Here is a 144,179-nt window from a genome sequence, read left to right on the forward strand (position 1 = left end):
CACTGCTAAACTTTGCAATCACACTCCACGGATCCTGCCTTTCGCATGGGGTGCCTGCGAGATGCTTCGATCCAAAAATTGCTTTCTCCTGATGGCTCAGTGGGTAGCATTCCTGCCCGAGTCAGGAGGTTGTGGGTTCAAGTCCCACTCCAGAAAGTTGAGCACAAAATCTAGGCTGACACACCCAGTGCAATGCTGAGGGAGCGCTGCACTGTCGGAGGGGCAGTACTGAGGGAGTGCCGCACTGTCGGAGGGGCAGTACTGAGGGAACGCCGCACAGTCGGAGGGGCAGTACTGAGGGAGTGCCGCACTGTCGGAGGGGCAGTACTGAGGGAGCGCCGCACTGTCGGAGGGGCAGTAATGAGGGAGTGCTGCACTGTCAGAGGGGCAGTATTGAGGGAGCGCCGCACAGTCGGAGGGGCGGTACTGAGGGAGCGCTACACTGTCGGAGGGGTAGTGCTGAGGGAGTGCCGCACTGTCAGAGGGGCAGTACTGAGGGAACGCCGCAGTCGGAGGGGCAGTACTGAGGGAGCGCCGCACTGTCGGAGGGGCGGTACTGAGGGAGCGCTGCACTATCGGAGGGGTAGTGCTGAGGGAGTGCCGCACTGTCAGAGGGACAGTACTGAGGGAACGCCGCACAGTCGGAGGGGCAGTACTGAGGGAGCGCCGCACTGTCGGAGGGGCAGTACTGAGGGAGCGCCGCACTGTCGGAGGGTCAGTACTGAGGGAGCGCCGCACTGTCGGAGGGGCAGTACTGAGGGAGCGCTGCACTGTCGGAGGGGCAGTACTGAGGGAGCGCCGCACTGTCGGAGGGGCAGTACTGAGGGAGTGCTGCACTGTCGGAGGGGCAGTACTGAGGGAGCGCCGCACTGTCGGAGGGTCAGTACTGAGGGAACGCCGCACTGTCGGAGGGGCAGTACTGAGGGAGTGCTGCACTGTTGGTGGTGCCATTTTTCGGATGAGACGTTAAAACCTCTTTGGTGGATATAAAAGATCCCATGGCACTATTTCGAAGAGCAGGGAAGTTATCCCCGGTGTCCTGAGCCAATATTTATCCCTCAACCAACATCACTATTACAGATTATCTGGGTCATTATCACATTGCTGTGTGTGGGAGCTTGCTGTGCGCAAATTTGCTGCCGTGTTTCCCACATTACAACAGTGACTACACTCCAAAAGTACTTCATCGGTTGTAAAGCGCTTGGCGATGCCCGGTGATCGTGAAAGGCGCTATAGAAATGCAAGTCTTTTCTTTTTTTACTAAAGCTCCTGTATACTTATGTTGGCTTATGAAGTTAGGTTGAGTAGGTTGGGCCTCTACTCATTGGAGTTTAGAAGAATGAGAGGTGATCTTATCGAAACATGTAAGATAATGAGAGGGGCTCGACAAGGTGGGTGCAGAGAGGATATTTCCACTCATAGGGAAAACTAAAACTAGGGGACATAGTCTCAGAATAAGGGGCCACCCATTTAAAACTGAGATGAGGAGACATTTCTTCTCTCAGAGGGTTGTAAATCTGTGGAATTCTCTGCCTTAGAGAGCTGTTTAAGGCTGAGATAGATGGATTTTTGAGCGATAACAGAATAAAGGGTTAAGGGGAGTGGTCTGTGGCTTTAATGAAGTACTTTTGGAGTGTAGTCACTGTTGTATTGTGGGAAATGCAGCAGCCAATTTGCGCACAGCAAGCTCCCACACACAGCAATGTGATAATGACCAGATCATCTGTAATAGTAATGTTGGTTGAGGGATAAATATTGGCCCCAGGACACCGGGAATAACTCCCCTGCTCTTCTTCAAAATAGTGCCCCGGGATCTTTTACATCACCTGAGAGGGCAGACGGGGCCTCGGTTTAATGTCTCATTCGAAAGACAGCACCTCCGACAGTGCGGTGCTCCCTCAGTACTGCCCCTCCGACAGTGCAGTGCTCCCTCAGTACTGCCCCTCCGACAGTGCAGTGCTCCCTCAGTACTGCCCCTCCGACAGTGCGGCGCTCCCTCAGTACTGTCCCTCCGACAGTGCGGCGCACCCTCAGTACTGCCCCTCCGACAGTTCATCGCCCTCTCAGTACTGCCCCTCCGACAGTGCAGCATTCCCTCAGTACTGCCCCTCCGACAGTGCAGCACTCCCTCAGTACTCTCCCTCCGGCAGTGCGACACTCCCTCAGTACTGCCCCTCCGACAGTGCAGCGCTCCCTCAGCACTGCCCCTCCGGCAGTGCGACACTCCCTCAGTACTGCCCCTCCGACAGTGCAGCGCTCCCTCAGCACTGCCCCTCCGGCAGTGCGACACTCCCTCAGTACTGCCCCTCCGACAGTGCGGCGCTCCGTCAGTACTGCCCCTCCGACAGTGCGGCGCTCCCTCAGTACTGTCCCTCCGACAGTGCGGCGCTCCCTCAGTACTGCCCCTCCGACAGTTCATCGCCCTCTCAGTACTGCCCCTCCGACAGTGCAGCATTCCCTCAGTACTGCCCCTCCGACAGTGCAGCACTCCCTCAGTACTCTCCCTCCGACAGTGCGGCACTCCCTCAGTACTGCCCCACGACAGTGCAGTGCTCCCTCAGTACTGCCCCGCCGACAGTGCAGTGCTCCCTCAGTACTGCACTGGGAGTGTCAGCCTAGATATTTGTGCTCAAGTTCGTGGAGTGGGACTTGAGTGGCGATTGAAGGAATCTGAGCGGTAGATAGGGTTTCCTCATGTTTCAAATCGGCGTTCTATTCAGAGTGTGTTCCCGTTGTATTCCGGTTTTTCGCTGGAAATTCCTCATGGATTAGCACGTAACTGTGAATGCAGCAACCTGTTTATTTACGCGTGTAAAGAACAAATATTGGTCGAAGGTTGCGATACTTCACGCCTCCTTCCTTTCTCTTTCATTTCTTCACTCGTTGCTGCTTTTTTTGGTTTTATTTCTGGGGAAAGAAAGTTTCTAAAATACAGCAATGTTACGGAAATTTTTTTTGCCCCCGTGACCACGACAATGAAATTCTCGTTCCGCAAAAAAAAGTTTCAATAACACCAAATTGGGGAAAAAGTTGAGTTTTATGAATGCAGGTTTGCAGTGTGGAGCCTCAGCCACTGGGAGGCGTACATCAGGAACATTGCCTGCGTTCTTCCAACAAGGTACATCCTCAGATTGTCTCCGTAAGCCCACTTTCCTCTCTTTTCTGATTCTCTGCTGTTATCATTGCCATCCTCCACATGGTGTTTATCCTTTCTCTCCCTTTCTACTTTCTCCTCCTGCTCGTGACTGACTCTTTCTGCAATGTATGCACCAGTAGGCACGGGTTTGTAGAGCTGTTGCACTGTCAGTGGCTTAGCCAGTAACACGATGTTCACAAGACTCAATAAAACCCCAGCCAGTTGGGTCTTGGTCATCTACGATGAGGTATGCTGTTGTGAGCCTGGTGGATGAACTGGTAATGTGTAGTGTGATTGTTAAACCTTTGTTAATAAACCAACTAGCGCTTAGCAGCGATGTGTTGCTATGGATTCTTAAGCAAAGAACCCACGAAGCAAATACATTACATACTATGACTCTCCATCTCTCATTGGTTCTTTCTCTGCTAAATCTAGACTGACGCTTCCAGTGCAGTACTGAGGGAGCGCTGCACTGTCGGTGGGACAGTACTGAGGGAGTGCCGCACTGTCGGTGGGACAGTACTGAGGGAGTGCCGCACTGTCGGTGGGACAGTACTGAGGGAGTGCCGCACTGTCAGAAGGTCAATACTGAGGGAGTGCCGCACTGTCGGTGGGACAGTACTGAGGGAGTGCCGCACTGTCGGTGGGACAGTACTGAGGGAGTGCCGCACTGTCAGAAGGTCAATACTGAGGGAGTGCCGCACTGTCGGAGGGGCAGTACTGAGGGAGTGCCGCACTGTCAGAAGGTCAATACTGAGGGAGTGCCGCACTGTCGGAGGGGCAGTACTGAGGGAGTGCCGCACTGTCGGTGGGACAGTACTGAGGGAGCGCCGCACTGTCAGAAGGTCAATACTGAGGGAGTGCCGCACTGTCGGAGGGACAGTACTGAGGGAGTGCCGCACTGTCAGAAGGTCAATACTGAGGGAGTGCCGCACTGTCGGAGGGGCAGTACTGAGGGAGCGCTGCACTGTCGGTGGGACAGTACTGAGGGAGCGCCGCACTGTCGGAGGGGCAGTAGTGAGGGAGCGCTATCGGGGGGCCAGTAGTGAGGGAGCGCTGTCGGAGGGGCATTACTGAGGGAGCGCTGCACTGTCAGAGGGACAGTACTGAGGGAGTGCCGCACTGTCAGAAGGTCAATACTGAGGGAGTGCCGCACTGTCGGAGGGGCAGTACTGAGGGAGTGCCGCACTGTCGGAGGGGCAGTACTGAGGGAGTGCCACACTATCTGAGGGGCAGTACTGAGGGAGCGCCGCACTGTCGGAAGGTCAGTGCTGAGGGAGTGCTGCACTGTCGGAGGGGCAGTACTGAGGGAGCGCTGCACTGTCGGAGGGGCAGTACTGAGGGAGCGCTGCACTGTCAGAGGGACAGTACTGAGGGAGCGCTGCACTGTCGGAGGGGCAGCACTAAGGGAGCGCTGCACTGTCGGAGGAGCAGCACTGAGGGAACGCTGCACTGTCGGAGGGGCAGTACTGAGGGAACGCTGCACTGTTGGAGGGGCAGTACTGAGGGAGCGCTGCACTGTCGGAGGGGCAGTACTGAGGGAGCGCTGCACTGTCGGAGGGGCAGTACTGAGGGAACGTTGCACTGTTGGAGGGGCAGTACTGAGAGAGTGCCGCACTGTCGGAGGGGCAGAACTAAGGGAGTGCTGCACTGTCGGAGGGGCAGTACTGAGGGAGCGCCACACTGTCGGAGGGACAGTACTGAGGGAGCACCACACTGTCAGAGGGACAGTACTGAGGGAGCGCCGCACTGTCGGAGGGGCATTACTGAAGGAGCGCTGTCGGAGGGGCAGTAGTGAGGGAGCGCCACACTGTCGGAGAGGCAGTACTGAGGGAGTGCCGCACTATCGGAACGTCAGTGCTGAGGGAGTGCTGCACTGTCAGAAGGTCAATACTGAGGGAGTGCCGCACTGTCGGAGGGGCGTTACTGAGGGAGTGCCGCACTGTCTGAGGGGCAGTACTGAGGGCGCGCCGCACTGCCGGAGATGCTGTCTTTTGGATCAGATGTTAAACCGAGGCCCCGTCTGCTCTCTGAGATTCCATGACACTTTTTCGAAGAAGAGCAGGGGAGTTCTCCCCGTGTCCTGAGGCCAATATTTATCCCTCAATCAACGTCAATAAAGCCGTTTTTCTGGTCATTCTCACATTGCTGTTTGTGGGAGCTTGCTGAGCGCAAATTGGCTGCCGCGTTTCCCACATTACAACAGTGATGACAGGCGAGCCAAAGGTGGGCAGAGGAAACGTTTCAAAGACACTCTCAAAGTCTCCCTGATAAAGTGCAACATCCCCACCGACACCTGGGAGTCCCTGGCCAAAGACCGCCCTAAGTGGAGGAAGTGCATCCGGGAGGGCGCTGAGCACCTCGAGTCTCGTCGCCGAGAGCATGCAGAAACCAAGCGCAGGCAGCGGAAGGAGCGTGCGGCAAACCAGTCCCACCCTCCCCTTCCCTCAACCACTATCTGTCCCACCTGTGACAGGGACTGTGGCTCTCGTATTGGACTGTTCAGCCACCTGAGAACTCACTTTTAGAGTGGAAGCAAGTCTTCCTCGATTCCGAGGCAGTGTCTATGATGATGATGACAACAGTGACAACACTTCAAAAGTACTTCTTTGGGACGTCCTATGGTCCTTAAAGGCGCTGTATAATTGCACGTCTTTCTATCTTTTTTCTTTTCTGTTCCTTTGGCACAGCGAGCTGTTGCTCACCATTGACAGACTGGGATTATGGAATGGAGGCTTGACGAAAGTTTCAATCACAAAATTGGAAACAGCATTATGGCCAGCAAGCTGGCAACAGGTGACTGTTTATTGAGATATATTATCCTGAGGCGATACTCAGGTATTGTAACCACCGCTCTCAATTTTGCAGTTAGCGTAAACATTCTGTGCGGTGTCGTATTGTAGGACCAGCATTGTTAAAGCTGCATTCGCAAAGCCAAAACAGACTCCGTTAAAAAATGGCACGTTACGGAAAATTAATTTCACTTCCTTTAAGATGTCTGCGCTCCTCCAATTCTCGCCACCTGAACATCTCCGATTTACAGCATAAGTATCAGGAGCAGGAGTAGGCCATTCGGCCCCTCGAGCCTGCACCGCTTCCATCGCTCCACCATCGGTGGCCGTGCCTTCAGCTGCCTGGGCTCCAAGCTCTGGAACTCCCTCCCTAAACCTCTTCGCCTCTCTCTCCTCCTTTCACACGCTTCTTCAAACCCACCCTCCTCATCTGCCCCAATATCTCCTTATGTGGCCCGTTGTGAAATTTTGTCTGATAATCTCTTGTGTAAATCGCCCTGGGATGTTTTTACTACGTTAAAGGCGCTATATAAATGCAAGTTGTTGGGAATTCATAAAAGTGGAGGAACTTGCACAAAGATGGGAAATTTGTTCAGATCGGATCGCCTTACAACTCTGCTTTTAAACGGATTTTACAACAAACTGTATGATCATCTTCCTGGCATACTTTGAAAATTTGTCCACACTGAAGATTTGAAATGGCTTTTTTATTCGTTCTCGGGATGTGGGCGTCGCTGGCAAGGCCGGCATTTATTGCCCATCCCTAACTGCCCCTTGAGAAGGTGGTGGTGAGCCGCCTTCTTGAACCGCTGCAGTCCGTGTGGTGAAGGTGCTCCCACAGTGCTGTTAGGGAGGGAGTTCCAGGATTGTGACCCAGCGACGATGAAGGAACGGCCGATATATTTCCAAGTCAGGATGGTGTGTGACTTGGAGGTGTCATGTATTCAACCAGCATTGTAACCCGTGTATAATCTGACCTAAGTTGTACACTGTGAGAACAATGACCACTAGGTGGTGAACTTGTGGGAGACACTCCTAACCTGGACCGTCAGGTATAAAAGGGGAAGCTCCACCCACTTCCAGCACTTGAGTGCTAAGGAATAAAGGACAGGTCACAGACTGACCTTCTCTCAAGCACGGGCCTCGTGTGCATTTATACTGTATAGTAAGGACGTATCAGGAGGGGAACGTGGAGGTGGTGGTGTTCCCATGCGCCTGCTGCCCTTGTCCTTAGGTGGGAGAGATCGTAGGTTTGAGGTTTGCTTTCGATTAAGTTTTGGAATATGTGAGAGCCTTGGACAAAACAGCAAGAAGGGGAAAAAACCACTGGTCATAAAAATAGACACAGCAATGGCACTTCAAAAAGATGCACCATGATAGCAATCTTGCAGATGTTAACAGATCCCACAGTTTCTAATCAAATGGAATTTCGCTAAATGCCAACAACTGCTTCAAAGGCATGTCTTTGGGAGTTTCTCGCAACCCTCGAGTTCTCCGATCAGATCAGTCTTGCTTTAACAGATGCAATAACAACATATTTACTTTCTCCACGGATTCTGGTGGGCTTTTCCTCTGACGCAAGTGTCTGAGTGCTCTTTGGTTCACCGATTGTTCTAAAATTACAATACTTCATTTCTGAACACAATACCGTTACAGGGACCGGCTTGTGGGACCATTGTTCGCGTGTTCCCGGCCCACGTCTTATAACTACAACTAACTTGCATTTCTACAGCGCCTTTAATGTAGCAAAACGTCTCAAGGCGCTTCACAGGAGCGACTATCAGAGCACCTTCGACACCAGGCCCCAGAAGGAGATGTTATGACAGGTGCCTGGTCAAAGGATGTGAAGGCCTTAGAGAGGATGCAGAAAAGATTCATAGAAACATAGAAACGTAGAAAATAGGTGCAGGAGTAGGCCATTCGGCCTTTCGAGCCTGCACCACCATTCAATATGATCATGGCTGATCATTCGCCTCAGTACCCCTTTCCTGCTTTCTCTCCATACCCCTTGATCCCTTTAGCCATAAGGGCCACATCTAACTCCCTTTTGAATATATCTAACGAACTGGCCTCAACAACTTTCTGTGGTAGAGAATTCCACAGGTTCACAATTTTCTGGGTGAAAAAGTTTCTCCTCATCTCGGTCCTAAATGGCTTACCCCTTACCCTTAGACTGTGACCCCTGGTTCTGGACTTCCCCAACATCGGGAACATTCTTCCTGCATCTAACCTGTCCAATCCCGTCAAAATTTTATATGTTTCTATGAGATCCCCTCTCATTCTTCTAAATTACAGTGAATATAAGCCTAGTCGATCCAGTCTTTCTTCATATGTCAGTCCCACAATCCCGGGAATCAGTCTGGTGAACCTTCGCTGCACTCCCTCAATAGCAAGAATGTCCTTCCTCAGATTAGGAGACCAAAACTCAAGGTGTAGTCTCACTAAGGCCCTGTACAACTGTAGCAACACCTCCCTGCCCCTATACTCAAATCCTCCCGCTATGAAGGCCAACATGCCATTTGCTTTCTTAACTGCCTGTTGTACCTGCATGCCAACTTTCAATGACTGATGTACCATGACACCCAGGTCTCGTTGCACCTCCCTTTTTCCTAATCTGTCAAGATTCAGATAATATTCTGTCATATTTTGCCACCAAAGTGGATAACCTCACATTTATCCACATTATACTGCATCAGCCATGCATTTGCCCACTCACCTAACCTGTCCAAGTCACCCTGCAGCCTCTTAGCATCCTCCTCACAGCTCACAACACCACCCAGCTTAACGTCATCTGCAAACTTGGAGATATTACACTCAATTCCTTCGTCTAAATCATTAATGTATATTGTATTCATCAGATTTGTTCCAGTAATGAGAGACGTGGATAGACTGGAGAAGTTGGGGTTGTTCTCCTTGGAGCAGAGAAGGTTGAGAGAAGATTAGATCGAGGTGCTCAAAATCATGAGGGGTCTGGACAGAGTGGATCGAGAGAAACTGTTCCCATTGGTGGAAGGGTCGGGAACCAGAGGACACAGATTTAAGGCGATTGGCAGAAGAACCAAAGGCGTCACGAGGAAAAACGTTTTTACGCAGCGAGTGGTTAGGATCTGGAATGCGCTGCCTGAGAGGGTGGTGGAGGCAGACTTAATCGTGGCTTTCAAAAGGGAGTTGGATAAGTCCCTGAAGGGAAAAACATTGTCAGGCTCCGGGGAAAGGGCGGGAGTGGGACTGGCTGAGGGGCTCTTGCAGAGAGCCGGCACGGGCTCAACGGGCCGAATGGCCTCCTTCTGTGCTGTAACCGTTCTGTGATTCTATGATTCTACCCGATCGAACCCCTTCCTAATCTCGAAGGCCTCTATCAGGTCCCCCCCCCTCAGCCTCCTCTTTTCTAGAGAAAAGTGCCCCAGCCTGTTTAGCTTTCCCTGATAGTTATAACCTCTCAGTTCTGATATCAGCCGTGCAAATCTATGTGTACCAATTACTGTTTATCAACAAAAGTTAATATAAATATTTTAACAATAGCATCGGGACAATCGCATCTCGGGCAGCAACAAAGTGACGCAGCATACCTTCACAGAGACACGTTCCCAGCATTGTCACTGGTTTGTTGTGGTGGCATTTCACTTGACATTTCTTTGGTTCCTAACACACTCGAAATTTCACAGCAGTGGTGAATGCCGTTCGCATTGTTTGAACCAACACCCTCGTTCCAGCTGCCTTGTGCAATAACACAGATTGTGTTTCTCACAGACTGCTGCAGTCCCCCAGACAGTTCACCAGTGAGATTAACGCCATGAATGTGGCCAAGCTGGTTTCTCTCACCAGACCGAGACTGCTACAAAAGGTCATACTATGAATAGTCTGGAACCGTGACTTTGCCTTTGTGTAGTGTGGGAACCGTGTTCACATCCAGTTCCTGAAAAGTTGACATATAACAGGAGATGGATATGATATTAAAAAAAATATATATATAATGATCGTTTGGTAACTGTGCCAGGGGCAGGTACAGCAGGAGCGGCGAGAGATTGTAGAGGGACGTGATCGGGGGCCCAGGAGAGGCGAGGGCCCAGGGGCAGCACGGGCCCAGCCCACACTGTGCGATATGTGAGCGCACTGGGTCCGTGCAGCAGAGCTGGTCTCCAGTCGTCCTGGTTAACCCTTGCCCCTGGACCAAGACCTCGCTCAGTCAAGCCCCGTGTGGTGACTGGTGTGCAACGGTCACCCCACGTTAAAACAATCCACCCACAGGCATCTTCCACCCTTCAGGATGTAGTTCGGGATCTGGAATATTAGGTCCTTCATTGAAACACCTGTGAACATTTTGTTGTGGAAACAAGTCATCCTCGACTCGAGGGACGGCCTGTGATGATGATATTCTTCGGCTGGAGAAATGCTGTTATCTTTGGGAGCGAACAGATCGGTGTCAGTCGATTTGGTCCTTCCTGTCCAAGCAAGGAGATCACTGGGAGAAATTCTGGCAATTTGTGTCTGCCGTTAGCGGGACGCGGACTTTGCGAGCGGGCGACGGCACCACAAACAACTTGCGGATGTTTAGCGGCGGCGGTAACACGTAGCACCCGCTCCACTGTGCCGGGTGATGCTAATGATATCGCCCTGCGCGCGCGCCCCATTATCGCCCGGGACTCTAAATTGGGCATCGCCCCACCCCCGAAGCAGCGGCGGGCGATGACAGCGACAGATTCGGGGGGGGGGCGGGGGGGGGGGGGCGGGGGGGGGTGGGCGCAGTAGGCGGACGGCCGCTCGCGGGGCGAACGTTAAAGGGGAGGTGCGCTGCTGTTTGGAAACAAAAACCGGCTGGTTTTCTTGTGCACCCTGGTGACGCATTGAACGCGGGATGTGTGCCGCGATTGAGGCGCCCTGGCGTTCTGCTCGAGAGCCAGGCTGTTGGCATGGCAACCCCGCCCCCCCCCCCCCCGCCCCCGCCCCCGCTCCCCGGTGCTCCAGGTATGACCCTTTCATTACTGCGGAGTTTGCAGCTTGAGCCCTCCCCTTTAATTCAGGGTAGAGCCCGTCCTACACGGTAGGGCTACGCGGCCCAGTGCATCGCGCCGCGCTCCCGCTCCTGACCCGTCCGCCCCGCTACTGCCCCCGACAGGAAGTGGAGCGCTTGATTTTACTCTCCAGTTCCTGTCGGGGGGGCGGTAACCCCGAGTTGTCGCGAGAGGCGGGGCTTCTGCGGCCTGCACAACGTCTCGCGCTCCACGGGTGTCACTGCCCCCAAACGGGATGACACCAAATTTTTTGCCCCCATGAGGTCGAACACTGCTCAGAAGACACAAGGTTGGTGATAATTCAAGAGCTTTATGCTGCTGTTACACCAAATGAACCCCAATATAAATAGGTGTGAGGTGGAGCATTTTGGTAGGAGGAATAAGAATACCTCATAGTCCTTGGAAAATAATAGTGGAGCAAAGGGATCCGTGGGTACAGATACACAAACACTAAAACTAGCAACGCAGGTTGGCAAGAGCATGCAAAGCACCTGGTTCATTTCTGGAGGGATAGAATTGAAAAGCAGAGAGGTTATGTTAAACCAGTATAGAACCTTGATAAAAAAAAGAAAGAATAGTCTTGCATTGAAATAGCGCCTGTCCTGACCACCGGACGTCTCAAAGCGCTTTACAGCCAATGAAGTACTTTTGGAGTGTAGTCACTGTTGTAATGTGGGAAATGCAGCAGCCAATTTGCGCACAGCAAGCTCCCACACACAGCAATGTGACAATGACCAGATAATCTGTTTTTGTTATGTTGATTGAGGGATAAATATTGGCCCCAGGACACCGGGGATAACTCCCCTGCTCTTCTTCAAAATAATGCCATGGGATCTTTTACGCCCAACTGAGAGGGCAGACGGGGCTTCAGTTTAATGTCTCATCTGAAAGACAGTACCTCCCACAGTGCAGCGCTCCCTCAGTACTGCCCCTCTGACAATGCAGCACTCCCTCAGTACTGCCCCACGACAGTGCGGCGCTCCCTCAGTACTGCCCCTCCGACTGTGCGGCACTCCCTCAGAACTGCCCCTCTGACAATGAGGCACTTCCTCAGTACTGCCCCTCCGACAGTGCAGCGTTCCCTCAGTACCGCCCCTCCGACAGTGCGGCGCTCCCTCAGTACCGCCCCTCCGACAGTGCGGTGCTCCCTCAGTACTGCCCCTCCTACAGTGCGGCGCTCCCTCAGTACTGCCCCTCCGACAGTGCGGCGCTCCCTCAGTACTGCCCCTCCGACAGTGCGGCGCTCCCTCAGTACTGCCCCTCTGACAGTGCAGCGCTCCCTCAGTACTGTCCCTCCGACAGTGCGGCGCTCCCTCAGTACTGCCCCTCCGACAGTGCGGCACTCCCTCAGTACTGCCCCTCTGACAGTGCAGCACTCCCTCAGTACTGCCCCTCCGACAGTGCGGCACTCCCTCAGTACTGCTCCTCTGACAGTGCGGCGCTCCCTCAGTACTGCCCCTCCGACAGTGCGGCACTCCCTCAGTACTGCCCCTCTGACAGTGCGGTACTCCCTCAGTACTGCCCCTCTGACAGTGCAGCACTCCCTCAGTACTGCCCCTCCGACAGTGCGGCGCTCCCTCAGTACTGCACTGGGAGTGTCAGCCTAGATTTTTGTGCTCGAGTTCGACCACACTTGGAACACAGTTATTTTCTCCTTATTATAAAAAGGATAGAGAAGCACTGGAGAAAGTGCAACAAAGATTTACAAGGACGATATCAGAACTGAGAGGTTATAACTATCAGGGAAGGCTGAACAGCCTGGAGATATTTGCTCTAGAGATGAGAAGGCTGAGGGCCGACCTGATAGAGGCCTTTAAAATTATGAAGTGGCTCGATAGGGTAGACGTAGAGAAGATGTTTCCCCTTGTGGGGGAGACCATCAATATCAGACAGTCACTAATAAATCCAATGGGGAATTCAGGAGAAACCTCTTTACCCAGAGAGCGGTGAGAATGTGGAACTCGCTGCCACAGGGAGGGGTTGAGGTGAATAGTATCGATGTATTTAAAGGGAAGCTGGATAAACACATGAGGGAGAAAGGAATAGAAGGATATGGTGATGGGGTGAGATGGAGAGGGGTGGGAGGGGGCTGGTGTGGAGCATAAACCCCGGCACGGAGCGGTGGGACATAAACCCCGGCACGGAGCGGTGGGACATAAACCCCGGCACGGAGCGGTGGGACATAAACCCCGGCACGGAGCGGTGGGGCCCAATGGCCTGTTTCTGGGTCGTACACTCGATGTGATCTTCAATGAGGTGTTAAAGTGAGATATTTTCTCCTGAAGTGTTTGGTTGGGAGAATGTTACTGTGGCAACCCCATAGCGATCATTCGAATGCTCATAGCCGAAAGCAGTACGACTCCCAATGTAATCATGACTTGAATTACAATTGAAACTTATAGAAAGAAAAACTTGCATTTATACAGCTCCTTTCATAATCACTGGACATCTCAAAGCTCTTTACAGTCAATGAAGTACTATTGAAGTGTAGTCAGTCATATCTGGGGTCTTTTACACCCACTTGAAAGGGCAGACATGGTCTCAGTTTAATGTCTCATCTGAAAGATGGCACCTCCGACAGTGCGGAGCTCCCTCAGCACTGCGAGTGTCAGCCTAGATTTTTTGTCATTCAAGTTCCTGGAGTGGGATTTGAACAAACAACCTTCTGACTCAGAGGCAAAGCGCTACTCACTGAGCCACAGGTGCCACTGAAGCACTTTGCCAGCTAATGAAGGACTTTTGGAATGTAGTCACTGTGTAATGTGGGCATTGTAATGCAGGACAGGAGGCTGTTGTGTATGCAGACTAGAGATATACTCTCTGTGTAGTCATTGTATAGTTGCATAAGATGGAGACTTGTTTGCCTAATGTACTATCAATAAGGTTTACACTGTGTCTGTACATGCTGGCTCCACTAGAGGGTGCAACTGGTGGAGTCCGGGGTTTCCCGGCCTGGTGGCAGGGGCTGTATAAACGGCAGCATACCATGCGGCCGCCTCATCCTGTGGACTCAAACCCGGCAAGTACTGTACACAGAATGGTGCCTTTCACAGGCAAGACTGTAGAACGTGGCTCTGCCCAGGGCAGAGAGCACAGACCTCAGGGTTCCAGAACTCAGAGTCCGCCGAGGGGTGCTAATCGAGTAGCACCACGCTGGCATTGCGGAGGAAACCATAGGGCGCACCAGTGTCGGTTTGCTGAGTACGTATGCAAAGCCTGCAACATGAAGGGCCATCTCCAGCGTATGTGTAAAAGAAATACGGCTCACCGTCTAGCAGAGGAGTCGGTAGATGACTTTGAATCCAGTGGGGAGTATGATGATTTAGCCAGAGAGGCAGCTCAGCCCCAAGAAGAAGTGTATGGAGTGTATACCTGCACCACCAATTGTCGTCCAGTGAAGATGGAAGTCGAGATGGAAGTAGACACGGGAGCAAGCCAGTCAGTGATGAGCCAGGATGACTTTGAGAGGCTATGCAACGAAAAATGACCCGAGCTGGTTCAAGTACAGAAAAAGTTGCGCACCTACACCAAGGAGCTGATCCCAGTCTTTGGTAGTGCGGATGTAGTCCCTTAGAAGATGAGAAGGGGGATTTAACAATGGGAAATGTGGAAATGGCTGAGACTTTAAACAATTATTTTGCTTCAGTCTTCACAGTGGAAGACACAAAAACTATGCCACAAATTGCTGGTCACGGGAATGTGGGAAGGGAGGACCTTGAGACAATCACTATCACTAGGGGGGTAGTGCTGGACAGGCTAATGGGACTCAAGGTAGACAAGTCCCCTGGTCCTGATGAAATGCATCCCAGGGTATTAAAAGAGATGGCGGAAGTTATAGCAGATGCATACATTATAATCTACCAAAATTCTCTGGACTCTAGGAAGGTACCAGCGGATTGGAAAGCAGCTAATGTAACGCCTCTGTTTAAAAAAGGAGGCAGACAAAAGGCAGGTAACTATAGGCCGGTTAGTTTAACATCTGTAGTGGGGAAAATGCTTGAAGCTATCATTAAGGAAGAAATAGCGGGACATCTAGATAGGAATAGTGCAATCAAGCAGACACAACATGGATTCATGAAGGGGAAATCATGTTTAACTAATTTACTGGAATTTTTTGAGGATATAACGAGCATGGTGGATGTACCGATGGATGTGGTGTATTTAGATTTCTAAAAGGCATTCGATAAGGTGCCACACAAAAGGTTACTGCAGAAGATAAAGGTACGCGGAGTCAGAGGAAATGTATTAGCATGGATAGAGAATTGACTGGCTAACAGAAAGCAGAGAGTCGGGATAAATGGGTCCTTTTTGGGTTGGAAATCGGTGGTTAGTGGTGTGCCACAGGGATCGGTGCTGGGACCACAACTGTTTACAATATACTTAGATGACCTGGAAGAGGGGACAGAGTGTAGTGTAACAAAATTTGCAGATGACACAAAGATTAGTGGGAAAGCGGGTTGTGTAGAGGACACAGAGAGGCTGCAAAGAGATTTAGATAGGTTAAGCGAATGGGCTAAGGTTTCGCAGATGGAATACAATGTCGGAAAATGTGAGGTCATCCACCTTGGAAAAAAAAACAGTAAAAGGGAATATTATTTGAATGGGGAGAAATTACAACATGCTGAGGTGCAGAGAGACCTGGGGGTCCTTGTGCATGAATCCCAAAAAGTTAGTTTGCAGGTGCAGCAGGTAATCAGGAAGGCGAATGGAATGTTGGCCTTCATTGCGAGAGGGATGGAGTACAAAAGCAGGGAGGTCCTGCTGCAACTGTACAGGGTATTGGTGAGGCCGCACCTGGAGTACTGCGTGCAGTTTTGGTCACCTTACTTAAGGAAAGATATACTAGCTTTGGAGGGGGTACAGAGACGATTCACTAGGCTGATTCCGGAGATGAGGGGGTTACCTTATGATGATAGATTGAGTAGACTGGGTCTTTACTCGTTGGAGTTCAGAAGGATGAGGGGTGATCTTATAGAAACATTTAAAATAATGAAAGGGATAGACAAGATAGAGGCAGAGAGGTTGTTTCCACTGGTCGGGGAGACTGGAACTAGGGGGCACAGCCTCAAAATACGGGGGAGCCAATTTAAAACCGAGTTGAGAAGGAATTTCTTCTCCCAGAGGGTTGTGAATCTGTGGAATTCTCTGCCCAGGGAAGCAGTTGAGGCTAGCTCATTGAATGTATTCAAATCACAGATAGATAGATTTTTAACCAATAAGGGAATTAAGGGTTTTGGGGAGCGGGCGGGTAAGTGGAGCTGAGTCCACGGCCAGATCAGCCATGATCTTGTTGAATGGCGGAGCAGGTTCGAGGGGCTAGATGGCCTACTCCTGTTCCTAATTCTTATGTTCTATGTAAGTGTAATCCATAATGGCGTGGTGCACAAGTTACCTCTGTGGATTGTTGCAGGTGATGGTCCAACGCTACTCGGAAGAAGGTGAATGGGGAAGATCCAGTGGAAATGGGAAGACCTCTTCACTCCAGCAATCGATGTCCCCCGTGCTCAGAGGCAGAGCAAAACCTCACCTTCGCTTGGGCCAGGCACCAGAGAACAGACCAGCGCAGCACCTGAGGCACAGACCGTCCATCACGACTGCGTGGCAATGATCCGACTGGAACGACCTAAAAGTACCTTCCCGGTTCCAGTGGCAGGACTCCTGGGGAGGAAGATCGAATTCACAGGCACTCTTCCAGCTTTTGTGGCAGAATCGCGAGAGAGAAGGATCAAGGCAGTCGACCTCGAGGACAGAGGCAAGATAGCGTCCCTGCTGCAGCGAGGGGCAGCGTGGCTGAAAACAAAGATGGCCGCGGCCAGACCACGAGGTGCAACACTGAGGGACCAACACGTGGTGTCTAACAAAGGATTTGATTGGGGTAAAACCAGCGGGGTTCTCTTAAAGGAGACCTGCAACCAACTGAACTTAAAGAGACATTGTATGCATGGCAATCAATATAACGAACCGATTAAGATTGGGAACAAAATGTTGTTGCGAATTGTCGGGAATAGAGTGTCTCCAAAAGTAGCAAGCGAGCGGCCTCAGGAGGGTGAAGGCACTGATCCTGATACCCTGCCCCAGGTCGATCCCACGCTGCAGGCACCCGCTGGCACTATTCGCCACGGACCCGGAAACGAAAACGGCGCCAATACGCGCAGTCGGCCGCCGTTGTCCACCACCCGGGTGGAGACGGTTCAGCCCCCAGATCCAGTCCCGACCTCGGCCATGTCCAGGAGCGAAAGGTCAGAACCAACGAGTTCTCCAAACGGGACCTGGAACAGCCAGGTTCCCAACACCGTTAGAGAGCAGGCAGAAGATGCTGCAGCCCTCAAAGGAGGACAGGGAGGTCACATACATCTGTGGCTCTGCCCACCACTCGGCAAGGCAAAGGCCCTGAGTCCTGGCTCGGTGAGCGAACCAAGCCCACCCCGCTAGCAGGGGGCACAGCGCCCCCATCAGACGACTAGGACCCCGTCCGGTTGCTCTGGAACCTGCGTCCTCGCATACCTGTACTGCTACCTCAGTACTGACCATGCCTGAACCATAAATGCAATCTACCCAGTCCTGGCGCCCCACCGTAAAACGTTACGAATGTAAGTCACTGAACCAAGGTGTCACGATACAAACTGTAAAAAAATGTTTTTTCTTCCTTTCTATACACTTGCACTGTGTCTGATCCTGTATGTTTATGTAATGGGCCTGCTGCATGATCTCGCTGTGGGGGGGGGGGGGGGGGGGGGGGGAGGTGGACTGGATGTATGTAACCATGGACACACACCTGGATGGATCACACCCAGAACCCAACGGAACCTCCACTGCATCATCGAACCATCCAAACTAGTAACCACTACCCAAAGTTGTGGCAAAAGAACTTGGGGGGGTTAATGGGCAGAGAGCGAAGCCAAAACACAGCCAAGGTGCAAGGGCTATTGGCACTTAAATATGGGGAGAGATAAGACAGAGCACATAGTGCAAAGGACTTGGGGAAGAGTGATGTTATATATGCAAACTATAGATATACTCTCTGTGTAGGCACTGTATAGTTGCATAAGATGGAGACTTGTTTACCTGATGTACTATCAGTAAGGTTTACATTGTGTATGTACATGCTGGCACCACTAGAGGGTGCAACTGGTGGAGACCGGGGGTTTCCTGCTCTGGTGGCAGGGCCCAGTATAAAAGGCTGCCCACTGTGCGTGTGCCTCTCTGGAGTTTGGAATAAAGGACCAAGGTCACTACAGCTTGAGTACAACACATTGCCTTGTGGAGTCATTCATAAGTACATCACAGACATGATAGACGCCATTGGGCCCATTGTGCCTGTGCAGCCTCTCTGAAAGCGCGATCCAATCAGTCCCACTCTCTCTGCTCTTTCCCCATCGCCATGTATTTTTTTTTCCTTTTTATGTATTGATCTAGGGTCACTAAACTGATCCCTAGGATGAGAGGATTGGCCTATGAGGAGAGACTGAGCAGACTGGGCCTGTACTGTCTGGAGTTTAGAAGAATGAGAGGTGATCTCATTGAAAGATACAAAATTCTTACAGGGCTTGACAGGGTAGATGCAGGGAGGGTGTTTCCCCCGGGCTGGGGAGTCTAGAACCAGGGGTCACAGTCTCAGGATAAGGGGTCGGCCATTTAGGACTGAGATGAGGAGGAATTTCTTCACTCAGAGGGTGGTGAATCTTTGGAATTCTCTGCCCCAGAGGGCTGTGGAGGCTCAGTCTTTGAATATATTCAAGGCTGAGATCGATAGATTTTCGGACTCTCGGGAAATCGAGGGATATGGGGATCGGGCGGGAAAGTGGAGTTGAGGTCGAAGATCAGCCATGATCTCATTGAATGGCGGAGCAGGCTCGAGGGGCTGAATGGCCGACTCCTGCTCCTAATTCATGTTCTTATGTTCCTCCTTTGAAAGTCACGATTGAATCTGCTCCCACCGCCCTTTCAGGCAGCGCGTTCCCGATCACAACAACTCGCTGCATTCTCCCCATCTCCCCCTCGGGTTCTTTTGCCAATCGCCTTAAATCTGTGTCCCTCTGGTTACCGGCCCCTGGGAACAGTTTCTGAATAGAAGATTAAATTGGGAAATATGAAGATATTTTTTCATACGTGGGGCTATTAGACCACGGAACCCCTCACCATAACTGACTATTGAGGGAGAGACTATAACATCATTTAAACGGGAATCAATATGTATTTGAAATCAAATAATATGAACGGAAACAAGGAAAGGCCATTAAAGCAAAAGGATTTAGAGAGAGTAAATAGAGAGAAACTGGTTCCATTGGCGGAAGGGTCAATAACCAGAGGACACAGATTTAAGATGATTGGCAGAAGAACCAAAGGCGACACGAGGAAAAACATTTTTACGCAGCGATGATGATAGATTGAGTAGACTGGATCTTTACTTGTTGGAGTTCAGAAGGATGAGGGGTGATCTTATAGAAACATTTAAAATAATGAAAGGGATAGACAAGATAGAGGCAGAGAGGTTGTTTCCACTGGTCGGGGAGACTAGAACTAGGAGGCACAGCCTCAAAATACGGGGGAGCCAATTTAAAACCGAGTTGAGAAGGAATTTCTTCTCCCAGAGGGTTGTGAATCTGTGGAATTCTCTGCCCAAGGAAGCAGTTGAGGCTAGCTCATTGAATGTATTCAAATCACAGATAGATAGATTTTTAACCAATAAGGGAATTAAGGGTTACGGGGAGCGGGCGGGTAAGTGGAGCTGAGTCCACGGCCAGATCAGCCATGATCTTGTTAAGTGGCGGAGCAGGCTCGAGGGGCTAGATGGCCTACTCCTGTTCCTAATTCTTATCTTCTTATGTTCTTATGAGTGATTAGGATCTGGACTGTGTGGCCTGAGAAGATGGTGGAGCCAGACTCAATAGTCGCCTTCAAAAAGGAATTGGATAAATACTGGAAGGAGAAACAATTGCGGGGATATGGGGAAAGAGCGGGGGGAGTGGGACTGACTGGATTGGTCTTCAAAACAGCCAGCGCAGACTCGATGGGCCGAACGGCCTCTCTCTGTGCTGTACTGTTCTGTGATTCTATAACCGCATGGCTGTAAATTCAATCAATGCTACGTGACTGTAAGAGTGATAGAGGAACGGCTCGAACAGAGAACTACTTAGCTCCCTCTGATGAGGTGGCCCTCTCCAGCGTTTCCACATAGAACTCATTAATTGTCGGAGTATGCACACTAACCTGCTCGACAGCATACTGAGCACTGACTCTACATTCAGAAGTGTTCAGAACTCTCACCCATTTCCATAATTTCCAAATACATCCTTTTGTAAAAGTGACTGTTCATTATTTCTGTCTGTTCGGTCTTGTATGCAACCATTTGCCAAAACTGATTACTGTCTCGCACGAGCGCACTGCTACCCTCGATATCACACAATAGGTAGGTTTGTGTCAGCCGTGGCTCAGGTAACACGATTTCCTGTGGGTCAGCAGGTTGTGGACTCAAGCCCCACTCCAAAGATCTTAAACCGAGGCCCTGTCTGCTCTCTCAGGTGGACGTAAAAGATCCCATGGCACTATTTTGAAGAAGAGCAGGGGAGTTATCCCCGGTGTCCTGGGCAATATTTATCCCTCAATCAACATCACTAAAACATATTATCTGGTCATTATCACATTGCTGTGTGTGGGAGCTTGCTGTGCACAAATTGGCTGCCGTGCTTCCTACATTACAACAGTGACTACACTCCAAAAGTACTTCATTGGCTGTAAAGCGCTCTGAGACATTTGGTGGTCATGAAAGAAACATAGAAACATAGAAAATAGGTGCAGGAATAGGCCATTCGGCCCTTCGAGCCTGCACCACCATTCAATAAGACCATGGCTGATCATTCACCTCAGTACCCCTTTCCTGCTTTCTCTCCATACCCCTTGATCCCTTTAGCCGTAAGGGCCATATCTAACTCCCTCTTGAATATATCCAATGAACTGGCATCAACAACTCTTTGTAACAGGGAATTCCACAGGTTCACCACTCTCTGAGTGAAGAAGTTTCTCCTCATCTCGGTCCTAAATAGCCTGCCCCTTATCCTAAGACTGTGTCCCCTGGTTCTGGACTTCCCCAACATCGGGAACATTCTTCCCGCATCTAGCCTGTCCAGTCCAGTCAGAATCTTATATGTTTCTATGAGATCCCCTCTCATCCTTCTAAACTCCAGTGTTTAAAGGCCCAGTTGATCCAGTCTCTCCTCATATGTCAGTCCTGCCATCCCGGGAATCAGTCTGGTGAACCTTCGCTGCACTCCCTCAATAGCAAGAACATCCTTCCTCAGATTAGGAGACCAAAACTGAACACAATATTCCAGGTGAGGCCTCACGAAGGCCCTGTACAACTGCAGTAAGACCTCCCTGCTCCTATACTCAAATCCCCTAGCTATGAAGGCCAACATACCATTTGCCTTCTTCACCGCCTGCTGTACCTGCATGCCAACTTTCAATGACTGATGAACCATGACACCCAGGTCTCGTTGCACCTCCCCTTTTCCTAGCCTGCCGCCATTCAGATAATATTCTGCCTTCGTGTTTTTGCCCCCAAAGTGGATAACCTCACATTTATCCACATTATACTGCATCTGCTATGCATTTGCCCACTCGCCTAACCTGTCCAAGTCACCCTGCAGCCTCTTAGCGTCCTCCTCACAGCTCACACTGCCACCCAGTTTAATGGCATCTGCAAACTTGGAGATATTACACTCAATTCCATCATCTAAATCATTAATGTATATTGTAAATAGCTGGGGTCCCAGCACTGAGCCCTGCGGCACCACACTAGTCACTGCCTGCCATTCTGAAAAGGACCCGTTAAGCCCGACTCTCTGCTTCCTGTCTGCCAACCAGTTCTCTATCCACGTCAGTACATTACCCCCAATACCATATGCTTTGATTTTGCACACCAATCTCTTGTGTGGGACCTTGTCAAAAGCCTTTTGAAAGTCCAAATACACCACATCCACTGGTTCTCCCTTGTCCACTCTACTAGTTACATCCTCAAAACATTCCAGAAGACTTGTCAAGCATGAATTCCCTTTCATAAATCCATGCTGACCTGGACCAATCCTATCACTGCTCTCCAAATGCGCTGCTATTTCATCTTTAATGATTGATTCCAACATTTTCCCCACCACCGATGTCAGGCTAACTGGTCTATAATTACCCGCTTTCTCTCTCCCTCCTTTTTTAAAAGGTGGTGTTACATTAGCTACCCTCCAGTCCATAGGAACTGATCCAGAGTCGATAGACTGTTGGAAAATTATCACCAATGCACCCACTATTTCTACTTCCTTAAGTACTCTGGGATGCAGCCTATCAGGCCCTGGTGATTTATCAGCCTTCAATCCCATCAATTTCTCTAACACAATTTCCCGCCTAATAAGGATATCCTTCAGTTCCTCCTTCTCACTAGACCCTCGGTTCCCTAGATCATCCGGAAGGTTATTTGTGTCTTCCTTTGTGAAGACAGAACCAAAGTATTTCTTCAATTGGTCTGCCATTTCTTTATTCCCCATTATAAATTCACCCGAATCCGACTGCAAGGGACCTACGTTTGTCTTCACTAATCTTTTTCTCTTCACATATCTATAGAAGCTTTTGCAGTCAGGTTTTATGTTTCCAGCAAGCTTCCTCTCATACTCTATTTTCCCCCTCTTAATTAAACCCTTTGTCCTCCTCTGCTGAATTCTAAAATTCTCCCAGTCCTCCGGTTTGCTGCTTTTTCTGGCTAATTTATATGCCTCTTCCTTGGATTTAACACTATCCTGAATTTCCCTTGTTAGCCACGGTTGAGCCACCTTCCCCGTTTTATTTTTACTCCAGACAGGGATGTACAATTGCTGAAATTTGTCCATGTGATCTTTAAAGGTTTGCCATTGCCTATCAACCGTCAACCCTTTAAGTATCATTTGCCAGTCTATTCTAGCCAATTCGCGCCTCATACTGTCGAAGTTACCTTTCCTTAAGTTCAGGACCCTAGTTTCCGAATTAACTTTGGCACTCTCCATCTTAATAAAGAATGCTACCATATTATGGCCACTCTTCCCCAAGGGGCCTCGCACAACAAGATTGCTAATTAGTCCTTTCTCATTACACATCACCTAGTCTAGGATGGCCAGCCCTCTGGTTGGTTCCTCGACATATTGGTCTAGAAAACCATCCCTAATACACTCCAGGAAATCCTCCTCCACCACATTGTTACCAGTTTGGTTAGCCCAATCAATATGTAGATTAAACTCATTCATGATAACTGCTGTACATTTATTGCACACATCCCTTATTTATTGTTTGATGCTGCCCCCAACCTCACTACTACTATTTGGTGGTCTGTACACAACTCCCCTTTGGTATTCCGTAGCTCCACCCATACTGATTCCACATCATCCAAGCTAATGTCCTTCCTTACAATTGCATTAATTTCCTCTTTAACCAGCAACGCCACCCCGCCTCCTTTTCCTTTCTGTCTATCCTTTCTGTATACCCCTGTATGTTGAGTTCCCAGCCTTGGTCACCCTGGAGCCATGTCTCCGTGATTCCAATCACATCGTATCCGTTAACTGCTATCTGCACAGTTAATTCATCCACCTTATTCTGAATACTCCTCGCATTGAGGCACAGAGCCTTCAGGCTTGTCTTTTTAACACACTTTGACCCTTTAGAATTTTGCTGTAAATTGGCCCTTTTTGTTTTTTGCCTTGGGTTTCTCTGCCCTCCACTTTTACTATTCTCCTTTCTAGCTTTTGCTTCTGTCTCCATATTGTTTCCCTCTGTCTCCCTGCATTGGTTCCCATCCCCCTGCCATATTAGTTTAACTCCTCCCAAACAGCACTAGCAAACACTCCCCCGGGACATTGGTTCCGGTCCTGCCCAGGTGCAGACCGTCCGGTTTGTACTGGTCCCACCTCCCCTAGAACCGGTTCCAATGTCCCAGGAATTTGAATCCCTCCTTGCTGCACCACTCCTCAAGCCACGCATTCATCTGAGCTATCCTGCGATTCCTACTCTGACTAGCACGTGGCACTGGTAGCAATCCTGAGATTACTACCTTTGAGGTCCTGCTTTTTAATTTAACTCCTCGCTCCCTAAATTCGTCTCGTAGGACCTCATCCCGTTTTTTACCTATGTCGTTGGTACCTATATGCACCACGACAACTGGCTGTTCACCCTCCCTTTTCAGAATGTCTTGCACCCGCTCCGAGACATCCTTGACCCTTGCACCAGGGAGGCAACATACCATCCTGGAGTCTCGGTTGCGGCCGCAGAAACGCCTATCTATTCCCCTTACAATTGAATCCCCTATCACTATAGCTCTCCCACTCATTTTCCTGCCCTCCTGTGCAGCAGAGCCAGCCACGGTGCCATGAACTTGGCTGCTGCTGCCCTCCCCTGATGAGTCATCCCCCTCAACAGTACCCAAAGTGGTGTATCTGTTTTGCAGGGGGATGACCGCAGGGGACCCCTGCACTACCTTCCTTGCACTGCTCTTCCTGGGCACGATGGGCCCAATGGCCTCTTCCTGTGCCGTATCATACCGTGATTCTATGGCTGTATGGGACAGAGACAAATTCACCATTTGCTGGTAAAGCCACAGCCCTTTCCCCATCAAAGGGTAACTGCTTTCTTGGTGCAGGCGTGAAGGTCTGCACGCAAAACTAATTCATGCCAGCTCTGAACGTATTGCTTGAACTAAAATGGATCAATACAGGCATGTTCTGGGCACCTTGCTGAAGTACCCTCTGAAATAGATGAACATCCTATCCCTGATAGCGTCATGTTTCAGGCAGATGCAGAGAGGATGTTTCCCCTTGTGAGGGAATCTAGAACTAGGGGGCATAGTTTCAGAATATTTAAAACTGCCCATTTAAAACTGAGATGAGGAGGAATTTCTTCTCTCAGAGGGTTGTAAATCTGTGGAATTCTCTGCCCCAGAGAGCTGTGGAGGCTGGGTCATTGAATATATTTAAGGTGGAGATAGACAGATTTTTGAACGATAAGGGAGTGAAGGGTTATGGGGAGCGGGCGGGGAAGTGGAGCTGAGTCCATGATCAGATCAGCCGTGATCATCATCATCATAGGCAGTCCCTCAGAATCGAGGAAGACTTGCTTCCACTCTAATAGTGAGTTCTCAGGTGACTGAACAGTCCAATTCGTGAACCACAGTCCCTGTCACAGGTGGGACAGACAGTGGTTGAGGGAAGGGGAGGGTGGGACTGGTTTGCCGCACGCTCCTTCCGCTGCCTGCGCTTGGTTTCTGCACGCTCTCGGCGATGAGACTCGAGATGCTCAGCGCCCTCCCGGATGCACTTCCTCCACTGAGGGCGATCTTTGGCCAGGGACTCCCAGGTGTCGGTGGGGGATGTTGCACTTTATCAGGGAGGCTTTGAGAGTGTCCTTCAAACATTTCCACTTATTGAATGGCAGAGCAGGCTCGAGGGGCCGAATGGCCGACTATTGCTCCAATTTCTTATGTTCTTAGGAGCAGATGCAAAAACAAAGCGAGCTTCTCTGTAGTTCCCTCACGTTAGGATCAGGTTCTCTTTCGCCATCAACTTTGAGGTAAATAAAAACAATTGAGTTCGTATCCCGTGGCAACGGACCCAGCAATCACCGTCTGGCTGACCAGCGATTCAGGTGGGAATGTGCTGATGTGGACTAAAACCTGGAGAATTTACAGACTCACTTGTGTGATAAGAGGGAAATCACAGATATGGGTTGTAATCGCAGAGTGAATCATTAGCCAAGAGGGTGTTTGAAAACAAGCTTGCTGATGAACGCTTCATACCACTAATGAAACATCCCTGTATTTTGATCTGAAGGCTAGTCATTTAATTGACACTTTGATCCACCTGGAAACAAATGGTCACAACTAGCTGTTAACGATCTGCTAAAAAAATGCAGATGGGATGCTTGGTTTTATAAATAGAATCACAGAACGGTTACAGCACAGGAGGAGGCCATTCGGCCCGTCGAGCCCGTGCCGGCTCTCTGCAAGAGCCCCTCAGCCAGTCCCACTCCCCCGCCCTTTCCCCGGAGCCCTGACAATGTTTTTCCTTCAGGGACTTATCCAACTCCCTTTTGAAAGCCGCGATTGAGTCTGCCTCCACCACCCTCTCAGGCAGCGCATTCCAGATCCTAACCACTCGCTGCGTAAAAACGTTTTCCCTCGTGTCGCCTTTGGTTCTTCTGCCAATCGCCTTAAATCTGTGTCCTCTGGTTCCCGACCCTTCCACCAATGGGAACAGTTTCTCTCGATCTACTCTGTCCAGATCCCTCATGATTTTGAGCACCTCGATCAAATCTCCTCTCAACCTTCTCTGCTCCAAGGAGAACAACCCCAGCTTCTCCAGTCTCTCCCCGTCACTGAAGTCCCTCATCCCTGGAAACAATGAAATAGAGGTATAGGGTATAGCGAGGAAGTTATGCTAAACCTGTATAAAACACGGGTTCAGCCTCAGCTGGAGTATTGGGTCCAATTCTGGGCACCACACTTTAGGAAGGATGTGAAGGCCTTAGAGAGGGTGCGAAGGAGATTTACGAGAATGGTTCTAGGGATGAGGGACTCCGGTTCCGTGGGGAGAATGGAGAAGCTGGGATATGAATATGCAACATTAATGGGCAGGAAGAGAGAAGCTGGTCCATTAATTCCGGCTCATGACCCAATGATGGTCCGAGCGCAGGGACTAAAGGCTTCCTCAATTCCTCCACAGCCGTGTAATCTCCGGGGAGAGGTTTCATAAAAACAGAGAACAAACCCCAGGGCCAATAAAGACAAATATGTTCTGGAACATTCCTCTCCGTCAGCCTCACGTGATGGAAACCATTCAGGAGATCACACGGACCCAGTGTTCTCTATAAACACACTGACCTTCTCCACAATGCAATCTCGGCCCCAGTCAGGAGTCTCTGTCAGCACTTCCGCCTCTAAGTCAGAAGATTGTGGGTTCAAGTCCTTCTCCAGGACCTTGAGCACAAAAACCTAGGCTGACATTCCCAGTGCAGTGCTGAGGGAGTGCCGCACTGTCGGAGGGGCAGTACTGAGGGAGTGCCGCACTGTCGGAGGGGCAGTACTGAGGGAGTGCCGCACTGTCGGAGGGGCAGTACTGAGGGAGCGCCGCACTGTCGGAGGGGCAGTGCTGAGGGAGCGCCGCACTGTCGGAGGGGCAGTACTGAGGGAGTGTCGCACTGTCAGAGGGGCACTACTGAGGGAGCGCTGCAATGTCGGAGGGGCAGTACTGAGGGAGCGCTGCACTGTCGGAGGTGCCATCTTTCAGATGAGACGTTAAACCGAGGCCCCGTCTGCTCTCGCAGGTGGATGTAAAAGATCCCACGGCACTATTTTGAAGAAGAGCAGGGGAGTTATCCCCGGTGTCCTGAGGCCAATATTTATCCCTCAATCAATATAAATAAATCATTATCTGGTCGTTCTCACCTTGCTGTTTGTGGGAGCTTGCTGTGCGCAAATTGACTGCCGCGTTTCCCACATTACAACAGTAACTACACTCCAAAAGTACTTCATTGGCTGTAAAGTGCTTTGGGACGTGAGGTCATGACTGGCGCTATATAAATGCAAGTCCCTGCTCTCTTTACGTGGCTGAACGTTGACTGTCTGAGTTTGTTGACCATCAGTGGAGGTAGTGCAGCCCTTCACTGACAACTCATTTATTCCCAGCTTTTGAGTTTTTAAAATAGTTGTCAGTCAATATCCTTTTCTGAACTACATCCATTACAGTTTAGCGATGAGGAAAGATTGGATAGGCTGGGGTGGTTTTCTTTGGACCAGAGGAGGCTGAGGGGAGACCTGATTGAGGTGTATAAAATGATGAGGGGCCTGGATAGGGTGGATAGGAAGGATCTGTTTCCCTTGGCAGAGGGGTCAACAACCAGGGGGCATAGATTTAAAGTAATTGGGGGAGGTTTACGGGGGATTTGAGGGGAAATATCTTCCCCCAGAGGGTGGTGGGGGTCTGGAACTCACTGCCTGAAAGGGTGGTAGAGGCAGAAACCCTCACCACATTTAAAAAGTACCTGGGTGTGCACCTGAAGTGCTGTAACCTACAGGGCTACAGACCGAGAGCTGGAAAGTGGGATTAGGCTGGGTAGCTCTTTGTCGGCCGGCACGGACACCATGGGCCGAATGGCCTCCTTCTGTGCTGTAAATTTCTGTGATTCAAAGACCTTGATTCATCATTTAAAAATATACAAAAAGTCGAATTGCCCAGAAACAGGAGAGACTGCCCCTTGAGGCTCAGCACAGCTGTGTGGAGGAAGGATTTATTCTGGCACAGGATCAAAGGGATGGAGAGTGGGATAGAATTCGGCTTATCATGATCAAGGCTCCAGATAACAGCATGATGCCGTGCACACTGCTGGTCTCTGAGCAACGTACACCACTGGTATCGATGTTGTCACCGTCAGCGAAGGATTGCCACAGGAAAAAGGAAAGATGCTGAATTGGGTCGGTCAAGAAAATAAAAACAAGCAAAGGAAGATTTCCATTTATATAGTGACTTTCACAATGTCCCAAAGCGACTTACAGCCAATTTAAAGATGTGATTATAGATGTGGAGAGACAGCTGTACTGTAGGAATCACGGCAGCCAATTTGTGCACAGCAAGCTCCCAATGTGATAATGACCAGATAATTTGTTTATTGTTATGTTGATTGAGGGATAAATATTGGTCCCAGGACACCGGGGATAACTCCCCTGCTCTTCTTTGAAATAGTGCCGTGGGTTCTTTTATGTCCACCTGAGAGAGCAGACGGGGCCTCGGTTTAATGTCTCATCTGAAAGATGGCACCTCCGACACTCCCTCAGTACTGCCCCTCCAACAGTGCAGCGCTCCCTCAATACTGCCCCTCCAACAGTGCGGCGCTCCCTCAGTACTGCCCCTCCGACAGTGCGGTACTCCCTCAATACTGCCCCTCCAACAGTGCAGCGCTCCCTCTATAGTGCCCCTCCGACAGTGCGGTGCTCCCTCAGTACTGCCCCTCCAACAGTACGGCACTCCCTCAGCAATGCCCCTCCGACAGCGAGATGTTCTCTCAGTACTGCCCCTCCGACAGTGCGGCACTCCCTCAATACTGCCCCTCCGACAGTGCAGCGCTCCCTCAGTACTGCCCCTCTGACAGTGTGGCACTCCCTCAGTACTGCCCCTCCGACAGTGTGGTGCTCCCTCAGTAAATCCTAGAAAATCCCCTCTGTACCCTCTCGAGTGCAATGAGATTGAAGAGCCACAAACATCAGGGATGGGCAAAAAATGCTGGCTTTGCCACTAACACCCACACCCCGAGAATGAACAGATAAAAGAACTATTAAACAGTGGGTTGGAACTAATGTCTGTCGATGATGTTGGGAACGGGGAAACTCCCTGACAATTACTCTCTCCTTGATAAGATCAGATGCCAGACAGGGAGAGAGTACAAAACCCCACTGTGTCATCACAGCTTCCATTATACGACCAAAATACAAACTCTGTGACGTGGAGACTGATTTCAAAATAAAGGGAAGCTGGGATGTGAGAGAGCTCCTTCTGACCTCCGTAACATCGCCTGTCTCCGCCCCTGCCTCAGCTTATCCGCTGCTGAAGCCTTCATCCATGCCTTTGTTACCTCCAGACTTGACTATTCCAACGCTCTCCTGGCTGGCCTCCCACATTCTACCCTATGTAAACTAGAGGTGATCCAAAACTTGGCAGCCCGTGTCCTAACTCGGAGCGAGTCCCGCTCACCCATCACCCCCTGTGCTCACTGCCCCGTGTCCTAACTCGCACCCAGTCCCGCCCACCCATCACCCTCTGTGCTCACTGCCCCGTGTCCTAACTCACACCCAGTCCCACTCACCCATCACCCCCTGTGCTCCCTGCCCCGTGTCCTAACTTGCACCGAGTCCCGCTCACCCATCACCCCCTGTGCTCACTGCCCCGAGTCCTAACTCGCACCGAGTCCCGCTCACCCATCACCCCCTGTGCTCCCTGCCCCGTGTCCTAACTCGCACCGAGTCCCGCTCACTCATCACCCCCTGTGCTCCCTGCCCCGTGTCCTAACTTGCACCCAGTCCCGCTCACCCATCACCCCCTGTGCTCGCTGACCTACATTGGCTTCCGGTTAAGCAAAGCCGCGATTTCAAAATTCCCATCCTTGTTTCCAAATCCATCCATGGTCTCGCCCCTCCCTATCTCTGTAATCTCCTCCAGCCCCACAACCCCCCGAGATGTCTGCGCTCCTCTAATTCTGCCCTCCTGAGCATCCCTGATTATAATCGCTCCACCATCGGTGGCCGTGCCTTCTGTTACCTGGGCCCCAAGCTCTGGAACTCCCTCCCTAAACCTCTCCGCCTCTCTAGCTCTCTCTCCTCCTTCAAACCTACCTCTTTGACCAAGCTTTTTGTCACCTGCGCTAATTTCTCCTTGTGCGGCTCGGTGTCAAATTATTATCACCGAATGCTCCTGTGAAGCACCTTGGGACTTTCACTACTTTAAAGGCGCTATATAAATACAAGTTGTTGTTGTTGTAATTCATAGCAATTAGGCATTTTTGAAAGAAGCGTTTACTATTAAGCAAGTTCAACTGTGCAGTGCAGAGGAACTATTCCCTCTGGTGGGGGGAATCCAGAACAAGGGGGCGTCACCTTAAAATTAGAGCCCGGCCGTTCAGGGTGATGTCAGGGAGCACTTCTTCACACAAAGGGTGCTGGGAATCTGGAACTCTCTCTCCCACAAAACGCTGCTGAGGCTGGGGGGGGGGGCGCAATTGGAAATGTCAAAACTGAGATTGATAGAGTTTTGTTGGGTAAGGGCATAAAGGTTAGATTCATCGAACAGTTACAGCACGGGAGGAGGCCATTCGGCCCGTCGATACCCGTGCCGGCTCTCTGCAAGAGCCCCACAGCCAGTCCCACTCCCCCACCCTTTCCCCGGAGCCCTGACAATGTTTTTCCTTCCGATATTTATCCAACTCCCTTTTGAAAGCCACGATTGAGTCTGCCTCCACCACCCTCTCAGGCAGCGCGTTCCAGATCCTAACCACTCGCTGCGTAAAAACGTTTCCCTCGTGTCGCCTTTGGTTCTTCTGCCAATCGCCTTAAATCTGTGTTCTCTGGTTCCCGGCCCTTCCACCAATGGGAACAGTTTCTCTCGATCTCTGACTAGAGCCCTCATGATTTTGAACACCTCGATCAAATCGCCCTTCGAACCTCTCTGCTCCATGGAGAACAACCCCAGCGTTACGGAACCAAGGCGGGCGGATGGGGTTAAGATACAGATCAGCCGCGATCACATTGAATGGCGGAACAGGTTTGAGGGGCTGAATGGCCTCCTCCTGTTGCTATTCAAAGCATCTCTGGTAGATCCACCCATGTCGTGGAGGTAACGACATTGTGTGCTGGGAACCGACCTGTACAAGGGATCCCTGGTTTGCGCTGCATCAGCCAATCTTGATGGAGTGGCAGTGGAAACCAGCAAACAGGCCCGACTTCTGGACTTACAATGAAGGGAAGGCCGCTGATCAAGCAGCAGAAGAGAGTAGGGTCCAGGCGTCTGAGCAGCTCCTGTTACAACGTCCTGCAAACATCTTCCTGTGGCTCAGTGGGCAGCACTCCCGCCTCTAGGTCAGAAAGTTGTGGCTTCAAATCCCACTCCAGGGACTTGAGCACGTAAAAGAATCCAGGCTGACACTCCCAGTGCAGTGCTGAGGGAGTGCCACACTGTCAGAGGGGCAGTGCTCAGGGAGTGCCACACTGTCAGAGGGGCAGGACTGAGGGAGCGCCACACTGTCGGAGGGGCAGTACTGAGGGAGCGCTGCACTGTCGGAGGGGCAGTACTGAGGGAGTTTTAGTGATGTTGATTGAGGGATAAATATTGGCCCCAGGACACCGGGGAGAACTCCCCGCTCTTCTTCGAAATAGTGGCCGTGGGATCTTTTACATCCACCTGAGAGAGCAGACTGGGCCTCAGTTTAACGACTCATCCAAAAGACGGCACCTCCGACAGTGCGGCACTCTCTCAGTACTGCCCCTCCGTCAGTGCGGCACTCCCTCAGCACTGCACTGGGAGTGCCAGCCTGGATTTTATGCTCAAGTCCCTGGAGTGGGACTTGAACCCACAACCTTCTGACCCAGAGGCGAGAGTGCTGCTCACTGAGCCACGGCTGACACTATTGGACCACACCTGGAGCACTGTGAGCAGTTCTGGGCATTGCATCTTAGAACGTGTCTATTGGCCTTGGAGGGAGATTGACCAGAATATTACCCGGGCTCCAAGGGCTAGATTATGGGGAGAGATTACATGGAATAGGCTTGTGTTCCCTGGAAGATTGAAGGTTTAAAGGGTGATTTGATTGAGGTTTTAGGATTTTGAAAGGGATTGATGGTGCAGAGAGATGCTTTTTCCATTAGTGGAGGTTGGGAGGGGCGGGGGGCAGTTGGCGGTGGGGGTTGGGAGTGGTGGGGGTGCATCTGGGGCAAAGGGACTATAACCTTGAAATCAGAGCCAGATTGTTCAGGAGAGATGTTAGGACACAGTTCTTCACACATAGGATGCTAACAGTGTGGAACTCTCTCTCACAAAAAGCAGTAGATGCTCGGACTCAATTAATGATTTTAAATCCTTGATCGATAGATTCAGGTAGACGTCATCATCATCTTAGGCGGTCCCTCGAACGAGGATGACTTGCTTCCACATGAGTTCGCAGATGTTTCAATGAAGGACCTAACATTCCAGAACCCGAGCTACATCCTGAAGGGTGGAAGATGCCTGTGGGTGGATTTTTTTAACGTGGGGTGACCGTTGCACACCAGCCACCACACGGGGCTTGACTGAGCGAGGTCTTGGTCCAGTGGCAAGGGTTAACCAGGACGACTGGAGACCAGCTCTGCTGCACGGACCCAGTGCGCTCACATATCGCAGTGTGGGCTGGGCCCGTGCTGTCCCTGGGCCCTCGCCTCTCCTGGGCTCCGTACCCTCATTCGCCGCACCTCCGCCCACGATCTCTCAGCGTCCTCCGCCACAAGAAACCCACCGCACCTCAGGCAGACAAGGGAATTAAGGTGGGTGGAGTTAAGGTACAGGTCAGGCACGATCTTACTGAAGAGTGGAACAGGTTCGAGGGGCTGAATGGTCCCCTCTTGTTCCTGTGTATACTGAGGGCAATATCAGATTACAACAAATTCCCACCCATTGCAAACTGGAAAACACTGTCATTTTAAAATGCTTCACAGACTATTTTAGAACAATATTGAGTAATATTGCCCTCCGATGGATACACTGTGTTATAGCAGGAATGGATCAGGGAAACAAACTTAAGAAAGAACTCGCATTTATATAGCACCTTTCATGACTCGGGACGTCCCAAAGCACTTTACAGCCAATGAAGTTCTTTTCTGGAGCATAGTCACTGTTATAATGTGGGAAACGTGGCAGCCAATTTACGCACAGCAAGCTCCCACACACAGCAATGTGATAATGACCCGATCATTTTTGCCATCTTTCAGATGAGACATTAAACCGAGGCCCCGTCTGCTCTCTCAGGTGGATGTAAAAAATCCACGGCACTATTTCGAAGAAGAGCAGGGGAGTTCTCCCCGGTGTCCTGGGGCCAATATTTATCCCTCAATCAACATAACTAAAACAGATTATCTGGTCATTATCACATTGCTGTCTGTGGGAGCTTGCTGTGCGCAATTTGGCTGCCGTGTTTCCCACATTACAACAGTGACTACACTCCAAAAGTACTTCATTGGCTGTAAAGCACTTCGGGACGTTCTGAGGTTGTGAAAGGCGCTATATAAATGCAAGTCTGTCTTTCTTTCTCCCATTACACACAGATTTAATGAATGTTCTCCCTGACTTCAAATATTTGAAATCTGTCTAATCTACCTTCAGTTTTAACTTAATTCAAAGCAAGTATGGAATGCTGGCCTTTAATGCAAGGGGATAGAGTATAAAAACAGAGAAGTCCTGCTACAACTGTACAGGGTATTGGTGAGGCCACACCTGGAGTACTGCGTACAGTTTTGGTCTCTGTATTTAAGGAAGGATATACTTGCATTGGAGGCTGTTCAGAGAAGGTTCACTCGGTTGATTCCGGGGATGAGGGGGTTGACTTATGAGGAAAGGTTGAGTAGGTTGGGCCTCTACTCATTGGAGTTTAGAAGAATGAGAGGTGATCTTATCGAAACGTATAAGATTATGAGGGGGCTCGACAAGGTGGATGCAGAGAGGATGTTTACACTGATGGGGGAGACTAGAACTAGAGGGCATGATCTTAGAATAAGGGGCCGCCCATTTAAAACTGAGATGAGGAGGAATTTCTTCTCTCAGAGCGTCGTGAATCTGTGGAATTCTCTGCCCCAGAGAGCTGTGGAGGCTGGGACATTGAATATATTTAAGGTGGAGATAGACAGATTTTTGAGCGATAAAAGAATAAAGGGTTATGGGGAGTGGGCAGGGAAGTGGAGCTGAATCCATGATCGGATCAGCCATGATCTTAATGAATGGCGGAGCAGGCTCGAGGGGCCAAATGGCCGACTCCTGCTCCTATTTCTTGTGTTCTTATGTAAGCTGCATTGTCACTAAGTTGGGCTTTACGGAGAGGAAGAGTTACACATTCCTAAAGCGAGTCTTGTAAACATGAAATATGGTTTTCATAATGAAAGGGTTAGAATATCTGAAACGTACTGAGGGAAATACATTGTTCAAGCCGTACCTTTATATTGTCTAAATATTTCTTTCAAACGTTTCATCACTGCCCCCTAGTGGCTTTTAGATGTACAAACAGTTCAAAATGAGGTGCGAAAGTTATCTAATTACTTTTGCAAAATTGGAAGTGTCAGCCTTGACTCAGTGGGCAGCGCTCTCACCTCTGAGTCAGAAGGTTGTGGGTTCAAGTCCCACTCCAGGGACTTAAGCATGAAAATCTAGACTGACACTCCCGGTGCAGTGCTGAGGGAGTGCCGCACTGTCTGAGGGGCAGTACTGAGGGAGTTTGGGAAACTGAGGCCCTGTCTGCTCTCTCAGGTGAATGTAAAAGATCCCATGGCACTATTTTACATAAGAAATAGGAGCAGGAGTCGGCCATACGGCCCCTCGAGCCTGCTCCGCCATTCAATAAGATCATGGCTGATCTGATCATGGACTCAGCTCCACTTCCCCGCCCGCTCCCCATAACCCCTTATCGGTTAAGAAACTGTCTATTTCTGTCTTAAATTTATTCAATGTCCCAGCTTCCACAGCTCTCTGAGGCAGCGAATTCCACAGATCCACAACTCTCTGAGAGAAGAAATTTCTCCTCATCTCAGTTTTAAATGGGCAGCCCCTTATTCTAAGATTATGCCCCCTGGTTCTAGTCTCCCCCATCAGTGGAAGCATTTTCTCTGCATCCACCTTGTCAAGCCCCCTCATAATCTTATACGTTTCGATAAGATCACCTCTCATTATTTTGAAGAAGAGCAGGGGAGTTCTCCCCGGTGTCCTGGGGCCAATATTTATCCCTCAATCAACATCACTAAAACAGATTATCTGGTCATTATCACATTGCTGTGTGTGGGAGCTTGCTGTGCGCAAATTGGCTGCCGTGTTTCCCACATTACAACAGTGACTACACCCCAAAAGTACTTCATTGGCTGTAAAATGCTTTGGGACGTCCGGTGGTCGTGAAAGACGCTATATAAATGCAAGTCAATCTTTTTCTTTTAGGCATTAATATTCAGAGCTATATCTGGGCATCTTATTTGTCATGTGATGGGCAGAGTGTAGGTATGAGAATGTGACAGAAACATTAATACATTCCAACAAGGGGAGTACAGAAACCTGAGGTGATTTACTACATTTTAACTTTTATTTCTCCCTTCCTATCTTAAGGTGTTGATTCCCTCACTGGGATACAGCTCCACATGCATTGGTCACTCTCTTGAATCACCTTCCAGTATTCATGGGTGATCTTGCAAATCCCCTGGGAGGATAGATGGACCAACGTTAGCGTCCTCGACCAGGCCAACATCCCCAGCATTGAAGCACTGACCACACTTGATCAGCTCCGCTGGGCGGGCCACATTGTCCGCATGCCAGACACGAGACTCCCAAAACAAGCGCTCTACTCGGAACTCCTTCACGGCAAACGAGCCAAAGGTGGGCAGAGGAAACGTTACAAGGGACCACCCTCAAAGCCTCCTTGATAAAGTGCAACATCTCCACCGACACCTGGGAGTCCCTGGCCAAAGACCAGTTCGCCCTAAGTGGAGGAAGTGCATCCGGGAGGGCGCTGAGCACCTCGAGTCTCGTCGCCGAGAGCGTGCAGAAACCAAGCGCAGGCAGCGGAAGGAGCGTGCGGCAAACCAGTCCCACCCTCCCCTTCCCTCAACCACTGTCTGTCCCACCTGTGACAGGGACTGTGGTTCCCGTATTGGACTGTACAGCCACCTGAGAGCTCACTTTAATTGTGGAAGCAAGTCTTCCTCGATTCCGAGGGACTGCCTATGATGATGATGATGATGATGTGAACCTCAACAGCATCCCATTGTTAAAGACATCACAGCCAAGACTGATCTTGCTTTAACCCAGCATCCACGCTTTGAGATGGCAATCACGAGCGCGATACCGTGGCTGTTGTTCCCTCTGGGTGGGACTGCACTCGCCTGGTTCCATTCTTATCCATCGACTCGTAGCCCGAGAATCACCTGCAACAGTTTCTCTTCCCGCCCCCACATCGTTACCTCTGGTGTGCCCAAGGATCTGTCCTTGGCCCCCTCCTATTCCCCATCTATATGTTGCCCCTTGGTGACATCATCCGGAAACACAGCGTCAGTTTCCCCATGTACGCTGATGACACCCAGCTCTCCCTCACCCCCACTTCTCTCCACCCCTCCACGGTCTCTGATTTAACACCCTGCTTGTCCGACATCCAGTACAGGATAAGCAGAAATTTCCTCCAACTAAATATTGGGAAGACCAAAGCCATTGTTTTCGGTCCCCGCCACAAACTCCGTTCCCTGGCCACTGACTCCATCCCTCTCCCCAACCTCTGTCTCAGGCTGAACCAGACTGTACGCACCCTTGGTGTCAGATTTGACCCTGAAATGAGCTTCCGGTCACATATCCGCAGCATAACTAAGACCCGCCTATTTCCCCCTCCGTAACATCGCCCGCCTCCGCCCACTGCCTCAACTCATCCGCTGCTGAAGCCCTCATCCGTGCCTTTGTTACCTCCAGACTTGATTATTCTAACACACTCCTGGCTGGCCTCCCACATTCTACCCTACGTAAACTAGAGGTGATCCAAAACTCGGCTGCCCCTTGTCCTAACTCGCACCAAGTCCCGCTCACCCATCACCCCCTGTGCTCGCTGCCCCTTGTCCTAACTCGCACCCAGTCCCACTCACCCATCATCCCCTGCGTTCACTGACCTACATTGGCTTCTGGTTAAGCAACGCCTCGATTCAAAATTCTCATCCTTATTTATAAATCCTTCTATGGCCCTCGCCCCTCCCTATCTCTGTAACCTCCTCCAGCCCCACAACCCCCCGAGATGTCTGCGCTCCTCCAATTCTGCCCGCCTGAGCATCTCTGATTATAATCGCTCCACCATCGGTGGCCGTGCCTTCAGCTGCCTGGGCCCCAAGCTCTGGAACTTCCTCCCTAAACCTCTCCGCCTCTCTCTCCTCCTTCAAGACGCTCCTTAAAACCCACCTCTTTGATCCAGCTTTTGGTCACCTGCCCTAATTTCTACTTATGCGGCTCAGTGTCAAATTTTTATCTCATAATCCTTCTGTGAAGCACCTTGGGACGTTTCACTATGTTAAAGGCGCTATATAAATACAAGTTGTTGTTGTTGTAGACGGAGCGATTTACTTGTTGCTGTCCTCGCCACTATCCCCCCGTCGCCCCTACACACGGTGTAGAAATTACATCACGGAACCAGGCCGCTCGGCCCACCCAGTCTAGGTTCAAATCCCACGAGCCCCTCACGCTCCCCAATCTCTTTACTATCCCCCTTCCCAGCATCCCACATTCTACCCTCTGTAAACTTGAGCTCATCCCAAACTCGGCTGCCCCGTGTCCTAACTCGCACCGAGTCCCGCTCACCTACCACCCCCTGTGCTCGCTGCCCCGTGTCCTAACTCACACCGAGTCCCGCTCACCCATCACCCCCTGTGCTCACTGCCCCGTGTCCTAACTCACACCGAGTCCCGCTCACCCATCACCCCCTGTGCTCACTGCCCCGTGTCCTAACTCACACCGAGTCCCGCTCACCCATCACCCCCTGTGCTCACTGCCCCGTGTCCTAACTCACACCGAGTCCCGCTCACCCACAACCCCCTGTGCTCACTGCCCCGTGTCCTAACTCGCACCCAGTCCCACTCACCCATCACCCCCTGTGCTCGCTGACCCGTGTCCTAACTCACACCGAGTCCCACTCACCCATCACCCCGTGCCCTAACTCGCACCCAGTCCCGCTCACCCATCACCCCGTGCTCGCTGCCCCGTGTCCTAACTCGCACCAAGTCCCACTCACCCATCACCCCCTGTGCTCACTGTCCTCGTGTCCTAACTCGCACCGAGTCCCGCTCACCCATCACCCCGTGCCCTAACTCGCACCCAGTCCCGCTCACCCATCACCCCGTGCTCGCTGCCCCGTGTCCTAACTCGCACCCAGTCCCGCTCACCCATCACCCCGTGCTCGCTGCCCCGTGTCCTAACTCGCACCCAGTCCCACTCACCCATCACCCCCTGTGCTCGCTGACCCGTGTCCTAACTCGCACCGAGTCCCACTCACCCATCACCCCCTGTGCTCGCTGACCCGTGTCCTAACTCGCACCCAGTCCCGCTCACCCATCACCCCCTGTGCTCGCTGACCCGTGTCCTAACTCGCACCGAGTCCCACTCACCCATCACCCCCCGTGCTCGCTGCCCCGTGTCCTAACTCGCACCCAGTCCCGCTCACCCATCACCCCGTGCTCGCTGACCCGTGTGCTAACTCGCACCAAGTCCCGCTCTCCCATCGCCCTCGGTGCTCTCCCGGACATTTATTTGGGTACCTCTGCCCTCTCTGCCAGTGAGGAAACAGTCCGTCACTATAAAACCCTGAAGAGCAGTCGATGGTTGTGCAATAAAATTATATTGCTGCAGCTTTGAGGACACATTGTTCAAGTGCTTTCTACCCATTTCCGCGCCGAGTAATCACGTTGTTGAACTTTATTCTTTGCAAAAAGATACGGAACAGCGCGGAGAAACAAACAGCCATCCACCGACCCGTGTGTGTGTGATGTCACAAACCGCCTGGTCTGGGCACCCGATTAGACCCAAACCTAATCAAACTGTGGGCTGGGATCTGGGCTATCAGTGAGTGACTCAGTATTTCCTGACTCATGTCACTGGACACTCCTGATGTATCCACTCCAACTCACTACTTGCAATCGCATTCCTTTCTATAGCGCCTTTCACGACCACTGGACGCCCCAAAGCGCTTTACAGCCAATGAAGTACTTTTGGAGTGTAGTCACTGTTGTAATGTGGGAAACGCGGCAGCTAATTTGCACACAGCAAGCTCCCACACACAGCAATGTGATAATGACCCAGATAATCTGTTTTAGTGATTTTGATTGAGGGATAAATATTAGCCCCAGGACACCGGGGATAACTCCCCTGCTCTGCTTCAAAATAGCGCCATGGGATCTTTTACATTCACTTGAGCGAGGGGCCTCAGTTTAATGTCTCATCCAAAAGTTGGCACCTCCAACAGTGCAGCACTACCTCAGTACTGACCCTCCGACAGTGTGGCGCGCCCTCAGTACTGCCCCTCCGACAGTGCGGCGCTCCATCAGTACTGCCCCTCCGACAGTGCGGCGCTCCCTCAGTACTGCCCCTCCGACAGTGCGGCGCTCCCTCAGTACTGCCCCTCCGACAGTGCGACACTCCGTCAGTACTGCCCCTCCGACAGTGCGGCGCTCCCTCAGTACTGCCCCTCCGACAGTGCGGCGCTCCCTCAGTACTGCCCCTCCGACAGTACGGCGCTCTCTCAGTACTGCCCCTCCGACTGTGCGGCGCTCCCTCAGTACTGCCCCTCCGACAGTGCTGCGCTCCTCAGTACTGCGCTCCTCAGTACTGCCCCTCCGACAGTGCGGCGCTCCCTCAGTACTGCCCCACCGACAGTGCGGCCCTCCGACAGTGTGGCGCTCCCTCAGTACTGCCCCTCCGACAGTGGCGCTCCCTCAGTACTGCCCCACCGACAGTGCGGCGCTCCCTCAGTACTGCCCCACCGACAGTGCAATGCTCCCTCAATACTGCCCCACCGACAGTGCGGCGCTCCCTCAGTACTGCCCCTCCGACAGTGCGGTGCTCCCTCAGTACTGCCCCTCCGACAGTGCGGCGCTCCCTCAGTACTGCCCCTCCGACAGTGCGGCACTCCCTCAGTACTGCCCCTCCGACAGTGCGGCGCTCCCTCAGTACTGCCCCTCCGACAGTGCGGCGCTCCCTCAGTACTGCCCCTCCGACAGTGCGGCGCTCCCTCAGTACTGCCCCTCCGACAGTGCAGCGCTCCCCCAGTACTGCCCCTCCGACAGTGCGGTGCTCCCTCAGTACTGCCCCTCCGACAGTGCGGCGCTCCCTCAGTACTGCCCCTCCGACAGTGCGGCGCTCCCTCAGTACTGCCCCACCGACAGTGCAATGCTCCCTCAATACTGCCCCACCGACAGTGCGGCGCTCCCTCAGTACTGCCCCTCCGACAGTGCGGTGCTCCCTCAGTACTGCCCCTCCGACAGTGCGGTGCTCCCTCAGTACTGCACTGGAGTCTCTGGAGTGGGACTTGAACCCAGAACCTAGGCCAGGAGCCAGGGTGCCAATCACTGAGCCACCGCTGGCACAGCTCAGAAACAGGTTAAACAATCCTGATCATCTCCATAGTTTGATTTGACTAGTTTCACAGAGCCGTTATGACAAACTCCTTTAAAGGTTGGTCCCCTTTCTGGAACTTTCTCTCCCTCATTGTTGCCAGAGAGTTTGTCTACACACATCATCAATCTTTGGGAGGATCTGTTTTTTGTAAGCGACTGATGGATGAACGCACCATGCAGAACCTTTGCACACACACACACACACTTTCCTTTGATGGCAATTATCCATTAACTGGACCACATGACAACTGCTACCACGGCAACACATTCCATTCATTCCTCGTTTATGACAGAAGTCGATAAAGACAATGTTTACAACATGGTTGTACAAACCATGATGCCTCAGTACATCACAGCATATTTATCAAAGGTTACAAAACCCTGGTCAGTTGCTCAGTGGATAGTACATGTGCCTCTGAGTCAGAAGGCTGTGGGTTCAAGTCAGGGAGCGCCGCACTGTCGGAGGGGTAGTACTGAGGGAGTGCCACACTGTTCAAGTCCCACTCCAGGAACACGAGCACAAAATCCAGGCTGACACTCCAGTGCAGTGCTGAGGGAGTGCCTCACTGTCGGAGGGGCAATACTGAGGGAGCACTGCACTGCCGGAGGGGGTGCTGCACTGCCGGAGGGGCAGTACCGAGGGAGCGCTGCACTGCCGGAGTTGCCGCCTTTCAGATAAAACGTTAAACCGAGGCCCCCTCTGTGCTCTCAGGTGGATGTAAAAGATCCCACGGCACTATTTCGAAGAAGAGCAGGGGAGTTATCGCCGGTGTCCTGGGGCCAATATTTATCCCTCAACCAACATCAGTAAAACAGATGATCTGCTCAAGGCTGTTTGTGGGAGCTTGCTGTACACAATTTGGCTGATGCATTTCCCACATTGCAACAGTGATTACACTTTAAAAAGTACTTCATTGGCTGTAAAGCACTTTGTGACATCTGGAGGTCACAGGAGCATTATCAGCCAATATTTGACACCGAGCCATATAAGGAGATATTCGGAAGATGACCAAAAGCTGGGTCAAAGAGGGAGGTAGGATAAATGTGAAGTTATCCACTTTGGTAGGAAAAACATGAGGACAAAGTATTATCTAAATGGTGATAGCTTGGGAAGTGTCGATGTACAGAGGGACCTGGGTGTCCTTGTACACCAGTCATTGAACACAAACATGCAGGTGCAGCAAGCAGTTAGGAAGGCAAATGGTATGTTGGTCTTCATTGCAAGAAGATTTGAGTACAGGAGCAAGGATGTCTTACTCCAGTTATACAGGACCCTGGTGAGACCACACCTGGAGTATTGTGTGCAGTTTTTGTCTCCTTACCCAAGAAAGGATATACTTGCCAGAGAGGGAGTGCAGCGAAGGTTCACCAGACTGATTCCTGGGATGGCAGGACTGTCGTATGAGGAGAGATTGGGTCGACTAGGCCTGTATTCACTAGAGTTTAGAAGAATGAGAGGGGATCTCATTGAAAGGTATAAAATTCTGACTGGGTTGGATAGACTGGATGCGGGGAGGATGTTTCCCGGGGCTGGGAAGTCTAGAACAAGGGGTCACAGTCTCAGGATACGGGGTAGGAAATTTAGGCCTGAGATGAGGAGAAATGTTTTCACTCAGAGGGTGGTGAACCTGTGGAATTCTCCACCACAGAAGGCTGTGGAGGCCAAGTCACTGAATATATTTAAGAGGGAGATAGATAGATTTCTAGACACAAAAGGCATCAAGGGGTATGGGGAAAAAGCGGGAATATGGTGTTGGGATAGAGGATCAGCCATGATCATATTGAATGGCGGTGCAGGCTCGAAGGGCCGAATGGCCTACCACTGCTCCTATTTTCTACGTTTCTATGTTTTAAGGAGCGTCTTAAAGGAGGAAAGAGAGGTAGAGAGGCGGTGAGGTTTAGGGAGGGAGTTCCAGAGCTTGGGGCCCAGGCAACAGAAGGCACGGCCACCGATGGTGGAGCGATTATAATCAGGGATGCTCACGAGACCGGGTTTGGAGGAGTAAATAGTTACAAAGGCCATATAACTGTCGGAGGTGCGGAGGTAGGGCTAACGTCAACATGTTTGAAGCTTTGGGAAGGTTTTGCTAGTTTTGGCCCAATGGCCTGTTTCTGTGCCGGATATCCGGCGTAATTAATAGCGCATTTCACTACCTAAATACTAATGCACTTTAAAAGAATTGCATTTCTATAGCGCCTTTCACAACCACCGGACGTCCCTCAGTACTGCCCCTCCGACAGTGCGGCACTCCTTCAGCACTGCACTCCCTCAGCACTGCACTGGGAGTGTTAGCCTAGGTGTTTGTGCTCGAATCCCTGGAGTGGGACTTGAACCTACAACCTTCTGACCCAGAGGCGAGAGTGCTGCCCACTGAGCCACAGATGACACATAGTCATATTATTGAGTTAAAACATTGGAAAGACAATTGGTTAGGTCACAAACGAAGTATATTTATTAAATAATAATAAATCGTGGCAATTACATACCCCCCAAAAACACATCCATCCATCCGTATTCCGGAACGACCAAACTCTGCGGGAGGGGGAGGAAGACCCATACAACCTGTCGCTAGTTCAGCTCGAGTGCAGTTGTACAGGACAGTGAACCAGCCAGCTTATTGTCCACTCGGTATACCTTCTTTTTCTATAACACATTTAGCAACATTCATGAACAAATATTTCATCACGACATTTTTCATAAGCCGAAAAAAAGTTTTCTTTTATAAAAAGATGAAGTGATTTCCGAGCTGTTTTTCTCTCCACGAGCAATCCCTCATTGAGCCGCATATAATGTACACCGGGTCAGAAATTGTTTTTTCTCTTGCATGTAGAGACAAGTGATGGCCATAAAATATCGCTTCCTTTGGTTAAATTGTCTTCTTTCTCTGCTAAATTTAATAAAGACAAATACTTTGGTCTCCCCGTGTGTCTCTGAACCCTCTCAGTAACAGATATTTGGCTTTGGTTATGTGCAGCTTCCAACACTTGTCGATAAGGCAGTAACAGATGGACTGTTCCCTGGGAACGGACGGTCGGTCGATGGGTCGAGGGTTGTGCATTAACCCCTTCAGTTTTTTCATTCAAATCCTTTTCCAGTTGCTGATACAAAGTCTACAGTCTTTAGAGCACCATTTCACAATGTAACGGAGGGTGAAGTACAGGTATCGCCCGAGCTGTACGTAATCGTGAGTTTACTTCAAGCATCGTGAGCATCTGCTTTCTTTCCCAAATTTAATCTGCCATCTTTTCAAATTTGAATCTGCCGCTTAAAATGTTCATATTGGCTACAACAGCCTCGTCCTGGTGCATTCCTGGATTAATCATCCTGCCTGCAGGAGTCACCGAGAATGGTCCTGTGAGGGGGGAGGGAGGAGGGAGGGGGGAGGGAGGAGACGGGAGAGGGGGAGGGAGTGGGTGAGGGAGAAGAGGGAGAGGGAGAGGGAGAGGGAGAGGGAGAGGGAGAGGGAGAGGGAGAGGGAGAGGGAGAGGGAGAGGGAGAGGGAGAGGGAGAGGGAGAAGAGGGAGAAGAGGGAGAGGAGGGAGAGGAGGGAGAGGGAGAGGGAGAGGAAGAGGGAGAGGGAGAAGAGGGAGAGGGAGAGGGAGAAGAAGAGGGAGAGGGAGAGGGAGAGGGAGAGGGAGAGGGAGAGGGAGAGGGAGAGGGAGAGGGAGAGGGAGAGGGAGAGGGAGAGGGAGAGGGAGAGGGAGAGGGAGAAGAGGGAGAGGGAGAGGGAGAGGGAGAGGGAGAAGGAGAGGGAGAGGGAGAGGGAGAGGGAGAGGGAGAGGGAGAGGGAGAGGGAGAGGGAGAAAATTGCATTTTAAAACAGCAGCTGAACTTTATTCGTAGAACTCAAGTCATTTGATTTTCTCTAATGTGTGCGCCGTGAGGATGCTCACGGGTTGGTAGAGATGTTGAGTTGTGAGTGGCTTGGGAGGGAGGGCGGGAGGGGGAGGGAGGGCGGGGGAAGTGGGAGGGGAAGGGGTGTCACATGATGTTCACAAGACTCAATAAAACCCCAGCCAGTTTGGGTTCGGGGGATCCACGATGGGGCAGGTGGTTGTGAGCCTGGTGGATGAACTGGTAATGTGTAGTGTGATTGGTAAACCTTTGTTAATAAACCAACTAGTTCTTAACAGCAATGTGTTGCTATGAATTCTGAAGCAAAGGACCCATGAAACAAATACATTACAATTCTTTATCAATTTTGAATTTTCAGACTCTTCCCTCTCCCCTGCTCAAGAATCCATTCTTCCCATGTCAGTTTAGGCATCGTGTTTGATCAGGGAGAGCATCAGAACCAATCTGATCTTGTCCTTAGGCCCAGCACGGATTGCTTTGCAGCAAGTATCACTGATAACGGTCGGGAGAAGGGGCCCAGCCGATCATCACATCCCCAGCACAGGCACCGCCTCGGGATACAGCGAGGGTACGGCCCAGACACAGACCACTGGGCCCCACCGCTCCGTGCCGGGGTTTATGCCCCACCGCTCCGTGCCGGGGTTTATGCCCCACCGCTCCGTGCCGGGGTTTATGCCCCACCGCTCCGTGCCGGGGTTTATGTCCCACCGCTCCGTGCCGGGGTTTATGCCCCACCGCTCCGTGCCGGGGTTTATGCCCCACCGCTCCGTGCCGGGGTTTATGTTCCACACCAGCCCCTTCCCACCCCATCACCATATCCTTCTATTCCTTTCTCCCTCATGTGTTTATCCAGCTTCCCCTTAAATACATCGATACTATTCGCCTCAACACCTCCCTGTGGCAGCGAGTTCCCCATTCTCACCGCTCTCTGGGTAAAGAAGTTTCTCCTGAATTAATTCTTATTTTTTTTATTAGCGGGTAAGTGATTGTAACTCAGAAACACAACACGATAAGACAGAAAAACACATCGTAAAATAAAGTGGGGAATTTTTCCATATCACTATAGAGAATTGTTGTTTGGTGACACAGATATTTAACCGGTGAGTATACTGCTCAGTGCTATCTGTTCTGGTGACTACAAATTGCTGCTCTAAGTCTCATGGTCAGTGGAGCAATAAACCAACAGTGAGAGTTCTCCAATATTTGTAACGTATTGTTGTTGTTTTATTAACTGTGTTTCTTAGTGATGTTGATTGAGGGATAAATATTGGCCCCAGGAAACCAGGGAGAACTCTCCTGCTCTTCTTCGGAATTGTGCCTTGGGATCTTTTATGTCCACCTGAGAGGGCAGACGGGGCCTCGGTTTAATGTCTCATCTGAAAGACAGCCCCTCAGATAGTGCGGCGCTCCCTCAGTACTGCCCCTCCAACAGTGCAACACTCCCTCAGTACTGCCCCTCTGACAGTGGGAGCAAGTTAACACACATGGAGCGTTCCAGTTTAAACGCTGGCATGCATCAAAATTGATGCATTTAAGGGGAAGCTGGATAAACACATGAGGGAGAAAGGAATAGAAGGATATGGTGATGGGGTGAGATGGAGAGGGGTGGGAGGGGGCTGGTGTGGAGCATAAACCCCGGCACGGAGCGGTGGGACATAAACCCCGGCACGGAGCGGTGGGGCATAAACCCCGGCATGGAGCGGTGGGACATAAACCCCGGCACGGAGCGGTGGGGCATAAACCCCGGCACGGAGCGGTGGGACATAAACCCCGGCACGGAGCGGTGGGACATAAACCCCGGCACGGAGCGGTGGGACATAAACCCCGGCACGGAGCGGTGGGGCTCAGTGGTCTGTTTCTGTGCTGCAAGACAGAGATCGATAGATTTTTTGACTCTAGGGGAATCGAGGGATCTGGGGATCGGGCGGGAAAGTGGAGTTGAGGTCGAAGATCAGCCGTGATCTCAATGAATGGCGGAGCAGGCTCGAGGGGCCGAATGGCCGACTCCTGCTACAAAGTCTGATGTAAAATTCTACGTCATTCTACAAGAACATAATTAGGAGCAGGAGTCGGCCATTCGGCCCCTCGAGCCTGCTCCGCCATTCAATAAGGGATCATGGCTGATCTTTGACCTCAACTCCACTTTCCTGCACTGTCTCCATATCCCTTGGTTCCCTTAATACACAAAAATCTATCGATCTCGGCCTTGAATATACTCAAAGACTGAGCCTCCACAGCCCTCTGGGGCAGAGAATTCCAAAGATTCACCACCCTCTGAGTGAAGAAATTCCTCCTCATCTCAGTCCTAAATGGCCGACCCCTTATTGTGTGTAAAACTTGTGCCATTTTATACACCACAATGAGTGAGCATTACTCCCAACAAATACATTGAGATAGCCATCCCGCTCCCCCCTCCTCCTCACCCCCCCGCCCCCAGCATCAGTACATTCATTGGTTTTTGTCTTCCACCTCGTACTGTAGTAAGAGTTACCCTTGGAAACACCAGCTGCAAAACAGCGGACCCAGAAATGGGAGAACTCCTTCAGCCAAAACATGGTCACTCACCAACAATGTCTCTGCAAGATCCTACAAATCTCCTGGGAGGACAGACGCACCAACATTAGCGTCCTCGACCAAGCCAACATCCCCAACATTGAAGCACTGACCACACTCGATCGGCTCCGCTGGGCAGGGCCACATTGTCCACATGCCAGACATGAGACTCCCAAAGCAAGCGCTCTACTCGGAACTCCTTCACGGCAAACAAGCCAAAGGTGGGCAGAGGAAACGTTACAAGGACACCCTCAAAGCCTCCCTGATAAAGTGCAACATCCCCACCGACACCTGGGAGTCCCTGGCCAAAGACCGCCCTAAGTGGAGGAAGTGCATCCGGGAGGGCACTGAGCATCTCGAGTCTCATCGCCGAGAGCATGCAGAAACCGAGCTCAGGCAGCGGAAGGAGCGTGCGGCAAACCAGTCCCACCCACCCCTTCCCTCAACCACTGTCTGTCCACCTGTGACAGAGACTGTGGTTCTCGTATTGGACTGTTCAGTCACCTAAGGACTCATTTTAAGAGTGGAAGCAAGTCTTCCTCGATTCCGAGGGACTGCCTATGATGATGATGGTCACTCACTCACTCAAGCAAGTGTGGTCATTGTTGTATCTTCATTTTCACCTCGCGAGTCTTTCCCCGCGAGTGGCTTTGAGCTCAGTGTCTCCACCTCTTCCCCTCGCCTCCTCCTTTCCTTGTGCTTCCTGCGAAACCGACTGTGGAAAAATAAAATTGGGAGGAAAAGGAAGGTGTTACAAAAATATTTCTCGCCGACATTCATTCCATTTCGCGGGTCGAGTTCCACTTTATTTGGTGGCAGTTCAGAGAATGTTCACAAGGTTGATTCCCAAGATGAAGGGGTTGTCTTATGAGGAAAGGTTGAGCAGGTTGGGCCTATACTCCTTGGAGCTCAGAAGAATGTGGATTCAAGTCTCACTCCAGGGGCTAGAGCATAAAATTCTAGTGCAGTGCTGAGGGAGCGCCGCACTGTCGGAGGGGCAGTGCTGAGGGAGCGCCGCACTGTCGGAGGGGCAGTGCTGAGGGAGCGCCGCACTGTCGGAGGGGCAGTGCTGAGGGAGAGCCGCACTGTCGGAGGGGCAGTGCTGAGGGAGCGCCGCACTGTCGGAGGGGCAGTGCTGAGGGAGCGCCGCACTGTCGGAGGGGCAGTGCTGAGGGAGCGCCGCACTGTCGGAGGGGCAGTGCTGAGGGAGCGCCGCACTGTCGGAGGGGCAGTGCTGAGGGAGCGCCGCACTGTCGGAGGGGCAGTGCTGAGGGAGCGCCGCACTGTCGGAGGGGCCTTCTTTCGGATGAGACGTTAAACCGAGGCCCCGTCTGCCCTCTCAGGTGGATGTAAAAGATCCCACGGCACTATTTTGAAGAAGAGCAGGGGAGTTATCCCCGGTGTCCTTGGGGCCAATATTTATTCCTCAATCAATATAACAAAAACAGATTATCCGGTCATTATCACATTGCTGTTTGTGGGAGCTTGCTGTGTGCAAATTGGCTGCTGCATTTCCCACATTACAACAGTGACTACACCAAGAAAACTTCATTGGATGTAAAGCGCTTTGAGACTTCCGGTGGTCGTGAAAGGCGCTATAGAAATGTACTTCTTTCTTTAATCTCTATCAGAGATGGTTTCTCAAACTACGGTTACGGCCAGCATCAGAGAATCGCCCCGGCACTGCCTGGGAGACAAGACTGGTCAGCCTGGCCAGTTCCAAAGCACTTTCCAAATCATAACTCAGTCACAATTTTGGCAGCGGGTTTGGCCACCAACTCCCCCAACAGCCTGCTCAACAGTAGCAGTTTCTAAACCAAATTATTGAATCAAGCAACTCCTCCGTCGCACCACACATAGAATGGTACAGCACAGGAGGAGGCCATTGGGCCCATCGAGCCTGTGCCGGCTCTGTGACAGAGCGATCCAATCAGTCCCAGTCCCACTCCCCCTGCTCTTTCCCCGGAGTCCTGTAATGTTTTTCCTTCAGGAACTTATCCAATTCCCTTTTGAAAGCCACGATTGAGTCTGCCTCCACCACCCTCTCAGGCCCCACATTCCAGATCCTAACCACTCGCTGCGTAAAAACGTTTTCCCTCGTGTCGCCTTTGGTCCTTTTGCCAATCGCCTTAAATCTGTGTCCTCTGGTTCCCGACCCTTCCACCAATGGGAACAGTTTCTCTCGATCTACTCTGTCCAGACCCCTCATGATGTTGAACACCTCGATCAAATCTCCTCTCAACCTTCTCTGCTCCAAGGAGAACAACCCCAGCTTCTCCAGTCTATCCCCATACCTGAAGTCCCTCATCCCGGGAACCATTCTCGTAAATCTTAATACGACAGATTCTACAATAACATCCCAGTAATACTGGACCACCATTTAATAAAATACAGTTTACTACCTATCCCCATAAAACAAACAGATTCATGGTGGGAAATATCAAACTTTCATTACTGCTGTCCCTGCTGCCCCCTTGGCCGTGTGTTTACTGAGTTGTAGGTTTGCAAAAACCATCTTAAAATGGACTCTATCCATTAATGGCGTCTGTGAAAAGGAAGATAATTGAACATTTCCAGACAGCCGGAATTCAATCATTTAAATATCGGGAACGCGCTGACTGAAAGGGCGGTGGGAGAAGATTCAGTAGTAACTGTCAAACTGGAGTTGGATAAATACTCAATGGGGGAGAAGTGTGCCGGGCTGTGGGGAAAGAGCGGGGGGAGTGGGGCTGAGTGGATCGCTCTGTCACAGAGCCGGCACAGGCTCGATGGGCCCAATGGCCTCCTCCTGTGCTGTATGATTCAATGATTCACAAGTAACGGGCTGAACTTTCGGTCGGGGGCTAATTCAGGCGGTAATGGCGGTAAATGTTGCACCTGGGGAATGGTCTGCGTCGGAAGCCACAAAATTCAGCAGCTGGGCCCTGAGTGTGGGTCGGGGCGCTAAGGGGGGCTTACACACCTCTCTCAGGGCGCTAGGCCGGCTGAGCATGGGACAATCCCCGAGCTAAACAGCCGGCCTCGGAGCGCCCCGAGAGGGGCCTCCCTGGGAAACATAATCGGCACAAAAAACATTCCCAATACCTTGCTCATCCCACATAAACACAAATCGCACAATTAAACCAACAAAAAAAACAGTCACACTTTCCTCATGCTGACATCCCTTCCCTCCCCGCCCCCGGAACAGCTCAGACCACCCGCTTTCCCAGGCGCTCCCACTAGGGGGCGCTACATGGGTCACGCACCGGACAAATCTCACCGTGGTGCCGCGATCGGGTGGGTTACACGCCGGGCTCAGTGTACCCGAGTGGTACGGCTCCGTGGCCCCCCCCACAAACCCGGCACTGAAGGTCCGGGGCGGGGCGCTGGGAGCTCGTCACCCGCCCGGAAATCATTTGTATTCCCGTTACCGGCCCCTTTGGGGCGGCGATAGAGAAGCAAGCCCGACGGAAAGCATTAATAGTAGCTACCAGTACCCCCACCCCCGAGGTATGCGGACACGCGAGTGTGACCGGTCTCGCACTGGCCGCTCACCTGCCGTTGTCGCTGGCAAGGATTCCGGGCTAATTTAAAGGGACATCACACTAAAAATTAATTGAGGGAACATAAAAACATAAGAAATAGGAGCAGGAGTAGGCCATACGGCCCCTCGAGCCTGCTCCACCATTTAATACGATCATGGTTGATCCGATCATGGACTCAGCTCCACTTCCCTGTCCGTTCCCCATACCCCCTTATCGGTTAAGAAACTGTCTATTTCTGTCTTAAATTTATTCAATGTCCCAGCCTCCACAGCTCTCTGAGGCAGCAAATTCCACAGATTTACAACCCTCTCAGAGAAGAAATTTCTCATCAAAGTTTCAAATGGGCGGCCCCTTATTCTAAGATTATGCCCCCTAGTTCTAATCTCCCCCATCAGTGGAAACATCCTCTCTGCATCCACCTTGTCGAGCCCCCTCATAATCTTATACATTTCGATAAGATCACCTCTCATCCTTCTGAATTCCAATGAGTAGAGACCCAACCTCCTCAACCTTTCCTCATAAGTCAACCCCCTCATCCCTGGAATCAACCGAGTGAACCTTCTCTGAACTGCCTCCAATGCAAGTATATCCTTCCTTAAATACAGAGACCAGAACTGTACATTGATAACTGCCATTCTAGCTTCTCAACACATAACAAAATACGGGCGGATACTTAACTGCACACAGATACATATGATGATTATCAGGATGACGAGCACCACCATGGTGAGAACCAGGCCGACGATGACATAGTGATCCTGCTTCCCGATGAGATAGAACATATCCACGAACTCACAGCGCGATCCCGTGTAGCCAGATTTACACCTGTTGGAAACAAGTATCAGTCACTTATTGAGTATTCCAGCGGCAATGGGGACAGGAGCAACAGGCCGTGTCACAAGGGACGCTTTTCGAATCCGGGCAATCTCGTTACACCCACCCAAAATGCTGGAAAGAAAGCAAGTCTTTCATTTATATAGCACCTTTCACAACCACCGGACGTCTCAAAGCTCTTTACAGCCAATGAAGTACTTTTTCATGTAGTCACTGTTGTAATGTAGGAAACGCGGCAGCCAATTTGCGCACATCAAGCTCCCACACAGCAACGTGAAAATGACCAGATAATCTGTTTTTAGTGATGTTGATTAAGGGGTAAATATTGCCCCAGGACACCGGGGATAACTCCCCTACTCTCCTTCAAAATAGTGCCGTGGGATCTTTCACGTCCACCTGAGAGGGCAGACGGGGCCTCGGTTTAACGTCTCATCCAAAAGACGGCACCTCCGACAGTGCGGCGCTCCCTCAGCACTGCCCCTCCGACAGTGCGGCGCTCCCTCAGCACTGCCCCTCCGACAGTGCGGCACTCCCTCAGCACTGCACTGAAGTGTCAGCTTAGATTTTTGTGCTCAAGTCCCTGGAGTGGGACTTGAACCCACAACCTTCTGACTCAGAGGCGAGAGTACTGCCCACTGAGCCACAGCTGCATTAATACTCTGGAAATACACGGGACCTCAGGTATTGCTGCCTGACCTGCTGAGTATTTCCGGCGTTTCTGGGTTATATTTCATATTTCCAGCATCCGCAGTATTTTGTCTTTTGTACCCCCGGGAACAGCTTTATTTATAAATGTCTCAATCGGTGTGGAGTTGATGAATGATACCAGATAGTGCACGGTCGGGGTAAGCAGTCCCACTCCCCACTGCTCTTTCCCCGTAGCCCTGCAATTGCTTTTTCTTTTCAACTTCAGCCGCTTCATCAATGACCTTCCCTCCAGCATAAGATGAGAAGTGGGGATGTTCGCTGATGACTGCACAGTGTTCAGTTCCATTCACAGCTCCTCAGATAATGGAGCAGTCCGTGCCCACATGCAGCAAGACCTGGACAACATTCAGGCTTGGGCTGATAAGAGGCAAGTAACATTCGCGCCACACAAGTGCCAGGCAATGACCATCTCCAACAAGCGAGAGTCTAACCACCTCCCCTTGACATTCAACGGCATTCCCATCGCCGAATCCCCCACCATCAACATCCTGGGGGTCACCATTGACCAGAAACTTAACTGGACCAGCCACATAAATACTGTGGCCACAAGAGCGGGTCAGAGGCTGGGTATTCTGCGGTGAGTGTCTCACCTCCTGACTCCCCAAAGCCTTCCCACCATCTACAAGACACAAGTCAGGAGTGTGATGGAACACTCTCCACTTACCTGGATGAGTTACAGCTCCAACAACACTCGAGAAGCTCGACACCATCCAGGACAAAGCAGCCGCTTGATCGACACCCCATCCACCACCTTCAACACTCACTCCCTCCACCACCGGCGCCCCCTGGCTGCAGTGTGTACCATCTACAAGTTGCACTGTAGCAACTCGCCAAGCCTTCTTCGGCAGCATCTCCCAAAAGGACAAGGGCAGCAGGCGCATGGGAACACCACCACCTCCACGTTCCCCTCCCAGTCACACACCATCCTGACTTGGAAATATATCGGCCGTTCCTTCATCGTCGCTGGGTCACAATCCTGGAACTCCCTCCCTAACAGCACTGTGGGAGCACCTTCACCACACGGACTGCAGCGGTTCAAGAAGAACATAACATAAGAATTAGGAGCAGGAGTCGGCCATTCGGCCCCTCGAGCCTGCTCCGCCATTCAATAAGATCATGGCTGATCTGATCATGGACTCAGCTCCATTTCCCTGCCCGCTCCCCATAACCCTTCACTCCCTTATCGCTCAGATATCTGTCTATCTCCACCTTAAATATATTCAATGACCCAGCCTCCACAGCTCCCTGGGGCAGAGAATTCCACAGATTTACAACCCTCAGAAGAAAGTTCTCCTCATCTCAGTTTTAAATGGGCGGCCCCTTATTCTGAGACTATGTCCCCTAGTTTTAGTTTCCCCCGAGTGGAAATATCCTCTCTGCATCCACCTTGTCGAGCCCCCTCATTATCTTATATGTTTCGATAATATCACCTCTCATTCTTCTGAACTCCAATGTGTATAGGCCCAACCTACTCAACCTATCTTCATAAGTCAACCCTCTCATTTCCGGAATCAACCTAGTGAACCTTCTCTGAACAGCCTCCAATGCAAGTATATCCTTCCTTAAATACGGAGACCAAAACTGCACGCAGTACTCCAGGTGTGGCCTCACCAATACCCTGTACAGTTGTAGCAGGATTTCTCTGCTTTTATACTCCATCCCCCTTGCAATAAAGGCCAACATTCCATTGGCCTTCCTGATCACTTGCTGTACCTGCATACTAACTTTTTGTGTTTCATGCACAAGGACCCCCAGGTCCCTCTGTACTGCAACACTTTGCAATTTCTCTCCATTTAAATTATAATTTGCTTTTCTATTTTTTCTTTCAAAGTGGATAACCTCACATTTTCCCACATTATACTCCATCCGCCAAATGTTTGCCCACTCACTGAGTCTGTCTATATCCCTTTGCAGATTTTTTGTGTCCTCCTCACAATTTGCTTTCCCACCCATCTTTGTATCATCAGCAAACTTGGCTACATTACACTCGGTCCCTTCATCCAAGTCATTAATATAGATTGTAAATAGTTGAGGCCCCAGCACTGATCCCTGTGGTACCCCACTAGTTACTGTTTGCCAACCGGAAAATAATCAATTTATCCCGACTCTGTTTTCTGTTATTTAGCCAATCCTCTATCCATGCTAATATATTACCCCTAACCCTGTGAACTTTTATCTTGTGCAGTAACCTTTTATGTGGCACCTTATCGAATGTCTTCTGGAAATCCAAATACACCACATCCACTGGTTCCCCCTTATCCACCCTGTACGTTACATCCTCAAAGAACAGCAAATTTGTCAAACATGATTTCCCTTTCATAAAACCATGCTGACTCTGCCTGATTGAATTTTGCTTTTCCAAATGTCCCGCTACTGCTTCCTTAATAATGGACTCCAGCAATTTCCCAACCACTGACGTTAGGCTAACCGGTCTATAGGGCCCAAGTTTTGGCTCGAGTTGCTCCTATTTTTTGGAGCAACTAGTTTAGTATGGAGTATCTTAGAAATCGCAATTCTCAGCATTTAGTTTGCTCCAGTTCTAGTTAGTTAGTTAGAATAGTTTCATTTTAGTACAGTTTTTCTTTCCAAAAGGGGGCGTTACCAGCCACTTACGCCTGTTTTGCAAGTTTAGGCAGCGAAAAGTTACTCCAAATGAATGGAGTATGTGTCGATTTTTGTATGCTCAGAAAAACCTTGCCTACACTTTATAAATTAGGCACAGGGAGCGAGAGATGGGGAGGGAGGGGGAAGGGAAGTTAGAGGATTTTACAAAGCATTAAATATTTCACTTTTACCAATAAAGAGCCATCATCAATAATAAATGATAAATAAAATCAATAAATCAAATAATTCAAAAAAAATGTAAAAATAAAAAATAATTTAAAAAAATCAATAAATAACATTTTTTAAGTTTCTACTCACCTACTGCAGCACCGGGAGCCCTCCAACAGCCTGCTGAAGAGCTGGGCGGGCGGGCCCCGTCCCCAACAAGATGCTCAGGCAGGGCCCACCCCCGCCATCGAGGAGGTAAGGGCAGGTAGGCCACTCGGCCCGGGATAGGGGCAACGTCCCTTCGGCCTGGGATAGGGTCGTGGCCCAGAGACAGGACGCACTGGGAGGGCCAGGAGCCACTGCGATCGCGCGCAGCTGCCGTAACTGTTTTTGGCGCAGGACTGTAGCTCCGGCCCCAGCAGCTCCTGCTGCGCTGCGCTGAGCTGCAAACGGGCCGACAGATATCGGAGAATCGTGAGGTAAGTATTTGCCGCTTTTTCAGTTCTAGAAATTAGGCGGGCCGTTCTACCGGGGATCCGAAACTTGGACCCATAGTTCCCTGCTTTCTGTCTGCCTCCTTTTTTAAATAGGGGCGTTACATTTGCGGTTTTCCAATCCGCTGGATCACCCCAGAATCCAGGGAATTTTGGTAGATTACAACCAATGCATCCACTTCTTTTAAGACCCTAGGTTGTAAGCCATCAGGTCCAGGGGACTTGTCGCCTTTAGTCCCATTATTTTACCGAGTACTACTTCTTTAATGATAGTGAGTGTATTAAGTTCCTCCCTCCCTATAGCCCCTTGATTATCCACTATTGGGATGTTTTTAGTGTCTTCTACCGTGAAGACCAATACAAAATATTTGTTCAATGTCTCTGCCATTTCCCTGTTTCCCCCATTATTAATTCCCCAGTCTCATCCTCTAGGAGACCTACATTTACTTTAGCCATTCTTTTCTTTTTTATGTACCTGTAGAAACTCTTACTATCAGCTTTTATATTTTGTGCTTTATATTTTATACTTTCATAAATTATCTTCCTTCTCTTTATTATCTTTAGTTAGATCTTTGCTGGCTTTTAAAAGTTTCCCAATCCTCTGGCCTCCCACTAGTCTTGGCCACATTGTATACCCTTGTTTTCAATTTGATACCATCCCTTATTTCTTTAGTTAGCCACAGATGGTTATCCCTTCTCTTACAGCCTTTCCTTCCCATTGGGATATATTTTTGTTGAGAATTTGTTGTGGAAGTATCTCCTTAAATGTCTGTCACTGCTCATCAACCGTCCCACACTTTAATCTATTTTCCCAGTCCGCTTTAGCCAACTCTGCCCTCATACCTTTGTAGTCTCCTTTATTTAAGCTAAGGACACGGGTTTGAGATCCAACTTTCTCACCCTCCAACTGAATTTAAATTTCAACCATATGATGATCACTCATTCCTAGAGGATCTTTTACTAGATGATCATTTATTAATTCTGTCTCATTACACAGTACCAGATCTAAGATAGCCTGCTCCCTGGTTGGTTCTGCAACGTACTGATCAAGGAAACTATCCCAGATACACTCTATGAACTCTTCCTCAAGGCTACCCTGGCCAATTTGCTTTGTCCAATCAATGTGAAGGTTAAAATCGTCTATGATTATTGCCGTTCCTTTTTTACAAGCCTCCATTATTTCTTGATTTATACTCCGTCCAACAGTGTAGCTACTGTTGGGGACCTATAGACCCACCAGCGACTTTTTCCCCTCATTATTCCTTATCCCCACCCAAACTGATTCAACATCTTGAACTTCTGAGCCAATATCATTTCTCACTAACATACACTGATCCCATCCTTTATTAACAGTGCTAGCCCACCTCCCTTTCCTTTCCGTCTATCCTTCCGAATTGTCAAATACCCCTGAATATTTAATTCCCAGTCTTAGTCACCTTGCAACCACGTCTCTGTAATGGCTATCAGATCATACCCATTTGTATCTCTTTGTGCCGTCAACTCATCTCTTTATCTGAATGCACGTAGCATTTGTAACAAAAGAGCTTTTAAATTTGTTTTTTTTAAATCATTTTTTCCTGCTTTGACCCCACTTTCTGATTCACCTTTATGTTTATACATTCTGTCCCTTCCTGTCACGCTCTGGTTTTCATTTCCCCCGGTGCTACCCTGCTCTATTGCCTTCTCCTTATTCTTTGACTTTTTAAATTTTCGCTCATCTGAATCCCCTCCCCCGACCCACTAATTAGTTTAAAGCCCTCTCCACAGCCCTAGTTATTTGACTGGCCAAGACCCTAGTCCCAGCACGGTCCAAGTGAAGCCCGTCCCGACAGAACAGCTCCCTCTTACCCCAGTACTGGTGCCAGTGTCCCACGAACCAAAACCCATTTCTCCCACACCAGTCTTTGAGCCCCGTGTTTAACTCTCTGATCTTATTCACCTTATGCTAATTTGCTTGTGGCTCAGGTAGTAATCCAGAGATTATTACCTTTGTGGTTCTGCTTTTTAATTTGGCTCCTAGCTGCTCATATTCCCTCAGCAGAACCTCTTTCTTTGTCCTACCTATGTCGTTGGTACTCTCGTGGACCAGGATAACTGGATCTCCCCGCTCCCACTCCAAGTTCCTCTCCAGCCCAGAGGAGATATCTTTAACCCTGGCACCGGGCAGGCAACACAGCCTTCGGGACGCACGCTCTCGGCTGCAGAGAACAGTATCTATCCCCCTAACTATACTGACCCTACCACTACAACGCTTCTTTATACTCTCCGCACTTGAGTGGCCCCCTGTACCACAGTGCTGTGGTCAGTTTGTCCATCCTCCCTGCAGTCCCTGCTCACCATCATCTTCTCGAGGGGCAGTTCGAGATGGGCAATAAATACCAACCTTGCCAGTGACAATCACATCCCAGGAATTATTATTTATTTATTTATTTTTTTAAAAGTGTGATCAAAACATGGAATGTTGCTGCCATTGGGTGATGGAATGGAGAACCATGGACTGGTTTAAGAAACAGTGAATGCTGTGATAGGGACAATATAGGTTCTTGCTGATTAATCAGGATAGGCTAACTGACCTTCCAACAATATATTCTGGAATTTATTCCTCAGCCGTGGCTCAGTGGGCAGCACCCTCGCCTCTGAGACAGAAGTTGTGGGTTCAAGTCCCACTCCAGCGACTTGAGCACATAAATCTAGGCGGACACTCCCAGTGCAATGCTGAGGGAGTGCTGCACTGTCGGAGGGGCAGTACTGAGGGAGCGCCGCACTGTCGGAGGGGCAGTACTGAGGGAGCGCCGCACTGTCGGAGGGGCAGTACTGAGGGAGCGCCGCACTGTCGGAGGAGCAGTACTGAGGGAGCGCCGCACTGTCGGAGGGGCAGTACTGAGGGAGCGCCGCACTGTCGGAGGGGCAGTACTGAGGGAGCGCCGCACTGTCGGAGGGGCAGTACTGAGGGAGCGCCGCACTGTCGGAGGGGCAGTACTGAGGGAGCGGCGCACTGTCGGAGGGGCAGTACTGAGGGAGCGGCGCACTGTCGGAGGGGCAGTACTGAGGGAGCGCCGCACTGTCGGAGGGGCGGTACGGAGGGAGCGCCGCACTGTCAGAGGGGCAGTTCTGGGGGAGCACCGCACTGTCGGAGGGGCGGTGTTTCCGATGAGACGTTAAACCGAGGCCCCGTCTGCTCTCTCAGATGGACGTAGAAGTACTCATGGCACTATTGAAGAGCAGGGGAGTTATCCCCTGGGGCAAATATTGCTCCCTCAATCCATGCATTATCTGGTCATTATCAAGTTGCAGTTTGTGGGAGCTTGCTGTGCGCAAATTGGTTGCCACATTTCAACAGAGATTACACCCAGAAAAGTGCTTCATTGGCTGTAAAGCACGATGGGACACCCTGAGGTCGTGAAAGGCACTGTAGAAATGCAGGTCTACCTTTTTTACAAAACTAAGCAATAGAAACATAGAAAGTAGGTGCAGGAGCAGGCCATTCGGCCCTTCGAGCCTGCACCACCATTCAATATGATCATGGCTGATCATGCAACTTCAGTACCCCATTCCTGCTTTCTCTCCATGTGGGCTTGCTGGAAGCAAGCGGGAGGTGAATTTCTGTCAGTAATGCCAGAGTGGGGAAGGGTTACACGTATTTCGATCAGGAAGCAGACACTTACACGCACGAAGGCCGTTGCTCAGTCAGTAAAAATCGGCACTGTCCCTCCACACAGTAATGCCTGAACTGCTTCGGACATTTGGTGAAATGTTTTGACTGGGGACCCTCTACAAGAGTATCTGAACAGAAAAAGAAACACACATGGATTAATTTTACCAGATTAGCTTGAGCCTACGTCTACAAAAGAGGAAGTTTTTGGGGATTCATTAGCCACAAGCAGATTCAGAGAATCTGGTGTTGAGTGTTAGGTACGGTAGCACAGTGGTGATGTCACTGCACCAGTAATCCCGAGCCCTGGACTAATGATCCAGAGACACGGGTTCAAATCCCACCATGGCAGCTGGGGAATTTAAATTCACTTAATTAAATAAATCTGGACTAAAAAGCCAGTGTCAGTAATGGTGACCATGGAATTACCGGATTATCGTAAAAACCCACCTGGTTCACTGATATCCCTTTAGGGAAGGAAATCTGCCGCCCTTACCCGGTCTGGCCGATATGTGACTCCAGACCCACAGCAATAAGAACATAAGAATTAGGAGCAGGAGTCGGCCATTTGGCCCCTCGGGTCTGCTCCGCCATTCAATCATGGCTGATCTGATCATGGACTCTGCTCCACTTCCCCGCCCGATCCCCATAACCCCTTACTCCCTTATCACTCAAAAATCTGTCTATCTCCACCTTAATGTGGTTGACTCCTAACTGCCCTCTGAAATGGCCCAGTGACACTGCAGCGGTTCAAGGCAACGGCTCACCACCACCTCCTCGAGGGGCAATAAATGTCGGCCTTGCCAGCGACGCCCACATCAGATGAACAAAAATTAAAATAACCCTAAAATTACTCGTAAATCCAGCGTGAAATAAAGATGGACTTTCTCCAACTGATTATAGATTTAGAATAAATGATTAAACAAATAAAAACGAGAGTTAGTCACGCTTTTCTAACCAGCAGATCACCTCTGGCAAGGATCAGAATGAGTCAGAATATTTGTTTTCTTATTACAATAGGGGTACTTATGCTATAAAGAAACAACTTGCATTTATATGGTGCCTTTAACAAGCTCAGTATGTCCCAAAGCGCTTTACAGCCAATGAAGTACTTTTTGGGGTGTAGTCACTGTTGTAATGTGGGAAACGCAGCAGTCAATTTGCGCACAGCAAGCTCCCACACACAGCAATCACTACAACCATTCACGAGAATCAGATTATCGGGTCATTATTTAATTGCTGTGCGCAAATTGGCTGCCGCGTTTCCTACGTTACAACAGTGACTACACTTAAACAGGAGCAGGAGTCGGCCATTCGGCCCCTCGGGCCTGCTCCGCCATTCAATAAGATCATGGCTGATCTTTAACCTCAACTCCACTTTCCCGCCAGATCCCCATATCCCTCGATTCCCCCAGAGTCCAAAAATCTATCGATCTCAGCCTTGAATATACTCAATGATTCATCATCCACACAGCCCTCTGGGGTACTTTTTTGGCTATGGGACGTCCCGGGTTGTGAAAGGCGCTATGGAAATGCAAGTATTTCGTTCCTTTGACTTCACAATGTCGACCAATGGTTTTACCTGCAGTGTCACCCATCAAACTAAATACAGTTCTAGCTATCTCACTATCGACGGGCTATTCGAGTCATGGAAAAGACACAGCAAAGATTCACTAGAACTAAACCATTCTGGTCATCACAAACGTTTTCCCTCGTGTCGCCTTTGGTTCTTCTGCCAATCGCCTTAAATCTGTGTCCTCTGGTTCTCCATCCTTCCACCAATGGGAACAGTTTCTCTCGATCTACTCTGTCCAGACCCCTCATGATTTTGGACACCTCGATCAAATCTCCTCTCAACCTTCTCTGCTCCAAGGAGAACAACCCCAGCTTCTCCAGTCTATCCCAGTCACTGAAGTCCCTCATCCCTGGCACCATTCTCGTAAATCTTTCCTGCTCCATCTCTAAGGCCTTCACATCCTTCCTAAAGTGCGGTGTTCAGAATTGGACACAATACTCCAGTTGAGGCCGAACCCGTGTTTTATACAGGTTCATCATAATTTCAAGATAGGGACACACACGTGGTCTGTGTTTTATCACTGCTTGTGTTTTAAAGGAAACTTTCCAAAGATGGACACCATAATTTCTAACTTGTTAGTCACATGTTTGGCTTGTTTGCAAATAGACAAGAGGAGGGGTTCCACTCATTGTGCTGACTGCTTTCATTCCCCAGCTAACAAGTTAATCGAGTTTCTACCACACCCACAATAGCAATAACTTCTTAATGTCACAGCATTTTATTAGTGTTGCATCATACATCAAAAGGTTCTGGAATTTCATTTGTTTCCTCCGACAATCTCTAGTGCTAACACATCAAACTGAAATATCAGCCTTCAAACAATCCTGTGGCAAATCACTCCGTCCCTTACACATTCCAGCACAACAAACCCAAATGGTGCTTCGCCCAAAAAGTTTAAAAGCTGACCTCGGCCTTGCTGGATTTTATTGCAGTCGGTAACTAGAAGTATCGTCCAGGACATAACAATTAGGAGGAGTCGGCCATTCGGCCCCTCAAGCCTGCTCCACCATTCAATGAGATTATGGCTGATCTTCGACCTCAACTCATAACATAAGAATTAGGAGTAGGACAAAGCAGCCGCTTGATCGACCCCCCACCCACCACCTTCAACACTCACTCCCTCCACCACCGGCGCACCGTGGCTGCAGTGTGCACCATCTACAAGATGCACTGCAGCAACTCGCCAAGGCTTCTTCGGCAGCACCTCCCAAACCCGCGACCTCTCCCACCTAGAAGGACAAGGGCAGCAGGTGCATGGGAACACCACCACCTCCACGTTCCCCTCCCAGTCACACACCGTCCTGACTTGGAAATATATCGGCCGTTCCCTCATCGTCGCTGGGTCACAATCCTGGAACTCCCTCCCTAACAGCACTGTGGGAGCACCTTCACCACACGGGACTTCAGCGGTTCAAGAAGGCGGCTCACCACCACCTTCTCAAGGGGCAATTAGGGATGGGCAATAAATGCCGGCCTTGCCGGCGACGCCCACAATCCAGGAATTAATTTTTAACAGATTCTTCCAGCTAGAATCAAACATGGGTCAGTTCCAGCCTCACTGCTTTCTCTATCTAACACTGGCAGTGGCAAAGGAATGATCATGGATTGAGGCGGAGGACAGGCTGATTTAATAGGAATGGACAGGATATGGGCAATAATGTGGGCCCAGACCCCTCAATCTTAACCTTTGGCTCGAAGTGCTACTGTCAGTGAAAGGTTGGCCTTGTCCTCCTCACCACAACAGCAAAGAATCAATTTCAGGAATGTTATTCCATTATTTTCTCCCCTGGCCTACACTTATGCCTCAACCAACATCACTGACGCTGATTAGCTAGTCATTATCTCACTGCTGTTTTGTGTCATCTTGTGCAAATTAGCTGCCGCGTATCCCAGATTAACCACACTGACTACACTGATATCCTGAAAAGTGCTCCAGCAACTGAGAGCAAATGGTATGTTGGCCTTTATTACAAGAGGGTTTGAGTATAAGAGTAAAGACGTCTTACTGCAATTATATCGGGCCCTGGTGAGACCACACCTGGAGTATTGTGCACAGTTTTGGTCTCCTTACCTAAGGAAGGATATACTTGCCATAGAGGGAGTGCAACGAAGGTCCAACAGACTGATTCCTGGGATGGGGGGATTGTCCTATGAGGAGAGATTGAGCAGACTAGGCCGATATTCTCTAGAGTTTAGAAGAATGAGAGGTGATCTCATTTAAACATACACAATTCTTAAGGGGATTGACAGGGTAGATGCAGGGAGGATGTTTCCCCCGGGCTGGGGAGTCCAGAACCAGGGGTCACAGTCTCAGGATAAGGGCTCGGCCATTTAGGAGTGAGATGAGGAGGAATTTCTTCACTCAGAGGGTGGTGAATCTTTGGAATTCTCTGCCCCAGAGGGCTGTGGAGGCTCAGTCGTTGAGTATATTCAAGGCAGAGAAGCCCCTTCTACTCCCTCAGGTGGACATAAAACAACCCTCAGCAGTATGGTGAAGAACGGGTGGGGTGGAGGGGTTATACCTGGGTCCTGGCCAATGTTTATCACTCAACCCACATCACTAAAAACAGATTACCTGCCCATTATCGCTTATAGTTTGTGGGATCTTGGTTTGCGCAAATCCACTGCCAGGTCTCTTACATTTCATTAAATTATTTATTGTTAAAGATACCACACACATGGACGTGAATGAGAAATTACTGAATTTCTTTGTGTATTTTGTTGGAGAAATAACACTACAATCTTATCATCTATGAAATTCTACCACTGGACAGTTACCTCAGACATGCCAGTGCAGTGCAAATACTACTTTTTTTTTAAAAAACAAAAAGGGATTACTGTCCTAAATCATAAAATACTTGTGATTAAAAATATCTCAACATTCAGCTTACAATGTTGATCTTTCAACCATCGTTCTGGAATCGAATTCTCACTGCTGATCCTAAGCTGAAATGTTGAGGGAACATCTACAGATTTATAAATAGAAAGACTTGCATTTATATAGCGCCTTTCATGACCACCGGACATCTCAAAGCACTTTGCAGCCAATGAAGTACTTTTGGAGTGTAGTCACTGTTGTAATGTAGGAAACGCAGCAACCAATTTGCGCACAGCAAACTCCCACACACAGCAATGTGATAATGACCAGATAATCTGTTTTTTTTTGTGATGTTGGTTGAAGGATAAATATTGGCCCCAGGACACCGGGGAGAACTTCCCCTGCTCTTCTTCGAAATAGTGTCATGAGATCATTTACATTCATTTGAGAGAGCAGACAGGGCCTCGGTTTAACGTCTCATCTGACAGTGCGGCGCTCCCTCAGCACTGCCCCTCCGACAGTGCGGCGCTCCCTCGGCACCACCCCTCCGACAGTGCGGCGCTCCCTCGGCACCGCCCCTCCGACAGTGCGGCGCTCCCTCGGCACTGCCCCTCCGACAGTGCGGTGCTCCCTCAGCACTGCCTCTCCGGCGCTCCCTCAGCACTGCCACTCCGGCGCTCCCTCAGCACTGCCCCTCCGGCGCTCCCTCAGCACTGCCCCTCCGGCGCTCCCTCAGCACTGCCCCTCCGACGCTCCCTCAGCACTGCCCCTCCGACAGAGCGACGCTCCCTCAGTACTGCCCCTCCGACAGAGCGGCACTCCCTCAGTACTGCCCCTCCGACACTCCCTCAGTACTGCCCCTCCGACAGTGCGGCGCTCCCTCAGTACTGTCCCTGCGACAGTGCGGCGCTCCCTCAGCACTGCACTGGGAATGTCAGCCTAGATTTTGTGTGCTCAAGTGGGACTTGAACCTACGACCTTCTCACTCCGCACTGAGCCACAGCTGACACTGAGGAATCGAGAACAAAAGCAAGGCAGTTATGGTAAACCTTTAGAATTCACCAGTTCTGCCCCAGCTGGAGTATTGTGTCCAATTCTGGGCACCGCACTATGGAAGGATGTCAAGGCCTTGGAGAGAGTCCGGCGGAGATTGACCAGAATGGTACCAGGGATGAGGGACTTCGGTTAGGTCGGGAGACTGCAGGAGCTGGGGTTATTCTCCTTAGAGCGGAGACGGTTAAGAGGAGATTTGATCGAGGTGTTCAAAATCGTGACAGTTTTAATTGAGTAAATAAGGAGAGGGGGCAGGAGGGTCAGTTACCCGAGGACCGAGATTTAAGATAATTGGCAAAAAGGTCAGGGGGGGGGGCAGGAAGAGGAGAATGTGTTTACGCAGCGAGTTGTTGTGATCGGGAACGCGCTGCCTGAAAGGGCGGTGGGAACAGATTCAATAGTAACTTTCAAACGGGGAATTGGATAAATCCTTGAAGGGGAATAATGTGCTGGGCTGTGGGGAAAGAGCAGGGGGGAGTGGGACTGATTGGATCGCTCTATCACAGAGCCGGCTGTCATGTGTGTACATTCTGTTTGTAGCCACCAGATGGCGTCATTGCTGGAGGCCACTGAGTAGCACGCACATGGTGCTGCTCTGATATAAAAGGCCAGCCATTTTGAGAGTCAGGCACTTTGGGCCTAAATAAAGCAGAGCCAAGGTTGTACCTTGCTTAGTTAAACAATACTCAGTTTGAATCTTTATTGCATACATAACACTGGCACAGGCACGATGGGCCGAATGGCCTCCTGTGTTGTGAGATTCTAAGATTTCAGACTCAAATTTAGATAAACCAGCGAGTACTCCGAATAAATCTTCCTCTGTTGCAGAACTCAATACCTTGAGATCAAGAACACACAGAGCTCTGGGGGCATTAACTTACATCGCCCCCCCCCCCCTGCCCCGTTCCCATCCCGGCACAGGGCACCGGCTGGTTTAGAAACAGGAACACACATTTCTATCGTATGCCAGTTATATAACGAAACAGTTCGCAAATTCAACACTCTCCATATTTACTCAATTTTTTTTTGAAGAAAGCAAATATTTATTTTTAACCAGCAATGCCTTCTGCCATCCCCGTCACCAAGGTGACCAGCAAGCTCTGTCCGCACGTCAGCATAAAACTCTGCCTTTTCTCAATAATAAACCTGCCCACAGATACATCAGCCGAGCCGGATACTGGAGAGAGGGGGGGATTCAGCTCTCTGCTCAAGGACTTCAAGCACGGATATAAATAGGCATGAATTGCCGAGAAGTGTTTGCCACCATTACACTGATCAAACAGTTAACTGCCAGTAATGTTGAGAGTCAACCGTTAGTTCGTGTTGAATTGAATCTCAACTGTGCACTGGGGCAGCCAAGTGGTCAGAGAAACTAATGGTACCCACATCGCTTGGAATACACATAGATGTCAGCTGTGGCTCAGTGGGCAGTACACTCGTCTGAGTCAGAAGGTTGTGGGTTGAAGTCCCACTCCAGGGAGTTGAGCACAGAAATCTAGGCTGACACTCCCAGTGCAGTGCCGAGGGAGTGCCGCACTGTCAGAGCGGCAGTATCACACTCTCAGAGGGGCAGTACTGAGGGAGCGCCGCACTGTTGGAGGGGCAGTGCTGAGGGAGTGAAGCACTGTCGGAGGGGCAGTACTGAGGGAGTGCCGCACTGTTGGAGGGGCAGTACTGAGGGAGCGCCGCACTGTCGGAAGGGCAGTACTGAGGGAGCGCCGCACTGTCGGAGGGGCAGTACTGAGGGAGCGCCGCACTGTTGGAGGGGCAGTGCTGAGGGAGTGAAGCACTGTCAGGGGCAGTACTGAGGGAGCACCGCACTGTCGGAGGGGCAGTACTGAGGGAGCGCCGCACTGTCGGAGGGGCAGTACTGAGGGAGCGCCGCACTGTCGGAGGGGCAGTACTGAGGGAGCGCCGCACTGTTGGAGGGGCAGTACTGAGGGAGCGCCGCACTGTTGGAGGGCCAGTACTGAGGGAGCGCCGCACTGTCGGAGGGGCAGTACTGAGGGAGCGCCGCACTGTCGGAGGGGCAGTACTGAGGGAGTGAAGCACTGTCAGGGGCAGTACTGAGGGAGCGCCGCACTGTCAGAGCGGCAGTATCACACTCTCAGAGGGGCAGTACTGAGGGAGCGCCGCACTGTCGGAGGGGCAGCACTGAGGGAGCACCGCACTGTCAGAAGTGTTCTTTTTCGGATGAGACGTTAAACCGAGGACCCGTCTGCTCTCAAGTGGATGTAAAAGATCCCACAGCACTATTTCAAACAAGAGCAGGGGAGTTATCCCCGGTGTCCTGGGGCCAATATTTATCCTTCAACTAACATCACTAAAACAGATTTTTTAAAAAATCATTCATGGTATGTGAGCGTTGCTGGCAGAACTGATCTGGTCATTATCACATTGTTGTTTGCCCCCCTCCCAGTTAGCCCCTGCCCCCCGGAGGAGCGGTGAGAGATTGTGGCGGAGGAGTGGCGAAGAGGCGAGGGCCCAGGGGCAGCACGGGCCCAGCCCACACTGTGCGATATGTGAGCGCACTGGGTCCGTGCAGCAGAGCTGGTCTCCAGTCGTCCTGGTTAACCCTTGCCCCTGGACCAAGACCTAGCTCTGTCAAGCCCCGTGTGGTGGCTGGTGTGCAACGGTCACCCCACGTTAAAAAAATCCACCCACAGGCATCTTCCTCCCCCTCAATTGGAGTTCAGGACCTGGAACATCGGGTCCTTCATTGAAACATCTGTGAACTCATCCTTTTTGGTATGGAAGCAAGTCATCCTCGTTTGAGGGACTGCCGATGATGATGATGATGATGATGATGAGCGATACTCTCCCCGTGAGCAGCGAGCAGGCTGGAGGTGGGTGCGAGAGTCCCCAGGCAGCACAAGGTTGTTGAAAATTAATCGAGATGGTAAATAATTAATAGGAGCCTTGGATTGACTACAGAGCAATAATCTAACGGATGAGTTCGCAAACACAAGATCAAAGCCCTTCACTGCTGTGTGTGCAATCTGGAACTGGCACTGAAACCCCAAGGTGATAACCACTTATATAAAATCAATCTGGGCATCTACTTTGCGTGTGTTATTTTGACAGTACCAAGCGATGAGTGGGAAGAGAGATTTTAAAAAGTATTGGAAGAGGTGCAGGACTGTTAAACAGATGGAACAAGGAAAAGCAGGGTGGTGGTGGAGGAGTGCCGGTGATTTCTAATCCTACAATTTTACAGCACAGAACACGGGCATTCGGCCCATCATTCCTGTGCTGACTTAGTGAGAGATGACGATAAGACAGGAGGAGGCTCTTGAGGAGTTGGGCTAAACGGCTGTAAAACTCTAATATTCCCCCGCTCTTAATTTGTTTTTTTTCCTTTTCAGGTCATTTCATAGAATCATAGAAACATTACGACACAGGAGGAGCCATTCGGCCCATCGCGTCCGTGCTGGTCGAAAAAGCACCACCCGGCCTAATCCCACCTTCCAACCAGAGCCAGATTAAGGCTGTGAGGGGCCTAAGGCTAATAGAGGGAAGGGCCAATATATGTGCTTTATATTGCACACAATTAATAAAATCAAACAAATATAATATATTTATCCAAATTTAACTGACAAAAATCAAAGCTTATGTACATTAAAAACTGTATACAATTCACCCTTCAACATGTAGTTCGGGACTTGGAATTCCAGATCCTTCACTGATTCACCTGCGAACTCATCTCTTTTTGCCCTGGAAGCAAGGCCTCGAAGTCTCCCTGATAAAGTGCAACATCCCCACCGACACCTGGGAGTCCCTGGCCAAAGACCGCCCTCAGTGGAGGAAGTGCATCCGGGAGGGCGCTGAGCACCTCGAGTCTCGTCGCCGAGAGCATGCAGAAACCAAGCGCAGGCAGCGGAAGGAGCGTGCGGCAAACCAGTCCCATCCTCCCCTTCCCTCAACCACTGTCTGTCCCACCTGTGACAGGGACTGTGGCTCCCGTATTGGACTGTTCAGCCACCCAAGGACTCATTTTTAGATTGGAAGCAAGTCTTCCTCGATTCCGAGGGACTGCCAAAGAAGACAACGACAATTCAAACAGAGAATGGTTTCATTCCTGGCTTTAAACTGTGATATCAAACACAAAATTATCTGAGTACATATTTTCAAACAAAGACGAGTAAGTTCCGAGCCTTGACTGTGGCAAAATTACAAAAAAAATAAAAGCTATGTACGTTAAAGAAAAAAAGCATACAGTTCAAAACAGAATGGTTTCTTCCTCGCTTAAACTGAAATAAAAACAAAGCATTCTCGGAATACATCTCTTCAAACAAAGACAGGTTTCTCCCTGGCCTTCACTGTGGCAAAGTCGTGAAAAATATCAAAATTTAAAGACCTGACAATTTCACTCTCAATGTAATCAGGAAGGCAAATGGAAAGTTGGCCTTTATTGCAAGGGGGATAGAGTATAAAAGTAGAGAAGTCCTGCTACAACTGTACAGGGTATGGGTGAGGCTACACCTGGAGTACTGCGTACAGTTTTGGTCTCTGTATTTAAGGAGATGGCAGAAACTGTTGAGGGGGATGACTCATCAGGGGAGGGCAGCAGCAGCATATTCATGGCACCGTGGCTGGCTCTGCTGCACAGGAGGGCAGGAAAAAGAGTGGGAGAGCGATAGTGATAGGGGATTCAATTGTAAGGGGAATAGATAAGTGTTTCTGCGGCCGCAACCGAGACTCCAGGATGGTATGTTGCCTCCCTGGTGCAAGGGTCAAGGATGTCTCGGAGCGGGTGCAGGACATTTTGAAGAGGGAGGGTGAACAGCCAGTTGTCGTGGTGCATATAAGTACCAACGAGATAGGTAAAAAACGGGATGAGGTCCTACAAGACGAATTTAGGGAGCTAGGAGCTAAATTTAAAAGTAAGACCTCAAAAGTAGTAATCTCAGGATTACTACCAGTGCCACGTGCTATCAGAGTAGGAATCGCAGGATAGCTCAGATGAATTCGTGCCTTAAGGAGTGGTGCAGAAGGGAGGGATTCAAATTCCTGGGACATTGGAACCGGTCTGGGGTAGGTGGGACCAGTACAAACCGGACAGTCTGCACCTGGGCAGGATCGGAACCAATGTCCTAGGGGGAGTGTTTGCTAGTGCTGTTGGGGAGGGGTTAAACTAGTATGGCAGGGGGATGGGAACCTATGCAGGGAGACAGAGGGAAGTAGAATGGGGGCAGAAGGAAAAGATAGAAAGAAGAAAAGTAAAAGTGGAGGGCAGAGAAACCCAAGGTAAAAAGCAGAAAGGGCCATATTACAGCAAAATTCTAAAGGGGCAAAGTGTGTTAAAAAGACAAGCCTGAAGGCTCTGTGCCTCAATGCGAGGAGTATTCGGAATAAGGTGGACGAATTAACTGCGCAGATAGCAGTTAACGGGTATGATGTAATTGGCATCACGGAGACTTGGCTCCAGGTGACCAAGGCTGGGAACGCAACATCCAGGGGTATTCAACATTTAGGAAGGATAGACAGAGAGGAAAAGGAGGCGGGGTGGCGTTGCTGGTTAAAGAGGAAATTAATGCAATAGTAAGGAAGGTCATTAGCTTGGATGATGTGGAATCGGTATGGGTGGAGCTACAGAATACCAAAGGGCAGAAGACGCTAGTGGGAGTTGTGTACAGACCACCAAACAGTAGTAGTGAGGTTGGGGACAGCATCAAACAAGAAATTAGGGATGTGTGCAATAAAGGTACAGCAGTTATCATGGGCGACTTTAATCTACATATTGATTGGGCTAACCAAACGGGTAGCAATGCGGTGGAGGAGGATTTCCTGGAGTGTATTAGGGATGGTATTCTAGACCAACATGTCGAGGAACCAACTAGAGGGCTGGCCATCCTAGACTGGGTGATGTGTAATGAGAAAGGACTAATTAACAATCTTGTTGTGCGAGGCCCCTTGGAGAAGAGTGACCATAATATGGTAGAATTCTTTATTAAGATGGAGAGTGACACAGTTAATTCAGAAACTAGGTCCTAAACTTAAGGAAAGGTAACTTCGATGGTATGAGACATGAATTGGCTAGAATAGACTGGCAAAGGATACTTAAAGGGTTGACGGTGGATAAGCAATGGCAAACATTTAAAGATCACATGGATGAACTTCAACAATTGTACATCCCTGTCTGGAGTAAAAATAAAACGGGGAAGGTGGCTCAACCATGGCTAACAAGGGAAATTAAGGATAGTGTTAAAGCCAAGGAAGAGGCATATAAATTGACCAGAAAAAGCAGCAAACCTGAGAACTGGGAGAATTTTGTAATACAGCAGAGGAGGACAAAGGGTTTAATTAAGAGGGGGAAAATAGAGTATGAGAGGAAGCTTGCTGGGAACATAAAAACTGACTGCAAAGCTTCTATAGATATGTGAAGAGAAAAAGATTAGTCAAAACAAACGTAGGTCCCTTGCAGTCAGATTCAGGTTAATTTATAATGGGAAACAAAGAAATGGAGGACCAGTTAAACAAATACCTTGGCTCTGTCTTCACGAAGGAAGACACAAATAACCTTCCGGAAATACTGGGGGACAGAGGGTCTAGTGGGAAGGAGGAACTGAAGGAAATCCTTATTAGGCGGAAAATGGTGCTATTGAAATTGATGGGATTGAAGGCCGATAAATCCCCAGGGCCTGATCGTCTGCATCCCAGAGTACTTAAGGAAGTAGCCCTAGAAATAGTGGATTCATTGGTGATCATTTTCCAACAGTCTATCAACTCTGGATCGGTTCCTATAGACTGGAGGGTAGCTAATGTTTAAAAAAGGAGGGAGAGAGAAAGCGGGTAATTATAGACCAGTTAGCCTGACATCAGTAGTGGGGAAAATGTTGTAATCAATTATTAAGGATGAAATAGCAGCACATTTGGAAAGCAGTGACAGGATCGATCCAAGTCAGCATGGATTTATGAAAGGGAAATCCTGCTTGACAAATCTTCTAGAATTTTTTGAGGATGTAACTGGTAGAGTGGACAAGGGAGAACCAGTGGATGTGGTGTATTTGGACTTTCAAAAGGCCTTTGACAAGGTCCCACACAAGAGATTGGTGTGCAAAATTAAAGCACATGGTATTGGGGGTAATGTATTGACGTGGAGAGAGAACTGGTTGGCAGACAGGAAGCAGAGAGACGGGATAAATGGGTCCTTTTCAAAATGTCAGGGAGTGACTAGTGGAGTGCCGCAGGGCTCAGTGCTGGGACCCCAGCTCTTTACAATATACATTAATGATTTGGATGAAAGAATTGAATGTAATATCTCCAAGTTTGCAGATGACACTAAGCTGGGTGGCAGTGTGAGCTGTGAGGAGGACGCTAAAAGGCTGCAGGGTGACTTGAACAGATTAGGTGAGTGGGCAAACGCGTGGCAGATGCAGTATAATGTGGATAAATGTGAGGTTATCCACTTTGGTGGCAAAAACACAAAGGCAGAATATTATCTGAATGGCGGCAGATTAGGAAAAGGGGAGGTGCAACGAGACCTGGGTGTCATGGTTCATCAGTCATTGAAAGTTGGCATACCAATAAGGGAATTAAGGGTTATGGGGAGCGGGCGGGTAAGTGGAGCTGAGTCCACGGCCAGATCAGCCATGATCTTGTTGAATGGCGGAGCAGGCTCGAGGGGCTAGATGGCCTACTCCTGTTCCTAATTCTTATGTTCTTTATACAGGTACAGCAGGAGGTGAAGGCGGCAAATATTTGAGAAGGTTGAAAATTCAACAAATTGGAGAAATTCTTTAGTAAAATCTGCTGCATTTAGTAAAATGAACTGCAAAATTTAAAAGTTAGAAAGCCAGGCTAGAAAGTATTTTAGTTAATCAGTTTTTTCCCCAAAGAAAACAACACTGAGATGTCTATCCTGACTCAAAAACTACTGGACTTGAGAACACAGGTCAGAATAACATAATATAGGAAAGAGAGCAGCGAAGGGTCACAAGGGGTCAAGAAAGCTGCCCTCCCCCAAAAATCAAATGCATAATTACAATATCGTCTTATAGACTTAATTTGGAATATTCCTGTTTTACCCAGAGTAGTTTCTAGTAGGATAGCGAGGGATGTCCGTGAGGGGCGTCCGCGAGGGACAGCGAGGGGTGTCTATGAGGACATACAAAATCTACTAAATACTTTTTGACTTTGACATTTACATTTCCACTTTCAAAAGAAAAATGAAAATTTTTCATCCTTCCAAAAGCAAGGATGAGCAGGGGTCACAGTCTAAGGATCAGGGGTAGGCCATTTCGGACCGAGATGAGAAACTTCTTCACTCATAGAATTGTGAACCTGTGGAATTCTCTACCACAGAAAGTTGTTGAGGCCAGTTCGTTAGATATATTCAAAAGGGAGTTAGTTGTGGCCCTTATGGCTAAAGGGATCAAGGGGTATGGGGAGAAAGCAGGAATGGGGTACTGAAGTTGCATGATCAGCCATGATCATATTGAATGGTGGTGTAGGCTCGAAGAGCTGAATGGCCTACTCCTGCATCTAATTTCTATGTTTCACAATTATCAAACCAGATATTATTTATGCATTTATCCAATGATCAGCGTACTTAACTCTCTGGGTGAATCTGTTTTAGATATCTGTACATGTTTCAAGATTGTCACAGAACTTTATACACACTTTCAACCACAAGGATACCTCTGAAGCTATAATTATGCCGTAATATGTGATATTGATTAACCAACCTTGTGACAAAGGTTTAGGGTTAATGATATAAAAATTAGGGCCTAAAGTCAAAGGCCTCAGGCCTGCTAATCCAGCACTAGGTCCGTAGCCCTGTTTGTCTTAAATAAAGTCTTGCATTTCTATAGCGCCTTTCATAACCACCAGACATCTCAAAGCATTTTACAGCCAATGAAGTACGTTTTGGAGCTTAGTCACTGTTGTAATGTGGGAAACACGGCAGCCAATTTGCACACAGCAAGCTCCCACAAACAACAATGTGTTAATGACAAAAATTCTGTTTTTGTTATGTTGATTGAGGAATAAATATTGGCTCCAGGACACCGGGAGAACTCTCCTGCTCTTCTTCGAAATAGTTCTATGGGATCTTTTACGTCCACCTGAGGGGGCAGATAGGGCCTCGGTTTAACATCTCAGCGAAAAGACAGGACCTCCAACAGTGCGGCACTCCCTCGGTACTGCCCCTCCGACAGTGCGCAGCTCCCTCGGTACTGCCCCTCCGACAGTGCGCAGCTCCCTCAGTATTGCCCCTCCGACAGTGCAGCGCTCCCTCGGTACTGCCCCTCCGACAGTGCGGTGCTCCCTCAGTACTGTCCCTCCGACAGTGCAGCGCTCCCTCGGTACTGCCCCTCCGACAGTGCGCAGCTCCCTCGGTACTGCCCCTCCGACAGTGCGGTGCTCCTTCAGTACTGCACTGGAGTGTCAGCCTGGATTGATGTGCTCAAGTCTCTGGAGTGGGACTTGAACCCACAGAATCAAGTGTGCTCCCACTAGTGGCCGAGTCTATAAATACTGAACTGGAGGACATGGAATGCACAGATCTCCAACAGTAGCGACGCAGGTTAATAAGGCCATTAAAAAAAGCTTCATTTCTGGAACTGAAAAGTAGAGAAGTTATGTTAAACTTGTATAGAACCTTGGGTTAGACCACACTGTTCTGATCTCCAAATTATAAAAAGGATATACAGGCACTAGACAAGTGCAAAAAAAATATTTACTGGAATGATACCAGAACTGAGAGTTGATAACTATCAGGAAAGATTGAACAAACTGGGACTATTTTCTTTGAAAAAAAGCGAAGGCTGAGAGGCGACCATATAGAGGCCTTAAAGATTATGAAAGAGTTCCATAGAGTAGACGTAGAGAAGATATTTCCACTTGTGGGGGAGACCAGAACTAGGGGGCCATCAATATAAGACAGTCACGAATAGAATGTAATGAACAGGGTGGATAAGGGGGAACCAGTGGATGTGGTGTATTTGGATTTCCAGAAGGCATTCGATAAGTTGCCATATAAAAGGTTACTGCACAAGATAAAAGTTCACAGGACTGGGGGTAATATATTAAGCATGGATAGAGGATAGGTTAACTATCAGAAAACAGAGAGTCGGGATAAATGGGTCATTTTCTGGTTGGCAATCATTAACTAGTGGGGTGCCACAGGGATCGGTGCTGGGTCCTCAACTATTTACAATCTATATTAATGACTTGGATGAAGGGGCCGAGTGTAATGTAGCCAAGTTTGCTGATGGTACAAAGATGGGTGGGAAAGCAAATTGTGAGGAGGATACAAAAAATCTGTAAAGGATATAGACAGGCTGAGTGAGTGGGCAAAAATTTGGCAGATGGGGTATAATGTGGGAAAATGTGACGTTATCCAATTTGGCAGAAAAAATAAAAATTCTAATTCTAATTTAAATGGAGAAAAATTGCAAAGTGCTGCAGTACAGAGGGACCTGGGGGTCCTTGTGCATGAAACACAAAAAGTTAGTATGCAGGTACAGCAAGTGATCAGGAAGGCAAATGGAATGTTGGCCTTTATTGCAAGGGGGATAGAGTATAAAAGCAGAGAAGTCCTGCTACAACTGTACAGGGTATTGGTGAGGCCACACCTGGAGTACTGCATGCAGTTTTGGTCTTCGTATTTAAGGAAGGATATACTTGCATTGGAGGCTGTTCAGAGAAGGTTCACTCGGTTGATTCCGGAGATGAAGGGGTTGACTAATGAAGAAAGGTTGAGTAGGTTGGGCCTGTACTCACTGGAATTCAGAAGAACGAGAGGTGATCTTATTGATCCATACAAGGTACTCAGGGGGCTGGACAAAGTAGATGCAGATAGGATGTTTCCCCTCGTGGGGGAATCTAGAACCAGGGGTCACAGTCTCAGAATAAGGGGTCACCCATTCAGAACTGAGATGAGGAGGAATTTCTTCTCTCAGAGAGTCATGAATCTGTGTAATTCTCTACCCCAGAGAGCTGTGGAGGCTGGGTTATTGGATATATTTAAGGCGGAGATTTATGAATGATAAGGGAGTGAAGGGTTATGAGGAGCGGGCAGGGAAGTGGAGCTGAGTCCATGATCAGATCAGCCATGATTTTATTAAATGACGGAGCAGGCTCGAGGGGCCGAATGGCCGATTCCTGCTCCTATTTCTTATGTTCTTATGTCCTTAAATCCAATGGGGAATATTCAGGAGAAATCTCTTTACCCAGAGAGCGGTGAGAATGTGGAACTCGCTGCCACAGGGAGGGGTTGAGGTGAATAGTATCGATGTATTTAAGGGGAAGCTGGATAAACACATGAGGGAGAAAGGAATAGAAGGATATGGTGATGGGGTGAGATGGAGAGGGGTGGGAGGGGGCTGGTGTGGAGCATAAACCCCGGCACGGAGCGGTGGAACATAAACCCCGGGGCTGCTGCTCACCCATCACCCTTGTTATAAATGGAGCCCAGAACAGATGAGGGCCCAGGGGCAGCACGGGCCCAGCCCACACTGCGATATGTGAGCGCACTGGTCTGTGCAGCAGAGCTGGTCTCCAGTCGTCCTGGTTAACCCTTGCCCCTGGACCAAGACCTCGCTCTGTCAAGCCCCGTGTGGTGGCTGGTGTGCAACGGCCACCCCACGTTAAAAAAATCCACGCACAGGCATCTTCCACCCTTCAGGATGTAGTTCGGGATCTGGAATATCAGGTCCTTCATTGAAACACCTGGGAACTCATCCCTTTTATGGCATGGAAGCAAGTCATCCTCGATACGAGGGACTGCCAATGATGATGTAAATGGAGACTTCCTATGTTTGGCTCCAGGTACCGTATCAGGCAGCGCCAGGCTGAGTATAGCACAGGCCAGAGGCAGTAGGAAGCAGCCGTGCTCTGGTGCGACATTGGCCCTTCACCCCATCCACTGCTGCACCAACACCAAGCTGTGCCTTTCCCACAATCCACCACCGCCATCACAATCCACTCTCGGAATTTGTGGAAAGAACAAAAAAAAAATTTGCATTTCTATAGCGCCATTCATGACCTCAGATCATCCCAAAGCGCTTTACAGCCAATGAAGTATTTTTGGTGTGTAGTCACTGTTGTAATGTGGGAATCACGGCAGCCAATTTACACACAGCAAGCTCCCACACACAGCAATGAGATAATGACCAGATAATCTGTTTTAGTGATGTTGATTGAGGGATAAATATTGGCCCCAGGACACCAGGGATAACTCCAATGCTTCTCTTCGAAATAGTGCCCTGGGATCTTTTGCGTCTACTCGAGAGAGCAGACAGGGCCTCGGTTTAACAGCTCATCCAAAAGATAGCACCTCCGACAGTACGGCGCTCCCTCAGCACTGCCCCTCCGACAGTGCGGCGCTCCCTCAGCACTGCCCCTCCGACAGTGCGGCGCTCCCTCAGCACTGCCCCTCCGACAGTGCGGCGCTCCCTCAGCACTGCCCCTCCGACAGTGCGGCACTCCCGCAGCACTGCCCCTCCGACAGTGCGGCGCTCCCTCAGCACTGCCCCTCCGACAGTGCGGCACTCCCGCAGCACTGCCCCTCCGACAGTGCGGCACTCCCGCAGCACTGCCCCTCCGACAGTGCAGCACTCCCTCAGCACTGCCCCTCCGACAGTGCGGCGCTCCCTCAGCACTGCCCCTCCGACAGTGCGGCACTCCCGCAGCACTGCCCCTCCGACAGTGCAGCACTCCCGCAGCACTGCACTGGGAGTGTCAGCCTGGATTTTCTGCTGTAGTCTCTGGAGTGGGACTTGAACCCTCAACCATCGGACTCGGAGGCGAGAGTGCTGCCCACTGAGCCACGGTTGACGCAGTTTAAATGAGCGGCGGCTTTGTGCTGTGCGAACACTCGGAATTGAGCTGGGCTGGCCCAACTCACTGCACGGAGATCCTTCCAGCCAGAGAGAGGAGGAGATTTAATCACATTCGTCTGCACGCAGTTTGTGGTCTTCATTTATTATTTTACTTCAACAGCGTTTGTGGAGTGGTTGTATTCTGACTCGGCAGTCTGTACGCTTGTTGCTGCTGTCTTGGAGCAGATCCAGCCAGCGATTCCGGAGGAAGACATAACCGCGGCTGAAGGATTAATGTTTGTGATATAACAGCAACTTGTATTTATATAGCGCCCATAACGTAGTGAAACGTTCTCGTGCTTCACAGGAGGATTATGAGGTTTAAAAAAAAAATTAGACACCGAGCTGCAAAATTAGCCCAGGTGACCAAAAGCTGGGTCATAGAGGGAAGTTTTAAGGAGTGTCTTGAAGGAGAAGGAGAGGGAGACGGAGGTAGAGAGGTGGAGAGGTTTAGGGAGGGAGTTCCAGAGCTTGGGGCCCAGGCAACAGAAGGCACGGCCACCGATGGTGGAGCGATTATAATCAGGGATGCTGAAGAGACCAGAATTAGAGGAGCGCAGACATCTCGGGGGGAGATTGTGGGGCTGGAGGAGATTACAGAGATAGGGAGGGGGCGAGGGCCATGGAGGGGCTTGTAAACAAGGATGGGAATTTTGAAATCAAGGAGTTGCTTAACCATCACAGCAAGTCTGCATGATAAATTACAGGTGATTAACAGCATGACAAAACACAGCTAAAGGATTCATTTATCTGTAATTGATGGTTTTGGGAGGAAACCGGTGAAGATTAAAACTAGTTATTAATCTGAGCATGTGGATCCTGCCAGGGCAGAGTTCAAAAGATTCATCCCCAATGCTGGAGCGAAGCGAGCTGTAATATCAGTACCAGATCGAGTAGATCTTTGCCCAAAATATAGATTGAGTAAACCAATTACTTATTTAGCGGGGATCAGAGTTTTTAAACGGCTTGTGCTCTCGGCGGTTGTGGACGAGCCGAAGGCAATGAAGCACCTACGAGTACATCCCAGCTCCCACCACAGGAATGATTTCTCGTGAAGACGGTTGCGTTTCGTGTTGCTAGGGTTGAACCAGCTGCGGGAGATTCCTCTCACGGTGTGGAGCCGGTGTAAGACCACCCGCCTGGAGGGCGGAGTCAGCGGTCCCACACTGCGCCCCGCCCGCTCTCGCTGGAGGGAGGGGAACTGAACACTTTCCATTGGCGCGTCTTTAACCGCAGCGCGTGAACAAGGGACAGCATCGCTCCCGTAATTACCGGGAACATTCTTACACCATCATATTACCCGCTGTTAGTAAACACAGGGAATTATCACAGCGCTCATCGACAGCAAACTTAATCTGGCTGTTAAAAGAAATTATGACCATCAGCCCGACTGCCTGCCTCTCTTCCGCGGTTACATTCGCGCCAGGGTGTCCCTGGAGATGGAGCACGCGGTGTCCACCGGTACGCTCGCGGCCTTCCGCGAGAGGTGGGCGCCGGAGGGACTGGAGTGCATCATCACCCCCGACAACCAAATTTGAATTTGAACCACGCAACGTCTAAAGTTTAATTTGTTTATTTGTCAGTTTAGTGCCCCTTTAATAAGGGGGGCAACTTGGATGACAATTGATTTACAGGTCCAACTCAGAAAAAACACACAATTATGAAAGAATCAACGAATCAATCTATGATGGGTTCTGTCCGAGTTTGACTGTTGGCGGATGAGCACGGGAGTGTTGAATTACACAGTGAGCGCAGAGCATTAGACCACACAGAATTACACGGCACGGGAATGCCGGGCTGACTGAGTTCCTTCCCTGCAGCAGTATCAATCATGTTGTGCAGCCCAATGGGGGCGAAGGACCAGCCGGATCACACAGAGTTCCGTAGTATTTACAGCGTAGGAACAGGGCATTGGACCCCACCGCTCCGTGCCGGGGTTTATGCCCCACCGCTCCGTGCCGGGGTTTATGCTCCACACCAGCCCCCTCCCACCCTCACTCCGTCGGCATATCAGACCAAAACCAAACGTGCACAGGAACCATCGCCTTTATGTCGCTCCCCCAGCCGGGGGGAAAAGACAATGGGGGCAAAATGGGAGACGGGCGGGGGAGGGGAAGCGGTGGGAATCGCCGTTATCTCCCAATGTACCACACGCCCGATATTCAGCACTATTAACGGCAGCGGGGCTGAACATCGGACGGAGTGTGTACCGGGCGATTCTGCCGATTCTGTGAACCATCCCTTTGAAATTTCACCCCAATGTATTTTAAACATTCATTCTTCAAAATCAGAGGCCAAATTCTCGACTGGACAGACCCGCCGGGCTGGAATGTGTGTTGTGACTGAGAGCGACTTTACTCACAACCACAAGATCATTTACTGCTCTTCCCTCCATAAACTTCAGCTCATCACAAACTCGGCTGCCCCGTGTCCTAACTCGCACCCAGTCCCGCTCACCCATCACCCCCTGTGCTCACTGCCCCGTGTCCTAACTCGCACCCAGTCCCGCTCACCCATCACCCCCTGTGCTCACTGCCCCGTGTCCTAACTCGCACCGAGTCCCGCTCACCCATCACCCCCTGTGCTCACTGCCCCGTGTCCTAACTCGCACCCAGTCCCGCTCACCCATCACCCCCTGTGCTCACTGCCCCCGTGTCCTAACTCGCACCCAGTCCCGCTCACCCATCACCCCCTGTGCTCACTGCCCCCGTGTCCTAACTCGCACCCAGTCCCGCTCACCCATCACCCCCTGTGCTCACTGCCCCCGTGTCCTAACTCGCACCCAGTCCCGCTCACCCATCACCCCCTGTGCTCACTGCCCCCATGTCCTAACTCGCACCCAGTCCCGCTCACCCATCACCCCCTGTGCTCACTGCCCCCGTGTCCTAACTCGCACCCAGTCCCGCTCACCCATCACCCCCTGTGCTCACTGCCCCCGTGTCCTAACTCGCACCCAGTCCCGCTCACCCATCACCCCCTGTGCTCACTGCCCCCGTGTCCTAACTCGCACCCAGTCCCGCTCACCCATCACCCCCTGTGCTCACTGCCCCCGTGTCCTAACTCGCACCCAGTCCCGCTCACCCATCACCCCCTGTGCTCACTGCCCTGTGTCCTAACTCGCACCCAGTCCCGCTCACCCATCACCCCCTGTGCTCACTGCCCTGTGTCCTAACTCGCACCCAGTCCCGCTCACCCATCACCCCCTGTGCTTGCTGCCCCGTGTCCTAACTCGCACCGAGTCCCACTCACCCATCACCCCGTGTGCTCGCTGACCTACACTGGCTCCCAGTCCAGCAACGCCTCGATTTTAAAAATTCTCATCCTTATTTTCAAGTCCCTCCAGGGCCGCACCCCTCCCTATCTCTGTAATAGAAACGTAGAAAACAGGAGCAGTAGTTGGCCATTCGGCCCTTCGAGTCTGCACCGCCATTCTATATGATCATGGCTGATCTTCTATCTCAACACCATATTCCCGCTTTCTCCCCATACCCTTTGATGCCTTTTGTGTCTAGAAATCTATCTATCTCCCTCTTAAATATATTCAGTGACTTGACCTCCACAGCCTTCTGTGGTAGAGAATTCCACAGGTTCACCACCCTCTGAGTGAAAACATTTCTCCTCATCTCGGTCCTAAATTTCCTACCCCGTATCCTGAGACTGTGACCCCTTGTTCTAGACTTCCCAGCCCCAGGGAAACATCCTCCCCACATCCAGTCTGTCCAACCCAGTCAGAATTTTATACTTTTCAATGAGATCCCCTCTCATTCTGCTAAACTCTAGTAAATACAGGCCTAGTCGACCCAATCTCTCCTCATACGACAATCCCCCCATCCCAGGAATCAGTCTGGTGAACCTTCGCTGCACTCCCTCTATGGCAAGTATATCCTTCCTTAGGTAAGGAGACCAAAACTGCACACAATACTCCAGGTGTGGTCTCACCAGGGTCCTCTATAACTGTAGTAAGACATCCTTGCTCCTGTACTCAAATCCTCTTGCAATGAAGACCAACATACCATTTGCCTTCCTAACTGCTTGCTGTACCTACATGTTTGCTTTCAATGACTGGTGTACAAGGACACCCAGGTCCCTCTGTACATCGACACTTCCCAAGCCATCGCCATTTAAATAATACTTTGTCTTTATGTTTTTCCTACCAAAGTGGATAACTTCACATTTATCCACATTATACTGCATCTGCCATGTGTTTGCCCACTCACTGAACCTATCTAAATCGCCTTGCAGCATCTTTGCCTTCTCCTCACAACTCACAATCCCACCTAGTAATAACCTTCCGAGATCTCTGCCCTCCTCCAATTCTGGCCTCTTGAGTATCCCTCCCTAAACCTCTCCGCCTCTCTCTCCTCCTTGAAGACGCTCGTTAAAACCAAGCTTTTGGTCACAATATCTCCCACCAGAGGAAATAATTTCTTTCTATCCACCCTATAAACTCCATTAATCATCTTAAACAGCTCAATTAGATCACCCCTTAAACTTCAATACTCAAGGGATATAAGGAATGTAATCAAGGGCCTGTTAAATCCTCTCCCATCACAGAGAATGCCACGGGTACATTCCATTGTATAAATACTCTTCAAACTTTTTGTCCTTACCTGTGCAGTTTATTTGCTCTCCTTGCGCACATAAATATTTATCTGCTTCCATTGTATGGGTCGCATTCACGTCAGCTGCTGCATCACACCAGGCAAAACCTAAACAAGTAAAACACATTTTAGTTTCCGACTAGATACCAATTGGTAGGCTTAGGTTAAAATTAAAGAGAATTTAGAAGCACAGACACAGGCCATTTGGCCCAACTGCTCGTGTGTTTTTTATTTATTTATTGGTTCCTGGGATGTGGGCGTCGCTGGCAAGGCCGGCATTTATTGCCCATCCCTAATTGCCCCTTGAGAAGGTGGTGGTGAGCCGCCTTCTTGAACCGCTGCAGTCCGTGTGGTGAAGGTGCTCCCACAGTGCTGTTAGGGAGGGAGTTCCAGGATTGTGACCCAGCGACGATGAAGGAACGGCCGATATATTTCCAAGTCAGGATGGTGTGTGACTGGGAGGGGAACGTGGAGGTGGTGGTGTTCCCATGCGCCTGATCTACACTAAAACTAATGTCATTCAGGTACAGAGTACGGTAGCATAGCAGTTGTGTTAGGGGACCAGTAAATCAGGGGCCTGGGCTAATGATCCGGAGACACGAGTTTAAATCCCACCACGGCAGCTGGGAAATTTAAAATCAATTAATTATATTGATCTGGAATAATAAGCTAGTGTCAGTTAATGGTGAACCTACAGGATTGTCAGAAAAAGCCATTTGGTTCACTAAGGAAATCTGCCGTGACCAGCCATGATCTTATTGAATGGCGGAGCAGGCTCGAAGGGCCGAATGGCCGACTCCTGCTCCTATTTCTTATGTTCTTACCCGGTCTGGCCTATATGTGACTCCAACAATCACCCATATCTGACTGACAGCAAGAATATACACACCCACCCACACAGCTGGAGAATAGCAGAATCTTTCAGCCATTGGGCCCATCGAGCCTGTGCCGGCTCTGTGACAGAGCGATCCAATCAGTCCCACTCCCCTCGCTCTTTCCCCACAGCCCGGCACATTAGTCCTCATGTGCCTTTTGAAAATTCCTGTGGCATCTGAATCCACCACCCTTTCAGGTAATGAGTTCCGGATCTTAACCACCCTTAGCACGAAGAAATGTCACCGACGTCCCAATGGGCCTTGCAGCCAATGAAGTACTTTTGGAGTGTAGTCACTGTTGTAATGCAGTAAATGTAGCAGCAATTTGCGCACAGCAAGCTCCCATAAACAGGAATGTCATAATGACCAGATCATCTGTTTTAGCGATATTGATTGAGGGATAAATATTAGCCCCAGGACACCGGGGATAACTCCCCTGCTCTTCTTCAAAATTCGTGGCCGCGGGATCTTTTGCATCCACCTGAGAGAGCAGACGGGGCCTCGGTTTAATGTCTCATCCAAAAGACGGCACCTCCGACACCACAGCACTCCCTCAGTACTGCCCCTCCGACAGTGCGGCACTCCCTCAGCACTGCACTGGAGTATCAGCCTAGATATTTTGAGCTCGAGTCCCTGGAGTGGGACTTGAACCCACAACCTTCTGACTCAGAGGCAAGAGTTCTGCCCACTGAGCCACAGCTGACATTTAAGCACAGTAACCATTCACTCAACAGAAACCATCCTTACATATCGTCACCTCACAGGGGAATTTTTCTGTGTTAAACATAAAACGGGGCTATGTTTTGTTAATGGATTTAGCGTCTGTGACACAGGGAGTTTCCAGCAGAATCAGGCCTTCTCCCCGAGAGAGTGAAAATGAGAAAAACACAAGTGAAAAAAAGTTCGATTCAAGTGAAGAATATACTTGCTACAATGTCCGCGGATGGGCCACACAATACTGTGTTACACACCGAGTCAGCTACATCAAGTTAACAGATTCTGGGAAACTATGTTCAAACGATGTGCAGCCTACACTGCACTGGCATCTGGGAGTTATAGAAATTGGGACTTGTTCAAATTGAAGGCAATAAAGTAAGCAACTATCTTCTACCCCTTGCCTCAGCTCATCCGCTGCTGAAACCTCATCCATGTCTTTGTTACCTCTAGACTTGACCCTTCCAACGCACTCCTGGCTGGCCTCCCATGTTCTACCCTACGTAAACTAGAGGTGATCCAAAACACGGCTGCCCGGTGTCCTAACTCGCACCCAGTCCCGCTCACCCATCACCCTGTGCTCACTGCCCGGTGTCCTAACTCACACCCAGTCCCACTCACCCATCACCCTGTGCTCACTGCCCCGTGTCCTAACTCGCACCCAGTCCCGCTCACCCATCACCCTGTGCTCACTGCCCCGTGTCCTAACTCGCACCCAGTCCCACTCACCCATCACCCACTGTGCTCACTGCCCCGTGTCCTAACTCACACCCAGTCCCACTCACCCATCACCCCCTGTGCTCGCTGCCCCGTGTCCTAACTCACACCCAGTCCCACTCACCCATCACCCCCTGTGCTCACTGCCCCGTGTCCTAACTCGCAACGAGTCCCACTCACCCATCACCCCCTGTGCTCACTGATCGACTTTGGTTCCCGGTTAAGCAACGCCTCGATTTCAAAATTCTCATCCTTGTTTACAAATCCCTCCATGGCCCTCGCCCCTCCCTATCTCTGTAATCTCTTCCAGGCCCACAACCCCCCCCCCCCCCCCCCCCCGAGATGTCTGCGCTCCTCTAATTCTGCTCTCCTCAGCATCCCTGATTATAATCGCTCCACCATTGGTGGCCGGGCCTTCAGCTGCCTGGGCCCCAAGCTCTGGAACTCCCTCCTTAAGCCTCTCCGCCTCCCTATCTCTCTCTCCTTCTTTAAGACGCTCCTTAAAACCTCCCTCTTTGACCAAGCCTCTGGTCACCTGCCCTAATTTCTCCTTCGGGGTTCGTTGTCCAATCTTTTGTCTTAAAAATACTCCTGTGAAGCGCCTTGGGACGTTTTACTACGTTAAAGGTGCTATATAAATACAGGTTGTTGTTGTTGTGTTGAAAGGGTTTGATGCTGGAGCAATTGTTCCCTCCCGATTCAGCAACTCTGAGCAAACGCTCCCTTTCCTATTCCCAGCAGAAGTGAAGCACTGTGCAACGATACCGAGAGACGTTACACTGAATTAAAAACAAACCGGTGGATATAAAATATCTCTGACATTTCTGCAAATCAATGCAGCCAGGCAGAAGTTGAAAATCAGATCGCATGTTACTGCGCCGAGTTTGTGTAGAGGCGTCATAAGGAAATAAGGTCTTGCATTTATTTTGCGCTTTTCACAACCGCGAGACATCACAGAGTAATTACGGCCCAGACACAGGCCATTGGGCCCACCACTCCGTGCCGGGGTTTATGTCCCACCAATCCGTGCCGGAGTTTATGCCCCACCTCTCCGTGCCGGGGTTTATGCCCCACCGCTCCGTGCCGGGGTTTGTGCCCCACCGCTCCGTGCCGGGGTTTATGTCCCACTGCTCCGTGCCGGGGTTTATGCCCCACCGCTCCGTGCCGGGGTTTGTGCCCCACCGCTCCGTGCCGGGGTTTATGTCCCACCGCTCTGTGCCGGGGTTTATGTCCCACCGCTCCGTGCCGGGGTTTATGTCCCACCGCTCCGTGCCGGGGTTTATGCTCCACACCAGCCCCCTCCCACCCCTCTCCATCTCACCCCATCACCATATCCTTCTATTCCTTTCTCCCTCATGTGTTTATCCAGCCTCCCCTTAAATACATCGATACTATTCGCCTCAACCCCTCCCTGTGGCAGCGAGTTCCACATTCTCACCACTCTCTGGGTAAAGAAGTTTCTCCTGAATTCCCCATTGGGTTTATTAGTGACTGTCTGATATTGATGGTCTCTAGTTCTGGTCTTGCCTGCAAATGGAAACATCTTCTCTACGTCGATCTTATCAAACCCCTTCAGAACTTTAGAGACCTCTATCAGGTCATCCTCAACCTTCACTTTTCCAGAGCAAAGAGACCCAGCTCCAAACTTTACAGCCAATGAAGTACTTTTGAAATATTGTCACTGTTGTAATGTGGGAAACACCGCAGCCAATTTGCGCACAGCAAGCTCCCACAAACAGCAACGTGATAATGACCAGATAATCTGTTTTTGTTATGTTGGTTGAGGGATAAATATTGGGCCCAGAACACCGGGGATAACTCCCCTGCTCTTCTTCAAAAGTAGTGACCCTGGGATCTTTTAAGTTCACGAGGGGGAAGCCGGGGCCTCGGTTTAACGTCTCATCCAAAAGACGGCTCCTCCGACAGTGCGGCGCTCCCTCAGTACTGCCCCTCCGACAGTGCGGCGCTCCCTCAGTACTGCCCCTCCGAAAGTGCGGCGCTCCCTCAGTACTGCCCCTCCGACAGTGCGGCGCTCCCTCAGTACTGCCCCTCCGACAGTGCGGCGCTCTCTCAGTACTGCCCCTCCGACAGTGCGGCGCTCTCTCAGTACTGCCCCTCCGACAGTGCGGCGCTCCCTCAGTACTGCCCCTCCGACAGTGCGGCACTCCCTCAGTACTGCCCCTCCGACAGTGCGGCACTCCCTCAGTACTGCCCCTCCGACAGTGCGGCACTCCCTCAGTACTGCCCCTCCGACAGTGCGGCACTCCCTCAGTACTGCCCCTCCGACAGTGCGGCGCTCCCTCAGTACTGCTCCTCCGACAGTGCAGCACTCCCTCAGTACTGCCCCTCCGACTGTGCGGCGCTCCCTCAGTACTGCCCCTCCGACAGTGCGGCACTCCCTCAGTACTGCCCCTCCGACTGTGCGGCGCTCCCTCAGCACTGCCCCTCCGACAGTGCGGCGCTCCCTCAGTACTGCACTGGGAGTGTCAGCCTAGATTATATACTAAAATCTCTAGAGTGGGACTTGAACCCACAACCTTCTGACTCATTATATTTAAAGCCAGTATTTTTCCAAACGATACATGCAAACTCTAGCTATCGGGAACTTTTATGTGTCCCTCTCTCTGGAAAGGAGAAACCCCCACAGTATTTCAATACATCAACAATTGCCAATACCGTACAGGGGAGTCAAACACTTGCACCTTCTCCCTGGAACGGCATTCTCCAGTAACACAGCTTCCTCCTCACCTTCCATTTTAAAACATTGGCAGTGGTTGATTGGATTAAATGTTCAACAGCTAGTTAGTTATCAATCACACAAACTATGAGGGGTCTGTACACAGAGAAGGTAGAGAGAGAGAGAGAAACTGTTCCCATTGGTGGAAGGGTCGGGAACCAGAGGACACAGATTTAAGGTGATTGACAAAAAGGTGACTCGAGGGAAAAATGTTTTCCCGCAGCGAGTGGTTAGGATCTGGAACGCGCTGCCTGAGAGGGTGGTGGAGGCAGACTCAATCGCGGCTTTCAAAAGGGAGTTGGATAAGTTCCTGAAGGGAAAAAAATTGCCGGGCTCCGGGGAAAGGGCGGGGGGGATGGGACTGACCGAGAGTCGGCATGGGTTCGACGGGTGGGGGCCTTCAACGTCCATCACCAAGGCTGGCTCGGTAGCACCACTACTCACCGAGCTGGCCGAGTCCTGAAGGACATAGCTGCCAGACTGGGCCTACGGCAGGTGGGGAGAGATCAACACGAGGGAAAAACCTACCTGACTTCGTCCGCGCCAATCTACCTGCCACAGATGCTTCTGTCCACGACAGCATTGGTGGCAGTGACCACCGCACAGTCCGTGTGGAGACAAAGTCCTGTCTTCACACTGAGGACACTCTCCATCGTGTTGTGTGGCACTACCACCGTGCTAAATGGGATAGATTCAGGACAGATCCAGCAGCTCAAAACTGGGCATCCATGAGGCACTGTGGGCCATCAGCAGCAGAATTGCATTCCACCACAATCTGTGACCTCATGGCCCGGCATATCGCTCACTCCACACGAGTGGAGCTGGATCAGGATAACATGCGAAACAGCGGAAGCCGCATATTATAGACAGGGCTAAGCGACCTCACAACCAATGGATCAGGTCAAGGCTGTGCAGTCCTGCCACATCTAGTCGAGAATGGTGGTGGACAATTGAACAACTCATGGAAGGAGGAGGCTCCATTAATATCCCCATCCTTAGCGAGTACAAAAGACAAGCGCTTGAAACCATCTTCAGCCAGAAAGTGCCGAGTGGATGATCCATCTCCCCCCCCTCCCCCCCTCGAGGTCTCCCCCCCCCTCCCCCCCTCGAGGTCTCCCCCCGAGGTCCCCCCCCCTTCCATCCCTCGAGGTCCCCCCCACCCCTCAAGGTTCCCCCCCCTCCACCCCTCGAGGTCCCCCCCCTTCCCCCCTCCACCCCTCGAGGGCCCCCCCTTCCCCCCCCTTCCCCCCTCCACTCCTCGAGATCTTCCCCCCCCCCTTCCCCCCTCCACCCCTCGAGGTCTTCCCCCCCCTTCTCTCGAGGTCTTCCCCCCCCTCCACCCCTCGAGGTCTTCCCCCCCCCCTTCCCCCCTCCACCCCTCAAGGTCTCCCCCCCCTTAAGGTCTCCCCCCCCTTCCCCCCTCCACCCCTCAAGGTCTCCCCCCCTCCACCCCTCAAGGTCTCCCCCCCACTCCCCCCCTCCATCCCTCGAGGTCTCCCCCACACCCCCCACCCACCGAGATCCCCACCATCACTGAAGCCAGTCTTCAGCCAATTCGATTCACTCCGCGCGATATCGAGACACGGTTGAGCGCACTGGATGCAGCAATGGCTTAGAGTCTCGACAATATCCCGGCTGTCGTGCTGAAGACTTGCGCTAAAGTGCTCCAGAACTAGCCTCACCCCTTGGCTAGCAGTTCCAGCACAGCTACACTGGCATCTAACCGACAATTGTCCAGGTAACTTCTGGCCACAAAAAGCAGAACAAATCCAACCTGGCCATTTATTGCTCTATCAATCTACCCTCAAACCACTTGCCTGGATGAGTTACAGCTCCAACAACACTCGAGAAGTTCGGCACCATCCAGGACAAAGCAGCCACTTGATCGGCACCCCATCCACCACCTTCAACATTCACTCCCTCCACCACCGGCACACCGTGGCTGCAGTGTGTACCATCTACAAGATGCACTGCAGCAACTCGCCAAGGCTTCTTCGGCAGCACCTCCCAAACCCACGACCTCTACCACCTAGAAGGACAAGGGCAGCAGGCGCATGGGAACACCACCACCTCCACGTTCCCCTCCCAGTCACACACCATCCTGACTTGGAAATATATCGGCCGTTCCTTCATCGTCGCTGGGTCACAATCCTGGAACTCCCTCCCTAACAGCACTGTGGGAGCACCTTCACCACACGGACTGCAGCGGTTCAAGAAGGCGGCTCACCACCACCTTCTCAAGGGGCAATTAGGGATGGGCAATAATGCCGGCCTTGCCAGCGACGCCCACATCCTGAGAATGAGTAATTTTTTCAAAGATGATGGAAGTAGTTGTCAAAGATTCCGTCAAGCGGCTCTTACTCACCGAGGCTCAGTTTGGGTTCTGCCAGAACCACTCGGCTCCAGATCTCATTACAGCCTTGGCCCAAACATGGACAAGAGCTGAATTCCAGAGGTGAGGCCAAAGTGACAGACCTTGACCTCAAGGCAGCATTCGACAGAGTAAAACTGAAGTCCATTGGAATCGGGGGAAAGCTCTCCATGGCTGGTGTCATACCTCGCACAAAGGAAGATGGTTATTGGAGGCCAATCATCTCAACCCCTGCAGGAGTTCCTCAGGGCAGTGTCCTCGGCCCAACCATCTTCAGCTGCTTCATCAATGACCTTCCCTCCATCATAAGGTCAGAAGTGGGGATGTTCGCTGATGACTGCACAGTGTTCAGTTCCATTCACAACTCCTCAGATAATGGAGCAGTTCGTGCCCACATGCAGCAAGTCCTGGACAACATTCAGGCTTGGGCTGATAAGTGACAAGTAACATTCACGCCACACAAGTGCTCATCTCCAACAAGAGAGAGTCTTAACCACCTCGCCTTGACACTCAATAGCATTATCATCGCCAAATACCACACCATCAACATCAACATGCCCGACACAAGATTCCCAAAGCAAGCGCTCTACTCGGAACTCCTTCATGGCAAACGAGCCAAAGGTGGGCAGAGGAAACGTTACAAGGACACCCTCAAAGCCTCCCTGATAAAGTGCAACATCCCCACCGACACCTGGGAGTCCCTGGCCAAAGACCGCCCTAAGTGAAGGAAGTGCATCCGGGAGGGCGCTGAGCACCTCGAGTCTCGTCGCCGAGAGCATGCAGAAACCAAGCGCAGGCAGCGGAAGGAGCGTGCGGCAAACCAGTCCCACCCTCCCCTTCCCTCAACCACTGTCTGTCCCACCTGTGACAGGGACTGTGGTTCTCGTATTCGACTGTTCAGCCACCTAAGGACTCATGTTAAGAGTGGAAGCAAGTCTTCCTCGATTCCGGGGGGATTGCGTATGATGATTGGGGGAGTGGGGGGGGGGGGGCAGCATTGTCTACATACTCAACTGCACCAGCCACAGAAATACGGTGCTTGCTGGAGCAGGTCAGAGGCTGGGTATTCTGCAGCGAGTGACTCACCTCCCGACTCCCTGAAGACTGTCCACCAAGTCAGGGTGTGCCTGGATGGGTGCAGCTGTAACAAGAAGCTGGACACCATCCAGGGCAAAGCAGATCCACCCGACCACCCACTGAACCACTTGCCCAACCGTCCACCACCGGTGTTCCGTGGCTGCAGTGCGTAATATCCACAAACTGCACCGCAATAAACTCGAGTGCATCGTCTGGGGTTTGTTACTGCAATCCCGAGCTCAAGGGGCTTTCATTTGAAACTTCGATGAAATGGGTCCCACCCTCGCAGCGTTCCACCCCCCTGTCCCGTGCTGCATGCCAGGTCCCGGCAGAAAGCCATCACAGCGCACCGTGGGCCTCAGACAAGCCACACAACACGACCACAGCTAGTCGGAATAAAAATAAGCTCGAAAACAAAGGCTCAATACGAGGGAAAGTGGGGGTCAGGGAAAGGGTAATGGGGTCAGAGAGAGAGTGAATGAGGGTCAGGAGGAGCGGAGTGGGGTTTGGAAAGCAATGCGAGACCTATTGAGGTATAGAAAATTGAAGAGTCTAGACAGAGTGGATAGAAACATAGAAAATAGGAGCAGGAGTAGGCCATTCGGCCCTTCGAGCCTGCACCACCATTCAATATGATCATGGCTGATCATGCAACTTCAGTACCCCATTCCTGCTTTCTCTCCATACCCCTTGATCCCTTTAGCCATAAGGGCCACATCTAACTCCCTTTTGAATATATCTAACAAACTGGCCTCAACAACTCTCTGCGGTAGAGAATTCCACAGGTTCACAACTCTCTGAGTGAAGAAGTTTCTCCTCATCTCGGTCCTAAATGGCTTACCCCTTATCCTTTAGACTGTGACCCCTGGTTCTGGACTTCCCCAACATCGGGAACATTCTTCCTGCATCTAACCTGTCTAAACCCATCAGAATTTTATATGTTTCTATGAGATCCCCTCTCATTCTTCTAAATTCCAGCGAATATAATAAGCCTAGTCAATCCAGTCTTCTTCATGTCAGTCCTGCCATGCCAGGAATCAGTCTGGTGAACCTTCGCTGCACTCCCTCAATAGCAAGAATGTCCTTCCTCAGATTAGGAGACCAAAACTGCACACAATACTCAAGGTGTGGTCTCACCAAGGCCCTGTGCAACTGCAGCAAGACCTCCCCACTCCTATACTCAAATCCTCTCGCTATGAAGGCCAACATACCATTTGCTTTCTTAACTGCCTGCTGTACCTGCATGCCAACTTTCAATGACTGATAGGAAGGACCTGTTTCCCTTAGCAGAGGGGTCATCAACCAGGGGGGCATAGATTTAAAGTAATTGGTAGGAGGTTTAGAGGGGGATTTGAGGGGAAATTTCTTCACCCAGAGGGTGGTGGGGGTCTGGAACTCACTGCCTGAAAGGGTGGTAGAGACAGAAACCCTCACCACATTTAAAAAGTACTTGGATGTGCTCCTGAAGTGCCGTAACCTACAGGGCTACGGACCAAGAGCTAGAAAGTAGGATTAGGCTGGGTAACTCTTTGTCGGCCGGCGCGGACACGATGGGCCGAATGGCCTCCTTCCATGCTGTAAATTTCTATAATTCTAAGGGTATCCTGTGTCCTGGATGGTGTCGAGCTTCTTGAGTGTTGTTGGAGTTGCACTCATCCAGACAAGTGGAGAGTATTCCATCACACTTAATTCAGAACAAAATGCAAGTGGGTAAAATTTTCAATTGATGCCAAGCTGCTGACGGGATAGTCACAGAATCCTACAACACAGGAGGAGGCCATTGGGCCCATCGAGCTGTGCCGGCTCTGTGGCAGAGCGATCCAATCAGTCCCAGTCCCCTCCCTCCTCCCTCCTGAGCATCCCTGATTATAATCATTCCACCATCGGCGGTCATACCTTCAGCTGCCTAGGCCCCAAGCTCTGGAACTCCCACCTCTCCCACCTCTCTTTCCTCTTTTAAGACACTCCTTAAAACCCACTTCTTTGACCAAGCCCTAATATCTCGTTATGCGGCACAGGGTCAATTTTTTAAACATCTCATAACACTCCTGTGAAGCGTCTGGGACGGATCACTACATTAAGGGCACTATATAAATATAAGTTGTTGTTGCCCCTTCCTCATAGCCAATCTTGCCCCTTCCAGTATTCATCCAATTCCCGGTTTGAAAGTCACTATTGAATCTGCTCCCACCGCCCTTTCAGGCAGCGCGTTCCTGATCACAACAACTCGCTGCGTAAAAACATTCTCCCCATCTCCCCCTCTGGTTCTTTTGCCAATTACCTGAAATCTGTGTCCCTCTGGTTACCGACCCTCCTGCCAGTGGGAATTGTTTCTCCTTATTTACTCTATCAAAACCACTCATCATTGTGAACAACCCTATTAAACATAGAACATAGCAATCAACAGAGCAGAAGGAGGCCATTCCCGCTCATCGTGTCCGCGATGGCCGACAAAGAGCCGCACGGCCCTCGGTCAGCAGCCCTGAAGGTTACATATAAACCTATGAACAATGATGGAAAGGCAAAGAGCACCCAGCCCAACCAGTCCGCCTCACACAACTGCGACATCCCTTATACTGAAACATTCTACACTCCACCCCAACCGGAGCCATGTGATCTCCTTAAACCTTCTCCGCTCTATGGAGAACAATCTCTGTCTTTCCACGTAACTGGAGTTGATACGGATGAAGCAATGAAGAAAGTGCAGAAGGACACAAACCAAATTTGCAAGCGGGCAGGTGAAGGAATAAGTGCTGCACATCAGAACAATGAATGAGAGGCTTGCCACCTCAATGGATGGTGGAAAGGCCCAGCGAGATGGAACAATAGTAGCAGACTCAATACTTAGCATGTGCTGAGTACCAATCTCATAAAGCGAAGCTGTATTATTGCGATATATTCACACGACGCCACTAACAAGCACACTCTAGAAGATGGCGTCAATACAGAAAACCTATCATGTGACCTTGCCACATGATCCTTTTATTATTTACATCAGTAGTTGCATTACCACAGTAGTCCACTGGGGGTGAGAGGGGGAGGGTGGGGGGAGCTCTATTACAATTGTCAAATCAGGGGAGCACAGGTCTGAGACAGACGTGCTGACTCTGTACCGGGCCCTCTTCACATGGCACTTGGAGCCTGCGTTCACAGACGATCATTTAAGCCTGTTTGGCGGGACAGAGAAGAGCCACAAGTAAGGCTTTGCGTCAAGAGGACCCTCCATGGCCTCGCCCCTCCCTATCTCCTCTGTAACCTCCTCCAGCCCCACAATCACCCCCCACCACCGAGATCTCCGCGCTCCTCTAATTCTGCCCTCCTGAGCATCCCCTGATTTCCATCGCTCCACCATTGGTGGCCGTGCCTTCAGCTGTCTGGGCCCCAAGCTCTGGAACTCCCTCCCTGAACCTCTCCGCCTCTCTACCTCTCTTTCCTCCTTCAAGACGCTCCTTAAAACCGACCTCTCACCTGTCCTAATATTGCTTTATGCAGCTCGGTGTCAAATGCTGTCTGATAATCGTTCCTGTGAAGCACCTTGGCAAATTTCACTCTGTCGCTTTATAGATGCATATTGGTGATTTGTGAGGAAAAGCGAGGGAGATTGGGAGTCATTGGTGGTGCAAGGAGGCAAATAAGAAGGGGACCTAATTGAAGTAGGCAAGATGTGAAACAGAATAGAAAGTACATCCAGAACACTACATTAAGTTAAACCACAAATGTAAATTGAAGGGATGGAGGAATATTTTGTATTAGTTTTTACGGTAGAGGACACTAACAATATCCCAACAGTGGCTAGTCAAGAGAGGGGGGTGGTGGGGGGGGGGGGGGGGGGGGGGAGGAACTTAACACAATCACTAAGGAGGTGGTACTCAGTAAGATAATGGGACTAAAGGCAAATAAATCCCCTGGACCTGATGGCTTGCATCCTAGGGTCTTAAGAGAAGTAGTGGCAGGGATTGTGGATGCATTGGTTATAATTTACCAAAATTACCTGGATTCTGGGGAGGTCCCAGCAGATTGGAAAACTGCAAATGCAACGCCCCTATTTAAAAAAGAAGGCAGACAAAAAGCAGGAAACTATAGACCAGTTAGCTTAACATCTGTGGTTGGGAAAATGTTGGAGTCCATTATTAAAGAAGCAGTAGCAGGACATTTGGAAAAGCAAAATTCGGTCAGGCAGAGTCAACATGGATTTATGAAGAGGAAGTCATGTTTGTCAAATGTGATGGAATTCTTTGAAGCTGTAATGAACAGGGTGGATAAAGGGGAACCAGTGGATGTGGTGTATTTGGACTTCCAGAAGGCATTTGACAAGGTGCCACATAAAAGGTTATTGCACAAGATAAAAGTTCACAGGGTTGGGGGCAATATATTAGTATGATAGAGGATTGGCTAACTAACAGAAAACAGAGTCGGGTTAAATGGTTCATTCTCGGGTTGGCAACCAGTAACTAGTGGGGTGCCGCAGGGATCAGTGCTGGGACCCCAACTATTTACAATCTATATTAACGACTTGGAAGAAGGGACTGAGTGTAACGTAGCCAAGTTTGCTGATGATACAAAGATGGGAGGAAAAGCAATGTGTGAGGAGGACACAAAAAATCTGCAAAAGGTCATAGACAGGCTAAGTGAGTGGGCAAAAATCTGGCAGATGGAGTATCATGTTGGAAAGTGTGAGGTCATGCACTTTGGCAGAAAAAATCAAAGAGCAAGTTATTATTTAAATGGAGTAAGATTGCAAAGTGCCGCAGTACAGTGGGACCTGGGGGTACTTGTGCATGAAACACAAAAGAATAGTATGCAGGTACAGCAAATGATCAGGAAGGCCAATGGTATCTTGGCCTTTATTGCAAAGGGGATGGAGTATAAAACAGATAGTAAAAGCTTTTACCGATATATAAAACGGAAAAGAGTGACTAAAGTAAATGTCGGTCCCTTAAAAGATGAGAAGGGGGATTTAATAATGGGAAATGTGGAAATGGCTGAGGCCTTAAACAATTATTTTGCTTCGGTCTTCACAGTGGAAGACACAAAAACCATGCCAAAAATTGCTGGTCACGGGAATGTGAGAAGGGAGGACCTTGAGACAATCACTATCACTAGGGGGGTAGTGCTGGACAGGCTAATGGGACTCAAGGTAGACAAGTCCCCTGGTCCTGATGAAATGCATCCCAGGGTATTAAAAGAGATGGCGGAAGTTATAGCAGATGCATTCGTTATAATCTACCAAAATTCTCTGAACTCTGGGGAGGTACCAGCGGATTGGAAAGCAGCTAATGTAACGCCTCTGTTTAAAAAAGGGGGCAGACAAAAGGCAGGTAACTATAGGCCGGTTAGTTTAACATCTGTAGTGGGGAAAATGCTTGAAGCTATCATTAAGGAAGAAATAGCCGGACATCTAGATAGGAATAGTGCAATCAAGCAGACGCAACATGGATTCATGAAGGGGAAATTATGTTTAACTAATTTACTAGAATTCTTTGAAGATATAACGAGCATGGTGGATAGAGGTGTATTTAGATTCCCAAAAGGCATTCGATAAGGTGCCACACAAAAGGTTACTGCAGAAGATAAAGGTACACGGAGTCAGAGGAAATGTATTAGCATGGATAGAGAATTGGCTGGCTAACAGAAAGCAGAGAGTCGGGATAAATGGGTCCTTTTCGGGTTGGAAATCGGTGGTTAGTGGTGTGCCACAGGGATCGGTGCTGGGACCACAACTGTTTACAATATACATAGATGACCTGGAAGAGGGGACAGACTGTAGTGTAACAAAATTTGCAGATGACACAAAGATTAGTGGGAAAGCGGGTTGTGTAGAGGACACAAAGAGGCTGCAAAGAGATTTAGATAGGTTAAGCGAATGGGCTAAGGTTTCGCAGATGGAATACAATGTCGGAAAATGTGAGGTCATCCACCTTGGGAAAAAAAAAAACAGTAAAAGGGATTATTATTTGAATGGGGAGAAATTACAACATGCTGCGGTGCAGAGGGACCTGGGGGTCCTTGTGCAATCCCAAAAAGTTAGTTTGCAGGTGCAGCAGGTAATCAGGAAGGCGAATGGAATGTTGGCCTTCATTGCGCGAGGGATGGAGTACAAAAGCAGGGAGGTCCTGCTGCAACTGTACAGGGTATTGGTGAGGCCGCACCTGGAGTACTGCGTGCAGTTTTGGTTTCCATATTTACAAAAGGATATACTTTCTTTGGAGGCAGTTCAGAGAAGGTTCACTCGGTTGATACCAGGGATGAGGGGGTTGACTTATGAGGAAAGGTTGAGTAGGTTGGGCCACTACTCATTGGAATTCAGAAGAATGAGAGGTGATCTTAACGAAACGTATAAGATTACGGGGGGCTCGACAAGGTGGATGCAGAGAGGATGTTTCCACTGAAGGGGGAGATTAGAACTAGGGGGCATGATCTTAGAATAAGGGGCCGCCCATTTAAAACTGAGATGAGGAGGAATTTCTTCTCTCAGAGGGTTGTAAGTCTGTGGAATTCGCTGCACCAGAGAGCTGTTGAATAAATTTAAGACAGAGATAGACAGTTTCTTAACCGATAAGGGAATAAGGGGTTATGGGGAGCGGACAGGGAAGTGGAGCAGAGTCCATGATCAGATCAGCCATGATCATATTAAATGGCGGAGCAGGCTCGAGGGGCTGTATGGCCAACTTATGTAGATAGACACACCAGTAAAAGGCAAGTTCAGGACACCCTCAAGGAGCACTTTCCCACACACGGTGATCAACAGCTTCAGTGGCTTTCATTGTAGGACAATGGGGGTAAAGAAATCAATCAACACAGACCGGAAGGAGTGGGGAATTCTCGATACCCATGGAACAATTACACCTCTCTGATATAAAGGCCAAATTTGTTGATCCTGTAACCTCAGCAATGTGGTATGAGTGATTGAGAATTCGGCTAGAGTGTTGTAACTCATCTCTGACTCAGGTTCCGTACTGGGAGTGCAGCATTGGTCAGCCGTGACTCAGTGGGCAGCTCTCTCATCAGGTCCCAGTCCAGGGACTTGAGCACAAAATCTAAGGTGACACTCCCAGTGCAGTACTGAGGGAGCGCCGCACTGTCGGAGGGGCAGTGCTGAGGGAGCGCCGCACTGTCGGAGGGACAGTGCTGAGGGAATGCCGCACTGTCGGAGGGGCAGTACTGAGGGAGCACCGCACTGTCGGAGGGACAGTACTGAGGGAGTGCCGCACTGTCGGAGGGACAGTACTGAGGGAGCGCCGCACTGTCGGAGGGGCAGTGCTGAGGGAATGGCGCACTGTCGGAGGGGCAGTGCTGAGGGAGTGCCACACTGTCAGAGGGGCAGTGCTGAGGGAGTGCCGCACTGTCGGAGGGGCAGTGCTGAGGGAGCGCCGCACTGTCAGAGGTGTTGTCTTTCAATTGAGACATTAAGCAGAGGCTCCGTCTGCCCTCTCAGGTCGATGTAAAGGATCCCACGGCACTATTTCAAAGAGTAGGGAAGTTAGCCCCAGTGTCCTGGACAATATTTATCCCTCACATCAACTTCACTAAAAACAGATTATTTGGTTTGTGGGACATTGCTGTGTGTGGGATCTTGCTGTGCGTATATTGGCTGCCGCATTTCCCACATTACAACAGTGACTACACTCCAAAAAGTACTTCATTGGCTGTAAAGCGCTTTGGGACATTGAGGACATGAAAGGTGCTATAGAAATGCAAATCTTTGTTTCTTCTATTTTTACTTTTCATAGTCACGGCAACATTTTATCAAATTGTTAACAAAATAATCCAGTTGTTTAAAAATTGTTTTAAAATGCATAATCTAAAGTCTTCTGCCAACAAGTTAGAAATGTGCAATGCTAACTCACGGTCACCTGCACTCAGGTAGCAGTGTAGTAGCCAGGTACACATTGTCGCCCTTACTGCACGAGCCCTGGTCATTCTGGGCCACTTTCTGCAGTCAGATGAGGAAATATCTGGCCCCGGGGCCTTTTGGCTAAGATCATGCGTAACTGACCTGACAGGGGAGTAGCCACCATGACCTCCGGGTGGTTCTCCCTGGATCAGGAAGGTATATGCTTGCTTTTTTGGAAACAGGAGGTGTGTGGGGGGCCTGACCCATCCACCTCCATGGCACGAACCTGGTATTGCAGTACTTCCAGGAACGGTGCAGTGGCTCTAGGCCTTTTGGCTAAGAGCATTGGCGCAGAGTGATCCTTGGCGTGTGCAAGGTGACCTCTGGCGTTTGTGATTTGACAAAGAATTGGAACGATTGGCTACGAATTTCAAAAAAATAAAAAAAAAATAAAAAAATATCTGGCCCCGGGGGTTAGGGTCACGTTACACAATCAGGTCTCGCTACAACCAAACAATCACACAGACAGCTGGCACACACTGGGCAGTAGGGCACCGTGTGCCCTCCCCAGACCCCTCCTCGGCCCCAGACCCCTCCCCACACCTCCTCCGCCCCAGATCCCTCCCCTCACCTCCCCGACCCCTCCCCACACCTCCTTGGCCCCAGACCCCTCCCCACACCTCCCTGACTCCAGAACCCTCCCCACAGCTCCCCGGCCCCAGACCCCTCCCCACACCTCCTTGGACCCAGACCCCTACCCCACAGCTCCTTGGTCCCAGACCCCTCCCCACAGCTCCTTGGACCCAGACCCCTCCCCACAGCTCCTTGGACCCAGACCCCTACCCCACACCTCCTTGGCCCCAGACCCCTCCCCACAGCTCCTTGGCCCCAGACCCCTCCCCACAGCTCCTTGGCCCCAGACCCCTCCCCACACCTCCTTGGACCCAGACCCCTACCCCACAGCTCCTTGGTCCCAGACCCCTCCCCACAGCTCCTTGGACCCAGACCCCTCCCCACAGCTCCTTGGACCCAGACCCCTCCCCACAGCTCCTTGGCCCCAGACCCCTCCCCACAGCTCCTTGGCCCCAGACCTCTCCCCAGCTCTTGACCCCTCCCCACACCTTCTTGGCTTCAGACCCCTCCCCGACCCCAGACCTCTCCCCATACCTCCTTGGCCCCAGACCCCTCCCCACACCTACTTGGCCCCAGACCCCTCCCCAGCTCCAGACCTCTCCCCAGCCCCAGAACCTTCCCCACACCTCCTTGGCCCCAGACCCCTCCCCACACCTCCTTGGCCCCAGACCCCTCCCCATACCTCCTTGGCCCCAGACCCCTCCCCACACCTACTCAGCCCCAGATCCCTCCCCACACCTCCTCGGCCCCAGATCCCTCCCCACACCTCCTCGGCCCCAGACCCCTCCCCACACCTCCTCGGCCCCAGATCCCTCCCCACACCTCCTCGGCCCCAGATCCCTCCCCACACCTCCTTGATTCCCTACCTTGCTTTGGAGGCAGTTCAGAGAAGGTTCACTTGGTTGATTCCGGAGATGAGGGGGTTGACTTATGAGGAAAGGTTGAGTAGGTTGGGCCCCTACTCATTGGAATTCAGAAGAATGAGAGGTGATCTTATCAAAACGTAAGATTATGAGGAGGCTTGACAAAGTGGATACAGAGAGGATGTTTCCACTGATGGGGGAGACTGGAACTTGGGGGCATAATCTTAGAATAAGGGGCCGCCCATTTAAAACTGAGATGAGGAGAAATTTCTTCTCTCAGAGGGTTGTAAATCTGTGGAATTCGCTGCCTCAGAGAGCTGTGGAAGCTGGGACATTGAATAAATTTAAGAAATTAAGAAATAGACAGTTTCTTAAATGATAAAGGGGATAAGGCGTTATGGGGAGCGGGCGGGGAAGTGGAGCTGAGTCCATGATCAGATCAGCCATGATCGTATTGAATGGCGGAGCAGGCTCGAGGGGCTGTATGGCTGACTCCTGTTCCTATTTCCGATGTTCTTATTACCTTTAAACCTTGCAAAACTATCGCCTTTAAATCTTGCACAATGATCGCTTTTAAATCTTGAAAACAATCGCCTTAGGTTAGGTGAGTGGGCAAATGTATGGCAGATGCAGTATAATATGGATAAATGTGAGGTTATCCACTTTGGTGGCAAAAACACGAAGGCAGATTATTATCTGAATAGCGGCAGATCAGGAAAAGGGGAGATGCAACGAGACCTGGGTGTCATGGTACATCAGTCATTGAAAGTGGGCATGCAGATACAGCAGGCGGTGAAGGCGGCAAATGGTATGTTGGCCTTCATAGCTAGGGGATTTGAGTATAGGAGCAAGGAGGTCTTACTGCAGTTGTACAGGGCCTTGGTGAGGCCTCGCCTGGAATATTGTATTCAGTTTGGTCTCCTAATCTGAGGAAGGACGTTCTTGCTATTGAGGGAGTGCAGCGAAGGTTCAACAGACTGATTCCCGGGATGGCAGGACTGACATATGAAGAGAGACTGGATCGACTGGGCCTGTATTCACTGGAGTTTAGAAGGATGAGAGGGGATCTCACAGAAACATATAAAATTCTGACAGGGCTGGACAGGTTAGATGCAGGAAGAATGATCCCGATGTTGGGGAAGACCAGAACCAGGGGACACAGTCCAAGGATAAGGGGTAAGCCATTTAGGACTGAGATGAGGAGAAATTTCTTCACTCAGAGAGTTGTGAACCTGTGTAATTCCCTATCGCAGAGAGTTGTTGATGCCAGTTCATTGGATATATTCAAGAGGGAGTTAGATATGGCCCTTACGGCTAAAGGGATCAAGGGTATGGAGAGAAAGCAGGAAAGGGGTACTGAGGGAATGATCAGCCATGATCATATTGAATGGCGGTGCAGGCTCGAAGGGCCAAATGGCCTACTCCTGCACCTATTTTCTATGTTTCTAAATCTTGCAAAACTATCGCCTTTAAATGGAGTTTACCTGTTGCCTTGACAATATACATTAATGATTTAGATGCCATGCTCCACCTCACAATCAACAGGCTCCCCGCTGGAGTGGAACGAAACTACAGAACCAGTGGGAAGCTGTTTAACCTACGCCATCTCCAGGCCAGGTCCAAGATCACCCCAACCTCTGTCGTTGAGCTGCAGTACACGGACGACGCCTGCATCTATGCACAGTCAGAGGCTGAACTCCAGGACACAGTCGATGTATTCACTGAGGCATATGAAAGCATGGGCCTTACGCTTAACATCCATAAGACAAAGGTCCTCCACCAGCCTGTCCCCGCCGCACAGCACTGCCCACCAGTCATCAAGACCCACGGCGCGGCCCTGGACAACGTGGACCATTTCCCATATCTCGGGAGCCTCTTATCAACAAAGACAGGCATTGATGCAGAGATTCAACACCGCCTCCAGTGCACCAGTGCAGCCTTCGGCCGTCTGAGGAAAAGAGTGTTTGAAGACCGGGCCCTCAAATCTACCACCTCAAGCTCTTGGTCTACAGGGCTGTAGTAATACCCGCCCTCCTGTATGGATCTGCGGCACGGACGATGTATCGAAGGCACCTCAAGTCGCTGGAGATATATCACCAACAATGTCTCTGCAAGACCCTGCAAATCCCCTGGAAGGACAGACGCACCAACATCAGTGTACTTGTCCAGGCTAACATCCCCAGCATCGAAGCACTGACCACACTCGATCAGCTCCGCTGGGCAGGCCACATAGTTCGCATGCCAGACACGAGACTCCCTAAGCAATTGCTTTATGCGGAGCTCCTTCATGGTAAACGAGCCCAAGGTGGGCAGCGGAAACGTTATAAGAACACCCTCAAAGCCTCCCCGGTGAAGTGCGACATCCCCACCGACACCTGGGAGACCCTGGCCGCAGACCACCCGAGGTGGAGAAAGTGTATCCGGGAGGGCGCTGGGCTCTTCGAGTCTCGCCGCAAAGAGCATGGCGAGGCCAAGCGCAGGTAGCGCGCGGCAAACCAGCCCCACCCACCCCTTCCCCCGATGAATGTTTGTCCCACCTGTAACAGGGTCTGTGGCTCTCGTATCGGACTGTTCAGCCACCAGAGACCTCACTTTGTGAGTGGAAGCAAGTCCTCCTCGATTCCGAGGGACTGCCTTTGATGATGATGAGAGCTGCCTTTAGGTGGAGTTTACCTGTTGCCAGAAGTACAGCCAGTGTGCAGCCCCAGCGCCTCATTGTTGCAGGCGGTGAATGAGCCGGGGCTCCGCCAGATCCAGCGCTCACAGCGCCTCTGCCTCTCTCGGTCCCTGTCCCTGCTCCCTCGGTCTCTCCACTTGCAGCTTGTCCGCTTCCCCCAGGGCGCTCGGTGCTGGCCTGGCGACAATCTCTGCCCCACTGGGCTGTGTCCGGACTGAGCACCGAAAGTCTCACTCTCCGCTCTGCTCTCCTGCAAACTGGCTGGGCGCATGCGTCGCTCACTTTAATCTTTGCAGAGAGAGAGAGAGAGACTTGTTGCAAACTCTCGTCTCATTTTCATCTGAATGAATGCATACTGCCCCTGAAGCAGTGTTGCAAATTCCAACTGCTGGCAGTGTCTCTGTATAATGTTACAAAGGTTCACCCCACCCCCATCTCTCTCTCTCTCTCTCTATTGCTAGGAGTGAGTGAGTTAGCTCAAGATGGCAAAGTGCTCCTCCCTCTCCCCCCTCCAATACTGAGCACAGTTGACCAGCCTGCAGCCCTGTGTCAACCTACAAAACCGACAGAAAAACAACAGGTCAAAAAGTTCCAAAAGTTTACAAAAGAAAGATATCCCATAAAAGTTTGGCACTTCAAGTACGGCTGTGATTATAAGGTGCTGACTTGTGTAAACAGGTCGTTGTCATCATCACAGGCAGTCCCTCGGAGCCGAGGAAGACTTGCTTCCACTCTAAAAGTGAGTCCTTAGGTGGCTGAACAGTCCAGTACGGGAATTACAGTCTCTGTCACAGGTGGGACAGATAGTTGTTGAAGGAGGGGTGGGTGGGACTGGTTTGCCACACACTCCTTCCGCTGCCTGCGCTTGGTTTCTGCATGCTCTCGGCGACGAGACTCAAGGTGCTCAGTGCCCTCCCGGATGCACTTCCTCCACTTAGGGCGGACTGGTCTTTGGCCAGGGACTCCCAGGTGTCGGTGGGGATGTTGCACTTTATCAGGGAGGCTTTGGGGGTGTTCCTGTAACGTTTCCGCTGTCCACCTTTGGTTCGTTTGCCGTGAAGGAGTTCCGAGTAGAGCGCTTGCTTTGTGAGTCTCGTGTCGGGGCATGCGGACGATGTGGCCTGCCCAGTGGAGCTGGTCGAGTGTGGTCAGTGCTTCAATGCTGGGGATGTTGGCCTGGGCGAGGACGCTAACGTTGGTGCGTCTGTCCTCCCAGGGGATTTGCAGGATCTTGCGGAGACATCGTTGGTGGTATTTCTCCAGCAACTTGAGGTGTCTACTGTACCTGGTCCATGTCTCTGAGCCATACAGGAGGGCGGGTATTACTACAGCCCTGTAGACCATGAGCTTGGTGACAGTTTTGAGATCCTGGTCTTCAAACACTCTTTTCCTCAGGCGGCCGAAGGCTACACTGGCGCACTGGAGCCGGTGTTGGATCTCGTGCAGGTACAGAAACAAATACACCATTGCAATTGTAATTTAAGCTGAGGCTAACACAGCTTTTCAATTCAATTGTTAATAGAAACGTCAACTGAGGTCGGTGAAAGTTTTAAAGGGGAAGTCCAAATGTTGGTGGCCCAAAATTGGTGTGGCATTTCTAGATTATTTTAGCAATGAGGAAAGATTGGATAGGCTGGGGTTGTTTTCTTTGGAACAGAGGAGGCTGAGGGGAGACCTGATTGAGGTGTATAAAATTATGAGGGGCCTGGATAGAGTGGGTAGGAAGGACCTGTTTCCCTTGGCAGAGGGGTCAACAACCAGAGGGCATAGATTTAAAGTAATTGGGGGAGGTTTAGAGGGGATTTGAGGGGAAATGTCTTCACCCAGAGGGTGGTGGGGGTCTGGAACTCACTGCCTGAAAGGGTGGTAGAGGCAGAAACCCTCACCACATTTAAAAAGTACTTGGATGTGCACCTGAAGTGCCGTAACCTACAGGGCTACGGACCGAGAGCTGGAAAGTGGGATTAGGCTGGGTAGCTCTTTGTCGGCCGGCACGGACACGATGGGCCGAATGGCCTCCTTCCGTGCTGTAAATTTCTGTGATTTTGATGACGAGAGGGGTCAATTTCCCCCAGAAATATTGACATTAAAAGTGATGCATTCTGGCTCATTTTAAACATTTATTCTAATTTCACAATTAGTTGATTTTTAATGTAAACTTTCTTGGGGGATTTTCAACAAATTTTCAATGGAGAAAATGGAGCAGATCCTCTAACTATAATCTTCCAAAGTTTTCTCGATCTAGGAACCGTTCCTTTGGATTGGAAAATTGCACATGTCACTCTCCTATTTAAAAATAAAGACTTGCATATATATAGCGCCTTTCACGAACACCGGACGTCCCAAAGCGCTTTACACCCAATGAAGTACTTTCGGAGTGTAGTCACTGTTGTAATGTAGGAAACGCGGCAGCAAGCTCCCACAAACAGCAATGTGATAATGACCAGATAATCTGTTTTTGTTATGTTGTTGAGGGATAAATATTGGCCCCAGGACACCGGGGAGAACGCCCCTGCTCTTCTTCAAAATAGTGCCATGGGATCTTTTACATCCACCTGAGAGAGCAGACGGGGCCTCGGTTTAACGTCTCATCTAAAAGACAGTGCAGTGTTGTCGGACAGTGCAGCACTCCCTCAGCACTGCACTGGAGTGTCAGCCTAGATTTTTGTGCTCAAGTTCCGGAATGGTGAGAGAGGAAAACCAGGGAATTATAGATGGGTTAGCCTAACATCTGTTGTCGGGAAATTACTAGAGCTGATAATTAAGGATAACAACAACAACTTGTATTTATATAGCGCCTTTAACGTAGTAAAACATCCCAAGACGCTTCACAGGAGTATTATATGGCAAAAAAATACATTGGACACCGAGCCGCATAAGAAGAAATGACGGCAGATGATCAAAAGCTGGGTCAAAGAGGTCGGTTTTAAGGAGTGTATTGAAGGAGGAGAGAGAGGTAGAGAGGTGGGGAGGTTTAGGGAGGGAGTTCCAGAGCTTGGGGCCCAGACAGCTGAAGGCACGGCCATCAATGGTGGAGCGATTATAATCAGCGATGCTCAAGAGGGCAGAATTAGAGGAGCGCAGAGATCTCGGGGGATTGTGGGGCTGGAGGAGATTACAGAGATAGGGAGGGGCGGGGGCTATGGAGGGATTTGAAAACAAGGATGAGAATTTTCAAATTGAGGCGTTGCTTAACCGGAAGCCAGTGTAGGTCAGCGAGCACAGAGGGTGATGGGTGAGCGGGACTTGATGTGAGTTAGGACACGGGCAGCCGAGTTTTGGATCACCTCTGTTGTGTATGAAGAAAGAGTCAGACTGAATACTGTGAGCTCAAATAAAATGTGACCTTAGTCTTTTATTGCAGGTCTCCAAGGTGCCTCTCCAACCTGTGAGGCCTCCTGTGCTGCCAAGGGATTATGGGATCCCTTGGTACTCCAGGGGATGAGCCCTCTGGTTGCTGAACAGAGTAAATACAAGTTTACATATATAACAACACTCCCCTCCCCTCCCACCCCCCCCCCCCGCCCCCAAATGTCAACAGTGTAACTATTTACAAGGTGAGTCGATCTGATGGCCTTCTTGCCCTGGTTGATCGTCTCGGTGTGAAAGCTGGTATTGGTGAATCATCTGCTGGGCCCTCGTTGGGCTGCTGTGCAGCTGGCCTTGCTGGGCTGCCTCATGTGTTGGGCCCTGCTGGGCTGCTGTGGATGATGGGTTCTGCTTCGTGGTCAACCGTGGTGTCGGTTGCCACTGGTGTGTATGTTGGGGGATCAAAAAAGGTCGGGTCCAAGGTGGGTTGCTCTGGATAGTCCGTGAATCTGAGTTTAATTTGGTCCAAGTCTTTCCGGTGAATGAGTCCATTTGAAAGTTTGACCTGAAACACCCTGCTCCCCTCTTTGGCCATCACAGTGCCGGGAAGCCACTTGGGACCTTGTCCATAATTCAATACAAATACAGGATCATTGATTTCAATCTCGCGTGACACATTTGCGCTATCATGGTAAGTACTTTGTTGAAGTTGCCTGCCCTCTACCTGTTCATGTAGATCAGGGTGAACTAACGAGAGCCTTGTCTTAAGTGCTCTTTTCATCAGCAGTTCAGCAGGTGGGATCCCAGTGAGTGAGTGGGGTTTCGTGCGGTAGCTAAGCAGGACTCGGGATAGGCGAGTCTGCAGTGAGCCTTCCGTTATCCTCTTCAAGCTCTGCTTGATGGTTTGCACTGCTCTCTCTGCCTGACCATTGGACGCTGGTTTAAACGGGGCAGATGTAACATGTTTGATCCCGTTATGGGTCATGAATTCTTTGAACTCAGCACTGGTAAAACATGGCCCATTGTCGCTCACAAGGACATCGGGCAGGCCGTACGTGGCAAACATGGCCTGCAGGCTTTCAGTGGTGGCAGCGGACGTGCTTGCCGACATTATCTTACATTCAATCCATTTGGAGTACGTATCTACAACCACTAGGGACATTTTACCCAAGAACGGGCCTGCATAGTCGATGTGTACCCTAGACTACGGTTTGGAGTGCCAAGACCATAAACTTAGTGGTGCTTCCCTGGGTACATTGCTTAATTGCGAGCATGTATTACATCTGTGAACGCAGGACTCTAAGTCCCCATCGATACCAGGCCACCACACGTGGGATCTGGCTATGGCTTTCATCATTACGATGCCTGGGTGGGTACTGTGGAGGTCATTGATGAAGGTGTCTCTGCCCTTCTTGGATTACCCCACAGAAGGCAGTCTGCCTGTATAGACATTTCATCTTTGCGCCACTGGAACGGCTTTATCTCTTCCTGCATTTCCATTGGGACATTGGACCTGCTCCCATGAAGCAGTTTTTAACTATTGACAGTAAGGGGTCCTGGCTCGGCTGGGTTTTAATCTGACAGGTGATTGCTCACTCTCAAATGCTTCCATAACCATGGCTAGATCTGCGGGCTGCGCCATTTCCACCCCCGTGGTGGGCAATGGCAGCCTACTGAGAGCATCGGTGCAGTTTTCTGTGCCTGGCCTGTGGCGGATGGCGTAGTTGTATGCGGACAACGTGAGCGCCCATCTCTGGATGTGGGCCGATGCATTAGTATTTATCCCCATACTCTCGGAAAACACGGATATCAGTGGCTTATGGTCAGTTTCCAATTCAAATTTTAGCCCAAACGGGTATTGATGCATTTTCTTTACCCCCATAGACACACGATAACGTTTCTTTTTCAATCATGCTGTAGGTTCTCTCAGCCTTAGACAGACTCCTGGATGCATAAGCAACCGATTGCAATTTCCAAGATTCATTAGCTTGTTGCAATACACACCCGACAAAATATGATAAAGCATCACATGCTAGTACCAAACGCTTACATGGATCATACAACACAAGCAATTTGTTTGAGCAAAACAATTTTCTCGCTTTTACAAAGGCATTTTCTTGGCTTTTGCCCCATACCCATTTGTCCCCTTTATGCAGTGAGGCGTGCAGTGGTTTTAACAGTGTGCTGAGACCTGGTAAGAAGTTACCAAAGTAGTTCAAGAGTCCTAGAAACGACCGCAGCTCCGTCACGTTCTGTGGCCTCGGTGCGTTCTCGATTGCCTCAGTCTTCAAATCGGTGGGCCTGATGCCGTCTGCCGCAATCCTCCTCCCCAGGAACTCCACTTCAGGCTCCAGGAAAATGCACTGCGAGCATTTTAACCTGAGCCCTACGCCGTTGAGTCAACTAAGAACCTCCTCCAGGTTCTACAGATGCTCGACTGTTCCGACCTGTAACCAAGATGTCATCCTGGAAGACCTCCGTGCGCGGGACCAACTTCAGTAAGCTTTCCATGTTTTTTTGGAATATCGCTGCTGCTGATCGAATTCCAAACGGGCATCTGTTGTAAATGAAGAGACCTTTGTGCATGTTGATGCAGGTGAGGGCCTTCGATGATTTCTCCAGTTCCTGCGTCATGTAGGCTGAAGTCAAGTCCAACTTCGTGAGCGTCTTTCCTCCCGCCAGCGTTGCAAAGAGGTTGTCGGCTTTTGTAGTGGGTATTGGTCCTGCAGGGAGAAATGGTTGATAGTTACTTTGTAATCGCCACAGATTCTGACGGTGCCATCTCCCTTGAGGACTGGGACAATAGGACTGGCCCACTCGCTGAACTCGATCGGTGAAATGTTGCCCTCTCGTTGCAGCTGGTCTAGCTCGATCTCTACCCTTTCCCTCATCATGTACGGTACTGCTCTCACCTTGTGATGGATGGGTAGCGTCCCCGGAATTAGGTGGATCTGCACTTTTGCTCCTTGGAATTTCCCGATGCCGGGTTCGAACAGCGAAGGGAACTTGTTTAAGACCTGGGCACACGAAGTGTCGTCAGAGGGCGATAGCGCTCGGATGTCGTCCCAGTTCCAGATTATCTTTCCCAGCCAGCTCCTGCCGAGCAGCGTGGGACCATCGCCCGGGACCACCCAATGTGGTAGCTTGTGCACCGCTCCATCGTAGGAGACCTTTACGGTAGCACTGCCGATTACAGGAATCAGTTCTTTTGTATAAGTTCTTAGTTTCGTACGTACTGAAGTTAAGACTGGCCTTGAGGCCTTGTTGCACCACAACCTTTTGAAAGTCTTTTTGCCCGTGATGGACTGGTCCAGCTCCATTGACATCGGGAGTGCATCTAGTTCTAAATTCAGCATTATCGGGGGACACTTTGTGGTGAATGTGTGCACCCCATGTACCTCTGCCTCCTCGATCTGAGGCTCTGGTTCATCGTGATGCTCTGTGGATCTGTCCTTCTCTGCAACGTGGTGGTTTGCAGGATTAACAGGATTTTCAGCTCACCTGCATACTCGTTGGAGGTGTCCCATTGTTCCACAGCCCTTGCAAACGTATCCTTTGAATCGGCATGAATGGAAACGATGATCACCCCCGCAGCGTCAACAAGGTGTTAATGGCCTTGCATTCATCACCCTTGATGGTGGGCTCTGAGACTTCTGCGGACGTGCAGCTGCAGGTATGTGTGACCTGTCCTGTACGTTATGATTTGAAAACAACATCACTTTGTTTGCAATACTTGTAGCAGCACTTGTGTGCTGAGAGATTTGCTTGGTATTGTCACTGGTGGCAATGAACACCTGGGCTATCGCTATGGCCTTACTCAAGGTTGGGGTCTCTACAGTCAAAAGTTGCGAAGTATGGTTTCGTGACCAATGCCAAGTATGAAAAAGTCTCTGAGCATGTGCTCCAAATGTCCTTCAGATTCGCAATGTCCTGCAAGGCGTCTTAGTTCGGCGACATAACTCGGCACTTCCTGGCCTTCAGACCTTTTGTAGGTGTAGAACCGGTACCTCGCCATCAGAACGCTTTCCTTCGGGTTCAAATGCTCCCGGACCAGTGTGCACAAATCATCGTACAATTTCTCTCTGGGTTTCGCTGGAGTGAGCAGATTTTTCATGAGGCCATACGTTGGTGCCCCGCAGACGGTGAGGAGAATCGCCCTTCGTTTAGCAGCGTTCGCTTCTCCTTCCAGCTCGTTGGCTACGAAGTATTGGTCGAGTCGCTCCACAAAGGTTTCCCAATCATCTCCCGCCGAGAATTTCTCCAGATGCCCACTGTTCTCTGCATTGTTGGATTCGCTATCTGTATCTCGTCGCCAGTTGTGTGTGAAGAAAGAGTCAGCCTGAATACTATGAGCTCAAAGTACAGTGTGACCATAGTCTTTTATTGCAGGTATCCAGAGTGTCTCTCCAACCTGTGAGGCCTTCTTAAATACCTGTGCTCCCAAGGGATTATGGGATCCCATGGGACTCCAGGGGATGAGCCCTCTGGTGGCTGTGCAGAGTATATACAAGTTTACATATATAACAACCTCTAGGTTAGGTAGGGTAAAATGTGGGAGGCCAGCCAGGAGTGCTTTGGAGTAGTCAATTCTAGAGGTAACAAAGGTACGGATGAGGGTTCCAGCAGCAGATAAGCTGAGGCAGGGGCAGAGACAGGTGATGTTACGGAGGTGGAAATAGGTGGTTTTAGTTATGCTACATGTATGTGGCCAGAAGCTCATTTCAGGGTCAAATACGACACAGAGGTTGCAAACAGTCTGGTTCAGCCTCAGACAGGAGTTGGGGGCGAGGGATGGAGTCAGTGGCTGGGGAATGGAGTTTGTGGCGGGGACCGAAAACAATGGCTTCGGTCTTCCCCAATATTCAATTGGAGAAAATTTCTGCTCATCCCATACTGGATGTCGGACATGCAGTCTGACAATTTAGAGACCGTGGAAGGGTCGAGAGAAATGGTGATGAAAAAAAAACGCTATAAGACACCTTTAAATAACGAGTTAGACACTTTACAGCCTCGAGTGCAACAATTTCAGACCATAACCTTGGCCCAAATTTATTTCCCTGTTTTTTACACCCCTTTTATTTCTCGTTCCCACGGCAGCCGATGATGATTCAGCCATTCACACCCTATCTAGGCTAATCTTTAGTTTCCTAACTTGTTCCATTACCATCTCAATTTTACCCACCAACCCTTTTGTATCTCTAATCTCTCCTGCCTTCCACCCTATCACAGACCTTCCCTTTTGTTCTTTCCCCTCCCCCCCCCACCCCCTTTCCCTGCCCCTGCACTTCCTTAAGAATCTATTACATTTCAAACTTTCTCCAGTTCTGACAAAGGGTCATCGACCCGAAACATTAACTCTGTTTCTCTCTCCACAGATACTGCCTGACTTGCTGAATAAACTAGCAAGAAATATAAAATATAAAAACAGATAATAAGAGCTTCTACATGTAAATAAAAAGGAAGAGGATGAGACTGGGGAATTAATTAAGGGGGAACAGGGAAATGGCAGAGACATTGAACAAATATTTTGTATCAGTCTTCATGGTAGATGACACTAAAAATATCCCTATAATAGATAATCAAGGGGTTATAGGGAGGGGGAACTTAAAACAATCACTATCACTAAAGAAAAAGTACTAGCAAAATAATGGGACAAAAGGTGGACAAGTCCCCTGGACCTGATGGCCTGCATCCTAAGGTCTTAAGAGAAGTAGCGGCAGGGATTGTGGATGCATTGGTTGTAATTTACCAAAATTCCCTGGAGTCTGGGGAGGTCCCAGCAGATTTGAAAACTATAATTGTAACGCCCCTATTAAAAAAGGATGGAGACAGAAAGCAGGAAACTATAGACCAGTTAGCCTAACATCTGTGGTTGGGAAAATGCTGGAGTCCATTATTAAGGAAGCAGTAGCAGGACATTTAGTAAATCATAATACAGTCAAGCAGAGTCAGCATGGTTTTATGAAAGGGAAATCATGTTTGACAAATTTGCTGGAGTTGTTTGAGGATGTAACGAGCAGGGTGGATAAAGGGGGAACCAGTGGATGTGGTGTACTTGGATTTCCAGAAGGCATTTGATAAGGTGCCACATAAAAGGTTACTGCACAAGATAAAAGTTCACGGGATTGGGGGTAATATATTAGCATCGATAGAGGATTGGCTAACTAACAGAAAACAGAGAGGCGGGATAAATGGGTCCTTTTCGGGTTGGCAAACAGTAACTAGTGGAGTGCCACAGGGATCAGTGCTGGGACCTCAACTATTTACAATCTATATTAATGACTTGGATGAAGGGACGGAGTGTAATGTAGCCAAGTTTGCTGATGATACAAAGTTGGATGGGAAAGCAAATTGTGAGGAGGACATAAAGAATCTGCAAAGGGATATAGACAGGCTAAGTGAGTGGGCAAACATTTGGCAGATGGAGTATAATGTGGGAAAGTGTGAGGTTATCCACTTTGGCAGGAAAAATAACAAAGCAAATTATTATTTAAATGGAGAGAGATTGTAAAGTGCTGCAGTACAGAGGGACCTGGGGGTCCTTGTGCATGAAACACAAAAAGTTAGTATGCAGGTACAGCAAGTGATCAGGAAGGCCAATGGAATGTTGGCCTTTATTGCAAGGGGGCTAGAGTATAAAAGCAGAGAAGTCCTGCTACAACTGTACAGGGTATTGGTGAGGCCACACCTGGAGTACTGCGTACAGTTTTGGTCTCCGTATTTAAGGAAGGATATACTTGCATTGGAGGCAGTTCAGAGAAGGCTCACTCGGTTGATTCCGGAGATGAGGGGGTTGTCATATGAAGAAAGGTTGAGCAGGTTGGGCCTCTACTCATTGGAGTTTAGAAGAATGGGAGGTGATCTTATTGAAACATGTAAGATTCTGAGGGGGCTCGACAAGGCAGATGCAAAAAGGATGTTTTCCCTCGTGGGGGAATCTAGAACTGAGGGGCATAGTTTAAAAATAAGGTGTCGCCCATTTAAAACTGAGATGGTTGTAAATCTGTGGAATTCTCTGCCCCAGGGAGCTGTGGAGGCTGGGTCATTGAATATATTTAAGGTGGAGATCGACAGATTTTTGAGCGATAAGGGAGTGAAGGGTTATGGGGAGCGGGCGGGGAAGTGGAGCTGAGTCCATGATCAGATCAGCCATGATCTTATTGAATGGTGGAACAGGCTCGAGGGGCCGACTGGCCGACTCCTGCTCCTATTTCTTATGTTCTTACTTTGTTTCCAGCATTTTCTGTTTTCATTTCAGATTCCAGCATCCGCATTATTTGGCTTTTGTTTAAATAACGAAGATATTTATCGAGCCAATCCAACGGGAATATTTTAATATTTGTTTCTCTGTATTCCTGGCCCGTGTTTATTCCGCAGTCAGAGTCTCCACAGAACTACAAATCTTTACAAAATATTACAAATAATAAATGGATTTTGATCCTCAAAAGCAAATAAGAGTTGGCATTTACGCAGACCTCGGTCTGTGGTGAACGTAATCACTCCGTATTAGAAATACACCAAGATAATATTGTGGCTCGGAATGAAACACTTGGATTTACATCATCATCATAGGCAGTCCCTCGAAATCGAGGAAAACTTGCTTCCACTCTAAAAGTGAGTTCTCAGGTGGCTGAACAGTCCGATACAGGAATTACAGTGTCTGTCACAGTGGTTGAAGGAAAGGGTGGGTGGGACTGGTTTGCCGCACGCTCCTTCCGCTGCCTGCGCTCGGTTTCTGCATGCTCTCGGCGACGGGACTCGAGGTGCTCAGCGCCCTCCCGGATGCACTTCCTCCACTTAGGGTGGTCTTTGGCCAGGGACTCCCAGGTGTTGGTGGGGATGTTGCACTTTATCAGGGAGGCTTTGAGGGTGTCCTTGTAACGTTTCCTCTGCCCACCTTTGGCTCGCTTGCCATGAAGGAGTTCCGAGTAGAGCGCTTGCTTTGGGAGTCTTGTGTCTGGCATGCGAACAATGTGGCCCTGCCCAGCAGAGCTGGTCGAGTGTGGTCAGTGCTTCGAGGCTGGGGATGTTGGCCTGGTCGAGGACGCTAACGTTGGTGCGTCTGTCCTCCCAGGGGATTTGCAGGATCTTGCGGAGACATCGTTGGTGGTATTTCTCCAGTGATTTGAGGTATAGCTCCTCTCACGACCACCGTGTGTCACAGCACTGACTCTACTTCATAAGTGCTTCATTGGTTGTAAAGAACTTCGGGACATCCTGAGGTGCTATATAAATGCAAGTTCTTTCTTTTCGTTAGAATGGAACGGACAATGGTCATTGTTTTTGTTGTCAGTAATGTTCCCCATAAGCCGACTGGCCATGCAGCGCTCCAGGGATCTTGGGCAGCCAGCTGTTCAATACAAATATAGCCCGGGAGCAGCGTGGCGGCCTGCTACTTCAGGGTACAGCGCGAGCTGGTGCAGGAGGGCGACGGCAGCGAAGAGTGACCTCATCAAGGTCCAGCTCTGTGATTGGAGCGTGGGCAGGTACAGCAGGAGAGGCGAGGTCGGGGCAAAGGAGGGGCGACAGATTGTGGAGGGACGTGATCGGGGGCTCAGGAGAGGCATGAGTTCGGGACCAGAAGAGGCAAGGGCCCAGGGGCAGCACGGGCCCAGCCCACACTGCGATATGTGAGCGCACTGGGTCCGTGCAGCAGAGCTGGTCTCCAGTCGTCCTGGTTAACCCTTGCCCCTGGACCAAGACCTCGCTCTGTCGAGCCCCGTGTGGTGGCTGGTGTGCAACGGTCACCCCACGTTAAAACAATCCACCCACAGGCATCTTCCACCCTTCAGGATGTAGTTCGGGATCTGGAATATTAGGTCCTTCATTGAAACACCTGCGAACTCATCCTTCTTAGGCGTGGAAGCAAGTCATCCTCGATACGAGGGACTGCCTATGATGATGATGATGACAAATATTTGTGCCGTGTGCAGTATTTTGATTTTCCCCTCCCCCCAATGGCCCCTTAAAGAAGCCAAACTATATCAAAGGGTCATCGACCTGAAATGTTAACTCTGTTTCTCTCCCGGTGGATGCTGCTCGACCTGCTGACCCTGTCAATAGTCGGGGGGAAAGCCAGTTGGCAGACCGTTTGGATGGTTGCAAGCCGTCATTGGCTACTCCCACGCACCACTCCCGCTGAGCCAGAGGGGTGACAATCAAGGACTTTGCATCCGTGTTCTTGGTGCTCCGACATACCACCCTTAGTTACTTCATGACCCCCGCTCTGATCGTTGAGACATCAGGACAGGCCCAGTGGCAGATCTGCATGCACCGAGGGCTGACTCACAAGGAGACATTGGAGAAACAGGAGCCTTGGAAGGAGCCAGCTGAGGGGTGGCCATTAGAGAGTTGTGTGACACAGTAAGCAACAACTGGCATTTCTAAAGCACCTGGCAATAAGTGTCCCTCTTTGTGTTTGAATGTCCTTGACGTTGGGCTTCTGTGCTGTGATATAGGGCCCAAGTTTCGGTGGAGTTGATCCTAGTTTTTTGGAGCAATTAGTTTAGTTTGGAGTATGTTAGAAATTGCAATTCTCGGATAATAGTTTGCTCCAGTTCTAGTGAGTTAGTTTAGGTTGGCTTTAGGTAAGGTATTTTTTTTTCAAAAGCGGTTGTGTCTGTTTTGCAAGTTTCAGCAGTGAAAACTTACTACAAACTAACTTAGGATGGAGTAAGTGTCCACTTTTGTAAGTTCTGAAAAACCTTACCTAGAGTTAAGTTTAGTGCAGGCACAGCCAGAGACAGGGGGGGTGGGGAGCATTAAACACAAAGGACACATCAACATCACAACAGGGGGGGGGCACGGGGAGTTAGAGAATTTTCCATAAACACCTTCATAACAACATTAAAGAAGCAAAATACATTTAAAGCAGTAAGCACAAAACAAAGCAGTACATTTACGAAGCACAAAAAGTAATAAGCAATGAATTAATAAAAAATAGAAGGAACCCTGCACCTAAAGCTCCAAGGCCAAAGTAATAAGCAACCAATCAATAAAAAAAAATAGAAGTCCTACCTTTATGTGAAGGGAAGGTGTTTCTGTCAGTGTCTCTCTCTCTCTCTCTCTGTATCTGATAGTGAGGGGTGGGGGGGCGTGTGGGAGCATTGAGGAGGGGGGTGGTAGGGTGCATGTGGGGGGGGTGGGGTGTGTGGGGGAATGGTGTTTGTGTGTGTGTGTGTGGGGGGGTGGGGATGTGTGTGGGGGAGGTGGAGGTGTGTGTGGGGGGGGTGTGTGGGGGGGGGTGGGGGGATGGTGGCGGGAATGGCGTGAGATGGAGGGGGTGTGGGGGGGGGCTGTGGGGCAGAACGTGGGGGGTGGGAGGCTGGACGGAGGCACCCCTGCTCTCTCCTCCGGCCCTTCGATCATTTCAAGTGCCCGCCAACCCACACTCCTCCATCCTTTGCCTCGCTCCTCCATCCCTTGCCTCACTCCTCCATCCCTTGCCTCGCTCCTCCATCCCTTGCCTCGCTCCTCCATCCTTTGCCTCACTCCTCCATCCTTTGCCTCGCTCCTCCATCCTTTGCCTCGCTCCTCCATCCCTTGCCTCGCTCCTCCATCCTTTGCCTCGCTCCTCCATCCCTTGCCTCGCTCCTCCATCCTTTGCCTCGCTCCTCCATCCTTTGCCTCGCTCCTCCATCCCTTGCCTCGCTCCTCCATCCCTTGCCTCGCTCCTCCATCCTTTGCCTCGCTCCTCCATCCCTTGCCTCGCTCCTCCATCCCTTGCCTCGCTCCTCCATCCCTTGCCTCGCTCCTCCATCCCTTGCCTCGCTCCTCCATCCCTTGCCTCGCTCCTCCATCCCTTGCCTCGCTCCTCCATCCCTCCCCGGTACCCACACCATTCTGAAACAGACTGGGGAAAAACGCCCTGCTGAGCCATTGCGCAGGCGCGCACGTTGCAACCAAGCCGGCAGTCTTCAGACATGCAGGGGCTTAGCCCCGCCCACCTTCAGCTTGCTCCGCCCCACGCCGCGTCACGCCACGGACCAGGAGGACCGTAGAATTGCAGCAAAATATTCCGGCGCACCTTCGAGCCCAGGCAGGTCACGTAAGTCTCGGAGGTGTGGCGTTTTCACCTGATGCCGAAACTTGGGCCCATAAAGACAGGAAGTCTGTTCCGACAGCAGTAAGTACAGGGGATTAGAGAGGTGCAGACAACTGCCGGAAATAGCTTGAGCTTAACATAAGCGCTGCCTTTGGCAATTGACTCCTGCGGTAAAAGCAAACAATGAGAGCTATTTGCCTGCAACTCTCTTCCCCAAAGAGCTGTTGAGGCTGGAGGTCAATTGAAAATGTAAAAACTGAGATTGATAAATGTATTTGCTTCATGGGTTCTTTGCTTCAGAATCCATAGCGACACATTGCTATTAAGAACTAGTTGGTTTATCAGCAAAAGGTTTAACAATCACACGACACATTACCGGTTCATCCACCAAGCTCACAACCACCTGCCCCATCGTAGATCCCCCGAACCCAACTGGCTGGGGTTTTATTGAGTTTTGTGAACATCACGTGACTGGCGAAGGCACGCAACACTCAACAGCACTACCAACCCGTGAGCACCCTCACAGGTCCTACATTACAATAGATTTTTGTTGGGCAAGGGTATAAAGATTAAATCAATCCAAAGCAGGTAGACGGAGTTACGATACAGATCAGCTGTGACCCCATTGAATGGTGGAACAGGCTCGAGATGCTGAATAACCTCCTCCTGTTCTTATGCTCCAATGAAGTAGGTGTCTGCCCTTGACAACCACAGTCAGTTTAAGTGGCGGGACCTGTATAACCAAAACTCTTATTTACTGGGACAAAAAGAACACGGTCTGATGTCCTAACTGGAACAAGCCATTGATCACCATGAAACAGACCTGAAACGACCTCTAACATTTGAATGTTCTATGTTAAGGTCACATTCACCTCGGCACTCCCACAAGACACTCAATCATCTGAATTATTGGCAACGTGAGCTGCTCTGTATGGCCAAGTTAGACTGAGTAGGTTATTTGAAAGTTCCTGGCCCGCTTTCACATGAGTAGGTAAGGAAAATATCCCATCAGCTTTTAAGGTGCTTTCCTTTCATTAACTGCATCTGTTCCGTATTGTCCCACAAGAAATCTGCAAAGGTATATCGACAGGCAAAGTGAGTGGGAAAATGTGAGATTATCCACTTTGGCAGAAATAATAGAAAAGCAGACTATAATTTAAATGGAGAAAGATTGCAAAGTGCTGCAGTACAGTGGGACCTGGGGGTCCTTGTGCATGAAACACAAAAGTTAGTATGCAGGTACAGCAAGTAATCAGGAAGGCAAATGGAAGGGGGATAGAGTATAAAAGCAGAGAAGTCCTGCTACAACTGTATTGGTGAGGCCACACCTGGAATACTGCGTGCAGTTTTGGTTTCCATATTTACAAAAGGATATACTTGCTTTGGAGGCAGTTCAGAGAAGGTTCACTCGGTTGATTCCGGCGATGAGGGAATTGACTTATGAGGAAAGGTTGAGTAGGTTGGGCCTCTACTCATTGGAATTCAGAAGAATGAGAGGTGATCTTATCGAAACGTACAAGATTGTAAGGGGGCTTGACAAGGTGGATGCAGAGAGGATGTTTTCACTGATGGGGGAGACTAGAACTAGGGGGCATGATCTTAGAATAAGGGGCCGCCCATTTAAAACTGAGATGAGGAGGAATTTCTTCTCTCAAAGGGTTGTAAATCTGTGGAATTCTCTGCCCCGAGAGTTGTGGAGGCTGGGTCATTGAATATATTTAAGGCGGCGATAGACAGATTTTTGAGCGATAAGGGAGTGAAGGGTTATGGGGAGCGGGCAGGGAAGTGGAGCTGAGTCCATGATCAGATCAGCCATGATCATATTGAATGGCGGAGCAGGCTCGAGGGGCCGAATGGCTGACTCCTGCTCCTATTTCTTGTGTTTGTATGTTATCGTTGAGGTGCGTCTCTGGCCGCTGATCTCCTCTAACGTTCCATTCTTTTAACTCGTGCCCAAGGCCAGTTAGAACAAGTCTCCCCGGTATCCTGGGGCCAATATTTATCCTTCAACCCACATCACTAAAACACAGATTATCTGCTCACTATTTGTTATGTCTTTAGATGCTCTGATAATGACTCCATGAGGCAATGTATTGTGCTTGAACTTTAGTGACCTTACTCCTTTATTGATAACTCCAGATTGAGGATCACACCTGCTGGCCTGCCTTTTATACTAGGCCAGGCACACCTGTACAGGTAACCTACAAGTCTCCCACTGCAGTGCCCTCTGGTGGCACACCTTCTGATAGTACCAACAGTAACCATGTAGGATACATGAGAACTATCACATTACCGTTTGTGGGAGCTTGCTGTGCGTAAATTGGCTACCGCGATTCCCTACATCACAACAGTATGATACGGTAGCACAGTGATGATGTGACTGAACCAGTAATCCAGAGGCCCTGGACTAATGTATCCAGACACACGTGTTCAAATCCCCCCCACGGCAGCTGGGGAATTTAAATTCAATGAATTAAATAAATCTGGAATAAAAAGCCAGAGTCAGTAATGGTGACCATGGAACTGCCGGATTGTCGTAAATACCCATCGGGTTCACTGATGTCCCTTTAGGGAAGGAAATCTGCCGCCCTTACCCGGTCTGGCCGATATGTGACTCCAGACCCACAGCAATGTGGTTGTCTCTCAACTGCCCTCTGAAATGGCGGCTCACCACCACCTTCTCCAGGGGCAATTAGGGATGGGCAATAAATGCCGGCCTTGCCAGAGACGCCCACATCCCAGGAATAAAGTATTTAATTGGCTGCGAAGAACTTTGGGATGTCCTGAGGTGGTGAAAGGTAATCGAAAAGTTATTTCTATCTTTCCAATTTTCACTTCCCTCCCAGTGGAAAAATGTTTTGTTCCTCAAATGTAAAAATCATAAAGTATGGTGGGTCTGTGCCTCTTCAATGCCCGACGATGTTTGAAGTGTTCCTGGGGGGGGGGCGGAGCTTGTCTTTGTGCCCGCAGTAGCCACACAGTCTGCTGACTCATGCTCACAACAACAGCTTGTATTTATATAGCGCCTTTCATGCAGTAAAACGCTCCAAGACGCTTCACAGGAGGGTTTAATCAGACAAAAAGCTTCACACCGAGCCACATAAATAAACGAAAGACTTGCATTTCTATAGCGCCTTTTACGACCACCGGACGTCTCAAAGCACTTTACAGCCAATGAAGTACTTTTCAAGTGTAGTCACTCTTGTAATGTGGGAAATGCGGTAGACAATTTGCGCACAGCAAGCTCCCACACACAGCAATGTGATAATGACCAGATAACCTGGTTTTGTTATGTTGATTGAGGGATAAATATTGGCCTCAGGACACCAGGGAGAACTCCCCTGCTCTTCTTCAAAATAGTGCCGTGGAATCTTTTACATCCACCTGAGAGAGCAGACGGGGCCTCGGTTTAACGTCCATTCCAAAAGATGGCACCTCTGACAGTGCGGCGCTACCTCAGTACTGCCCCTCCGACAGTGCGGTGCTCCCTCAGTACTGCCCCTCCGACAGTGCGGCGCTCCCTCAGTACTGTCCCTCCGACAGTGCGGCTCTCCCTCAGTACTGCCCCTCCGACAGTGCGGCGTTCCCTCAGTTCTGCCCCTCCGACAGTGCGGCTCTCCCTCAGTACTGCCCCTCCGACAGTGCGGCGCTCCCTCAGTACTGCCCCTCCGACAGTGCGGCCCTCCCTCAGTACTGCCCCTCCGACAGTGCGGCACTCCCTCAGTACTGCCCCTCCGACAGTGCGGCGCTCCCTCAGTACTGCCCCTCCGACAGTGTGGCGCTCCCTCAGTGCTGCCCCTCCGACAGTGCGGCGCTCCCTCAGCGCTGCCCCTCCGACAGTGGGGCGCTCCCTCAGCACTGCCCCTCCGACAGTGCGGCACTCCCTCAGTACTGCCCCTCCGACAGTGCGGCGCTCCCTCAGTACTGCCCCTCCAACAGTGGGGCGCTCCCTCAGTACTGCCCCTCCGACAGTGCGGCGCTCCCTCAGCGCTGCCCCTCCGACAGTGGGGCGCTCCCTCAGTACTGCCCCTCCGACAGTGCGGCGCTCCCTCAGTGCTGCCCCTCCGACAGTGCGGCGCTCCCTCAGTACTGCCCCTCCGACAGTGCGGTGCTCCCTCAGCGCTGCCCCTCCGACAGTGGGGCGCTCCCTCAGCACTGCCCCTCCGACAGTGCGGCACTCCCTCAGTACTGCCCCTCCGACAGTGCGGCGCTCCCTCAGTTCTGCACTGGGAGGGTCAGCCTAGCTTTTTGTGCTCAAGTCCCTGGAGTGAGACTGGAACCCACAACCTTCTGACTCTGAGCGTGAGTGTATTGCCCACTGAGCTGCCGGGCGCGGGTTACCTCCCCCGAGGGCAAAATATCACGTTGCACTCGCTCTGTGGGGCGCTGTGTGATGGAACACGACCCTCCCCCTCATTACCAGGGCAAGCCAGGCTGCCGACTCTGCGGGGGGAGAAATGGGGGCCATCGCTGGAGCACCACGGGTTGCCGTGGCAGCAGCTCAGCACACGAGGGGAGCACCCAGCTGCACGATGGCGGCATGGGACCCCACGATCCAACATGCGGCAGTAAGGCGGACAATTTATTTTGACGTTGAAATCGTCACCTTCCCGTTAAATTTTGCCTCTCCAAGCGTCCCCGCCATGCGCTCCCCCCTCCCCCTGTGCACGCCCCCCCCCCCCGCCCGTGAATCTCTCGCTGATATTGCCCGCCACAGCTTCAGGGGGGGGGGGGGGGGCGCTCCCAAATTTGTAGCTCCAGGGCGAAAATGGGTCGCAGCGCACGGTGGTGATGGCGACAGAACCAGTGGAGCGGACTGCTACCGGTTACCGCCGTCGCCTAAACCCCCGTGGAACTTGCCCCCGCGGCACCCTAACCGGACGTGCAAAATGACCCGAATATCTCCCCATTGGGCTCCCCAAAGCCTTTCCACCATCTACAAGACACAAGTCAGGAGTGTGATGGAACACTCTCCACTTGCCTGGATGAGTGCAGCTCCAACAACACTCAAGAAGCTCGACACCATCCAGGACAAAGCAGCCCCTTGATCGGTCCCCCATCCACCACCTTCAACACTCACTCCCTCCACCACCGGCGCCCCCTGGCTGCAGTGTGCACCATTTACAAGATGCACTGCAGCAACTCGCCAAGGCTTCTTCGGCAGCACCTCCCAAACCCGCGACCTCTACCACCTAGAAGGTCAAGGGCAGCAGGCGCATGGGAACACCACCACCTCCACGTTCCCCTCCCAGTCACACACCATCCTGACTGGTGCTCTGTTCGAGTCTAGTGTGTGATCGGAGGAACATGAAAATCCACCCCAATAAGTTTCAGCTAAAGTGGAGGTACAGGCACAAACACGCACGCGATTCAAGATTGCCTCTAAATACTCCCGCCCTCTTGTGTTATACTTTACCACAGCTCACGCCTAATCTCATTGTACACTAGACACCCAAACTCATGCCAGTTCCCACTGAGAAAAGCAGCAGACTGGAGTCAGGGGTGAGAGCGACAATATCGAGCAGATAATGTCCTGCGGAATCCGTCCTTTCCGAACACTCTCCAGTCCTGACAAAGGGTCACCAACCCCAAAACGGAACTCTGTTTCTCTCTCCACAATTGCTACCCGACCCGCTGAGATTTCCAGCATTGTCTGTCCTCATTTCAGATTCCAGCATCCGCAGTGTTTTGCTTTTATATTTCTGTTTTCAATCGCCTGGGATGGTTGGGAGGATTTCAGCGACAAGAGGGTACAGCTATCAGGAAAGGCTGAACGGGCTGGGGCTATTCCTCTGGAAAAGAGAAGGCTAAGGGGTGACCCGATAGAGGTCTTTAAAATTATGAAGGGGTTCGATAGGGTAGGTGTAGAGAAGATGTTTCCCCCTGTGGGAGAGACCAGAACTAGGGGCCATCAATATAAGACAGTCACTAATAAACCCAATGGGGAATTCAGGAGAAACTTCTTTACCCAGAGAGCGGTGAGAATGTGGAACTCGCTGCCACAGGGAGGGGTTGAGGCGAATAGTATCGATGTATTTAAGGGGAAGCTGGATAAACACATGAGGGAGAAAGGAATAGAAGGATATGGTGATGGGGTGAGATGGAGAGGGGTGGGAGGGGACTGGTGTGGAGCATAAACCCCGGCACGGAGCGGTGGGACATAAACCCCGGCACGGAGCGGTGGGACATAAACCCCGGCACGGAGCGGTGGGGCATAAACCCCGGCACGGAGCGGTGGGACATAAACCCCGGCACGGAGCGGTGGGACATAAACCACGGCACGGAGCGGTGGGGCATAAACCCCGGCACGGAGCGGTTTCTGTGCTGTACATTCGATATAATTCTTTGCAATATAAATACAGCAGCTTTTTTCTGCTACTATTCAACTGACGCCATCCAGAGACAAAGACAGAAACAAGCCTCAAAAAATGCAAAAATGGCAGACAACCGAGAGAACCAATTAATACACGGAGAACACGTAATCCTCAGCCCAAGCAGTGAATCATTGTGACCAGTAACTCAAACTCTGAGCTCTATTGAAGAATCCCACTTGACTAAGCCGATGCTCCAGGTGAGCCATTTTATACAGGTGGGTACAGGTGAGGCCGCTAACTCTGATTGGGGGCATTCCTGGAGGTTTTATCACATGACCTTCAGCCTCCAATGCCCCGCCCCCGCATTCCCGCCATTGGTCGCCCGACACGTCCAATGGGAAAGCAAACAGACTCTTTTTGTTACCCGATTGGATGATTCTTCACTGCCAGTCAGATAACACTTCCCCCACCGCCCCCATATCTCCAATATTGGCCTGGAAATCCCGGCCACCCTGGGTCTGTACGGAGTGTGTACGGAGCGTTTACAAGGTGTGTACGCGGTGTGTACGAGGTGTGTTCGGAGCGTGTACGGAGTGTGTACGAGGTGTGTAAGGGGTGTGTACGGGGTGTGTACGGGGCATGTACGGAGCATGTACGGAGTGTGTACGGAGCATGTACGGAGTGTGTACGGGGTGTGTACGGAGTGTGTACGGGACGTGTACGGAGTGTGTACGGAGTGTGTACGGAGTAGGGGTGTGTACGGGGTGTGTACGGAGTGTGTACAGGATGCGGACGGGGCGTGTACGGGGCATGTACGGAGTGTGTACGGGGTGTGTACGGAGTGTGTACGGGACGTGTACGGAGTGTGTACAGAGTGTGTACGGAGTAGGGGTGTGTACGGGGTGTGTACGGAGTGTGTACAGGATGTGGACGGGGTGTGTACGGGGCGTGTACGGAGTGCGTGCGGGGTGCGTACGGGGCGTGTGCGGAGTGTGTACGGAGCAATGAGAACTGGTAGATACGGAGCTCCCATTGCTATTGATGAGAAAGCTGTGGAACACTGTACCTGATTGGCTGAGCAGTCACACGTGACTGCACCGTCTCCGTGGGAACCTGGAGGACGGGAGCGCGCTCCGCAACGCGGGAAGAGAAAGCCTCCCCGCCGGAATCCCACGCTCCTCCCGGACCACCAGGTAAATCCATAGAAATGTTTCAGGTCGGAGGCAATTGCCCGCGGGAAGCCTCCGACCCCAATTTCTGGGCCAATTGTCATAACTAATAAACCACGGAGTTAGACAATCGAGGAATTTACCTGGTTGTCCGGAGGGGCACGAAGACCTCCTGGGGTCCGGGGGCGCTCTGGGACATCGTGGGTAGTAGCCCACGTACCCCAGGGACGCAGGAGGTTCTCAAGCACCCCTGGGATCACATGAGCCGGCCCAACCAATCACAGAAGGGAATCTCCATTCATACTTATGGGGTTTCTGTCTGTACAGAATGAATGGGAACACCCCAAAAACACACAAACACATGAAATAAATGCATTTTAAAAATTACATATTTAGAAAAAAATTTAAATGCCATTTCATTAAATATCTTAAACAACAATTTAATTTTTGGAATTTTTTTTTTAACAGGACTAAAAATAAATGTACCTTATTGGACAGTGTATTTAAAGTACTTAATGTATTTAATGTCATACGCGCCGCCCTGTATGGCTCAGAGACATGGACCATGTACAGCAGACACCTCAAGTCGCTGGAGAAATATCACCAACGATGTCTCCGCAAGATCCTACAGATCCCCTGGGAGGACAGACGCACCAACATTAGTGTCCTCGACCAGGCCAACATCCCCAGCATCGAAGCACTGACCACACTCGACCAGCTCCGCTGGGCAGGGCCACATTGTTCGCATGCCAGACACGAGACTCCCAAAGCAAGTGCTCCACTTGGAACTCCTTCACGGCAAACGAGCCAAAGGTGGGCAGAGGAAACGTTACAGGGACACCCTCAAAGCCTCCCTGATAAAATGCAACATCCCCACCGACACCTGGGAGTCCCTGGCCAAAGATCGCTCAAAGTGGAGGAAGTGCATCCGGGAGGGCGCTGAGCACCTCGAGTCTCGTCACTGAGAGCATGCAGAAACCAAGCGCAGGCAGCGGAAGGAGCGTGCGGCAAACCAGTCCCACCCTCCCCTTCCCTGAACCACTGTCTGTCCCACCTGTGACAGGGACTGTGGTTCCTGTATTGGACTGTTCAGCCACCTAAGGACTCATTTTAAGAGTGGAAGCAAGTCTTCCTCGAATCTGAGGGACTGTCTATGATGATGATGGTAATGTATAAATGAGTGATAACATCTAATTTTTCTATTTTTTAAAACTCTTACCCTGGTAAAAGCAGACGTAAGAATTTCACGGGCATTCGCTGGACAGGAGTTGGGCAAATAGCCCGACTCTCCGCCCACGGAATCCCATTTCTTTCGGATTCATACAATCTGTCAGGGACATTCTTGACAGATCTCAAGTGCTGGCTTTCCGGGCATGCGCAGTGCCTGGCCAAATCCGGAACTGGCGGTGCGGATACAGGCATGTGCACACCTCGTACCCGTCTGTGGAGGGGCAGCAAATTCAGCCCCCCACATTGCTCAAAGAATTTTTATTTAAATACACTTTTTTTACTGACTCTATGATTTTTCTCCCTGGGGTTTTTGCTCACAGCAATGTGTCCTGTAGACTCCAGGGCCAATCCTGGAGGGTTGGCAACCCATGTTCCCTACACGGAGTGCGGAAACGCAGCTCTCCTGCTCTGCACCCCTTAACCTTCTATATTTCAGGGAACGCAAGCCCAGTTTGTGTAATCTCTCCTCATAATCTAACCCTTGGAGCACGGTAACATTCTGGTGAATCTGCACTGCGTTCCTTCCATAAGAACATAAGAACATAAGAATTAGGAACAGGAGTAGGCCATCTAGCCCCTCGAGCCTGCTCCGCCACTCAACAAGATCATGGCTGATCTGGCCGTGGACTCAGCTCCACTTACCCGCCCGCTCCCCATAACCCTTAATTCCCTTATTGGTTAAAAATCTATCTATCTGTGACTTGAATACATTCAATGAGATAGCCTCAACTGCTTCCTTGGGCAAAGAATTCCACAGATTCACAACCCTCTGGGAGAAGAAATTCCTTCTCAACTCGGTTTTAAATTGGCTCCCCCGTATTTTGAGGCTGTGCCCCCTAGTTCCAGTCTCCCCGGCCAGTGGAAACAACCTCTCTGCCTCTATCTTGTCTTTCTCTTTCATTATTTTAAATGTTTCTATAAGATCACCCCTCATCCTTCTGAACTCCAACGAGTAAAGACCCAGTCTACTCAATCTATCATCATAAGGTAACCCCCTCATCTCCGGAATCAGCCTCGTGAATCGTCTCTGTACCCCCTCCAAAGCTAGTATATCCTTCCGAAGGCCAATATATCCTTTCGAAGGTGCTTTGGCCTGAACTGCTCACAGTGCTCCAGGTGTAGTCTAACCAGGGCTTTGTAAGCAAATATGCAGGTGTAGCAAGCAGTTAGGAAGGCAAATGGTATGTTGGCCTTCATTGCAAGAGGATTTGAATACAGGAGTAAGGATGTCTTACTACAGTTATACAGGGCCTTGGTGAGACCGCACCTGGAGTATTGTGCGCAGTTTTGGTCTCCTTACCTAAGAAAGGATATACTTGCCATAGAGGGAGTGCAGTGAAGGTTCACCAGACTGATTCCTGGGATGGCAGGACTGTCGTATGAGGAGAAATTGGGTCGACTAGGCCTGTATTCACTAGAGTTTAGAAGAATGAGAGGGGATCTCATTGAAACGTATCAAATTCTGACTGGGTTGGACAGACTGGATGTGGGGAGGATGTTTCCCCCGGGGCTGGGAAGTCTAGAACAAGGGGTCACAGTCTCAGGATACGGGGTAGGAAATTTAGGACCGAGATGAGGAGAAATCTCTTCACTCAGAGGGTGGTGAACCTGTGGAATTCTCTACCACAGAAGGCTGTGGAGGCCAAGTCACTGACTATATTTAAGAGGGAGATAGATAGATTTCTAGACATCAAGGGGTATGGGGAAAAAGCGGGAATATGGTGTTGAGATAGAGGATCAGTCATGATCATATTGAATGGTGGTGCAGGCTCGAAGGGCCAAGTGGCCTACTACTGCTCCTATTTTCTATGTTTCTATGCACCAAAACTTGCTCCCCTTTATAATCCAACCCCCCTAGTTATAAAGGCAACAGTCGATTAGCTTTTTTGATTGAGCAGACTAGGCCGATACTTTCTGGAGTTTAGAAGAATGAGAGGTGATCACATTGAAACATACCAGATTCTGAAGGGGATTGACAGGGTAGATGCAGGGAGGATGTTTCCCCCAGGCTGGGGAGTCTAGAACCAGGGGTCACACAGTCTCAGGATAAGGGGTCGGCCATTTAGGACTGAGATAAGGAGGAATTTCTTTACTCAGAGGGTGGTGAATCTTTGGAATTCTCTGCCCCAGAGAGCTCTGGAGGCTGAAATAAAAACAGAAAATGTTGGAAATCTCAGCGGGTCGGGCAGCGTCTGTGGAGAGGAAGCAGAGTTAATGTTTTGGGTCGATGACCCTTGGTCAGAACTGGAGAGTGTTCGGAAAGAACAGATTGTTAACCAGCCCTGAGAGGGGGAGAGGAGGAAAGAACAAAAGGGAAGGTCTGGGATCGGGTGGAAGACAGGAGAGATTAGAGACAAAAGGGATGATGGGTCGAATTGAAATGGTAATGGCAGGAGTTAGAAAAAGGTTAATCTGGATAGGGTGTGAAGGGTGGGATAATGACCAGCTGCCATTGGAGAAAAGAGTAAAAAAAACATAAGATGGGGGGGCGGGGGGAAGAGAGCCAAAGATGGCCAGAGGTTACGCTCTGAAATTTTTGAACACAATGTTGAGTCCAGAAGGCTGTAAAGTGCCTAAACGAAAGATGAGGTGCTGTTCCTCGAGCTTGCATTGAGCTTCGCTGGAACAGTGTCGGAGGCCGAGGACGGAGAGGTCAGAGTGGGAGTGGAGCGGGGAATTAAAGTGACAGGTGATCGGAAGCTCGGGGTCACACTTACAAACTGAACGGAGGTGTTCCGCAAAGCGGTCATACAATCTACGCTCGGTCTCCCCAATGTAGAGGAGACCACATCGTGAGCAGCGAATACAGTATATTACATTGAGAGAAGTACAAGTAAATCGCTGTTTCCCTTTAAAGTAGTATTTGGTACCCTGGATAGTGGGAAGGGAGATAGATGTTTGGACTCGCGGGGAATCAAGGAATATGTGGATTGGGCGGGAAAGTGGAGTTGAGGTCGAAGATCAGCCATGATCTTATTGAATGGTGGAGCGGGCTCGAGGGGCCGAATGGCCGACTCCTGCTCCGATTGTGTCAGCCATGGCTCAGTGGGCAGCACTCTCTCTCGCCTCTGAGTCAGAAGGTTGTGGGTTCAGGTTCCACTTCAGGGACTTGAGCATAAACATCTAGGCTGACACTCCCAGTGCAGTGCTGAGGGAGCGCCGCAGTGTCGGAGGGGCAGTACTGAGGGAGTGCTGCACTGTCGGAGGGGCAGTACTGAGGGAGCGCCTCACTGTCGGAGGGGCAGTACTGAGGGAGTGCCGCACTATCGGAGGGGCAGTACTGAGGGAGCACCGCACTGTCGGAGGGGCAGTACTGAGGGAGTGCCGCACTGTTGGAGGGGCAGTACTGAGGTAGTGCCGCACTGTCAGAGGGGCAGTACTGAGGGAGCGCTGCACTGTCGGAGGGGCAGTACTGAAGGAGCGCCGCACTGTCGGAGGGGCAGTAGTGAGGGAGCACCGCACTGTCGGAAGTCCCATCTTTCGGATGAGACGTTAAACCGAGGCCCCGTCTGCTCTCTCAGGTGGATGTAAAAGATCCCAAGGCACTATTTTGAAGAACAGCAGGGGAGTTTTCACTGGTGTTCTGGACCATATTTATCCCTCAATCAACATAACAAAAACAGATTATCCGGTCATTATCACATTGCTGTGTGTGGGAGCTTGCTGTGCACAAATTGTCTACCGCATTTCCCACATTACAACAGTGACTACACTCCAAAAGTACTTCATTGGCTACAAAGCGCTTTGAGACATTCGATGATCGTGAAAGGCACTTTAGAAATGCAAGTCTTTCGTATTATTTCTTAATTGTAGTGGAGAACGTTCCCTTTCTTCTGAAAAGGGTAAAACATGTCTTACGATCCACCATGAATCAGGAGCATCTCGCTGCTTTGTCTCTTTTGAGCATTAAGAACATAAGAAATAAGAGCAGGAGTCGGCTATTCGGCCCCTCGAGCCTGTTCCGCCATTCAATAAGATCATGGCTGATCTGATCATGGACTCAGCTCCACTTCCCCGCCCGCTCCCCATAACCCTTCACTCCCTTATCGCTCAAAAATCTGTCTATCTCCGCCTGAAATATATTCAATGACCCAGCCTCCACAGCTCTCTGGGGCAGAGAATTCCACAGATTTACAACCCTCAGAGAGAAGAAATTCCTCCTCATCTCAGTTTTAAATGGCCGGCCCCTTATTCTGAGACTATGTCCCCAAGTTCTAGTCTCCCCTATGAGTGGAAATATCCTCACTGCATCCACCTTGTCGAGCCCCCTCATTATCTTATATGTTTTGATAAGATCACCTCATTCTTCTGAACTCCAATGAGTAGAGGCCCAACCTACTCAACCTATCTTCATAAGTCAACCCCCTCAACTCAGGAATCAACCTAGTGAACCTTCTCTGAACAGCTGTGTTTCACTCATAGGCAGTCCCTCGGAATCGAGGAAGACTTGCTTCCACTCTGAAAATGAGTCCATAGGTGGCTGAACAGTCCAATATGGGAGCCACAGTCCCTGTCACAGGTGGGACAGACAGTGGTTGAGGGAAGGGGAGGGTGGGACTGGTTTGCCGCACGCTCCTTCCGCTGCCTGCGCTTGGTTTCTGCGTGCTCTCGCCGTTGAGACTCGAGGTGCTCAGCGCCCTCCCGGATGCACTTCCTCCACTTAGGGTGGTCTTTGGCCAGGGACTCCCAGGTATCAGTGGGGATGTTGCACTTTATCAGGGAGGCTTTGAGTTTTTAGTGGGTAACTAGTGGCTAAGTACCACAACTTTATGCGCTTACATGCATTTCAATGCCGAATCTCTGGGTGGGGTACCATTGCAGCACAACCTGTGAAGGAGCAGGGTAACTCGAACCCCAACTTCTGGATTTCCGCGTTTAACTGCGGGTGTGCGAACTCCGGGAGTTGCTGTCGGATTTACTCTGCAATAACGGGTGAGCGCTGATATAGCCACACCGTTGTTCCCAACGTAAAATCCAATCCGTTATCTGAAAGATCCAGTCCTTCTTCCCGAGAGGGTGCACCTTACAACACCACTGTATTATTCAAGGACGTTGGTCGCTATAAATGGTGTTGAATCTCTGTGTAGCATTTTCTTTGGCATGCAGCTATGCTCGCTGACTACAGTGACGATCACGGGGGGCTCAGGGAGCTGGAATAACATGGAACATAGGAGGGAAAGCAAACAGTGGCTGACAACGGACCTGTTTGTTCACCTTACAATGTCATCACATCGGCGTCAGTTGTCAGCGAAAGACCATAAAACCTTTTCCAAATAAGGACTGGAAGTTTCCCTGGTGTCGTGCAGTGCAGTGTTCGGAAATGGCACAGAACCTCGGCTGTCTAATTAATCTCACTGTTTAATTCCACACGCGTCGATGTTCTATGAACAAACACCACCATGGTTTCCAGCATCTGGACATTTGACACATTTACTCTGTTACTTGTGTAAATATTAACATGTACTTTAATTAAAGTCTGATCATCATCATCAGAGGTCCCTCGAGCGAGGATGACTCACTTCCACACCAAAAGGGATGAGTTCACAGATGTTTCAATGAAGGACCCGATGTTCCAGTCCTGAACTCTAGGGGTGGAAGATACCTGTGGGTGGATTGTTTTAACGTGTGGTGACCGTTGCACACCAGCCACCACACGGGGCTTGACAGAGTGAGGTCTTGGTCCAGTGGCAAGGGTTAACCAGGACGACTGGAGACCTGCTCTGCTGCACGGACCTAGTGCGCTCACATATCGCAGTGTGGGCTGGGCCCGTGCTGCCCCTGGGCCCTCGCCTCTCCTGGGCCCCGTACCCTCATTCGCCGCACCTCCGCCGCGATCTCTCACCGTTCCTCCACCACGATCTCTCGCTGCTCCTCCGCCGCGATCTCTCACCGTTCCTCCACCACGATCTCTCGCTGCTCCTCCCCCACGATCTCTCTCCGTTCCTCCACCACGATCTCTCACTGCTCCTCCGCCGCGATCTCTCACCGTTCCTCCACCACGATCTCTCGCTGCTCCTCCCCCACGATCTCTCTCCGCTCCTCCGCACCAAACATTTGCTGCACCTCCGCCACTATCACTCGCCACTCATCCGCCCCGAACTTCCAGCTCCTCTGCTGTACCTGGGCCCCGCCGATGTTCCAGCCCACGCTCCAAACGGCGATCTGGGTTTTGATGACATCACCCAGTTGCCCCCCGCCCCCTTGAAGTTGTCACACACTTGGGGTGACTCACGCTGGAAGCTGTACCGGCTCGCTCTGGCTCTTATACTCCTGACCAGCGGTGGGGTCCTCTCGCAGATCGGGGTGGCCCATGATGTTGACACATTTACTCTGTTACTTGTGTAAACATTAGCATGTACTTTAATTAAAGTCTGATAGAGCAGAGCCAATTCACCATCTACAGCAGGTTTATGTGTATGCTGTCAAAATACCTTCCTTTTAACTATAAATCTATTTATTTGTGCTGATAATCGCTCCTAAGATGCACCTTGGGACGTTTTACTACGTTAAAGACCATAAATAAATGCAAGTTGTTGTTCGATCTATCTGTCTGTCTGTCTATCTATCCCTCAATCAACATCACTAAAACAGATTATCTGGTCATTATCACATTGCTGTGTGTGGGAGCTTGCTGTGCGCAAACTGGTTGCCGCGTTTCCCACATTACAACAGTGACTACACTCCAAAACGATTATCATTGTGCACTTGTAAATACGCTCACATTGTCGAGCCTCTGTGTGTGTGTGTGTCATTTTAATGCCGTGTGTGGTGCGTTGCGCCAATCACACACCTGTCCCTCAGGTCATCTGCTTCATCAGCAGTATCTTGCCATCTACATCTGACTGCAGTGTATAATGGGTCCTGTTATCGCAAGACCAAATTGAATGCAGGAAGGCTGCCATTTAATGACTCTCGTTTACCAAGTTGCAGGGCAGACCTTAAGGCTTACACTTCAACCCTCTTTTTGTGAGGCCAGAGATGGAGGAGTGCCACCCGTGAGATGCCACGGTCATCAGTTACATTGCAGAACATTGTGCGAGACAATTAATGAATCAGCTTGGATGGACAACATGTGAGATGCTGAACACTTGTCAATCACTCTCAATAATTTTCCCTTCACCATTGGTCTTCTCAATCAAAGACTTTCAGCAAAGTGCAACAAGAATCAGCAGGAAAGTAATGCAACACTGACCTAACTTCTTTCCAGCAGTCCCACTGATACGGTGCAGAATCCAACTGGCTGCCTTGAAGTGATGGCCCTCCCTCCCTCCCAGCCGATGTGCCCGAGCTGCCCCAATGCACTCCATCTTTCCCTCCTTCCCTCCCTCTTTCCCTTCCTCCCTCTCTCTCTCTCCCTCCCTCCCTCGCTCTCTCCCTCCCTTTCTCCCTCCCTCCCTCCCTCTCTCCCTCCCTCTCTCCCTCCATCCCTCTCTCTCTCCCTCCCTCCCTCACTCTCTCCCTCTCTCCCTCCCTCTTCTCCCTCCCTCCCTCTCTCCCTCCCTCCCTCTCTCCCTCCCTCCCTCTCTCTCCCTCCCTCCCTCGCTCTCTCCCTCCCTTTCTCCCTCCCTCCCTCCCTCTCTCCCTCCCTCTCTCCCTCCATCCCTCTCTCTCTCCCTCCCTCCCTCACTCTCTCCCTCACTCCCTCCCTCCCTCTCTCCCTCTCTCCCTCCCTCTCTCTCTCTCCCTCCCTTCCTTGCTCTCTCCCTCCCTCTCTCTCTCCCTCTCTCCCTCTCTCCCTCCCTCTCTCCCTCCTGTTATATCATAATCCCTTGGGAGCACAGGTATTTAAGGAGGCTTCACAGGTTGGAGAGGCACTCTGGAGACCTGCAATAAAAGACTACGGTCACACTTTACTTTGAGCTCACAGTGTTCAGTCTGACTCTTTCTCCATACACAACAATTGGCGACGAGATACAGATAGCGAACCCAAAGATGCAGAGAACAGTGGGCATCCTGGAGAAATTCTCGGAGGGAGATGATTGGGAAACTTTTGTGGAGCGACTCGACCAATACTTCGTGGCCAACGAGCTAGATGGGGAAGAGAGCGCTGCCAAACGAAGGGCGATCCTCCTCACCCTCTGTGGGGCACCAACGTATGGCCTCATGAAGAACCTGCTCACTCCAGCGAAACCCACGGAGATATCGTACGACGATTTGTGCACACTGGTCCGAGAGCATTTGAACCTGAAGGAAAGTGTTCTGATGGCAAGGTACCGGTTCTACACCTACAAAAGGTCTGAAGGCCAGGAAGTGGTGAGTTATGTCGCCGAGCTAATTTGCGAATTTGAAGGACATTTGGAGCACATGCACAGATACTTTTTCGAACTTGGCATTGGCCACGAAACCATACTTCGCAAACTTTTGACTGTAGAGACCCCAACCTTGAGTAAGGCCATAGCAATAGCCCAGGAGTTCATTGTCACCAGTGACAATCTAAGCAAATCTCTTAGCACACAAGTGCTGCTACAAGTACTGTGAACAAAGTGATGTTGTTTTCGAACTGTAACGTACAGGGCAGGCTACACATCCGCAGATGACTGAGTCCACCATCAAGGGTGATGAATGCAAGGCCATTAACACCTTGTTGGCACTGCGGGGGTAATCATTGTTTCCATTCATGCCGATTCAAAGGGTACGTTTGCAAGGGCTGTGGAACAATGGGACACCTCCAATGAGTGTGCAGGCGAGCTGCAAAGCCTGTTAAATCTGTAAACCACCATGTTGCAGAGAAGGACAGATCCACAGAGCATCACGATGAACCAGAGCCTCAGATCGAGGAGGCAGAGGTACATGGGGTGCACACATTCACCACGAATTGTCTCCCGATAATGCTGAATGTTGAACTAAATGGACTCCCGGTGTCAATGGAGCTGGACACGGGCATGAGCCAGTCCATCATGGCCAAAAGACTTTCGAAAGGTTGTGGTGCAAGAAGGCCTCAAGGCCAGTCTTAACTCCAGTTCGCACGAAACTAAGAACTTACACGAAAGAACTGATTCCTGTAATCGGCAGTGCTACCGTAAAGGTCTCCTACGATGGAGCGGTGCACAAGCTACCACTCTGGGTGGGACCGGGCGATGGTCCCACGCTGCTCGGCAGGAGCTGGCTAGGAAAGATACGCTGGAACTGGGACGACATCCGAGCGCTATTGCCCTCTGACGACACTTCGTGTGCCCAGGTCTTAAACAAGTTCCCTTCGCTGTTCGCATCGGGAAGTTCCAAGGAGCAAAAGTGCAGATCCACCTAATTCCGGGGGCGCGACCCATCCATCACAAGGCGAGAGCAGTACCGTACATGATGAGAGAAAGGGTAGAGATCGAACTAGACCGGCTGCAATGAGAGGGCAACATTTCACCGATCGAGTTCAACGAGTGGGTCAGTCTCATTGTCCCAGTCCTCAAGGGAGACAGCACCGTCAGAATCTGTGGCGATTACAAAGTAACTATCAATTGTTTTTCCCTGCAGGACCAATACCCACTATCAAAGGCCGATGACCTCTTTGCATCGCCGGCGGGAGGAAAGACGTTCACGAAGCTGGATCTGACTTCAGCCTACATGATGCAGGAACTGGAGGAATCATCGAAGGCCCTCACCTGCATCAAGACGCACAAAGGTCTTTTTGTTTATAACAGATGCCCGTTTGGAATCCGATCAGCGGCGGCGATATTCCAGAGAAACTTGGAAAGCTTACTGAAGTCGGTCCCGCACACCGTGGTCTTCTAGGGCAACATCTTGGTCACAGGTCGGAACACAGTCGAGCACCTGCAGAACCTGGAGGAGATTCTTAGTCGACTCAACCGCGTGGGGCTCAGGTTAAAACGCTCGAAGTGCGTTTTCCTGGTGCCTGAAGTGGAGTTCCTGGGAAGGAGGATTGCGGCGGACGGCATCAGGCCCACCAACGCGAAGACGGAGGCAATCGAGAACACACCGAGGCCACAGAACGTAACAAAGCTGCGGTCATTTCTGGGACTCCTGAACTACTTTGGTAACTTCTTACCGGGTCTCAGCACCCTGCTAGAGCCACGACATGTCTTACTACGAAAAGGGGATGAATGGGTTTGGCGCAAAAGCCAAGAAAATGCCTTTGTAAAAGCGAGAAAATTGTTATGCTCAAACAAATTGCTTGTGTTGTATGATCCATGTAAGCGTTTGGTGCTAGCATGAGATGCGTCGTCATATGGCGTCGGGTGTGTATTGCAACAAGCTAATGATAACGGTTGCTTATGCATCCAGGAGTCTATCTAAGGCCGAGAGAGCCTACAGCATGATTGAGAAAGAAGTGTTAGCGTGTGTCTATGGGGTAAAGAAAATGCATCAATACCTGTTTGGGCTAAAATTCGAATTGGAAACTGACCATAATATGGTGGAATTCTGCATTAGGATGGAGAATGAAACAGTTAATTCAGAGACCATGGTCCAGAACTTAAAGAAGGGTAACTTTGAAGGTATGAGGCGTGAATTGGCTAGGATAGATTGGCGAATGATACTTAAGGGGTTGACTGTGGATGGGCAATGGCAGACATTTAGAGACCGCATGGTTGAACAATTGTACATTCCTGTCTGGCGTAAAAATAAAAAAGGGAAGGTGGCTCAACCGTGGCTATCAAGGGAAATCAGGGATAGTATTAAAGCCAAGGAAGTGGCATACAAATTGGCCAGAAATAGCAGCGAACCCGGGGACTGGGAGAAATTTAGAACTCAGCAGAGGAGGACAAAGGGTTTGATTAGGGCAGGGAAAATGGAGTATGAGAAGAAGCTTGCAGGGAACATTAAGACGGATTGCAAAAGTTTCTATAGATATGTAAAGAGAAAAAGGTTAGTAAAGACAAACATAGGTCCCCTGCAGTCAGAATCAGGGGAAGTCATAACGGGGAACAAAGAAATGGCAGACCAATTGAACAAGTACTTTAGTTCGGTATTCACTAAGGAGGACACAAACAACCTTCGGTATATAAAATGGGTCAGAGGGTCTAGTAAGAAGGAGGAACTGAGGGAAATCCTTATAGGTCGGGAAATTGTGTTGGGGAAATTGATGGGATTGAAGGCCGATAAATCCCCAGGGCCTGATGGACTGCATCCCAGAGTACTTAAGGAGGTGGCCTTGGAAATAGCGGATGCCTTGACAGTCATTTTCCAACATTCCATTGACTCTGGATCAGTTCTTATCGAGTGGAGGGTAGCCAATGTAACCCCACTTTTTAAAAAAGGAGGGAGAGAGAAAACAGGGAATTATAGACCGGTCAGCCTGACCTCAGTAGTGGGTAAAATGATGGAATCAATTATTAAGGATGTCATAGCAGCGCATTTGGAAAGAGGTGACATGATAGGTCCAAGTCAGCATGGATTTGTGAAAGGGAAATCATGCTTGATAAATCTTCTGGAATTTTTTGAGGATGTTTCCAGTAGAGTGGACAAGGGAGAACCAGTTGATGTGGTATATTTGGACTTTCAGAAGGCTTTCGACAAGGCCCCACACAAGAGATTAATGTGCAAAGTTAAAGCACATGGGATTGGGGGTAGTGTGCTGACATGGATTGAGAACTGGTTGTCAGACAAGAAGCAAAGAGTAGGAGTAAATGGGTACTTTTCAGAATGGCAGACAGTGACTAGTGGGGTACCGCAAGGTTCTGTGCTGGGGCCCCAGCTGTTTACATTGTACATTAATGATTTAGACGAGGGGATTAAATGTAGTATCTCCAAATTTGCGGATGACACTAAGTTGGGTGGCAGTGTGAGCTGCGAGGAGGATGCTATGAGGCTGCAGAGTGACTTGGATAGGTTAGGTGAGTGGGCAAATGCATGGCAGATGAAGTATAATGTGGATAAATGTGAGGTTATCCACTTTGGTGGTAAAAACAGAGAGACAGACTATTATCTGAATGGTGACAGATTAGGAAAAGGGGAGGTGCAACGAGACCTGGGTGTCATGGTACATCAGTCATTGAAGGTTGGCATGCAGGTACAGCAGGTGGTTAAGAAAGCAAATGGCATGTTGGCCTTCATAGCGAGGGGATTTGAGTACAGGGGCAGGGAGGTATTGCTACAGTTGTACAGGGCCTTGGTGAGGCCACACCTGGATATTGTGTACAGTTTTGGTCTCCTAACTTGAGGAAGGACATTCTTGCTATTGAGGGAGTGCAGCGAAGGTTCACCAGACTGATTCCCGGGATGTGGGACTGACCTATCAAGAAAGACTGGATCAACTGGGCTTGTATTCACTGGAGTTCAGAAGAATGAGAGGGGACCTCATAGAAACGTTTAAAATTCTGACGGGTTTAGACAGGTTAGATGCAGGAAGAATGTTCCCAATGTTGGGGAAGTCCAGAACCAGGGGTCACAGTCTAAGGATAAGGGGTAAGCCATTTAGGACTGAGATGCGGAGAAACTTCTTCACCCAGAGAGTGGTGAACCTGTGGAATTCTCTACCACAGAAAGTTGTTGAGGCCAATTCACTAAATATATTCAAAAGGGAGTTAGATGAAGTCCTTACTACTAGGGGAATCAAGGGGTATGGCGAGAAAGCAGGAATGGGGTACTGAAGTTGCATGTTCAGCCATGAACTCATTGAATGGCGATGCAGGCTAGAAGGGCCGAATGGCCTACTCCTGCACCTATTTTCTATGTTTCTATGTTTTTATAAGCCACTTATATCCCTATTTTCCGAGAGTAAAGGTATAAATACCAATGCATCGGCCCGCATCCAGAGATGGGCGCTCACGTTGTCTGCGTACAACTACGCCATCCGCCACAGGCCAGGCACAGAAAACTGCGCTTTCAGTAGGTTGCTATTGCTCACCACGGGGATGGAAATGGTGCAGCCCGCAGATCTAGCCATGGTTATGGAAGCATTTGGGAGTGAGCAATCACCCGTCACTGCCTGGCAGATCAAAACCTGGACAACACCTTATTATCTCTAGTCAAAAGCTGTGTGCTTCACGGGAGCTGCTCCAGTGTCCCAGTGGAAATGCAGGAAGAGATAAATCTGTTCCAGCGGGGCAATCGAGTAGTGGTCCCCAAGAAGGGCAGAGACACCTTCATCAATGACCTCTACAGTACCCACCCAGACATCGTAATGATGAAAGCGATAGCCAGATCCCAGGTGTGGTGGCCCCGTATCGATGTGGACTTAGAGTCCTGCGTTCACAGATATAATACATGCTCGCAGTTAAGCAATGTACCCAGGGAGGCGCCGCTAAGTTTACCATAGTCGAGGGTACACGTCGACTATGCAGGCCCGTTCTTGGGTAAAATGTTCCTTGTGGTTGTAGACGCGTACTCCAAGTGGATTGAATGTGAGATAATGTCGGCTAGCAGGTCCGCTGCCACTACTGAAAGCCTGCGGGTCATGTTTGCCACACATGGCCTACCCGATGTCCTGGTGAGCGACAACGGGCCTTATTTTACGAGTGCTGAGTTCAAAGAATTCATGATCCGTAACGGGATCAAACTTGTCACATCTGCCCCGTTTAAACCAGCATCCAATGGTCAGACAGAGAGAGCAGTGCAAACCATCAAGCAAGGCTTGAAGAGGGTAACTGAAGGCTCACTGCAGACTCGCCTATCCTGAGTCCTGCTTAGCTACCGCACGAGACCCCACTCACTCACTGGGATCCCACTTGCTGAACTGCTCATGAAAAGAGCACTTAAGACAAGGCTCTCGTTAGTTCACCCTGATCTACATGAACAGGTAGAGAGCAGGCGGCTTCAACAAAGTGCATACCATGATAGCGCAAATGTGTCACGCGAGATTGAAATCAATGATCCTGTATTTGTATTAAATTATGGACAAGGTCCCAAGTGGCTTCCCGGCACTGTCGTGGCCAAAGAGGGGAGCAGGGTGTTTCGGGTAAACTTTCAAATGGACTCATTCACCGGAAACACTTGGACCAAATCAAACTCAGATTCACGGACTACCCTGAGCAACCCACCTTGGACCCTACCTTTTTTGATCCCCCAACATACACACCAGTGGCAACCGGCACCACGGTTGACCACGAAGCAGAACCCATCATCCACAGCAGCCCAGCAGGGCCCAACACATCAGGCAGCCCAGCAAGGCCAGCTGCACAGCAGTCCAGCGAGGGCCCAACAAATGAGTCAACAACACCAGCTTTCACACCGAGACGATCAACCAGGGCAAGAAGGGCCCCAGATCGACTCACATTGTAAATAGTTACACTATTGACTTTGGGGGCGGGGGGGGGGGGAATGTTGTTATATATGTGGACTTGTATATACTCTGTACAGCCACCAGAGGGCTCATCCCCTGGAGTCCCAAGGGCTCCCATAATCCCTTGGGAGCATAGGTATTTAAGGAGGCTTCACAAGCTGGAGAGGCACTCTGGAGACCTGCAATAAAAGACTAAGGTCACACTTTACTTTGAGCTCACAGTGTTCAGTCTGACTCTTTCTCCATACACAACACCTCCCTCTCTCCCTCCCTCTCTCCTTCCCTCCCTCCTTCTCTCCCTCCCTTCCTCTCTCCCTCCCTCTCTCCCTCCCTCTCTCTCTTCCTCCCTCTCTCTTTCCCTCCCTCCATCTCTCCCTCCCTCACTCCCTCCCTCCCCCTCTCTCCCTCCCTCTCTCGCTCCCTCTCTCTCCCTCCCTCTCAATCTCCCTCGCTCTCTCCCTCCCTCTCTCCCGCCCTCGCTCTCTCCCTCCCTCGCTCCCTCCCTCGCTCCCTCCCTCCCATCCTCTGTCCCTCCCCCTCCCTCTCTCTCTCCGTCTCTCCCTCTCTCTCCCTCTCTTTCCCCCTCCCTCTCTCTCTCTTCCTCTCCCTCCCCCTCCCTCTCCCTCCCTCCCTTTCCTCTCTCTCTCTCTCTCTCTCCCTCCCCCTCCCTCTCTCTCTCCGTCTCTCCCTCTCTCTCTCTCTCTCTCCCTCTCTTTCCCCCTCCCTCTCTCTCTCTCTCTTCCTCTCCCTCCCTCCCTTCCTCTCTCTCTCTCTCCCTCGCTCTCTCCCTCCCTCTCTCCCGCCCTCGCTCTCTCCCTCCCTCGCTCCCTCCCTCACTCCCTCCCTCCCATCCTCTGTCCCTCCCCCTCCCTCTCTCTCTCTCCGTCTCTCCCTCTCTCTCTCTCTCTCTCTCTCTCTCCCTCCCTCTCTCTCTCCCTCCCTCCCGCCCAGCCCCGGCCTGCTTTTCCTGAGCGGTCCTCCTGGCGGGCAGGGGGTTGGTGGGAGGCCACGAAAAGTGACCAAAATGGCGATTCCCAGACACCCGGCATGGGCCGACGTGCAGGACACTGCGATGTGGGCGGAACCCTTCCCCACCAATCCTCCTGCGGGCGGATCCTCGGCGGCAGTGGGCGGGACAGCGACGGATTTCGGGCCCATCGATGTATTCCCGGCGATACAGTTGTGATTGTCCACCAGCAGATGGCAGCAGAGGCTCTTTTTAATATTGTTCTTTGGACAATGCCACATAGTGATAGCTCGAAGCACGGAGAGACTGTTACCGGGGTGTGTAACATAACCACAAACATCTTCTTCCTAAACAGGTGTGCACAGGGGAAATATTCTGAGGGGCTAACACAAAAATATAATGGCACAACATAAGGACATAAGAAATAGGAGCAGGAGTCGGCCATTCGGCCCCTCGAGCCTGCTCCGCCATTCAATAAGATCATGGCTGATCTGATCATGGACTCAGCTCCACTTCCCCGCCCGCTCCCCATAACCCTTCACTCCCTTATCGCTCAAAAATCTGTCTATCTCCGTCTTAAATATATTCAATGACCCAGTCTCCACAGCTCTCTGGGGCAGAGAATTCCACAAATTTACAACCCTCAGAGAAGAAATTCCTCCTCATCTCAATTTTAAATGGGCGGCCCCTTATTCTGAGACTATGCCCCTTAGTTTTAGTTTCCCCCATGAGTAGAAATATCCTCTCTGCATCTACCTTGTCGAGCCCCCTCATTATCTTATATGTTTCGATAAGATCACCTCTCATTCTTCTGAATTCCAATGTGTATAGGCCCAACCTACTCAACCTATCTTCATAAGGCAACCCCTTCATCTTCAGAATCAACTTAGTGAACCTTCTCTGAACAGCCTCCAAAGCAAGTATATCCTTTCTTAAATACTGAGACCAAAACTGTACGCAGTACTCCAGGTGTGGCGTCACCAATACCCTGTACAGTTGTAGCAGGACGTCTCTGCTTTTATACTAGAAAAATAGAAACATAGAAAATAGGTGCAGGAGCAGGCCATTCGGCCCTTCGAGCCTGCACCGCCATTCAATTAGTTCATGGCTGAACATGCAACTTCAGTACCCCATTCCTGCTTTCTCACCATACCCCTTGATTCCCCTAGTAGTAAGGACTTCATCTAACTCCTTTTTGAATATATTTAGTGAATTGGCCTCAACAACTTTCTGTGGTAGAGAATTCCACAGGTTCACCACTCTCTGGGTGAAGAAATTCCTCCTCATCTCAGTCCTAAATGGCTTCCCCCTTATCCTTAGACTGTGTCCCCTGGTTCTGGACTTCCCCAACATTGGGAACATTCTTCCTGCATCTAACCTGTCTAACCCCGTCAGAATTTTAAACGTTTCTATGAGGTCCCCTCTCATTCTTCTGAACTCCAGTGAATACAAGCCCAGTTGATCCAGTCTTTCTTGATAGGTCAGTCCTGCATACTAACTTTTTGTGTTCCATGCACAAGGACCCCCAGGTCCCTCTGTACTGCAGCACTTTGCAATTTACCTCCATTTAAATTATAATTTGCTTTTCTATTTTTACTGCTAAAGTGGATAACCTCACATTATCCTACATTATACTCCATCTGCCAAATTTTTGCCCACTCACTTAGTCTGTCTCTATCCCTTTGCAGATTTTTTGTGTCCTCCTCACAATTTGCTTTCCCATCCATCTTTGTCTCATCAGCAAACTTGGCTACATTACACTCGGTCCCTTCATCCAAGTCATTAATATAGATTGTAAATAGTTGAGGACCCAGCACTGATCCCTGTGGCACCCCACTAGTTACTGTTTGCCAACCGGAAAATGAACCATTTATCCCGCCTCTCTGTTCTCTGTTAGTTAGCCAATCCTCTATCCATGCTAATATATTACCCCCAACCCTGTGAACTTTTATCTTGTGCAGTAACCTTTTATGTGGCAACTTATCGAATGCCTTCTGGAAATCCAAATACACTACATCCACTGGTTCCCCCTTATCCACCCTGTTCGATACATCCTCAAAGAACTCCAGCAAATTTGTCAAACATGATTTCCCTTTCATAAAACCATGCTGACTCTGCTTGATTGAATTATGCTTTTCCAAATGTCCCGCTACTGCTTCCTTAATAATGGACTCCAACATTTTCCCAGCGACAGATGTTAGGCTAACCGGTCCATAGTTTTCTGCTTTCTGCTTCCTTTTTTAGATAGGAGCATTACATCTGCAATTTTCCAACTTGCTGGGACCGCCCCAGAATCCAGGGAATTTTGGTAGATTAAACATAGAAACATAGAAAATAGGTGCAGGAGTAGGTCATTTGGCCCTTCGAGCCTGCACCATCATTCAATATGATCATGGCTGATCATTCACCTCAGTACCCCATTCCTGCTTTCTCTCCATACCCCTTGATCCCTTTAGCCGTAAGGGCCACATCTAACTCCCTTTTGAATATATCTAACGAACTGGCCTCAATAACTTTCTGTGGTAGAGAATTCCACAGGTTCACAATTCTCTGAGTGAAGAAGTTTCTCCTCATTACAACCAATGCATCCACTATCTCTGCAGCCATTAAGACCCTAGGAGCAAACCATCAGGTCCAGGGGACTTGCTTGCCTTTAGTCCCATTATTTTACCGAGTGCTACTTCTTTAATGATAGTGATTGTATTAAGTTCCTCCCTCCCTATAGCCCCTTGATTATCCACTATTGGGATGTTTTTAGTGTATTCTACCGTGAAGACCAATACAAAATATTTGTTCAAAGTCTCTGCCATTTCCCTGTTCTCCATTATTAATTCCCCAGTCTCATCGTCTAGGGGACCTACATTTACTTTAGCCACTCTTTTCCTTTTTATGTACCTGTAGAAACTCTTACTATCTGTTTTTATATTTCGTGCTAGTTTGCTTTGATAATCTATCTTCCCTCTTTATTATTTTTTTAGTTGTTCTTTGCTGACTTTTAAAAGTTTCCCAATCCTCTGGCCTCCCACTAGTCTTGGCCACTTTGTACGCCCTTGTTTTCAATTTGATACCCTCCCTTATTCTTAGTTAGCCACGGATGGTTATCCCTGCTCTTACAGTCTTTCCTTCTCATTGGCAGGCATCATATTTCACACGGTAGAATTGAAAAGTAGAGAAGTTATGCTAAACTTATTTTGAATCTTGTTTGGACCGCACTTGGAGCACTGTGCACAACTCTAGAGGCACTGGAGAGGGTGCAAAAAAGATTTACAAGGACGATGTCAGAAATGCGATGTTATATCTATCGGGAAAGGATGAACATGTTGAGGCTCTTTTCTCTTGAAACGAGAAGGCCTGATAGGGGTCTTTAAAATCATGAA

At 50.3% G+C, this 144,179-nt stretch overlaps 1 protein-coding gene and 1 pseudogene across 1 annotated transcript; one reads left to right on the forward strand and one right to left on the reverse strand.

The window, feature by feature from the left end:
- Nucleotides 1–43,278: 43,278 nt before the first annotated feature.
- LOC139235101 (probetacellulin-like) lies at nt 43,279–102,840 on the reverse strand. The gene is made up of 6 exons (XM_070866264.1): nt 102,596–102,840; nt 82,111–82,209; nt 59,243–59,360; nt 51,448–51,594; nt 47,831–47,960; nt 43,279–44,189 (listed from the first exon to the last, which is right to left on the reverse strand). The coding sequence occupies exons 1-5, from the start codon at nt 102,636–102,638 to the stop codon at nt 47,831–47,833; spliced, it is 537 nt and encodes a 178-aa protein (XP_070722365.1). The 5' UTR covers nt 102,639–102,840; the 3' UTR covers nt 43,279–44,189.
- Nucleotides 98,548–98,749, forward strand: LOC139252565 (U2 spliceosomal RNA; annotated as a pseudogene).
- Nucleotides 102,841–144,179: the final 41,339 nt, after the last annotated feature.

The sequence above is a fragment of the Pristiophorus japonicus genome, chromosome 2 (genome assembly GCF_044704955.1).
Source record: "Pristiophorus japonicus isolate sPriJap1 chromosome 2, sPriJap1.hap1, whole genome shotgun sequence".
Taxonomy (NCBI): domain Eukaryota; kingdom Metazoa; phylum Chordata; class Chondrichthyes; family Pristiophoridae; genus Pristiophorus; species Pristiophorus japonicus.

What these genes read in the sequence shown, in the direction of transcription:
- LOC139235101 (XM_070866264.1), bottom strand. Translation starts at nt 102,638, where the DNA reads ATGAGGCGCTGGGGCTGCACACTGGCTGTACTTCTGGCAACAG. An exon ending in AGAGCAAATAAACTGCACAG is followed by an intron (nt 59,361 to 82,110) that starts GTAAGGACAAAA and finishes TTTTCTGTTCAG; the next exon opens with ATACTCTTGTAGAGGGTCCC. An exon ending in GAGCAACGGCCTTCGTGCGT is followed by an intron (nt 51,595 to 59,242) that starts GTAAGTGTCTGC and finishes TGTTTCCAACAG; the next exon opens with GTGTAAATCTGGCTACACGG.